Here is a 142,457-nt window from a genome sequence, read left to right on the forward strand (position 1 = left end):
TCACTGCAAACTCCGCCTCCCGGGTTCAAGTTATTCTCCTGCCGCAGCCTCCCAAGTAGCTGGGCTTATAGACATGCACCACCATGCCCAGGAAATTTTTGTATTTTTAGTAGAGATGGGGTTTCGCCACATTGGCCAGGCTGGTCTCGAACTCCTGACCTCAGGTGATCCACCCGCCTTGGCCTCCCAAAGTGCTCGGATTACAGGCATGAGCCACCGCACCTAGCCAGGTAAGTAACATCTTAAAAAGGTAATTGTGAAATATAACAGATATACAGAAGCTGTCTAAAACATGTATATGAATCTATAATATATTAATATATATCTATTACATATGTATCTGTAGCAACATTCTCTTTCTTTCCTTATAGTTTTGTTACCCACATATGCATTTCTAAATAATATAATTTAGTCTTGCCTATTTTTGAAATATAAGTGAATGGGATCATATTGTACATATTCTTTTGAGCTTTTTTTTTTTTTTTAAACTTACTTTTATCTTTGTGAAAGACTAGAAAATGCAGACCCTGACTGGACAGCCACATCCCAGCTGAATTCTAATACCATGGAAGAAGGAGAGAATGGATGTTGGTGGATAATTAGCCATTTTGCTACAATGTATTATTCACCCACCTCCCATTATTTCTGGAGTTATTTCTTTCCTGCTCACTTCGATTAATAATTTCCCCTTCTTTTCTATCTCATGGCAACCTCAATGATAAATCATGGAACCAATGAGTAGGCTTTAGTTCAAGAAGGCAATAATTTCATTCTAGGTAGTTTTGGGCAATGTGAGCAGAAATGCCCTCCCACACCATTAAATTTTTCTTTCCCTCTTTTTTTTTTTTTTGAGATGGTGTCTTACTCTGTCGCCCAGGCTGCAGTGCAGTGGCACGATGTTGGGGCACTGCAACCTCCATCTCCCGGGTTCAAGCAATTCTTCTGCCTCAGCCTCCCAAGTAGCTGGGATTACAAGCATGCGTCACTACACTGGACTAATTTTTTTTTTTTTTTTTTTTTTTAATTTTTAGTAGAGGCGTGGTTTTACCATGTTGGCCAGGCTGGCCTCAAACTCCTGAGCTCAAGTGATCCACCCACCTCGACCTCCCAAAGTGCTGGGATTACAGGCGTGAGCCACCACGCCCGGCCTCAAATTTTCTTAAATAAACATATTTTGAGGGCTTATTTACCGTAAGATACTAAGCACATGCAAAGGCATCCTGACTGCTTACCATGTATGGAAATTCCAATAAAAGGGCGTGCATAGTTAAAGGGTTAAGGGTATGTGCACCCACAGGGTAAGTCTTAGAACCAATTTATAGAGTCTTAGATGTCCAGCCATATCCTGTCCTGCAAGGACAGTCCCATGTAGTACATGCAGAGAAGGGTGGACTGGATGTGATATACATAAGGGGTTGTGGGCATAGGAGAGGCGGTGGGACAGGGTGATGATTAAGAAAGACCATAGAGTCTTACATGTCCAGCCATATCCTGTCCTGCAAGGACAGTCCCATGTAGTACATGCAGAGAAAGGTGGACTGGATGTGATATACATAGGGGGTTGCGGGCGTAGGAGAGGTGGTGGGATAGGGTAAGGATCAGAAAAACCTAGGAAGTGTTTCCTAGCTCTGCCCTAGTTGGGCGAATCTCTTAATTACTCTCAGCCTCAGTTTCCTCATCGGTAAAATGTACCTACATCTGAGAAAGAGATAGTAATTATCCTCATTTTACAGATGAGGAATCCCAGGCTCAGAGAAGTTAGCTTGCCCAAGAATTCATTAGAGAAAGCGGAGTCAGGATTCAAGCCCAGGCAGTCTGACTCCAGAGATGGAGTTCTTCATTGCTAAGAATCACTAGTGGGATGGGGATGTGCAGAATGGGTTGGGGGAGGAGGATATACTTTTAACACACTTAATGCATCCACTGTTAGATGTTTTCTGATTTCCAAGTTGTTAAAAAGAGAGTAAGTGTGTTTTAGCATGAAGGAAACACGATACTGTGGGTGGGCAGGAAGGATGAGGAACAGAGACTCAATGATCCCCGGCTCTCTCTGCTGTTTCTTTCTTGGGTTTACAGCCTTGGGCAGGCCCCAAGTAGAACAGCCACGTAAACGCATGCCTAGAGCGCTTGCCTCCAAGATGAGGGCATGAGTGCAGGATGTCACTGAATTTCCCTCCCCCGGCAACCAAGATTTTTGGGGTTGGGGGGTGGGGTGCAACGATTGCCACAGTTATTGTTCCTCCACAGCCTCGGAGCAAGATTTCCCCCCAAAGCCATCTTAAATAAATAAAAGGAAATTCAGCAGATGGGAACATGAATCAATGAAAACTCCCATATGAGTGCAAAGATTTATGTCAAAAAACAAAACATCAACATCTGGGAGCTGCCACGTCTCCTCTTGGCTGCTCGTTTGGAATGGATTCTCAGTGTCGCTTTCCGCCTCTTTCTAGCCCTGGGAGAGGACAGCAAGAAATAAAGAATGAAGCCCATTAAAAATAGTCATTTTTAATAAGAAATGAACGCTGCTTTCCCCCTCAAGGCTGGAGGGAGCGTGATGCAGGCAGTGGAGCTGCGGGCTCGGCCCCTGGATCGTGGGGAGAGAGAGCCCCCTCCCGGGCGCGGAGGGGCGCCCTCCCTCCCGGGCCCAGCGCCGCTGTCTAGGGTCGGTTCCCTCCAGATTTCACAGCCGCGGCAGCAGCAGGAGCGCGCACACGCCCGCGCCCACTGCACTGCGGCGATGCTCGGCAGCTCAGCGGCGGTGCTCCGCTGCTCAGCCGCCGGGTCTTCACGTGTGTGCGGCCCGGCCCCGGTAGATTCTGGGGCAGTCTCCGCAGGCAGTCAAACCTGCCGCCGGGGCGCTCCTCTGGCCACGGCGAACCTGCACCTGCCTTCCCCAATCCGGGGGAAGGGAGGAGGCGAAAGAGGAACCTAGGCCTTGAGAAATGTGTAGTGCGGATCCAAGTCCGCACTTAGCTCTTAAGCTGGGCCACGAGGGCCCTAAAGGGACAGGCGTTGGATTCTGATATGTGGATTCAAATCAACTCTGCCACCGTCAACTATGTGACCTTGAAGAAATTTACCTCCCTGAGCCAGCAATTTCATCATCTGTAAAATGGGAATAAAAGCACCAGTCTCCCTGGGAGGCTGTGAAAAGTAAATGGGAAACCATGTGAAATACTTAACACGGTGCACATATACATAAAATTTAATAAATGTTAGCAATTATAATCAGGGATAAAGACTCAAATTCTCATCATAGGTGACAAGGCTCTTACAACCCGTGTTGTAAGCTCTTGCAGCCTTGGAGAGGTCACTGACCTCTTCCATCACTGGGTTCCAGCCGCATTAACCTTGACTTCCACCGAGCAGCCTACTTCCTATCTGCCTCAGGACCTTTGCATCTGCTGTTCCCTCTGCCTGGATGGCTCTTTTCCACCTTCTGCTTCAACCCAGCCTGCCCTTTCTTTGGGCCTCTAGTTACTTGTCACATTGTCCAGGAAACCCTTCCTGATTTCCTGATTCATTTCTGCCCAAAATATAGTTCCTCTGCTCTATGCTCTCATAGCAGCCCAGCTTCTCCTTCCTAGCAACCTTCCTAATTGAAACGTATCATCAGTTTTGTTATGTTTCCTATCCGTCGCCTACTGGACAATTCACTCCATGAGGCCAGGAGCCCAGCCTATCTCATTCGCTGCTGTATCCTCAGTCCCCAGGACGGTGACTGGCCTAGGCTCTCCATTTGTGGTAAATGACCCAGAGTGGATGGCAGGACTCAGGCCAGAGGGAATCCTGGGTCTTCTACGTTGTTTCACCAGTTCCTTCCAACAGTAAACATTCATTTATTAAGATCTTCTATATGCTATGTCCTGTGTTGGGCACCAGAGACACAGACTCATACAATTCAATCTCTGACTTAATGGAGCTTGTAGTTCAAAGGCAGAGATGGATATGGGAACAGAGGACAGCACAGATGGGGTGAAGACAGCAATGCGGGTGGTCGTTCTTACAAGGACAGGGCCCTTGGCTCCACGTGGCATAGATGGACTAAGCTAAGTGCTTTACCTGCATTATCTAACTAAAACTCACAACTATTAGAGAGGCCTATTATCATCCCCATTATACAGATGAGACATAAAGAATTTAAACAACTTGCCTAGTGTCACAAAAAGAGTAAAAGCAGAAACGAGATTCGAACAGGCACATACACATTCTGATTCAGAGTCAGACCTCCGAACTACTTGGTCACACTGCCTCAAGAAAACAGCTGTGAGATTACCTACCTCCCACCCTCATGACTCCAGTTCTGTGCTGGGTAGAGTGCGGCCCTGCCCCTCCTGGGTTCCTGCCAATAGGACTGCCACCACCCAAGAGCAGAGAGGAGGTAGGGAAAGCAGGGCTGAGGGGCAGGGAATGCATCCACCCTGTTCCACACATGGCACTTAATGAGGAATGTTCACAAGGGTGGCAAAGGGGACCTGCAATAGCTCAACTAAAAACAGGAGCATCTCTGACTTCCGTGCTGCCAAATCCCCAGTGCTTGAGGGAGGCCCCAGCCTAAACCCAGCTCAATGCCCTGAGGGTGTTGCTCTCACCTTTCTCACCCACTTCCAAACTTCACTGATCCTGCTACACCTCCTTTCACCACCTGAGGCTTTTTTTAAAGGTTGAATTCACATCCTCCTCCATTTGCTCTCGTAATGGCAGCTCTACCTGCCCACCTAGAACCCAAGAGTCAGCCAGCACAGGGTTTGGAGGCTTCTGGGGTAGCTGTTCTTCAGGGCCGTCTCGGCTGAGGTCAGGTACAGGGTTCCTTTGAGGATTCGATAGGACAACCTGCCTTTTTCGAGTGTCCCCACCCTCCAGCTGTCAGAAAGCTGCATCTTCCACTAGCATCTGGGGAATTCTGACAGGTGGATCTGAGGTCACAGCATGACATCTAATGGATAAATCTAGCAGGTGGTGGAGGACTGAACTGGAACTCAGCAAAGAGGACAAAGGTAAGGCTAATGATAGTCACCATTTTGAGTTCTTTCTGTGTGCCAGTCACTGTGCTAACTAAGCACTTTACATATGCTCCATTTCACAGATGAGGAAGTGAAGCTCAAAAAATTCAAATAACTTCCCAAAGCTCCCACAACTGAGAAAGTGGTGGAGGATTCAAACCCTGATTATTAGGACTCCAGAACCCAAGCTCTTAACCACTGTATTTTCATTTAAGAGTCGACAGGACAGAGGGAGTTTGAGAGCAATAGGGAAAGAATGGACATCTGGACGATGCTGGTACTAGGGGTCAGAAGGAGGAAGAAGCACTGCTAGAGAGATGTAGAGACCAGGGAAGCTGAAGAGGAGACAGATTTAAGGGTCTGATCCAAAAGAAGGTGATTTTGACAGAACCCAGTGACTTGCTGGGTATGGGAGTGTCTGACACCTTTGGGGTATCTGGGCAGATCATGAGAAATCCAGAAAGAAAGCCAGAGAGAAAGGGCTCACTTTGTTGCCTCCTGAGTCCATAATTCTGGTCTTTCCTGGGTCCCAGCTGTCTCTTGCCCTTGGGGTTCATTAAATGTCCTGTTCACTCTTCCATACCCTGATAAAACTTTTTCAAAAGCTAGCTTCAGTGAGTTTCTAATACTTGCAGTAAGAGTCAAAACTGGTGTGGGGTTATGAGAGGACCTGAACCAGAGGAAAAAAAGAAAACAGAAAACTAGTATTGGGGAGGGCAGAGAAGGAAGAGTTGAGCCAACAGTGAGTTCAAGATTCCTTTCCTGGGTGGCTTGGGGAAACTACACAATAGCAGAAAAATGGAAGCAGATGATGAGGTTTTGTGTGTAAGATTTAAGGAGTGGATGGTCAACTGAGTCAAGTGCTCTGGGTCAAGATGTCTGATTGAGCAAAGGTCCACTGGTGGTTAATGAGGTGGTCTTTGATGACCCTAGTGACCCCTGTGTCAGAAGAACAGGGATGGAAGCTGGGAGACAAGGCTGAAAAGTGAAGGAGTCATGCAGAAATGGAAGGCAGCAGGTGTGTTACTTAATTAAGAAATCTGGCAGTGGCAGTGGGAGAAAGAAACAGAATAGTAGCTGAAAAGGGCAGGAGGATCAAGTAAAGGATTTTTCCCCCAAGATTGGAAAGTCCTGTGTATATTTCACAGGCAGAAAGAAAAAAGGTAGGAGAAAGATGTATGCTTTGGCATGAGGGTCAGGATAATTATAGAGACAAGGTTCTAAAAGGGACAGAAAGGGAATCGGACTGAGAACAAACAGAGTTTAGCCTTAGAACAAAGGGAAGAGACAGACCTCTCCAACTGAGACTGTGTTCTTGTCATTTCCGCCAAATCATAAACACGCCTTACATTTATTCGTTTAGTGTGCAGCTAGCATCTAGGTGTACTCACAGCTGCTCTTAAGTTAGATTCTTCTTAGTCATCATCAAATACAGCCACCATTTATAGATCATGTGCCCAGCAGTTTAACTCTGTCATCTCGTAAGAAGAGTACAATTATCATTCCCGTCATACAGATGAAGAAACTGAGGGAAAAGATATTATAATGAACTTGACCAAGATAACCCAGCTGCTAAGGGAGACAGCTGTGTTGGATGCTAGACAATTCAATTCTAGAACCCCTGCTCTCCTGTGCTGCTTTCTGACACTTCACAGAGTTGAAAATAATTGCCTCTAGAGAGTAGGATTAGAGGGTAGAGAGCGTGTGGCAGAGGTCTGCTGTCTTTTGATATAAGCCTTTAGTATTATATGACTTTTTACTAGAGTAGGAGCTTTTCAATGACTATTATTTATCTGAAGGGTCAAATCCACTGAGCTTGGCTTGCTTTATGCTCCCTGCCAGTGGGCTCTTGCTTAATATACATCACACTTAAGTATAAATTCACCCCTGGCCGGGTGTGGTGGCTCATACCTGTAATCCCAGCCCTTTGGGAGGTCAAGGTGGGCGGATCATCTAAGGTTGGGAGTTCGAGACCAGCCTGACCAACATGGTGAAACCCCATCTCTACTAAAAACACAAAAATTAGCTGGATGTGGTGGTGCATGCCTGTAATCCCAGCTACTTGGGAGGCTGAGGCAGGAGAATCGCTAGAACCCTGGAGGCAGAGGTTGCAGTGAGCCGAGATCGTGCCATTACACTCCAGCCTGGGCAACAAGAGCAAAACTCCATCTCAAAAATAAATAAATAAATAAATAAAATAAAATAAATTGACCCCTGACCAACCCCATGTCCAGATCCCTGTCAGGTAGGTTTTCTATGATATGTTCTTTAAAAAGCAATTAAAACAAAAATATTTGTATAAAGGCATTTGCACTCTTTTATAATAAAAATCCCAGCCAGGTGCGGTGGCTCACACCCATAATCTCAGCACTTTGGTCAGACCTCCTCTCCTGAGGTCAGGAGTTCGAGAACAGCCTGGCCAACATGGCAAAACTCCCTCTTTACTAAAAATACAAAAATTAGCTGGGTGTGTGATCCCAACTATTCAGGAGGCTGAGGGAGGAGAATTGCTTGAACCCAGGAAGCGGAGGCTGCTGTAAGCCGAGATTGCACCACTACACTCCAGCCTAGGCAACAGAGCAAGACTCCATCTCAAAAAATAAAAAATAAATAAAAACAAAATCCCCACTAATAAAAAGCAAAAGCAAAAAGAGCTAGTACTAGTATTAGTGCTGAGGTGATGACTCAGCTTTCTCAGTGCTGAAGGTGAGGTCACCAGCCTAGAAGGGACAGGGTGAAAATGAGGGCTTGACCCTAATACAGCAGCCAATAGCCTTCCTTGGATCCCTCTGGCCTGGTCACTCCCCTGCCAAAACCCTTCCTAGATGTCCCATGCCTTCAGGACAGAGTCCAAATGTCTTACAGGCTTACAAGGCGTTATGACCCTGCGCCATTTACCTCTCCAGACTAAAGGCGTATCACCACCCTATCGCCATGACTCCCTGCCTCCCTCCCCAGCTCCACCTACAGTGATCTTAAATTGTGCTTTCTTTGCCTCCCTGGAACTTTGTATCAGCTGTGTCCCCTGGCTGAATTGGGCTTTCTTTTCTTCTTCTTCACCTAGTTTCCAGGCCTCATCATTCAGGTTAATTTAGCATTACTGCTTCTAGGAAGTCTTCCTGACTTCCATGCCTAGGTTATGGGCCTCCCCAGGTGTTCCCATTGCACTCTGTACTTTCTTCACCGCAGCACTTGCTTCAAGTCTACTTCCCAGTATTCATGACCTTGTGTTTTCTCCTCCCACACTGATTATGGGCTGACCCTATGAGTTGCTTTAACCAACAGAGTGCAGAAGTGATGCTATGCCAGTTCCTGCCAGCTTCCACTTGTGTACTTTTGGAAGCTCTGAGCCACTGTGTAAGAAGTTCAGCGACCCAGCTGGAGAGGTTATGTGGAGCAGAGGGGACCTGAGACTACATGGAGAAAGAGGCCCAGCCTTTCCAATGCCCTACTTGAGTCTTCATATGACTGCCATCTGACTACAGCCTCATGAGAGACCCCAAGTGAGACCAGCAGAACTGCCCAGCTGAGCCCAGTCAATTTGCAGAACTGTGAGAGATAATGATTGTTTTAAGCCACTAAATTTTGGGGTGTTCGTTATGCTGCAATAATAACTAAAACACCACTCTGTATTTTAATTGCCTACTGACTTTGTTTGCACTCCTAGGCTATTTTCTGTGAGGGCAGGGACCACATCCAGTTTTTTGGGGTTTTTTTCCCTCAAGACAGAGTCTTGTTCTGTCACGCAGGCTGGAGTGCAATGGTGTGATCTTGGCTCACTGCAACCTCCGCCTCCTCGGTTCAGGTGATTCTCCTGCCTCAGCCTCCCAAGTAGCTGGGATTACAGATGTGCGCCACCACACCGGCTAATTTTTTGTACTTTTTTTAGTAGAGATGGGGTTTCACCATGTTGGCCAGGCTGGTCTTGAACTCCTGGCCTTGTGAACCACCCACCTCAGCCTCCCAAAGTGCTGGGATTACAGGTGTGAGGCACTGCGCCTGGCCCACATCCATGTTTTAAAATTGTTACTTAGCATATCCTTTAGCACTAAATAAGCTATCATATATTTGATTAATGCAAATTAAGAATGCCTACAAAAATGAAGGCAACAAGTATCTAGAATACTCACTCTAGTGAGTGTACACAAAGTACACAATGGCATGTGTAGTAATCATGAAAGGTGATTAACTGGACAGCAGGCAATAGGTTCCCAATGTCAGACAGTTTACCTTTGTGGAGGGATTGAGTCAACTTGAGGGACTGTGCAGAGGGACTGAGCCACAATCCAAAACCACAGAGTTTGGGGTCTGGCAGTTGAGGGAGCTGCCATTCAACCAACAGCACTCCCATGGGCTGTACTGAACAGGTGGTCTGCTGTGGGCTCCAGCCACCCTCGCCATCTACCCTCACTCAAGTGGTCTGCTGATGTTCCTGTTTATGGGGACAAGAGATGCCATAATGCCATTCTATACATGGGGACAGATGTCCTAGTCTCTCCTTCAAAACTTTTCTACTAGCTTCAAACAGGGAGGGCCCTCAACTAATGTTTTTATGTGCAATGAATACATTTCTACTCATATCAGTAAATCCCCTGGCAGGGGTCTGGTACCCTTGGCTGTAATAATCATTAGTACAAGGTGTTCTGTCAACAGGCATTGTTTGGACATATTCTTTGGGCTGACAATTTACGTCAAGCCCTATGTGGGACACGAAGAGGAAAATGCCATTCCTGCCCTGAAAGGAGAGAATTGGGAAGGCTAGAGTTACACAAATGAGATAAATACCAAGACAGCATATAATTATTTCTAAACTGTGTAGTAAGAAATTAAGTGCTATTTAGGAATTGGGAAAAGTAGGGAGCAGGGAGGGCTCAAACAGTTGAGGAGTCTACACTGAAGAGCTGGGATTGGGCTGAGCCTTGAGAAATGACACAAACTATGCATAATCTGAAAGGAAGGAGGGTACAAAAGACTCAGAAGGAAGAACACAGCCGAACCAGCATACTTGTTTGTTACTTTATTTTGAAGACAGTAACACAAGGAATGTGAAAGGTAGCCATTCCAAATCCCGAAGCAAGGCTATTTCTGAATAGTCGCCCAACATTCAAACTTCTGGGCCTTTATTTATTGTTTCCTCTGCTTGCAATGCCTTTCTTCCTTCTCCACCTGGCAAGCTCTTATCAATATTTAAAGGCCCCGCTCAAATGTAACTACTTTTCTGAAGCCTTCCAAGGCATCCCACAACCCACTGCTTATGCTTCTATGGGAACATAATCTATTATACTTGCCTACTTACCTCCCCTACTACTATAATTAATAGCAACTTAACACTTACTGGGCTTTTACTGTATGCTAGGAACTATGCTAATCATTTTTATTTATTTTTTATTTTTTGAAGGGTATTCCTGAAACACCAAGCTAAACATTTTTTAACGTATTATTTTATTTGTACCTCACAACAATTGCCATGAGGTATTATTTTCCCTATTTTATGGATGAAGCTCTTGAGACTTAGTGTGGTTAAGGAACATGCATAAGATAACATAGCTATGAAGTAAGCAAGTTGTGATTCCAACCTAGATTTGTGGGACTCCAAAGCCCACTACTAATCCACTGGACCGAGTTCCTGGAGGCCACAAATGCTCTTTCCTCATCTGTCTTCTCACATCCTAGGACGGGCTGATACATGGTTCAAAAGTTGTTTAACGGCCAGGCGCGGTGGCTCAAGCCTGTAATCCAAGCACTTTGGGAGGCCGAGGCGGAAGGATCACCTGAGGTCCAGGAGTTCAAAACCAGCCTGGCCAACATGGTGAAACCCTGTCTCTGTTAAAAATACAAAAACTAGCAGGATGTGGTAGCGGGCGCCTGTAATCTCAGCTACTTGGGAGGCTGAGGCAAGAGAATCGCTTGAACCTGGGAGGCGGAGGTTGCAGTGAGCCGAGATCACACTATTGCACTCCAGCCTGGGAGACAGAGAATCCGTCTCAAAAGAAAAATAAAAGTTGTTTAACAAATTAATACAACTTTCAAGCCACATGCCTGGGTCTAAAAGTAGGTGCCCCCAGTACACTTTTACTCCAGGTAGAGACTTCCACCCACCTTAAAGTCACATACCTGGAGAAAGGGGATAGGGAGGAAATCTAAACATCTTACACTTGAATGTGAGCTCCGTTATTTCACGAATTCAAGTGTGGTGAAAGGAACTATTTTTTTTTTTTCGAGATGGAGTCTCAATCTCACCCAGGCGCGATCTCAGCTCACTGCAACCTCCGCCTCCCGGGTTCAAGCAATTCTCCTGCCTCAGCCTCCGGAGCAGCTGGGATTACAGGCGTCCACCACCACGCGCAGCTAATTTTTGTATTTTTAGTAGAGACGGGGTTACACTATATTGGCCAGGCTGGTCTCGAACTCCTGACCTCAGGTGATCCGCCCGCTTCGGCCTCCCAAAGTGCTGGGATTACAGGCCTGAGCCACCGCGCCCGGCCGGAATTATTCTTTTCCACAAAAGAACAAACACATACATAACTTTTGCCACGTCTGAAGATGAGGGTTCTAATAGGATGCGGGTGGTGTGTCAGGTATTTTTAAAGGAGCTACCCAAGAATCTCCGCCTGTCAGGCCAGTCATTCCATTTGACCCTATCTGGCGCGGATTGGGGCCCGGACAAGGTAAGGGGTTGACATGAAGCTGCACAGTGAGACAAAACTGGGCCCGAGCTAGAAGCCAGAATCAAAGCCTTGCTCCGTGCGGTTTCTCGTCGCAGTCGGGCCCTGGCCTGGCATCTCCAGGCAGGTGGCCTTGGACGGAAGCTCGGCCTACTGGCTTCACTTGTGGGACCCTGGGGGTCCTCTCCTCCGCCCACGGAGCCTGGTTACTCCCACCTCTTCAAGCCTAGGGCCTGGGGAAGCCTTTCCTCGTTCGCGGCCTCACGGTCTGCAAGGTCCTCTTGCTCCCCCGAAGTCGCTCCAGCACCGCTTCTCAAGGTTCCCGCTTCCGAGCGGCTCGCTTCGCCACCTGCGGTCCCCAGCCTCTGCTTGGGAACGCCAAGGACATCCCCCGCGGAAGCCCGGGCCCACATCCCCATGCCCTTGCGGCACGTCACCTCCCCGCTGGCCCAGAATACGCCTCCGCCCTGCACTTCCTCCCTGTAGCGCCGTCTTTCCGGCTGGGCTCCCTTCTAATTGGCCGGCTCAAAGCTTCCTCGGGGACTCGGCCGCTCGGGGCACTGCAGCGGCCTCTGTAGCCGCTGTCCCGAGGTTTGGCCTCGCCCTTTCGGCTGCGAGCTCTCTATGGTGCCGGCAGCGACATGTGGCGCCTCCCGGGACTCCTGGGCCGAGGTAAGGGACGTCCCAGCAGCCAGCATCACTCTAGGCCGCAAAGACCGAACTGGAGTGGGGGCGGGCCCGAGGAAACAGCCGAAGCGATCGTGGGCGGGGTTAGAGCTAAGGAAGGTGGGGCCTGAAAGAGGGCGGGGAAGTCAGGGGTTGTTGGAATTTGAGATGTGGGTGGGCCTAGCGAGAAGATGGTGGAGTCCAAGGAGATGGTGGGACTGTTGGGAGGGGGTGGAGTCCAATGGCAGGAGATGGTGGACTGAATAAATGAAAGAAGATTAGGGGCCAATGGAGTAGGCATAGCCAGTGAAGAGAGGAGGGGTTTAGAGACAAAGAGACGCAAACATTAGTGAAAGTATGTGTATGAACGTTTGGTTATCTTAGAAAAGTGGTTGGCATCCATAGGAGAGCAGCAGAATCACATGGGTGCTTTAAAAAAATGTGGATGCTCTACCCTGAGAAATCTTAGTTTATTGGTTCTGGGGTACTACCCTAGAATCTGTAGTAGATAAAAAATTCCCATGTGTATCCATGTTTAAGAACCTCTGCTGAGGCAGATGACAGTGATTCCTGGGTTCTTGTTGAGGTGCCTGAGTTTTGATTGTTCTCTTCAGCTATTCCCCGTTCGCTGGGACCTAGCCTCTGGAGGGTGACTCCTAAGTCCACCAGCCCAGATGGGCCTCAGACTACCTCCTCCACTTTGCTGGTTCCTGTGCCTAACCTTGACAGGTAAGATACTGCCATTTTGCCACTCATTTCCTCCCCTGGTCTCCCCCTTTTTTTTTTTTTTTTTTTGAGACAGAGTCATATTCTGTCGCCAAGGCTGGAGTGCAGCGGCGCAATCTCGGCTCACTGCAATCTCCGCCTCCCGGGTTCAAGCAATTTGCTGCCTCAGCCTCCCGAGTAGCTGGGATTACAGGCACCAGTCCCCACGCCCTGCTAATTTTTATTTTATTTTATTTTACTTTTTGAGACGGAGTCTTCCTCTGTCGCCCAGGCTGGAGTGCAGTGGCGCTATCTCGGCGCGCTGCAACCTCTGCCTCCTGGGTTCAAGCGATTCTCCGAAGTAGCTGGGATTTCAGGCGTGTACCATCACGCCCAGCTAATTTTTTTTTGTATTTTTAATAGACACAGGGTTTCACCATGTTAGCCAGGATGGTCTTGATCTCCTGATCTTGTGATCCGCTTGCCTCAGCCTCTCATAGTGCTGGGATTACAGATGTGAGCCACTGCGCCCAGCCAATTTTTATATTTTTAGCAGAGATGGGGTTTCACCATCTTGACCAGGCTGGTCTTGAACTCGTGACCTCGTGATCCACCCACCTCAGCCTCCCAAAGTGCTGGGATTACAGGCGTGAGCCGCCACGCCCAGTCCCTGGTCTCCCTTTGCCCCTACTTGACAGCCTCTTATTTCATCATCTAGGTCAGGTCCACATGGCCCAGGCACGAGTGGGGGTCCAAGGTCCCATGGATGGAAGGATGCCTTCCAATGGATATCTGCCCGTGTCTCCCCGAACACCCTGTGGGATGCCATATCTTGGGTAAGGCTTCCCCAGCCTTGTCCTTGACCTTCAGTGTAGATGAGAATGATCCTGCATGGATATACAGCCTACCCTGGAAACAAGGGCTAGGGAATCACTGTGTCCATTTAACAAGCAACCCATGATATTGGAGCATATTCAAGTAGATATTGCCACTTTCCCCACCCCCGCCATGTATGTTTTCCTCATTTCATTCAGTAAACGTTTATATAACACCTTCTCTGGGCCAGGCATTTTTGCTAGGCACTACACACATAGCAGAGAACAAGATAGATATATTCTTGCCTTCATGGATTTTACAATAAATAATAGTACATTGCATCATTTTGTAAATTGTTTATTTTTTAATTAGTTTTATTTTTTTCTGAGATGGAGTCATGCTCTGTCACCCAGGCTGAAGTGCAGTGGCATGATCTTGGCTCACTGCAACCTCTGTCTCCCCGGTTCAAGCAATTCTCCTGCCTCAGCCTCCCAAGTAGCTGGGATTACAGGCACGTGCCACCACGCCTGGCTAAGTTTTGTGTTTTTAGTAGAGATGGGGTTTCGCCATTTTGGCCAGGCTAGTCTCGAATTCCTGACCTACTGATTCACCCACCCCGGCCTCCCAAAGTGCTGGGATTATAGGCGTGAGCCACTGCGCCCTCATAGCATTAGTTATTAATGTAAAGTTTTATACATGCATTATCTTGTGTAATCATTACAAAATTTTTACAAGGAAAATATCACCTTCGTTTTACAGATGAGGAATCTCAGGCTCTGCAATATTAGGTAACATGCATAGGGTCTCATACCTGTTAAGTGGAGGAGCCAGATTTAACTCTGGAGTTCATGTTCTACTGCTTGGTTGCTGCATCTAATACAGAGCCTAGCCCATAATAGTTACTCAATAGATATTTGTTGAAACCGATCTATAAGGTCAGATTCTTAGTAGTGAATACTAGGTCTCATAGGGCAGAGTCTTTGCTTTTCAGGCAACGCTCCAGGTAAAAGTTCTGCTTATGAGGTCTTCTGAATGAAGTTGACACACACATCACTCTCATGTTTGTCACAGCTCATCCCTGCTGCTTTCATGCTGTGTACTTTGGACAAATGACTTGACCTCTGTGACCCTTGGCTTTCTCAATCTGCAAATTGGTGACATCAGCAGAGCTGAGCCTGGGATGTCTCCATGACAGGGTTACCTCTCTCTCAGGAGCTGTGTACTAAGGCCATATCACACCCTGAAGAGAGGAGCATTTTCCCATGTTGCCAGAGAAGATCTGAGCCCTAGGGCTGTCCCATAGTGAGAAGTAGGAAGTGGGCCTGGATTCCAGAAGTCCCAATGCCATCCCTGTGCTCTGTCACTACTGCTCATATGAAAGGGTCTGCAAGCTGTCCTCAGTACCATAGATACTTGTCTCTGTTCTTCACAATGCTGGTGCCTTTTCTTCTAGCCTTATCTCACATGTCACCCCCACAGAGAAGCTTTCCCTGACTCCTTGTCTTGTCAGGACCCCTCTTATGCTCTGTGTAGCTCCCTGATTGGTTTCCTTCTTGGCATTTAGCATCATTAGTAGTTATTGTATTCATTTCTCTCTGTACTTGTGTGTTGTCTTTTTAAACACAAGGTATAAACTTCATGAGGGCAGAAACCATGTCTGTCTTACTTGCTATTGTATGCAGTGCCTGTAGCAACAAGTAAGTATCTGGATCAACCTCAGTGTTTTTTTAGCCTGGACTGCAGTGGTGCAATCCTGGCTTACTGCAACCTCTGCTTCCCAGGTTCAAGCAATTTTCATGCCTCAGCCTCCTGAGTGGCTGGGATTACAGGTGTGCGCCACCACACCCAGCCAATTCTTGTGTTTTTTAGTAGAATGGAGTTTCTCCATGTTGGCCAGTCTTGAATTCCTGGCCTTAAGTGATTCGCCTGCATCAGCTTCCCAAGTGCTGGGATTACAGGCATGAGCCACTGCACCCGACCCTGAGGCAACCTTCTTAAGCATAACACAAGGAGACAGGAGACAGGGAAAACCAAGCAGTCTCTGGGATAAGAGCTAGCTCAGGTCTTCTGCAGACCTGTCAGAGAAGAAACACCTTTACAAAGCTTACACCTGGAGATGTGTGTGTGCTGGGATGACTTGATTAGGGGAATGGGAGTTGGTGGAGGGAGGGGTTGTGCAAGACTGGAAAGAGAACCTAATGAGGAACTCTGACCTGTTGCTATATTTGCAACTAGGTGCCAACCTACCCCATTATCTTTTTGCCTGCCTAGTCTTTGCTTATTTAGTCACTTGATCAAGCGTTTATTCAGTTTGTACTTATTAGGTCCCTACTATATTTTAGCACTGTGCTATACTTTTGCACCAGAGATACATTGGTGAGTGAAACATACATGGCCCCTGCCCATGTTGTGCTTATAGACTAACAGGAGAGACAGATCTTAGATAAATAACTGTGGAGATGATTGTTTAAATGCCGGTGTGGTCAGGGCTCCAGAGAAGTTAGGGTGTTGGGAAAGTTTGTAGTCGGGGAGCTGCGCCACCTGGATTTCCTGAGGAAGTGATGTTTGTGTGTAAGGCCGGGTTTGATGGAGTTGACTGGTGAAGGACCGTGTCCTTAATGTGCTGTCTTTCCCAGGGCACTTTGGCCGTGCTGGCCCTGCAGCTGGCAAGGCAGATCCACTTCCGGGCATCCCTGCCAGCAGGACCTCCGCGGGTAGAACACTGCTCCTGGCACAGTCCCCTGGACCGTTTCCTCTCATCTCCCTTGTGGCACCCCTGCTCCTGTGAGTTCTCAGTCCTGGGGACAGGAGGGCTGGGCTGGGAGTTTCTCTGGGCCAGGAAGCGTCTCTGGACACACCTCAGGAAAAGAGCCATCAGCAGCTCCTTGCCTTTCCTATCTGAAGTCAGAGGAAGAGGAATGTGGGGAAGTTCTATCCACCCAGGGTGTGGGCCACACCTACCCCTCAGTATCTTTCCATTTCCTCCCATCACCTCCAACCAAGGGAGCCCCGCAGGGTCCAGACTACTTTAGATTCTGGGTGTGGCTTCCTGGCCCACATTCAACCAGTTAAATTATTCTCTGGTCAGTCACTCAGTCATTCATCAATAAATGAATCTTCATTGAGCACCTATTATGTGCCATGGTGCAGAGGCAACATAGCCTAGTGTCTGAACACTGAACATAGCCTAGAATCTGAACCTCTAGAGTCAGATTCTAGAGGTTCAAATCCCAAAACTGCTGCATACTAGTCTTATGTCCCTAAACAAGTCACTTTTAACTTCCTTCTGCCTCAGTTTCTTCATCTATAAATTGGGGTAATAATAAAACCCACCCCATAGGTTTCTTGGGAGGACTAAATGAGTTAGTACATGTCAAGGACTTAGGGCAGTGCCTGGCACATAGTAAGTGTGTAGTAATTATTAGTTTAAGCATTAGTTCTTATCCTTATTATGATGATAATCATTGGCAATATTGATATCAAAGAAAGTGCTAGGTACTGGGGCTACCACAGTGAGTAAGGTAGGTGCCTCCCTGCCACTGAAGAATTTAGGCAGAGGATTGATTGATGCTTAGGGTGGGAGATCAGCAGAAATACAGGCCCCTCTAGACTCCTCCGGAGGGAAGCCAAGGAAACAGAGGAGGAGGAATGTGAAGGAAGTATCACAGGAGTTTCAAAATTCTTCCTATGGCCTCTAAAACCTCAGGGAGGACTCAGTCAAGCCCGAGCAGCCTGCACTGATCCTCTTCTGACCTGATCACTCTTTTTTTTTTCTTTTGAGACAGAGTTTTGCTCTCACTCAGGCTGGAGTAGTGGCGTGATCTTGGCTCACTGCACCCTCCGCCTCCTGAGTTCAAGCAATTTTCCTGCCTCAGCCTCCTGAGTAGCTGGGATTACAGGTGTGTGCTACTGCAACCCGCTAATTTTTGTATGTTTAGTACAAATGGGGTTTCACCATGTTGGCTAGGCTGGTCTTGAGCTGCTGACCTCAGGTGATCCACCCGCCTAGGCCTCCCAAGGTGCTGGGATTATAGGTGTGAGCCACTGTGCCTGGCCCAGACCTGACTACTCTTGCTGTCTCTTTCCAGCACTGCGACAACACGTCCTCCCCAGCCCTGATTGCCCAGCTCCCAGGCACACTGGCCTCAGGGAGCCCAGGCTTGGCCAGGAAGAAGCCTCAGCTCAGCCCCAGAACTTCTCACACAACTCCTTGAGAGCAGCTCGTCCTCAGGACCCCTCTGAGGAAGGTATGTCCCTGCCTTATGGAATCAGCAGAAGGCAGGGGGTGGTGGTGGCAAACTGGGCAGAGGGATGTTGGTTGCTGTGAAGGGAATTGGCATTCCTGTGAGGTCCCATGCCTTGTGAGGTGATTCAGGGTTATTTCAGTTCCTGGTGAGGGTGCTGGATGGAAAGCCTGGGTAGATTGGAAGAGTCGGAGAAAAGAAGTACAACTTTCTCCTTTGCCCTGGCCAGTTGTCGGCCTTTCCCTTGCAGGTCCCAGTGATTTTGGCTTCCTGCATGCCAGTGGCAGCATCGAGTCCAAGGCAAAACCAGCCCAGCCTCAGCCCACTGGTGAAAAGGTATTATCCAGATTTGGCCACCTGGCTCTTCATAACATTCTCTTGGGCAGGTGGCAATCCCAGTAAACCATCCCTTGGTAAGTCTTTATATTTCTTTTCCAGGAACAAGATAAATCAAAAACTCTTTCCCTTGAGGAGGCTGTGACTTCCTTTCAGCAGATCTTCCAGCTCAGTGTTTCCATCGCTTTCAACTTCCTGGGTAACCAAATGGACCCTGCCTCAAGGCAGGAGGGTGGGAAAATGGAAAGGGTATGGGGTAGGTCAGATATAGTCAGGATAGGGAGTGGCTTAAACGAGAGATTTTATTTTCTCCCAGGTAGGGAGATTTTATTTGGTCCCAGGTAGGTAGACTAAATCTGGTGTGGCAGGGACCCATTCTTACGCAAATGTGTCCTGCCATTTTAAAACTGGCTCCCAACTTGAGGCGCAGTTTGGCAGTTCCAGCTCCTGTCCTCCTGTCCATATTCTAGCCAGCTGGAAGGGGCAAGGTAGGGACGCTAAAGGATCACTCCTTCCCTTTAATCTAGACGTTGCACAAATCCTTATCCAGAATGTAGGCACGTGGCCACACCTCGCCACCAAGGAGACTAGTTACTGTGTATGAAGGAGAAAATACATCTTGGAGGGCACACAGCATTCTCTGCCACACTTAGGAAAGAACAGGCTCCTGGGGTTTGGAGCAGACCCTCAATATGTGAACAGGAACCTCTTACCCTCATGTGGGGATTCCAAACACCCTTCCACCGTTTGTCCTGGTCTCTGCAATAGCTAGGCTCCTTTTAGGCCTTCTAATGTGGAGACTCAGACTCCCCACAGCATCTGCTGGGGTCTAGTGGGCAGATAGGCAAGAGGCTGCGATTCACTCACAACAAATTTATTGAGCATTTACCCTTTGCCAGTTCCTATTTTAGGTAGTGGGGATACAGTGATTTACAAGACAAAGTCCTTATTCTCAGGGAGCAGAAAAACAATAATTGAAAAACAAATAAAAAGAGAATTTCAGATATTGATAGATGTTATGAAGAAAATAAAACAAAGGAATGTGTTGGTGACTTGAACAAGGAGCAGTTTTGATTTAGAAGTCCTCACTGAGCAGAAGACCTTTGATCTAAGACCTGTCACAAGAACAGCCACTTTTGTTTCAATCTGGAGAAAGCTTTCCAAGTGGTGGGAAAAGTAAGCGCAAAAATCCTGAGGCAGGATTGGATTTTGATTGCTAAGGGAACAAAAGAAAGGTGAGTGTGGCTGGAGCTTAGAGATCGTGAGAAGGGCCGAAGGAGATAAAGCCAGAAAAGCAGGCAGGGGTCAGATCAGGTGAGGTCTTCTGAGCTACAGCAAAGAGTGTGGATTTTCTAAGTGAGACAGGAAGTCTTTGGATGGTTTTAAGCCGGAGCTGGAAAGGGGGCAGTCACATGATCTGATGTACTTTTCCAAAGATCTCTCTGGCTGCCATGTAGACAGACATGGATTGTAGGATTGCCAGAGGGGAAAAAGGAGACCAGGTAGGCGCTGTTGGTGACAGCTAAAGAAAACGTGTTGGTGGCATGGTCTAGAAGAGAGAAAGGAGAGAGCAAGAAGAGTAGATGGATCTGGGTATATTAGTGAGCCAGGTGGGAAACAGGAGGATGGTGGGATCCTTTGCGCTCTTGAGTCTTTTCCCCAATGGCAGAGGGCTCTGTGAACCCTGGACAGTGAGTTTGCAGGCAGCAGGGAGGCAACTTTGTTTAATTCACTGCTGGCTGAATGGAACCTGGTTTCTCCCTCATTAGCTTTATGTGATTTTGATGGGCAAAGAGTCTCTTCTCAGAATTTTCTTGCCCATCCCTTCATTCATATATTCATGTATTCAGCAAGCACTTGGAACGGTGGCAGAACACAAAAGGAGCATAAGCCATAATCATGTTTTGCATTTGTATGGTGCCTTCACTCTCGGCGAAGTTATTTCTTCTACATTCTTTTTCTGCTTCTGCCTCCAGGATTTTACAGTCTAATTGAGGAGACAGGACTTGTTCTTTTGAAACAGTTTAGTTTGTAGAAAAGGCTTGGTATATTAAGTAAGTGCCAAAAAAGTGTTTAAAGCCTGAGTGTGGTCTGAAGGTTCTAGAGCAGACACAGGATGGGAGCTTTGATGGTGGAGGTGGAAAGAGAGATCCCAGGCAGGAGAGACAGTTGGAGCCAAGGCTTTGAATTGAGAATTGGCCGTGCCCTGATCCTTTCCTGTTTCCTCTTTGTTTGGGCAATGAAAAGAGCATGGGCTTTGGAGTTGGACGTGCCTGCATTCAGGTCTTGACACTGCTGTATTACTGCTCCCAATTTCTTCATAAAACAAGATTAACGGTATCACTTGTATCAGTTAGGGTTTGTTGGTTATGAGCAGCCTAAACCCATGCTGGCTAACTTAAGCACAAAAGGAATCTATTGGGATCTATTGACCTGCCAAGCCTCAGAAAGGACAGGAATCAGGGAAGCTCCAGAGACCCAAGAGGCAGCAGCTGATAGACAGTATCTTCAGAGTGCTGCTGTCAGAATAAACCTACAAGGGCTGTTTTCTCTCCTTGTCCCAACCAGATCAAGGTTCAGATTCCTGAGAAGGAACCTCCGTGGTTAGGAAGAACACAAGCACATTGATTGACAGCACTAGGGGACAGGTTGTTCCCAATGGGAAATCTAGATGCTATTACCAAGAGAAGGAGGAGTGGTTTATAGCAGGGCAGAACCCACTGCTGTCTATGGCAAACCAGTGAAATATTCAGAGGATAGAAATATATGCAAAGAGCTGGACACAGTGGCTCACGCCTGTAATCCCAACGCTTTGGGAGGCCAAGGCAGGTGGATCGCCTGAGGTCAAGAGTTTGAGATGAGCCTTGCCAACATGGTGAAATCCAATCTCTACTAGAAATACAAAAGTTAGCCAGGCATGGGGGCAGGCATCTGTAATTCCAGCTACTTGGGAGGCTGAGGCAGGAGAATTGTTTGAACCTAGAAGGTGGAGGTTGTAGTGAGTCGAGATTGTGTCACTGCATTCCAGCCTGGGCAACAGAGCAAGACTCCATCTCAAAAAAAAAAAAAAATACATATATATATGTAAAGTGTCTGGCACAAAAAAAGAAAGGGAGGAGAATCAGATGTGGAGTCTGTAGGTACCTGGCTGAGGGTGTGGGGAAGTTCACTGAGGAAGCTGTGAGTGTTTGTGCCCTGTGCCTTCTTACAGGGACGGAGAACATGAAGAGTGGCGACTACACGGCAGCCTTTTCTTACTTCCAGAAAGCTGCAGCGCACGGCTACAGCAAAGCGCAGTACAATGCGGGCTTGTGTCATGAGCACGGCAGAGGCACCCCCAGAGACATTAGCAAGGTATTCCCCTTCCCCCAAGCCCGCCCGCTGTGCTGGGCTGCTGAGATTGATGTCTAGAAATGAGCAGTGGGCAGGGATGCAGGAAAGTTTGGCTTCTTTTTTCCACTTGGTTCTAGCCAAGCTGCGAAGGAAAAATAAGAAAGAAGCTCCTAACTTCCAGGAATTTAGACTCAAAATTCAGGGAGGGCAGGGATTTTGCCTTTCTTCTTTGCAACTATATCCTCAGCCTAGAATAGCATCTTGATGATTGGATGAATGAATTTTTAAAAAGTGGGATAAGAACACAAAGAGGCCGGGCGCGGTGGCTCAAGCCTGTAATCCCAGCACTTTGGGAGGCCGAGACGGGCGGATCACGAGGTCAGGAGATCGAGACCATCCTGACTAACACGGTGAAACTCCATCTCTACTAAAAAAATACAAAAAAACTAGCCGGGCGAGGTGGCGGGCGCCTGTAGTCCCAGCTACTCGGGAGGCTGAGGTGGGAGAATGGCGGGAACCCAGGAGGCGGAGCTTGCAGTGAGCTGAGATCTGGCCACTGCACTCCAGCCTGGGCGACAGAGCGAGACTCCGTCTCAAAAAAAAAAAAAAAACAGAACACAAAGAGGTTATATATAAGAATGTATTTCTTAGAGTTGTATGTGAAGGCAGAGAAACCCAAAAAACCCTGAAAGTTTCTTCAATAGAAAACTGGTTAATTACATCTATTTGGGCCTTAAAATGATGTGCTGGATATGTATGTCAGGGAAAGACATTCATGGTGTACCATTAAAGTTAAAAAAAATAGGTTATAAAGTAGTATAGTATGTATAGTATGATCTAAGTCTCTCTCTCTTTGCCCCCCCGCACACACACATATGTGCGTGCAAATGCATAGATGTCTAAAATGTATGTGTGTATGTCTAACACATACATGTGAGAAGATATTTACAAGGCTGTACACTAAAATGTTAAGCAAGAATGATCTTTAGGAGGCTGAATTTCTTGGGATTTTATGTTTCTATTTTTGGTTTATATTTTAAGATTTTGGCTTATCTGAATTTTCTGACTAGTCTATAATTATTATGTATTATTTAATTAAAATAATTTTTTAAAATTTCACTGAAAGCAAAAGATGTACAGAGTTACCAGCTGACTGGGTGTTTCTCCCTTTGCCCCAGGCAGTCCTTTATTATCAATTGGCTGCCAGCCAGGGCCACAGCCTGGCTCAGTACCGCTATGCCAGGTGCCTACTACGAGACCCAGCCTCTTCGTGGAACCCTGAGCAGCAGAGGGCAGTGTCCATGGTGAAGCAGGCTGCAGACTCAGGCTTGAGAGAGGTGAGTGCCATTGGCAGGGTCTGTCCAAGGTCTCTGGGGCTTGTGGAGCCCGAAAGTGACCAAGGTGCCTTTTTTTCCTTCCTCCTTGACCACAGGCCCAAGCTTTCCTCGGGGTGCTTTTCACCAAGGAGCCCTACCTGGATGAGAAAAGAGCTGTGAAATATCTTTGGCTTGCAGCCAACAATGGGGTATGAGCTCTCTAGTGGGCAAGCATGTTGGGGATGAAGCCTGATAAGAGAAGGGATTTTGGAACTGGTACTGAGTTCTTCTGTGCTGAGGAGATTGTTTGATAGGAGCCTTGGCCTGGCTTCAAGCCTTAGCTGTCACTGACTTACTGTGTGACCCTTGGGCAGTTGCAGTAGAACGCCGGAGCTGGCTCTGGCTTGCACCAGGCTGTGAGAGCTGTTGGCAGCTTAAAATCTGCTATGGTGGGAATATTTTCATCACAGGAATTGCTAAACGCCACAAAGCAGAGTTTTTTCCCTCCCCGAGAGCCAGTTGTTCAACATTTACCAGCACACTACTGGGCCTGCTCACTTCTTGATTCAAACCTGTTTCCTCCTCTGTAAAATCAGCATAATAATGCTTGCCTTACGTGTCCACTACTTCACAGGGTGGTTGTGAGGATCAAAATCTAACCGAGATAACTAACAGGTGTGACAGTGCTGTGTGACCTGTACACATGAAAAACGCATCATTACAAGTGATGGTAACCCAGGGAAATCAGAAGACGCATCAGGTGGAGACAGTAAACAGGGAACACTGCTCAGTTTGGGGTGGGTGGGGATGTCTGGTTGTTTGTGAACTGGGGTCACTGGCATTCAGACAGTTCAGATGTGTTCCATGAAGCATTAGTTCTCTGGGATGTTTATAAGTCGTAAGAGGAAAAAAATGGTTAGATGGGTTTGGGAAGTACTGAGTTAAACAGTTCATGCAGGAAGTCTCAAAGCTTTATGTCACTGTAGATCACTGAAAAGGCCATCTGTAGTTCGCTGTATTCCTCAAGTGTATTTGACCAGTGTATCTTTTGAGTTGCATCTTGAAGGACCAGGAGTCTTAGATTAAATCAAGCAATATATGCGTGAACTGTAATCTCCCTACATAGGGGACTGCTGCTTCCTTTGTTTTCTGGCCAACACACTGATAGCTTCATTGAACTCCTGGGCATCAGAATGCTTTTCCTTGTCTACTCTGTGTTGCCCAAAGTATCTGTAGTAGCCGTCCAAAGGGGACCAATGCCACCAAGTATCCACCAGATAATCAGACCAGCATGCTAGCAGGAGAAATGCACAAAAGGATATCTGTCACCTGCTATGTGACACTGTATTGGGACTCAGACCTGACACTCTTCCACCCCACAGGGAATTGTGTCTTTCTGGGTTGGTACTGAGCAGCGATGCAGGGGTGGTGTTTTGGCCTCACGTGTGTCCACTGCTATGTTGTAACCTGGTCTGTAGGCATGAGTCTGCCGTGTGTTATAGAAGTAGGCGGAGAATGTGTAGACAACTCTTCCCAGAAATTTGACTGCGGAGGGTAGAAGAGAAATGGGACCATGGTTGGGAGTCAATAATGTTTTGTTTTGTTTCGGTTTTTTTTCTTTTTTCTTTTTTTTTGAGACAGAGTCTCACTCTGTTGCCCAGGCTGGAGTGTAGTGGTGCGGGCTCGGCTCACTGCAAGCTCCGCCTCCTGGGTTCAGGCCATTCTCCTGTCTCAGCCTCCCAAGTAGCTGGGACTACAGGTGCCTGCCACCATGCCTGGCTAATTTTTTTGTATTTTTAGTAGAGACAAGGTTTCACCGTGTTAGCCAGGATGTTCTCGATCTCCTGACCTCGTGATCCGCCCTCCTTGGCCTCCCAAAGTGCTGGGATTACAGGCGTGAGCCACCACACCTGGCCTGTTTTGTTTTTTTAATTGGGAGAGTGAATATGATTCGTATAGTGAATGTAAGCACTTTTCATATAGTGTATTTAATCCTTGCAACAACCTAATAAAGTAGGTGCTACTAGTATCCCACTTTATAGGTGAGGAAACTGAGGCACCATGAGTTAGAGTCACATGCCTGAGTTAACACAGCTGGTAAATGGTAGAGCTGTGATGGGAGCACAGACAGTCTGGCTGTGCAGCTGGACACCCAGCCTCTACCTCTACCTACCTGAGCCTATTCCTACCAGGAGCATAGTTCTCAGTGAGAGGAGAGAGAATCGAGGATCCAGAGCTGGGGCAAAGAGCATAGCTTTATTTTATTTTATTTTATTTTTTGACATGGAGTCTTGCACTGTTGCCCTGGCTGGAGTGCAGTGGCGTGATCTTGGCGCACTGCAACCACCGCCTCCTGGGTTCACACGATTCTCCTGCCTCAGCCTCCTGAGTAGTTAGGATTACAGGTGCATACCACCACACCTGCCTAATTTTTTTTGTATTTTTAATAGAGACGGGGTTTCACTATGTTGGGCAGCCTGGTCTCCAACTCCTGACCTCGTGATCTGACCACCTTGGCCTCCCAAAGTGCTGGGATTACAGGTGTGAGCCACTGCGCCCAGGCCGAGCATAGATTTTTAGAGAAGAATTGCTTTTTCTGTCAGCCCTCCCAGGCAGAGATTCAGGAAGGCACAGGGCCTTTGGGAAGACAACCCTCCACCCTCGCCTCCTTGCTGTTTCAGGGCAACGTAGGAGCCCGACTCCCAGGTTTCCTGTAACTGGGCTGTTTCCTATAGTCTTCCTTGTGCATGCTTTCAGCCACCCTGTGCAAGAGAAGCCTCCACACTGCCCTGGCTGGAATCTCCCTGGGTGGAGGGATCCCCCTCTCCTTTGTGTTGGGTGAGCTCTGAGCCTCTGGCGTTTCATAGTTGAGATCCCTTGTTATGGGACGGGCCAAGGCTGGGTCTTGTTCCTGCATGGATGAAGTCCCAGCATGCCTGACTTCACTTTCCTCCTGCCTTAGCGTTTCAGTTCCTCATTCTTGCATGTGTGTATCTGTTTGTCCATTTTCTCCTTAGGACTCACAGAGCAGGTACCACCTTGGAATTTGCTATGAGAAAGGCCTTGGTGTGCAGAGGAATCTACGAGAGGCCTTGAGATGTTACCGGCAGTCAGCAGCTCTGGGAAATGAGGCCGCCCAGGAGAGGCTGCAAGCCCTCTTTTCCATGGAGGCTGCAGGTACAGACCCAAGTCCAAGCCAACAGGTTCATTCCCTGAGCTCAGTACTCTGTGACAGAGTAGTAGGTAGCAGTAGTCTCTGGTCTCCTAATCATTTCCAACCCCAGTGGTGGCTAAGAACGCAGCTTTTGGGGACGGGCACGGTGGCTCACGCCTGTAATCCCAGCACTTTGCGAGGCCAAGACTGGCGGATCACGAGGTCAGGAGATCGAGACCCTCCTGGCTAACACAGTGAAACCCCGTCTCTATTAAAAATACAAAAAAAAATTAGTCGGGCGTGGTTAGCGGTGCCTGTGGTCCCAGCTACTCAGGAGGCTGAGGCAGGAGAATGGCGTGAACCCGGGAGGCGGACCTTGCAGTGAGCCGAGGTCGTGCCACTGCACTCCGGCCTGGGCAACAGAGCGAGACCCCGTCTCAAAAAAAAACAAACCAGGCCAGGCGCGGTGGCTCAAGCCTGTAATCCCAGCACTCTGGGAGGCCGAGACGGGAGGATCACGAGGTCAAGAGATCAAGACTATCCTGGCTAACACGGTGAAACCCCGTCTCTACTAAAAAAATACAAAAAACTAGCCGGGCGAGGTGGCGGGCGCCTGTAGTCCTAGCTACTTAGGAGGCTGAGGCAGGAGAATGGCGTAAACCCGGGAGGCGGAACTTGCAGTGAGCCGAGGTCGCGCCACTGCACTCCAGCCTGGGCGACACAGTGAGACTCCATCTCAAAAAAAAAAAAAAAAAAAGAATGCGGCGTTTAGAGTCAGACAAACCTGAGTTTTGTTTTTTTTTTTTTTTTTAATTTTTATTCGAGATGGTGTTTCACTCTTGTTGCCCAGGCTGGAGTGCAATGGCACGATCTCAGCTCACTGCAACCTCTGCCTCCCAGGTTCAAGCTATTCTCCTGCCTCAGTATCCCGAGTAGCTGGGATTACAGGCACCCACCACAATACCCGGCTAATTTTTTGTATTTTTAGTAGAGATGGGATTTCACCATGTTGGCCAGGCTGGTTTCAAACTCCTGACCTCAGGCGATCCACTCGTCTCGGCCTCCCAAAGTGCTGGGATTACAGGTGTGAGCCACTGCGCCCAGTCAAACCTGAGTTTTAACCCCCACTGTCACTGAACTTGGACTCCATGGCTTTGTGCCTCAGTTTCTTCACCTCTAAAAATGAAGGTAATGGTAGCACCTAACTCATTAGATTGTCATAGGGTTAAATGAGATGACTCTAAGGGACTTAGCACAGCCTGACAGCACAGTACCACTTATTGAACAAGTGGTAGCTGCTCTGATGATTTTGTGGGAGAGACAATATCCCAAGATTGCCTGAATTACCCTTCTAGGGCTCTGAGAGCCCTGCTCACTCATGAGTCACTGGGGTTGGGAGTTAACAATGCCTGGGGAACCAAGTCCTTGAAGAAGTGCTGGCTCCAAAGTCGGAGTCCAAGAATGTACAGCATGAGTAAGAGTTGCTCTCACCTCTTCTTGTAGCCCCAGGGCCCAGCGACCTGACAGTTACAGGACTGAAGTCTTTCTCCAGCCCCTCCCTCTGCAGCTTGAACACCCTGCTAGCAGGAACCTCACGCCTACCACATGCCTCGAGCACAGGGAACCTTGGCCTCCTCTGCAGAAGTGGGCATCTCGGAGCCAGCCTGGAATCCTCCAGCAGGGCTATCCTCCCACCCCCCTACCCACTGGAAGGGAGTGTTGTAAGACTAGGTTTTGGCTAAGGTGAGATAAAACATAGTCCGTGGTGCCTCTTAGGGGCCAGAGGGAGCAGGAGGTTGGATAACAAAAATAAAGCATCAGTAACCCTTTCCAGGTAGAAATTACAGCAGGAGTTTAGGTTCCCAAGCAATTTCACGTACATGGCTAGTAAGTGACTGATCTTCCCCCGCACTTGGTAGCCTCACAGATGAGCCTTGGATGCATCCACAGTCATTTCTGGTCTGTGCACCAAAGGATGCATTCAGTGACCTATGAAAAGCCCTACTGAAGGGTCCAGAGACCCTTGTGCTCACCTTAGCCTTTGTCTTTGAGCAAATAACTTACCTTCTCCCTTCCTATGCCTTGGTTTTCTCACACTTAATCCTGTACTGCTGTTTGCCAATGTCTGATGTGTGTATCCTTGGTTCACAAGAAGATTTTAGGTGGTATTCAAATTAATATTTTCTATTTCAGTAGTTACATATTTAATGTATAATATAAAAATATGACTAGCATATTGAGCTGTAGTTTGGCAGATGTTCTGTCTAGGATAAAGCTAACTGTAAAAAAAAAAAGTGAATCAGTTTAAAGAAAAACAACGTAAAAGGGGGCACAGGTCCAGAGAGGGAGCAAAAATCATAGGGGCGGTTCTGTGAATGGCTGGCACTTAAAAATACTGAATTAGGCCATCCTCAAGACTAGCTCCACCATTCACCTCTATTCATCCCCCATGGGCTCATAATCATTTTCATTTCACCTTTGATTTGGAAGGAAGACGTTTCTTGCCCAAATGCCTGGATGTGTCTGCTTGACTTTCAGAACTTCTCACCTCAGCCCTAAAGATGGAGCCTGTGGGTTCTCAGAGAGATATCACAACTTGAGTCCCGAAGAAGAGGCCGGTTCCCCACCCACCTTCCCCCAAACCCTAAGCACCTGCGCCAGTACAATCAAGAAGAGGAAAGTATGTGAAGACCCAGGTCTGGCTCTGCCACTTGTCTGGCCATATCACCTTGAAGCAGTGACCTGACTCTATATTGCTTCCTCAGTTGTATACCAAAGGCAATGGTGTCTGCCTTCCTACCTTACAAGACAAATGCAAGGGCATTTTACCACAGAGAGGACCTTTGTGCTCACTTTGGCCCGGGAGGCAGTGATGCTTATGGTTGCATGACTGTATGAGTCTCTGGGCCAGGATGAGGGCCTGGGCCTCCTGACTCCTGTCCCAGGGTTCTTGTCCATCAGTTCAGACTGCAATTTTATGTGAAAGCATTATGACTGTCCTAGTCATGGGAGAGTAAATGTAGATTGAATGCTAGGAGTCCTAGAGCTGGAGAGTGTGATTTTGAGGTCCCCGTTTGGGAAACGTGTGCCAGAAATGTCTAGGTGTTTAATAAAACAGATATTGGATTATATCATCACTCTTGCCCTTGAGTATGTTGGGAAGAGCCAGGTAGACGGGCAGGGGGAGCTGAAAGCCGAGGCTCCGTCCTCATCTCTAAACTCTCCATTAACCAATTTAAAGGATCTTAAAAGCTTCTCTAAGAGAGAGACTTAGGGAAAAAAAAGATTTCTGAGTCAATGCTAATGAGTCCAATTACTGAGTTTGTGAATAGCTATTCCCTGGCTTCTGGATGTTCGCCCAAGTTGAATAGCATAGATGTGGTTGAGGGTGGGGGCTGGGAGGGATAGAGGGCCCACTCCTCACAATCCCGTGACTGTTTGAGTGGAGACCAACCAGCTTGGCCAATTCAAAGGCAAGAAGATTTGAGGGGGGAAAGTTGTCCACATTTCCCTCTCTGCTTCCCACCCCACCTCTCCCAACTTCTAAGTGGTCCTGCCACACTTTCCTAGCACCTCCCTTTCACCTGGGGAGCCCAAGTGTCCTCTAGCTCCAGCTCCTCACCTGCTCCCTGCCTCCTTTTCAGGGCTTCCCTGCACACTGGCTCACCGCTATTGGACCCTGCACAAGGCCACCTTCCACAGATGGCACTCCTTGGGAGCAGGGATCTTATCTTTGTGTTCCAGTGTCCCCAGCACTGAGCGCAAGGCCCCCCGTGCAGGGTAGGAAACCTGAGGTTTCAAACTCAGGGTTTTAAGCTGTGCGTGCACTAAGCTCTCTGCCAAAAAACAAACAAAAAAAGGTTTCTGTGGTTAAATAAGTTTGGGAAACGCTGTACCAGACGTCCCCTTTTTATAGATTCACAATATACATCAGCATATTTGAGGTTCCAAGAAGTCCTCCAGTAAAGAACTCGGTTAACCCAATGTTTTCCCTCACTGAGTTGAGCCCAGAGCCTGTTTCCCTACAGATTGCTTTTGAGCCTTCCTGGGGCACCCTCTGCATGAAGTGTCACTGTGTGCCCTCCCTGTGGAGCCACTCCCCAGCCTCCTCCCCTCTGTGGTCATTTTGGATTTTCTGACTACTGCCTTGTAGCCATAGCCGGGGCCAAGGGCTGGTTCACAGTCTGGACACTCGGGGTCCTGTGGTGAAGGCCACATGCAGCCCTCCCTGAATGACTTTCCCTCCCATTCAGTCACTACTGAGCTAAATACTGATTCAATTTGGGGTACCAAAGGTTAGGGGTAGGATATTTTTAAGCTCTCCAATTTAAAAAGGAAGGGCCTCTCCTGTGGAAAGAGAAGGATGGCAGAGTTGTGAGAAAGGTATTGTCAAGGGACCAAAAATCCTTGGCTGTTAGTCACTGCGGTCTTGATCCAGCACCAGGGGGATGGGCTTCATTGGCAGAGCTGAGGACTGCTGTGCTTTTGCCATTAAAATTCTGTTATTAATGACTCATCATCAGTGCCCCAGAGGAAGTGTGAGAGGACGAGAGGGAGGTGGCTCCCATCAGCAGGGCCAGCCTGGGTCAGGATGCTGGGTTAAAGCCTGGTGTCCTCACCAATGAGACCTCTGTGGGAAGCTCTACTGCCTCAGTTTCCCTATCCGGAGATGCTGTTTTCAGGGAGTCCTGACACTACGATGAGAACAAGGCTATTTGGTTCACTATATCTTTAGTGCTAATATAGTGTGGGACACTCAGATGTTCAGTAAATATACATTCAACAACTCCCCGCCCCACCCAGTGCCCAGCACCAAGCCTACCCAGCACATAGTAGGCACTGTAAGTAATTTGAATGAATAATTTTAAATAACTTGAATGAATAATTCTGTATTGCCACCTACACACACACACACACACACACACACACACACACACGGTTCCCTGTGCTACTTCTGGCACTCAGTAATTGTTCAATAAATACAAAATGTTTGTTGCATGAGTGTTTCCGATCATGTCCTACTACTTCTCCGCCATCGTACCCAAAATTTAGTAGGAGCTAGAAAATGCTTATCTATTCTCTAGGTACACACTATGTACCAGGCCAGGCTTCTCCTTCTCCCTCCTCCTGTCCTCTCTTTTGCGGGATTTGGTTCTCTCCAGAGTTTCAAGGGTAGTGGTTGCCACATCACTCTTAGTTCAGCCAGAGAAGAGGCAGGGTCAGTGAGCTGCCAAACTGAAGTTGGGTGACAGACAAGGCAGCTGCCTGTCAATCTCTGAGCTGCCCCCAGGCTCTGAGTGAGTACTGCATTGCACTCCTGGTGCTAGAGAACGGCTGACTATTGATTTAAAAAAAAAAAAAAAAAAGTCCCTCTATGCCTCTATGCTTTCCAAATTAAGACAACATTTAACTGAGTGCTTGTTGGCTCGCCTGCTCCCTCAGTCTCCCAGGGGACAGAGCCCATCTTGGTGGAAACTGTTTTGAGCATGTCCAAAGTCTCAGCTTTGACATCTTGGCTGATGTCAAGAAGTTTCTATAACCTTCCTGTTCAGCACACCCGGTTCTGTCACCATAGACATGGTCTCACTCTAAGCCTGTTATCAGGCAAAGTGCCGGTATCAGCTCATCAGGAGGGGATACATGGTGCAGGAGAGAACACTGTCCCTCACGTACGTACACCCCCATTCTGATCAAAGTTCAGAACAGGAGCAGCTCTACCCATGAGTTCTCCAGGTTCTGCAGGGAAGGCAGGGCTGAGGGCTGACCTAGAGGATTGTAGTGCTTCCTAATCTTAATTGGACCCTAAATCTCTTTGAGAAACTGATCTAAGCACCTACTTCTTTCCATAGAAAAAATGCATATCCTTCCAATTTTGCATGCAGTTCAGCAGGTTCATAGATCCTGAAGTCCAACCAAGGACGTCAGATTAAGAATCTTTGACGTATTAAAAAGACCACCATACTAAATCCCAGATCCAAATCCTGATTTGAGCAACCACTCAGTTACATGTCATCTTAATTTGGAAAGCTCTCCCCCACAAACCTGCCAGGTGGCCTTAGGCAAGTCATCTGCTGTTTCTTTCTGTATTCTTGGCTATAAAATGAAGAGTTGAAATAGATAAAGTTCAGACTCCTTATGACAATTGCCCATGTCTGTGGATGTTTAGATAGTATCTTAAAGCAATGCTGCGTAACCTTTTAAAGGTCAAAGTTTCCTTTAGAGAATCTGATGAGAATTTTGTACCTTCTGCCTAAAAAAAAATGCCTAGACACAAAGTTTTACCTAGTATTCAGGGAGCCCAAGGAGTACAGATTTATAGCTTTTGAACTAGAATGATGCAATGGTCCCGTGTGTCTAGTGATCCAGTTGCCACCTATAATTCCAGCTTCCTCAGGTCATCTCCCCATGCCCACTGTCTTCTCTCTACCCTCCCAACATCTGCTCAGCACTGAAAATCTGCTGGTAACTGGGAGGTCACCATGGTCTACTCTAGTACTGTGGTTCTCAGACTTTGCTTTTGCATAACAATCATTTTTTCTAATGAAGTCCTACCTGGAGCTCCAATATGGATAAAAGGGGCCTCTGAAGCATTTACTGACACATTTATTCATTCATACATCCATTCAACAGGTATTTATCAAGCGTTGCTTTGTGGCAGGCACCTGGCCGGTCAGGCTGGAGACCCTGCCTGCCTGCTTGGTTTCCCCCAGCTTCTCTCACTGGCCCACAGAACCCAACAGTTCTGGGATCCAGCCTGAAAATCACAGATTCTGTAAGGAGATCGCTCTGGCCTAGAGTGAGGTGAGGAGAAACCCAGAGACTCTGCCCCGGAAACTCATAACTTTGGGGAGCCTCATTTTCTTCATCTGTAAAATGGAATAATGGAATAATGACACCACACTGTATTCCAAGTATGTATGAGGCCTATTATCCCTAGTTGGGAGTATAATTGGCCCATTTCTGTGAACAGTGAACATGAGCACTGGGCTCCAAGAAAGGACAAAAAGAGGAGCAGATAGAGGAACTTTTGCCTGCAGTGTCCAGGAGAGACCCACGCTATTTAGAAGCTAGCTGATTGGCTGCTCGGAAATTTCCAAGAAAATTATAAAGCTGAACCTTGGGAAAATATCTGCTATTTCTTCCCTCCTCCATCCCCTGGAAGGCTGGCTGCTGTCAGTGCGGATTTCATACACCCAGTTCACACAGTGTCCTCTGGGATTCACAAGCCTAAACCTGCAATAACAGAGGAAGGTTTACCGGCAAATGGGGTCCAGAAAGATGACATCTGCACTTGAAGAGCTACTTGCTCAGAAAGAACAGGGGCCTGCATCAGTTCAGATCCAAGTTCCTTTTGCCTTGTGCTTGGAAATGTAGAGAGGTGCGGGCCTGCGTGACTTTGGAAATGTTCCTTTCAACAGTGTTTCCCGAGGGAGCTCTGTCGGGCAAGTTCACTGCTGCCAACAGCTCACCTCCAGGGCCTTTCCTTCTCCTCTCCTTGGTTGGCAGGCTGGTGTCAAGGTTGAAGGCCTGGGTTTTGGTGTTGGGCCAGCCCAGGTCCAAATCCTGGCTCTGGCTGTACTCCCTGCTTGATCTTGGGAAAGCCATTTGACCTCTCCAAGCCCCATATCAATGTCTGTGAAATGGGGTTAATCATACCTCCCTCCCAGGACTGTTGGAAAATCAAATTAAATCCTATTGTAAAGCCTGGTGCCTGGCTCATGGAAATGCTTTAGAAATAGTTGTGCTTTCTTAGCTCTAATTTCGCAGCTGAGAAGCAGATTAGTTGGTAACATAGTGGTAGGGGAACGGGGTTAAGAGCACACATGTCTGCTATTTGTGTACCTGTCACTGTGTACCAAGGTGCCCCAAGCCTGTCCAGGCCCGGTGTGACACTCTTGCCAGGGATTGGATGACAAAGAACCCTCACTCTATTACTCTTCCCTTCTCCCTCTTGACAGGTGCAAACAGGAGAATGAATCACTGCTTTTCCTTTATTGGTAGGTCAGAGAGCATTTCCTGGCACCCCCAGGGTACAGCCCCCTGACTCCTGCTACCCAAGAAGGCCATCCTTTCCTGCTTGTGGTACTCCGTGGCATCTGTTCTGCCAGAGGACTGACCCTTTGTGCTCTACATATGTTTTGCCAGCAAACACTTACCTCAGCCACAAACTGTCCCTGTCCTCCAAAAGACTCAGAGCCGCTTACAAGGGGCTGCTTTGGTCAGTCAGGTGTTAGTCCTGGGGCTCCTGCCTCCTCTGTGGGGGTAGCATCAGTCACCCTAAAGTTCTCAGGCCACCACTAGCTAGTGAGTTATAAGATTTTAGAAACCAGCTCATGTCCCCAGATCCTCAGGCCCCTGATTCTTGGATCCAGAGGTGTCCGAGGTATGTTCACAGGCAACTGCCGCTGCTGCTGCTGCCTCTGCTCCTGCCCTCAGTCCCCGTCTTTCCACCTGGGTCCCCCTGCACTTTCATGCCTGAGGCCGCACTGGTGGCCAAGTCTAGACTGAGGGTCCTCCCGCAGACCGAGAGCCGCCGCAGTGCCTCAGAGGCGGCCTCCACAGGCATGCCGGAGCGCTGTTCCAGCAGCATCTCCAACAGTGAGCTCATCTCCGAGACAAAGGTGCTGGCCAGCCTCGTGCCTGTTGGGCTCAGCTCTGGTGCCTCTGCCTTGCCGAACGTCTGGAAGGTCCTCGGCTCCTCCGTGGCTGCAGCATCCGGGGAGATCACATTGTCACGGTAGTTGGTGGTGAGGGGCAAAGAGAGTCTCGCCATCCAGGCCGGGTCAGGGGCGCTCAGCCGGTCCAGGGCCAGACCTGTGTGGGGAGGAGGGGACACAGTGAGGGCCAGGCTCCGGGAAGGACCAGGCGGGTGAGGGTGGGGCAATGGGCAGGGCAAGGGCAGTGGACAAAGGAGGGAAGGGAAATGGCAGGGGACAGACAGAGTGGCCAGACGGGGACAGGAAGGAAGAGGCCCTGACAGGGAAGCTCCCTGGGTAGGAAGGCAGTCGACTGACACACCCGGGCGAACCGAGTGGGGAAGCAGCAGGAGGAGGAGAAGGCCTAGAAGCAGGAATTAGCCTTTTTCTAAAGAATTTCCCAATCTGGGCTGTGGTGTGTTTCCAGTCTCAGTGACTTCTATATTTCATCCAGGATTTTTACCCCTCAGGGCGCCTTCTCCCCTCAGGGCTCCACTAGCTGAGGATGGAGGGAAAAATCCCTTTTCTTAGCCGAGGCTGGAGTTCCTGACTGGGCGCTGCCTTTTGTTCCTATCCATAATAATAGGGACCACATACTAGGTACTTATGTGATGAACAATTTACATAATTATTTAACTTCCACACAAACCTTTGAGGTCAAGAGTATTATTCCCATTTGGTGGATGAGGAAACCGAAGCTGAAAGAAGTTAAGTCACACATCTGCTAGGCAACAAACCTCAATTTGATGCCAGGTCTGATGACTTTGAAGCCTCCCTATGATGGCACCACCTTACCCTCTCTCTGAAGAGCTGGCCCTTCGTCCCTCTGGATATTCCAGGTGCCCAGCTGGGGCCTCTGGAATTCCCAGGCTACCTAAGGTCTGCACTGTTATCACCTGGCCCCCGATCCTCAAATCCTCCTCAACATCATCTCTCAAGCTGCCGGAAACCCTGGCCTAGAGTCAGGCTGGGGAGGGGCTGCCTGTCCAAGGGCTGTTCCAGGAGAGGGACTGGGGTAGTGGTGGTGGCAAGTCAGCCTGGTGGCTGGGAATTTAAAAAACTGGCCCCTACATTTGCAATGCCACAGTCACACTTCTTTTCCCATCCCTTCAACAGAAAATCCTGTTTCAAGAAACCAGTCCCAGGCCTGGTGGTAGAGACCAAGCCAGAGGAAAGAAACTGTAAGTCTTATAGTTAAGAAACAGTGTCTTAAAAAAAATTAAAAAAAAAAAAAGCACAACATCTACTTAACATTTATCTAATGTTTGCCTAAAGTGAGTTACTTTAAAATCTGTGCACAGAATAAAAGACTGGAAGGAGATATGTCAAAATGTTAACTGAAATTACCTCTGGGCAAAAGCAATCCATTCTCATTTTGTTTATCTATGTTTTTCTGTATTAACCAAATACTACTTATGTAATTTGAAAAAGTTATTCTGAGGTACGGGTAGTCATTTTTTGTACTGATAAATGAATCTCTGTCTTGCATTCTGGACTGTGCAGGTTGTGAGACAGTGTTGGGCTCCTGCCCTACAGGATCCTTGGGTTTAGCCCCATGCCTGGGACTTAGTGAATGTTTGTTGAATGATTGAATGAACATAAATATTCACCTTCAACATCTGGGAAATGCAAACCTTAGTTTCTTGAGACTCCGAGGCCATAAGGTTGGATGGAACTCTTGGTGTTGTAGAATCAGGCCTTTCCTTGTACACGGATCAGAGAGCTTCAGAAGGAGTGAAGCTTGGAATGAGAAAATCGCTGGGGCGTATGAGAACAGCTGAAAAGTGATGCTGAATTCACCCAGCATTACCCACCAGTTCTAGCTGCAGGTGGGTGCTGGGCCAACCCGGGTTTGATTTCCCAGCTTTGCCGCTTAGGGGCAGTGTGTGTGACCTTGGGAAGATGGCTTAACCTCTCTAAGCTCCCGTTTCCTCTTAGGAAGTGGTGAGACAGTAGTACTTATCTTGTGGAGTTGTTGTGAGGTTTAATGAGTTCATGCAAGCAGTAAAACATTATTATGGTCACATTCTCAAGTGGGGCAATCTGAATCTGAAGCAGCAAATCTGAAGCAATCTGAAGCAGCAAGATCCCAGTCTCCCCATGGCAGTCCAGCCTGTGAGCGGCAAAGGCTTTTCTGCCCCTCCTCTTTCCTTACCCCCTACTCCTTACAGTGCTCCTGTGTTCAGTACCCTTTGTGCTATGGGCAAGCAGGACCGTGTGGGAACTGACCCCACAGGTTCCAGCCAGAGCTGATGAATAGAGATAGAATCCAAAGCTATATCCCCCAGCCATACATAGCTATTGAGCACTTGAAATGTGGCCGATATGGTAGAAGAACTGAATATTTCATTTTATTTAATTTTAATTCATTTAAAGTTAAATAGCCACATGTGGCTAGTGACTACCGCATTGAACAACACAGCTCTAAAATTTAGAGCCACACTGCCTGTGTTAATAACTATCCATGAGCTGCACAACCTTGGGCAAATTATTAAACACCCCTGACCCTCACATTTTTCCTTTATGAAGTGGGGATAATGAATAGTCCCTATCTCATAAGATTTTCTCATGAGGTACTTAGAACAGGGCCTAGCACATAGAAAGTGCCCAATAACTATTAGCAATATTTTTTTAACCAGGGAGAGAAGTCCCTGCCGTGCCTTCAGTGTGTCTGCAGCCAGATGGAGCACATGAGAAACAGTGTTAACTACATAGATAGAAAACCACAGCACAGGGACGGTCCGCTGTGGGGTGTGTTACCAAAGAAGGCTGACCAATGTCCGTAGCAGGGGCAGGGGGCGCTAGCAGATTCTTGAATTCAAATTCACATTATGTATTTATTGTCAAAGCTAATTGTTTGTCTGCAAAATTCTTTTTGTTTTAATTGCAATTGTTAGCATGTTAAAGAGTTGACCTGGTTCACAGGGCGAAAGGGTATTAAAACACACCAGACGCAAATGAGTGGTAAGAAGTCCATAGAGGACAGGCTGGCTCAGGGTTTGGCTCCCCTTCGATCACTGGTGAGCTGGGTGACTCTGGGATGGCTACTCGATTTTTTTGAGCCTCGGTTTTCTCATCTGTAAATTCAAGGTAATAATTATCTACTTGAGGAGATTGGCTGGAGGCTTAAATGAGATCATGTACATAAGATGCTTCCACTGTGCCTGGCATGTTTACTATTCTTACAGTGATTTTTAAAATGAATAATCAAAGTAGGCCGGGTGCCTACTTTGGCTTTGATTACAGGTGGCTCATGCCTCTAACGCCAGCACTTTGGGAGGCTGAGGTGGGCGGATTGCTTGAGCCCAGGAGTTGGAGACCAGCCTGGGCAACATGTGAATCCCTGTCCCTACCAAAAAAAAAAAAAAATCAAAACTTAGCGAGATGTGGTGGTGCTCACCTGTAGTCCCAGCTACTTGGGAGGCCAAGGTGGGAGGATCACCTGAGCCCAGGAGGTCAATGCTGCAGTGAGCTGTGATCACCCTGTGATCACGCCACTCTACTCCAGCCTGGGTGACAAAGCAAGACCCTGTCTAAAAAAGAAATCAAAGTAGAACCCAGTCTTTAAAATACTTTCTGAGGCTGCACGGGTGAAAGGGAAGTTAAATGTTGCTGATGTTCCTCCACAGAAACAGAATGGCTTTTCCCTGCAGTGGATTGGAGTACAACTCTGAAGCCTGGACACCATGGGGCAAGGTGACTCTAGGGGGTCCCTACCTGTGCAGGGGTCCAGCAGACTTGACAGCTCTTCTTCTAGCAATTGCTTCACAGAGAGGTCCTCTTCAGGATCCAAAGGCCCTTCCTCCTGTTCTGGGTCTGTCTGGCCTCCAGCCCTTGCACTCGGGCCATCTGTGTCTGTGATTGCACTCCTACAAAAGAAACCAGCCAGTCCACGGGTAAGGACATTCCTATATAGATCCATTCATTCATGCCCATTTATGTTTGCATTCATTTACCCGTATAGGGAACTGGATTCACAGCCTGGCCTCTGCAGTCAGACCAACCTGGATCATGTGATTCCAGCCCTCCTCTTACTCTGTTTCCTCATCTGTAAAATGGGAGTAATAAATAACACCCACCTCACAGGGTATTGTGAGGGTAAAATGAGACGCTGTAGGTAAAGGGGCCTACCACAGAGCCTGGCACAGTGTAAGCACTCAGCAGACAGAAGTGAAGATGAGTTCATTGATATCATTCTTGTTGCTCCTCCCATGCCTAGGTATTTCCTGGCACACAGGAGGAGTTCAGTAAACCTCAGTGGAGCCAGTGCAGCCGTCCATCCATCCATAGAAGAAGAGCTCCAGCAAGGCTGGGATTTTTGCCTGTCTCATTCCCTGCTCCCTCACTGATGCTCAGAACAGGGCGTGGCACACAGTGGGTGCTGAATCAACACTTAATGAATGACTGAACATTCCTTCCTTCCTACTTTAGGCCAAAACCTAGGCCAGAAGAACAGACCTATGGAGGGTGCAGCTGGAGTGAGGCAGCCTAAAGCTGCTCAGAATCTGCTACCTGCATCCCAGTCTCCTGCTGTCTCCATCCTGGCCCCTCTCTCCCATGGACACTTGGGGACAGGCCTGGACCCTCATCCCAGCAGGTGGAAAGGCTTCTGAGGGGTTTTAAGGCGTAGGAGTCCTTTCTGTTTGTTTGGGATTTTTTCCCCCTGTAGCCATTTCTGCTGCTGTGAAGAAATGAGCAGGGAGGTGGCAAGTGTGTGGGTGATAATGACAACTAATGTTTATTAAGCAGTGAGTCTGAGTCAGGCCTCATGTGATGCAAGGTCCATGCACCGTCTCATTCAAACCTTCCACACCTGTAAAGGGTTCTCTTCAATCACCCCATTGTACAAATGAGAAAACCAAGACTTGTGAAGATTTTGCAGGTTCCCAAGGTCCCCGTAGATTAAGAGATAAAGCAAGAATTCAAATCCAGGCCAGTGTGACTCTGGAGTGTGTGGACTCACCCCTGCCGTACACTACCTCTTGCCATCCTTGTAAAAAGAAGCTATAAGTTGTCAGGGCAAGAGCACTGATGCAGGAGTCAGGAACTCTGAGAGCTGGTCCCAGCTTTGCCACTCACTTGTTACATGACCTTTAGCAAAATTGCTTCAAGGGGAAAGGAGTTAGCGTTGTGTGTGCACCTACTATGCGTCAGTCCTGGGCTATGGGCTTAGAATACAATTGATCATGAAATTCTCACCCCATTACTACAAGGGAAATGGGATGGCTTCTATTTTACAGATGGGGAAACCAAGGTCCTGAGAGATTATCTCACTTGCTCAAGTTTACATAGCTGGTTTGAATCAAACTATTCAGAGCCTCAGTTTATCCATCCATAACAAGAAGTTGGATTTAATGTTCTCTTAAGGGCTCTTCAATTCTAGGATTGCCCAAAGGGACACGCCCACATATCCATGTCTTTAGTGGGGAGCCTTCATATTACGTTTATGGGCCAAGAGAAAGAGAGGTGACAGTTACAGATATAAAGGCAATTTACAGCACCTCTGTAATCAGGGGACGAATCGAGCCTCAGGGATGAAGTCATTTCCTTGGTGACTACTGTATTGATAGTATTTATTAATACAGCTTGATAGTCCTATAGGACTTCTAGGTCGTGTAAATACTATCAATACAGTCACCCCATGACCAAGCCTCCCAGGGTGGGAGGATGGATGCTGTCTGCTGCACCCTCCCAGGGGACCGGTGTCTGGGATGGGCTCACCCTTCCTCACTCACAGAGGCTGCAGAGATGAGGGGCAGCCAGTAGGGGCCATGAGATGCCTGTGGGGGCTACGTGCTGCTTACCTGCTGCCTCCTGGCTTGGCCAAGTACTTATTTCCTCGGTGGTTTGGTTTCGGCTGGAATTGGCCCTGATGCAGCAAGGACAGCAGCTGGGAGATTTGCTACAAGACAGGAAAAATCTGTTGACTCCACACAATTCCGACTCAGCACACTTCCTCGCCGGATGTTTCCCTCAATGCCGGTGCTTTCTTTTTATAGTCTTTCCTCTGGCTTCAGATGTTTGTGTGATCAGATGGGGGATGGTGCCCAGTGGCAGAGACAGGGACCTGGGCAGGCAGGTCCCCTGCTCTGTCATGTCACCCCAGGACCTGAGTGTCTGAAGGAGAGCAAGAGGACCCTCTGGGCCCATCCCCTCACACTCATTCCTCTGAGTGTCCTGCACCTGGTGGACTCTGAGAGATAGGGGTGAAAAAGGCATTTCCTGACCATCAATTTGTTGTTACTTTGATAAAGATTATCTTAAAGAGTTATGTTCCCCTTTAGCAGTATTTGGACATTTGGTTGATTTTTGTGGACCAGATGTAAGACTATGTTGTAGAGAAGGCAAAATGGTGTCATTAAATTATTCATTTATTCATCTTTTCATTCATTCATTCAACAAGTACTTAATAAGTGCCAGGCAGGATGGTTGCAATGGGAGTAAGAAGGAGAAGGAGACCCAGCTGCTGCCCTCAGCATGGTCATATCTGTCAGGAGGTGAAGGTTGCAGGCAGCCCCACAGGGAGTGGGGGAGCAGCGAAGAGTGGTTACCACAGGGGTTGCCTCTGGGCGTAGGGAAAGAGTGGGGGCTCTGTGGGAGTGGAGGAAGGCCCCTAACCCAACTTGGAGCAGGGAGGAAGCAGGGGGGTGGTACTGGATTAAGTTCATTCATTCATTTCAACAGATGTTACTGAGTTCATACTACATGCCAGGCACCTCTGCTGAGACCCAAAGGCTCCATAGGAGTTTGGCAAGTGGAAAGAGAATGAGGGTCTGGGCAAGGGGTGATGGTGACAGGGGGGTGGTTTCAGGCAGTAGCACTGCACACTGAAAGGCTGGAAGAGAAGGCAAGTTTCAGAAAGATTGGAGAATGGAGTAGGGGATGGGTGAGCTATCAGGGCCAGACCCTATAGGCCATTGGGAGGGAAAGGCAACAGATCAAGTCCTGGGAGGCGGAGTTCTAGTTCAAGGCCATTTGTAGCTTATTGTATAGTGTTAGACAGGCTTTTAGACCTCCTCAGACCTCAGTTTCCTCATCTCTAATGGGGGGCTAGAAATACCCATACAGCCTTCTTCTCAGTGTTGTCAAGATTAAATGGTTTGAAAAAGTTAAAAATCCTCTGCAAAAGCAAGGAGTTTGGACTGTTATTCCTAGAAACACTGCTTCAACCTCCTGGGTCCACCCCCATTCCTCCCTTAGGAAGTCTACCGTGCCCCTCGGTGCAGCTTGAGGTAGGAAGTGTCAACCTCAGAGGAGAGTTGGAAGAGGAGATGGCCAGGACTGGGGTTTCACTGTGACTTGGGAGACTCAGGGTCTCATTGCCTGCCTCAGGGAAGATCCCACCTCCCAGCCCAGGCCCAGAAGCCCTCCTAAGATACCTGCCACCCTTTGCTCAAGTGACAGCTGGCATTTCATGACATGACTCCCTACATGCCAATCCCTATGCTGAGCACTGTCATTCAGGGTCACTTCACAGTTACAGCCCAGATTCAAATCAGTCAGACTCAGGTTCAAATCCTAAATATGCCCCTGCCCCAGTTCCCATCAATGTGGCCTTGAGGAATTACTTAAGCATTCTGAGCCTCAGTTTCCTCAACAGTAAAAAAAGTGAATATTAATGAGACCCAGATCATATGGTGGGTTATGAGGTTTAAATGAGCTTATTAATAGATCCCATGATAAACAATGATTGTCCGGTGTCATATAATCTCCCTTAATTCTTTTTTTTTTTTTTTTGAGACGGAGTCTCGCTCTGTCGCCCAGGCTGGAGTGCAGTGGCCGAATCTCAGCTCACTGCAAGCTCCACCTCCCAGGTTTACGCCATTCTCCTGCCTCAGCCTCCTGAGTAGCTGGGACTATAGGTGCCTGCCACCTCGCCCGGCTATTTTTTTGTATTTTTTAGTAGAGATGGGGTTTCATCATGTTAGCCAGGATGGTCTCGATCTCCTGACCTCGTGATCCTCCCGTCTCGGCCTCCCAAAGTGCTGGGATTACAGGCTTGAGCCACCGCGCCCGGCCAATCTCCCTTAATTCTTACAACAGCCTAAGGGAAGAGATACCATTATGGCCATTTTGCAGAGGTGGAATTGGAGGCTTACAGGGGCTACATAGAAGTTAGTGGGAGGGCTGGAATTTAAACTCGGATCTGACTCTATGTGCTGCTGGAAAGATATGAGCATTTGACAAGCAGCCTCAAGTTGATCCCAAATGGGCACCTTTCTTTCTGTCCCCTCAGTGGGGCCACCCACGGTGCCTATTCTCTGTTGTCCTGTCTAGCAGCAGCCAGCACAGTGCTCAGCACAGAGTTTATCCAAAAAGCACCTGATCAATGGATGGATGAATGGAAAGATAAATTAGTGGTTGGCTCTGGCAACCTCTGGGTCTGCACCGATTCCAGGGCAAGATTCCTAAGAGAACAGCTGGGCCATCTCCAGGTGGCTTCCTGAGGAGGGAGTAAGGGAAGGAAACTGTGTTTTGCTTCACAGGAAACATGAATTGATGGCCTGGCCAAACAGAGGTGTGCCTTGGGCAGGCAGCCTGGCACAGTGAAAATATCTGAGGTTCACAGAAGCAGATATGGGTGTGAGATCAGGCATCATCCCTGAAAAGGTTTCCACACTTGTGTCTAGAAAATCCCAGGCCCTTAGACATTTTGTCACTCATCATCCCATTTAGACCTCACACTCTAAGGAGGCAGACACAGGGTAAGTTTGGTCTCATAGTCCCCATTTTATAGATGAGGAAAATGAGGCTCAGATGTTGAAGGATGTGTACAAGGTTGCCCAGCTCCTAAGTGACTGTTGAAATTTGAACCCCAATCTGCCTAACTGCAAAGTTCTAAGGTTATTTCCTCTGCCGCATCCTGCAGGCCCAGCCAGAAAGCTCTGGGGTCTCAGACAAATTATTTGCTACACCTGGGTTTGGGTGCAATGATGCCTATGCTGGCCTTCTTCATAGGAGGTTGCCCAGATGAGATGAGGGCAGGCAGAGAGTGGAGATGGAGAAGTGCTTTGAGGAAGGAATAGCAATAATTTGCTGAGTACTGACTACATGTCAGATGGACGCTGTTCTACAGGCATTAAGAGCATTCACTCATTTTATCTTCAAGCAAACTTAGAAGATGGGTGCTGTTAACACAGACATCTTTCAACAGAGAAGTTAACTGCCCCTGTGGTTCAGAGCTAGGAAGAAGTGGAGCTAGGATTTGAACTCAGGCAACCTTGCCCAAAGCTTATACTCTTAGTCACTACCTTTGCTGTGTGTCTACTTGTGAGGCACCATAAATGCCTTGTAGGAACTAATTGATCAAATCCTCTGGACAACTCTACGAGGTAGATACTTTTACTATCATTTCTAATTTACAGATAAGACAACTAAGGCCCAGAGACAGTAAGGAATTTGCCTAGGATCACACAGCTAAGTTCAGCCAGTCACAAAGCTGTGCCCTGAACCACTGCTATCCAAAGCATCAAAAAGTACCAGGTGAGCCTAAGGAAGAAACATGAGGACTGTGCAGGTTATGGGGGTGTCTGATGCTGTTTCTGGTGGTCAGGAGTGACCAGAGAAAGAGTTGCCTATGCCCCAGGTACCTGAACAGGAGGAGAATCCACAGTGAGCTCCTCCACGGGGTTCCGCTCGGCGAAGGCAGCCACAGACAGCCGGACCAGACTCCGCAGGATCTGACGGGGCCCTAATTCTTTCTCAGGGGACACTTTGCCATTGAGATGTCGCTGCCGTCTCAGGGTTGCAGTGGAGGCTGGTGGGCTCTGTGGAGCCTCCTCACTGCCCTGGTCTCCAGCCAGCCTCCCTGTGGGGCTGCCTGCAACTTTCAGAGGCCTGGAACGTGGCTGGCCTGTGGCAGGCTGGGGCTCAGGAAGGTTCAGGTTCTCCCGGGAGGCGTTCCTCTGCCTGGGATGGTTGAAAAGCAGATTGACGGTGTCTTGCAGCACCTCTCGGCTCTCCGCTGGTGCTCCCTGGTTGCCTTGATTACGTAGCGTCCTGTACAGGGTCGGGGTGAGGTGGAAGGGGGCCTGAAGGCAGGGGTCCCAGCCTGCTTCCATCATCGCCTCCTTGTCCACGTCTTTGTGGGACTGCCCGACTTCACAAGGCTCACCTGCCTGACCCCTGAGCATAGGCACGAGGTGGATGTCCGCCTTCTGAATGTGTTTCTGGGGCCTCTTGGGCTGCTGGCGGTAGGTGGACTCGGCCTCCCGACAGTTGTAGGCCCTGTTGTCCTTCTTCTCTGTCCGGCAGATGGACATGAACAAAGCCAGGATCAACCCGAAGATGCCCAGCAGTACAGTCAGGCAGATCACTGTCAGCATCGACATGCTCAAGGCCCCAGGCTTGCGGGCTGAGTCCCTCAGGTGGTCAGCACTGGTGACAAACATGATCCTCAACAGGGCTCGGGTCTGTAAAGGGGGGCTTCCCTGGTCCTCTACCACTATCTCCAGCTCCCACTCACTCCCAATGAGGCTGCTGGCATTGGTAACGTTGACGAACAGCTGCCCTGCATGGGGGCTGAGGATGAAGAGGTGGGCTTCATTTCCACTGCGGATGCTGTAGAGGGGCTCTCCATTTGCCCCTGAGTCTGCATCTCTTGCCACAATGGTTGTCAAAAGGAATGGCCGGGAGCTGTGAGTGGCCAGTGGAGGTGTGTCAGTGCCTGCTGGACCCAAGCCATTGGGAGTCTCGATGGGCACTAGCAGGTGGCCTGTGGAGGCGTTCACAAGCACGGAGAGGCTGGCTTTTCCATCGCTGAGCACAGGCTGGACCACCTCTGGGGCATTATCATTGGCATCCAAGAGGCTGACCCTCACAGAGACACTGGATGCAAGCATGGGTTGCCCGCTGTCCTCTGCGATCACCTGGAACTCAAAGCCGGCCATCTCTTCATAGTTCAGTGACCTCTGAGCAGTGACCTCTCCTGTGTTGGAGTCAATAGCTACTAAGTGAGCAACTGGGGAATCATGGATGCGGTATGAGACTTTTCCATTAATACCCAAGTCTGCATCATGAGCCTTGATGGTAATGAGGTGAAGAGAGGGTACGTTGTTTTCCCGTGTGGAGACTTCGTACCTGCTTTTCTCAAACACAGGTGCGTTGTCGTTGATGTCACTGATTTGAATGCTGAGCTGTTTCTTGGCTGATAAGGGCTGCAGTCCTTGGTCTTGGGCTAACAGAGTGAGTGTATATTTGGGCCACTGCTCTCTGTCCAGTGTGGCATTGGTTAGCAACATGTATGTGTTGCCATTAGTTCTTTTCAGCCTGAAGTGGCCCAGCTCTTGGCTCAGCCAACAGTGGACCAAACCATTGTTTCCTGAATCCAAGTCATCTGCCATGACAAGAGCAATAAAACTGTCCTTGGGAAGAGCTTCTGACACCAGTGATGGCTGGGAGGCCCATGTGACATGGATGCTTGGGATGTTGTCATTGACGTCCAGAACCTTGATGAGAACTTTGCAATGGGCTGGGATGGGATTGGGACCCAGGTCCCTTGCCTGGACATCCACCTCGTAGGCAGGGTTCTTTTCATAGTCTAGAGGTCGACGCAGAATGACCTGGCCTGTCTTGGCATCAATACTGAAGGTGTCCAGCACCTCTGGAGGCATGTGCTTACTGAGGAAGAACTCCACCTCCCCATTGGGGCCTTGGTCAGGGTCCGTGGCAGTCAGTTTTATGAGAAGAGTACCAGGGGCAGCATCTTCTTGGATTTCTAGTGCCAGTGAACTCTCAGCAAATACAGGGCTATTATCATTGGAGTCCAAGACGTTGACCTTGACCAAGCTGGTGCCTGACTTGGGGGGGTTCCCATTGTCATAGGCAGTTAACACCAGATCAAAAAATGAATGGATTTCCCTGTCCAGCTCCTTCACCACTACGAGTTCTGCGTGTTTGGTCTCATCAGGGCCCACAATGACATCCAAGGCAAAGTGCTCACTGGGAGACAGAGTGTAGGTGTGCAGGGTGTTAGGGCCTGTGTCTGGGTCAAGAGCTCTGTCCAGGGGGATCCGGGTGCGCAGAGAGGCGCTCTCAGAGATTTCCAGCTCCTGCTCGCCTTTGGGAAACCGTGGCTGGTGGTCATTGATGTCCAGCACTTGGATCTCCACGTGGATCAGAGCCAAATCCCCTGTGGCAAGCACATCAAAGGAAACCAGGCAGGGATCCCACTGTCGGCATAGCTGCTCTCGATCCAGCCGCCTACCTGTGCTGAGCAAGCCTTCCTCAGAGTCCACCTGAATGGGGAGCGCCTGAGGCAGCTGCAACACCTGGAAGGCAGCCCCAGCTTGCCTCTGCCTCTCCTCCCGGCCCAGCTCCTGGGACAGCTTCCCGATCACTGTGCCAGATGGCACTTCCTCTGACACTTGGTATTTCACCGTGAGAGTGGTTACCTCCTGACCATCCCCTAAAAGAAATAAGTAGCCACCTGGCCCCAAAAGCCCCAGCAGAAGTTGCAGAAGTTGCATCATGCTTACCACCAAGTGGGCCACATTCAGAAACTGTTAGAGTTCTTTCAAGGCTGGACAAGTCCTCCAGTGTTTCCTGGATGGCTTGATCAGCCCCGTGCTCCTTCCCCCGGACCTGCTGGCACAACCTTGTCCCATAGTTAGATGATGATGGAACAAGCAGGACCCCCAGGCAAGGCCATCTTCATCGGAATCGATCTGAGATATCCAAACGCCGATCAAGAATTGCCAGGATAGACCCCTACAGGGGAACTAGCTGGTCCACTTCAGCAAATGATGGACAAGAGCTGGTCTAAGAGGGACCTGACCCAGTTGAGCAGGATGTGGGACTCTGACTTCCAAACAGTTGCTAGGCTGGGGAAACAGAGAAGCAGCTTTTTCCTATGGAAACCCCACCTACAGGAAAAGGGAGGGCTGTGAGTTTTCAATGCCAATTAGAGAAAGAGCATTTCCTGTGAAGCTAAGTGGCCTGCCACTGAGGAGGATGAGGCTGGGGCTCCGGGGACAGGCCAGATGGGAAGCTGCTGTCCATGCAGCAAGGCTGCTGCTGAGGGAAAGGGAGCCTCTGCATCACCAAGTGAGCAGAAAACTTGAGCCTCCACCTGCTTGCAAGCGGACTGATGCCCCTCCCGGGCAAGTCATGTTTCCTGTTTCTCTCCCCTTCCCCAACTCTCTTTGTTCCTATCTTTTCCCCCATTGTTCCCCTCTCACGCCTGTCTTTTTCCCACTCTTGTTTACTTCTCTGTCTTGACTCTGCCCTGATCACCTGTTTTTGTCTCACTGCAGCTGTGATTAACAGAGCAGCCATCAGAGCTAAACTGCCTGAGTTCAAATTCTGATTTTGCAACTTACCAGCTGTGTCATCTGGGACAAGTCACTTAACCTCTCTGGGCCTCCATTACCTCATCTGTAGAGTGGGGATGGGAGTAAGAATAGTAGCCCTTTCAGCGGGAAACTGTGAGGATTAAATGAAATGATGCATGAAGGGCTTTGGCCTGGGCCTGGCCCCGTGTCACAGGCAGTGACGTTATTGCAAGGGGTGAGTGTTGTAATCTGCACAACTTGTCACACCCTATGGCTACCTCTGGATCTTGTATTGGCCCTGGGGCAGTCCCTGCCCACACTGATCTATGAGGGTGCCCATGGTCTTGATTCCAAAAGCTGCAAGAACCCGTGTGACTTGACTGTGTGGCTCTCCTCCTGCTTCCCTTCAGCCCCCGCCCCCCCTCCAGCCTTGAAGTCCATTGTTCTCTGCATCTGGTCCAGCCTGAGTCTCTGTCTGGGGAACCCCCAGCCTCCCACTCCTCTTGGAAGCTTTTATACATTTCCCTCTCCCACACCTTCCCCTCCCTTTCATCTATGTCTTTCCCCCTTCCTCCAATTCTTCTCTCCCCAGTTCTGTTTATAAGAGTCCCGTGAAGCACAACTCCTTTGCTGAACCCAACTCTCCTTTTAGATGTTTTAAGGGATGCCCTCCCTCCCACTCACCTCCTCATAAGGTAAAATTCAGTAAGGAAGGAGGTGAATGTGCAGTTTGCTTGGGTAAGCTTTGAGGTGGCCTTACTGCTTCTCATTATGCCCTTCAATTTGCTGCCCCCAACATTCTCCCAGCCTTATACCCACTTCACGGTTGATCCCTGAGGCTTGTGAAGCATTTGAGGTGATGAGAATGAAGACCAACTTCCCTAGATGGGTGTTTGCTACTAAGCCCTTGGGGCCAGAGGTGCCATATTTGGACCCAAGTGGCACTAGTCAGGGCTTATTGGCATGGAAGCCTGTGGCCATCAGGACTGAGGTGGCTAAGGGACAGTCACCTGCACTCCTTCTCTTTCTCTCTGGCTTTTCTTTCCTTTAACTCCATATCCCACTCCTGAGGTTTCCCAACTATTTCACTGAAACCCATTAAACCATAGCAAGTGGCCTGAATCCAGGGCCACCTCCTATATCATGGTCCTGGAGACAGACAGGCCACTCACAAGCTCTGAGACACTGCACAAGGGCCTTAACCTCTCCCAGCCTCTGTTTCCTTCTCTGAGGGCTGTCATCCATCTCACAAGGTGGGGTAAGGACTCAGCGCAGGGCCTGGCTCAGAGAAAGCACTCAGCACATCGGGACTATGATTTTGCCTTTTGTTATCTTCCAGGTTTTATGCCTCATATGCAAATGGCAAAGATGGCCTTGCATTTGTCCCTTCACTTTTTTTTTTGCCTCTTTGGCAGGAATCCCATTTCTCAGGTCTCCCTCAGCTTGGTGTGAGCAAGGTGCTGCCGAAGCTACTAGGAGCCCCTGGGAGCTCAGGGACACAAGGGTGCCCATTGCCCCCTGCTGGCAGTTAGCCCATGTGACAGCCTCACTGTTCGCCCCACATTCGTCCCCCTGTGTGCCTGACAGTGAACAAGGCAGGGGGCTGACAGTCGCAGGTGGGGGCAGGGAAAATGAAAGGCGAGAGGCCAGTGGAGTGGCTCTGGAATCAGGCCTGGGGGTCTGGGAAGTTCCTCATGGAGGGCACATGCTGAATCCTGACGGACCTGGAGGAGTGAGCCCGAGGAAGTTGAATGGGCAGGGGAGAGGCAAAGCTGGTGGTGGCAGCAAAATGGGCAAAGGCCCCGAGGTGGGTAGGCTGGCTCCCGGCTGTGCTGCAAGAGGGTTGGTGCAGTAGCGTAGGGAGGAAGGTAGGGCGGGGGACATAAGCAGGGGTCCTCAAATGATGCAGTGGCCTGGGTTCCCATGGCTAAGAATTTAGACCTTGTCCTGAAGGTCGTGGGGCGCTTTTGAAAAGCTCAACACAGGATAATGAGAACAGCGACCACATGCCAGGCTTTGTCCTGAGTGCTTTGCTTACATCCTCTCATGACACACAGCCATGCCATCACATTGAAGATGCTGAGCACAGAGCGTTAGGTAACTTGCCCAAGATCACACAGATGTACCCTCCAGAAAGGCCTTTTGGCTGCACCCTGGAAAATGACTTGGAAGGGAACAGAGAAGAGGGAGGGAGCCTAGTTGAGAGTAATGCAGGGGAGCTTTGATGCAGAAAACTCGTTTCCAGAGCGCCATCTGGTGGCCAAAGGTAGAGAAAACCGCACAGAGGCAGGGACCAGGGACAGCCACGGGGACAGCCACGAAGACAGGAAGTGGGTGCCTGGGGTTCATGATTCCTGGGGTTCATGAATATCCACAGCTCCAGCCCCGTGCTGCACAGAAGAACACAACAGGAGAAGCTACTCACGGGTGACAATAGTGTCTCTTAATGGAAAACCTAACGCGGACCAAGGCCACAGAAGGAGTTATGGAATTCATGATAATTTTACTTGTGTTAACATTTATATTCTTCGGAGGACGTTGTTTTATGTATATATATCTTACATGCAGTTATATATCTGGTGTGTGTGTGTGTGTGTGTGTGTGTGTGTTTTGACTGGGAATGTGAATGCCAAAAAATGATGCATAGGTCACAAGAAAGTTTGAATGTAGATTTCATAGGTAACCACCTATGAAGATAACCACCAGGAAGATCTTATTGAAGTTTGTTTGTTTTTTTCACACTGGAGGCATGAAGCTAAGATAACCCTTTGAAATTTCAAAGCTGGCAAACAAGGCCCCAGACTTTTTTAAGGTGATCACCTCTGGGAACGAGATCCCTGTTTAGTAAGTTTCTCTCCTCCTTCTGGCTACAGGGGTCAGCTGATCTTTAGCAGTCAAATGCCAAGGGGTGAATGGAGCTGTCACTAGAGTTCGTCTGGAAAGGCGACGTTTTCCTGAGTTTTGAAAATAGGTTTGAAGGAGTGGAGGTACTCTGAAATAGGTTTGAAACAATTGAGGACAGCCTCTCTCAAGTCCAAAATATTTTTTTAAAAAGGGCAGGATTAGAGTTTGTGCTTGAATGCCTCACTAACCACCAACTTTGGGGTTGTTCACACTTGAGTTCTTAACCACAGGGAGGGCTGAGGGGTGAAGTGGGAAGGGTGGGGAGTCAGAGAATTTTCTTAAAACACCCGGAGTCCTAAGGAACCTTGAGGGGTCAGACGAGTTGGGACTCTGGCCCTTGGAGGACTCCCAGGTCAGCTGAATGAAGGCTGAGATCACACTTCGCCCCAACGAATGTCCTGCTGGGCTGGCTGCCCACTTCCAGGGCTCAGGTCTTCCAGGCTGGCTCCTCCTGAATCTCCCTGTGGCTGCCACAGCATCACCACCAAGGCAGCTTTGGGGAAGCCAAGAAGTATCCTCCAGCTCATCCCAGATAGAAAGGTGGTTGGACCATCCAAGCTCAGCATCTTTTTTCAGGAAGATCTTATTGAAGTTAGATTCCTAGTCAGACCAGGAATCTTGACTGGGAGACTCAGGTAGATGTTTTGGGTTATCTGCTCCTAGCAGGGCAATTTGTGGACTTTGTTGAGACAGATGACAGTATTTTCTCCCACACAATGGCACCTCTTTCTGGGGTCAGTGCAGAAAAAAGAATGCACTTTGCAGGGAGAAATTTGTCAAGAAATAGGACCTTTCAAGAAATGAAAAAGATTTATGTCTTGGTTAAGAGCAGCAGTTCTCAAAGGGGTCCAGATATCAAAGTCACTTGGAAAGCTTTACAAAATACCAGGGACAGGGCAAGAAAATTCGTACTTTTCCCTTTCCCAGAATACTGCCAAAGAATAGTCTGTAATTGCCAGCTCAGTTCCGCACCCTTCATTTGGGACAGGGTTGGGGAAGTTGATTGGACCTTTTTGCTGGAAAGAGAGGCTAAGTTGATTTATGTGATAAAAATAAATAGACGGGAGGAGGGGGATTTCTGCAATCTGAGAAAATTATGGAGAGCAGTACAGCAGACAACAGCAGAGGCTGTGAAGGAGGTAAAATGAAGATGAGAAGGACTTTTGAATTCATTATTGCAAATTATAGACCTCCTTCGTGATTTTCAACAAAAATACAAGAGAAGATTTATATGCTCTTTTCCAAATTTATTTTTTGTGTTAGTAACCATAACATGGACCCAAAACTTGACCACTTGAGTTCTGGGTTGATAAAAGTTACACACACATGTCTTTCTCCCCACCCCTCGAGAGGAAGGGCACTACTTCTGGTACATAGATTTCAATTTTGATATATTCCGACTGATTCCAACATGCATCCTTATCTCCACCCCAACTTCATCAAGAACCACTCATTAGAACTTCTCAAAAGCACCATCCCCCCTTGCAAAGGCCAAACTCTATAGCGATCAGGCCTTTCTTAACCCAGCATCCTCATGGTCCCCACCTCTCCCCGACATGTGTGTCACTATTCAGTAGAGCTCCATGCTCACCTGGTTCTCTCTCCATAGTTCTGCAGACTCCTCTATCTGCCTCTCTGGCTCCTTCTTTTGTTTTCCTTCCTTCTAACTCCCAGATGCAGGCATGTCCCCTAGAAGCTATCATCTGTTCTCTTCTCTGCATAGGGTTATTGGTCCAGAAAGGGGTTGCCAGATTTAGTAAATAAAAATACAGAGTGCCCGCTTAAATTAGAATTTCAGATAAACAATGAATAATTTTTAGTATAAAGATTTTAATCTGACAACTCTGCCCAGAAATAATGTATGCTTTCAACACAAGTTCTTTTTTTTTTTTTTAAGAATTTTGGTTTGCACAGTGAATTTGAAAATCTATTAGTAAACAGAAAAAAATCAAACATATTGACTGGGAGCATCATCTGAGCATGAATATTCAGAAGCAAACTCTGTTGATTGGCCTTGTTATGTATTCAGCATTTCTGGGTGACTCCAAGATCGAACTGTTTTACACAGAAAGAACCACCCTGGAGGAAGCCTAGATTACAATCATTTATTAAATCATTTGGTCATCCAGTCACTCATTTATTTGGAGGAATTCAGCATTTTCCTCTCTATTTACAAGGTCTGATCTGGTATCGTTTGGTCTGGTTTGGTCTGGTCTGGTCTGGTTTGGTCTAGTCTGATCTGGTCTCGTTTTGTCTGGTTTGGTCTGGTCTGATCTGGTCTCGTCTGGTCTGGTTTTGTCTGGTCTGGTCTCGTCTGGTCTAGTCTGATCTGGTCTCGTCTGGTCTCGTTTGGTCCAGTCTGATCTGGTCTCGTTTGGTCTCATTTGGTCCGGTCTGATCTGGTCTCGTTTGGTCTGGTTTGGTCTAGTCTGATCTGGTCTCGACCAGACCGGACCAAACCGGATGAAACCAGACCAAACCAGATCAGACCAGACCAAACCGGACCAAACCGGACCAGACCAGACGAGACCAGATCAGACCAAACCGGACCAGACCAGACCAGACTAAACCGGACCAGACCAGACCAGACCAAACCAGACCAGAGTAGACCAAACCAGATCAGACTAGACTAGACCATATCAGACTAGACTGGACCAGACCAGACGAGACCAGATCAGACTAGATCAGACTAGACCAAACTGGACCAGACCAGACCAGACCAAACCGGACCAGACCAGACCAAACCAGACCAGACCAGACCAAACCAGATCAGACTAGACCGGACCAGACCAGACGAGACCAGATCAGACTAGATCAGACCAGACCAGACCAGACCGGACCAGACCAGACCAAACCAGACCAGACCTGACCAAACCAGATCAGAATAGACCGGACCAGACCAGACGAGACCAGATCAGACTAGATCAGACTAGACCAAACCGGACCAGACCAGACCAAACCAGATCAGACTAGAGTAGACCATATCACACTAGACCGGAGACCAGATCAGACTAGACCAAACCGGACCAGACCAGCCGAAACCGGACCAGACTGGACCACACCAGATCAAACCGGATCAAACCGGACCAGACTGGACCAGACCGGATCAAACCGCACCAGACCAGACCAGACCGGATCACACAAACTGAACCGGATCAAATCGGATGGAACCGGATGGAACCAGATGAAACCGGATGAGACCGGATCAAACCGGATGAAACCGGATCAAACCGGATGGAACCGGATCAAACCAGCTCAAACCGGATCAAACCAGCTCAAACCGGTTCGAACCGGCTCAAACCGGCTCAAACCGGTTCACACTGGATCAAACCGGATGAAACCGGTTCAGACCAGATCAAACCGGATGGAACCGGATCAAACCAGCTGAAACTGCTTCAAACTGGATCAAACCGGCTAAAACCGGCTCAAACCGGATCAGACCGGATGAAACCGGTTCAGACCGGACCAAACCAGATGGACCCGGATCAAACCGGCTCAAACTGGTTCTAACCGGCTCAAACTGGCTAAAACCGGCACCAACCGGTTCAAACCCGATCAGACCGGATGAAACCGGTTCAGACCGGATCAAACCGGATGGAACCGGATCAAACCAGCTCAAACTGGTTCAAACCGGATCGAACCGGCTCAAACCGATTCAAACCGGATCAAACCGGATGCAACCGGATCAAACCAGCTCAAACTGGTTCAAACCGGATCGAACCGGCTCAAACCGATTCAAACCGGCTCAAACGGGTTCAAACCGGATCAGACCAGATGAAACCGGTTCAAACCGGATCAAACTGGTTCAGACCGGATCAAACCGATTCAGACCGGATCAAACTGGCTCAAACTGGTTCAAACCGGATCAGACCAGATGAAACTGGTTCAAACCGAATCAAACCGGCTCCAACTGGTTCAAGCCGGATCAGACCGGATGAAACTGGTTCAGACCGGATCAAACCGGATGGAACCGGATCAAACCGGCTCAAACTGGTTCAAACCGGCTCAAACTGGATCAAACCGGATGGGACCGGATCAGATCGGATGAAACCGGATCAAAGCGGCTCAAACCGGTTCAAACCAGACCAAACTGGTTCAAACCGGATGAAACCGGATCAAACCAGCTCAAAGTGGTTCAAACCAGATCAAACCGGCTCAAACTGGTTCAAACCGGATCAAACCGGCTCAAACGGGTTCAAACCGGATCAAACCGGCTCAAACTGACCAAACCAGCTCAAAGTGGTTCAAACCAGATCAAACCGGCTCAAACTGACCAAACCAGCTCAAAGTGGTTCAAACCAGATCAAACCGGCTCAAACTGGTTCAAACCAGATCAAACCGGCTCAAACTGGTTCAAACCAGATCAAACCGGCTCAAACCGATTCAAACCGGATCAGACCGGATGAAACCGGTTCAGACCGGATCAAACCAGATTGAACCGTATCAAACAGGTTCAGACCGAATCAAACCAGCTGGGACCAGAACAAACCGGTTCAAACCGGATCAAACCGGATCAAACCGGATGAAACTGGTTCAAACAGGTTCAAACCGGCTCAAACTGGTTCAAACCGGATCAAACCGGATGAGACCGGATGAGACCGGTTCAGACTGGATCAAACCGGATGGGACCGGATCAAACCGCCTAAAACCGGTTCAAACCGGATGAGACCGGATGAAACCGGTTCAGACCGGATCAAACTGGATGTAACCGGTTAAGACCGGATCAAACCGGATGGAACCGGATCAAACCAGCTCCAACTGGTTCCAACCGGATCAAACCGCCTAAAACCGGTTCAAACCGGATGAGACCGGATGAAACCGGTTCAGACCGGATCAAACTGGATGAAACCAGTTAAGACCGGATCAAACCGGATGGAACCGGATCAAACCAGCTCAAACTGGTTCCAACCGGATCAAACCGGCTAAAACCGGATCAAACCGGATGGAACCAGATCAAACCGGTTCCAACCGGATCAAACCGGCTAAAACCGAACCAGATCAAACCGGTTCCAACCGGATCAAACCGGCTAAAACCGGATCAAACCGGATGGAACCAGATCAAACCGGATCAAACTGGTCCAAACCGGATCAAACCGGCTCAAATCGGATCAAACCGGATGAAACCGGTTCAAACCGGATCAGACCAGATGAAACCGGTTCACCCGGATCAAACCGGATGGAACCGGATCAAACCGGCTCAAACCGATTCAAACCGGATGAAACCGATTCAAACCAGATTGAACCAGATCAAACCGGTTCAGACCGAATCAAACGGGCTGGGACCGGAACAAACCGGTTCAAACCGGATCAAACCGGCTCAAACCAGATGAAACTGGTTCAAACCAGATCAAACCGGCTCAAACCGGTTCAAACCGGTTCAAACCGGATCAAACCGGATGAGGCCGGATGAAACAGGTTCAGACCGGATGAAACGGGATCAAACCGGTTCAAACCGGATGGAACCGGATCAAACCGGCTCAAACTGGTTCTAACCGGATCAAACCGACTCAAACTGGTCCAACCCATTCAAACCGGATCAGACCGGATGAAACCGGTTCAGACCGGATCAAACCGGATGGAACCGGATCAAACCAACTCAAACTGGTTCAAGCCAGATCAAACCGGCTCAAACCGGCTCAGACCGGATCAAACCGGCTCCAACAGGTTCAAACCGGATCAGACCGGATGAAACTGGTTCAGACTGGATCAAACCGGATGGAACAGTATCAAACCGGCTCAAACTGGTTCAAACCGGATGAACCGGATCAAACCGGATGAAACCAGCTCAAACCGGTTGAAACCGGATCAGACCGGATGAAACCGGTACACACCGGATCAAACCGGATGGAACCGGATCAAACCAGCTCAAAGTAGTTCAAACCAGATCAAACCGGCTCAAACTGGTTCAAACCGGATCAAAGCGGCTCAAACCGGTTCAAACCAGATCAAACTGGTTCACAGCAGATCAAACCGGATGGAACCAGATCAAACCAGCTCAAAGTGGTTCAAACCAGATCAAACCGGCTCAAACCGGATCAAACCGGATCAAACCGGCTCAAACCGGTTCAGACCGGATCAAACCGGCTCCAACAGGTTCAAACCGGATCAGACCGGATGAAACCGGTTCACACCGGATCAAACCAGATGGGCCCGGATCAAACCGGCTCAAACCGGTTGAAACCGGATCAGACCGGATGAAACCGGTTCAGACCAGATCAAACCGCATGGAACCGGATCAAACCAACTCAAACTGGTTCAAACCGGATCAAACCGACTCAAACTGGTTTAGACCGCATGAAACCAGCTCCAACAGGTTCAAACCGGATCAGACCGGATGAAACCGGTTCAGACTGGATCAAACCGGATGGAACCGGATCAAACCGGCTGAAAGTGGTTCAAACCGGATCGAACCGGCTCAAACCGATTCAAACCGGATCAAACCGGTTCAGACCAGATCAAGCCGGATGGGACCGGAGCAAACCGGATCAAGCCGGTTCCAACCGGATCAAACAGGCTCCAACCGGATCAAACCAGATCACACCGGATGAAACCAGTTCAGACCGGATCAAACCGGATCAAACCAGCTCAAACTGGTCCAAACCGGATCAAACCGGCTCAAACGGGTTCAGACCGGATCAAACCGGTTCAGACCAGATCAAACTGGATGGAACCGGATCAAACCAGCTCAAACTGGTTGAACCGGATCGAACCGGCTCAAACTGGTTCCAACTGGATCAAACCGGCTCAAATGGGTTCAAACCGGATCAGACCGGATGAAACCGGTTCAGACCGGTCAAACCGGTTCAAACCGGATCAAACCGATTCAGACCGGATCAAACCGGCTGGGACCGGATCAAACCGGCTGAAACCGGTTCAAACCGGATCAGACCACATGAAACTGGTTCAAACCGAATCAAACCGGCTTCAACCGGATCAAACCGGTTCAAGCCTGATCACACCGGTCAAACTGGTTCAGACGGGATCAAACCGGATGGAACCGGATCAAACCGGCTCAAACCGGTTCAGACCGGCTCAAACCGGATCAAACCGGATGGGACCGGATCAGACCGGATGAAACCGGATCAAAGCGGCTCAAACCGGTTCAAACCAGATCAAACTGGTTCACACCGGATCAAACCGGATGGAACCGGAACAAAGCAGCTCAAAGTGGTTCAAACCAGATCAAACCGGCTCAAACTGGTTCAAACCGGATCAAAGCGGCTCAAACCGGTTCAAACCAGATCAAACTGGTTCACACTGGATCAAACCGGATGGAACCGGATCAAACCAGCTCAAAGTGGTTCAAACCAGATCAAACCGGCTCAAACGGGCTCAAACGGGTTCAATCCGGATTAAACCGGCTCAATTAAACCGGCTCAAACGGGTTCAAACCGGATCAAACCGGCTCAAATGGGTTCAAACCGGATCAAACCGATTCAAACCGGATCAGACCGGATGAAACCGGTTCAGACCGGATCAAACCAGATCGAACCGGATCAAACCGGTTCAGACCGAATCAAACCGGCTGGGACCGGAACAAACCGGTTCAAACCGGATCAAACCGGATGAAACCNTCAAACCGGCTGGGACCGGAACAAACCGGTTCAAACCGGATCAAACCGGATGAAACCGGTTCAAACCGGATCGAACCGGCTCAAACCGGTTCAAACTGGATCAAACCGGATGAGACCGGATGAGACCGGTTCAGACCGGATCAAACCGGATGATACCGGATCAAACCGGATCAAACCGGTTCAGACCGGATCAAAGCGGATGGAACCGGATCAAACCAGCTCAAACTGGCTCTAACCGGATCAACCAGTTCAAACTGGTTCCAACCGGATCAAACCGCCTAAAACCGGTTCAAACCGGATGAGACCGGATGAAACCGGTTCAGACCGGATCAAACTGGATGAAACCGGTTCAGACCGTATCAAACCGGATGGAACCGGATCAAACTGGTCCAAACCGGATCAAACCGGCTCAAATCGGATCAAACCAGATGAAATCGGTTCAAACCGGATGGAACCGGATCAAACTGGTCCAAACCGGATCAAACCGGCTCAAATCGGATCAAACCAGATGAAATCGGTTCAAACCGGATCAGACCGGATGAAACCAGTTCAGACCGGATCAAACCGGATGGAACCAGATCAAACCGGCTCAAACTGTTTCAAACCAGATCAAACCGGCTCAAACCGGTTCAAACCGGATCAGACCGGATGAAACAGGTTCAGATCAAACCAGGTCCAACCGGATCAAACCGGTTCAAACCGGATCAGACCGGATCAAACCGGATCTAACTGGTTCCAGCCGGATCAAACCGGCTCAAACTGGATCAAACCGGCACAAACCGGTTCAAACCGGATCAGACTGGATGAAACTGATTCAGACTGGATCAAACCGGATGGAACCGGATCAAACCGGCTGAAAGTGGTTCAAACCAGATCAAACCGGCTCAAACCGATTCAAACCAGATCAAACTGGATGGGACTGGACCAAACCGGATCAAACCGGTTCAAACCGGATCAGACCAGATGAAACTGATTCAAACCGAATCAAACCGGCTCCAACCAGATCAAACCGGTTCAAGCCGGGTCAGACCGGATGAAACTGGTTCAGACCGGATCAAACCGGATGGAACCGGCTCAAACTGGTTCAAACCGGCTCAAACCGGATGGGACCGGATCAGACCGGATGAAACCGGATCAAAGCGGCTCAAACCGGTTCAAACCAGATCAAACTGGTTCACACCGGATCAAACCAGATGGAACCGGATCAAACCGGCTGAAAGTGGTTCAAGCCAGCTCAAACGGGTTCAAACCGGATCAAACCGGCTCAAACCGATTCAAACCGGATCAGACCGGATGAAACCGATTCAAACCAGATTGAACCGGATCAGACCGGTTCAGACCGGATCAAACCAGATTTAACCGGATCAAACCGGTTCAGCCCGAATCAAACCGGCTGGTACCGGAACAAACCGGTTCAAACCGGATCAAACCAGCTCAAACCGGATGAAACTGTTTCAAACCGGTTCAAACCGGATCAAACCAGCTCAAACCGGATGAAACCGGCTCAAACCGGTTCAAACCGGATGAGACCGGATGAAACCGGTTCAGACTGGATGGAACCGGATCAAACCGGCTCAAACTGGTCCAACCGGTTCAAACCGGATCAGACTGGATGAAACCGGTTCAGACCGGATCAAACCGGATAAGAGCGGATGAAACCAGATGGAACCGTATTAAACCGGATCAAACCGGATGGAACCGGATGGAACCTGATCACACTGGATCAAACCGGATCCGATCGGATGAAACCAGATCGAACCGTTTCAGACCGGATGAAACCGGATGGAACCGGATGGAACCGGATCAAACCGGATTGAACCGGATCAGACCAGATCAGACCGGATCAGACTGGATGAAACCGGATCAGACCGGATCAGACCGGATCAGACCGTGTAAAACCGGATTAGACCGGATGAAACCGGATCAGACCGGATCAGACCGGATGAAACCAGATCAGACTGGATCAGACCGGATGAAACCGGATCAGACCAGATGAAACCGGATCAAACTGGATGGAACCGGATGAAACCAGATCAAACCGGATGAAACCGGATCAGACCGGATGAAACCGGATGGAACCGGATGGAACCTGATCCCACTGGATAAAACCGGATCAGACCGGATCAGACCGGATAATACCGTATGAAACCAGATGGAACCATATTAAACCGGATCAAACCGGATGGAACCGGATGGAACCTGATCACACCGGATCAAACCGGATCAGACCGGATCAGACCGGATGAAACCGGATGGAAGCTGATCAGACCGGATCAAGCCGGATCAGACCGGATCAAACTGGATGGAACCGGATCAAACTGGATGGAACCGGATGAAACCGGATGGAACCGGATCAGACCGGATGAAACCAGATGGAACCGGATGAAACCGGATGAAACCGGATCAGACCGGATGAAACCGGATTAGACCGGGTCAAACCGGACCAGACCGGATCAGACCGGATCAAACCAGATCAGACCAGACCAAACTGGACCAGACCAGACCAGACTGGACCAGACCGGACCAGACCAAAACCGGACCAGACCGGACCAGACCAAAACCAGACCAGACCAAACCAGACCAGACCAGACCAGACTAGACCAGACCAGACCAGAGCAAAACAGACCAGATTAGATCAGAACAGACTGGACTAAACCAGATCAGACCAGAGCAGACTAGACCAGACCAGATCATGCCAGACTAGACTAGACCAGACCAGATCAGGCTAGATCAGACCAGACCATACTAAATCATATTAGACCAGACTAGAGTCCCTTCTACTTAGCTCTTAGGGCCTGTGATAAGGTGCAGGACCCAGGGCAAAATCAGACCCTAAAAACAGCCTACTCAAGAGGTCAGTTCTCCATAACATGATTGTTACACATTGCATGCCTGTATCAAAACATCTCAGGTACTCCATAAATACGTACACCTACATTGTACCCACAAACGTGAAAACTAAAAAATTCTTTTAAAAATTAAAATAAATTAAATAAAACAAGAGATTGGTAGAACACCAACAAATAAGAGGTCAGAACCCCTAGTCCAAAGCCACAAATGGATTCCTCCCATAATGTGTTTCATTTGGCCCACATAATGTTGTCATCATCATCATCATCATCATTATTGAACTATTGCTAATATTTACAAATTAGATTTTACCCCCAAATCTAATTTTCTAACTTCTCTAGAAACAGGAAGCCCTGGAAAAACTGAGCCCACATTTCCCCATGACAAGCATCGGCCTCAGCTGGGCAGCTGCTGCCCCTCGGCAGGCCACACTCTCCATTTCAGCCTAGCCCCCGCTGTTCCCTGCTGTCTGGAACCAGCTTGCTTCACTGGTCCCCACCAGCCCCTGTGGGCATGTGACGTGGGGCTTCCTGCTGAAGTCAAAAGATGGATGAGAGACCCAGTAGTTCTGCAACTTCCCACTCATCATTTCAACTGCCTCTGGAAACACTCACATGTGGACCAATCCAGGTGGAACATGAGGCACCTGTGAAAATGCGAGTTGCAGGAGAAGGTGTGAACCCAGAATCCAGCCTCAAAGGCATCGGGAAAAAGCCCAGGAGCCAGGGATGGCCCAGCACTCCACTTGCCTCTGCTTGGGCGCACCTCTTGTGGACACATTCACCTGCCTCAAAGGCACAAAGCCAGGTCATCTCCCTGCAGGGAACCCTTTCCTCTCCTGTCACTGTCCAGAGTCATCCTTTCTCCACCTCTGGCTGAGCAGGCCTGGGAGGTAGGAGTGCATGGGGTGACATGGGGCTTTCTCCACCCAGTGCACTCTGTGCAGAAGGCCCAGAGACAACTGTCACTTCATCAAAAGCCTCACACCTCTCCTTCCATGGACCCAGCCCCATTTTCTCCCACAAACAGCCTTTGCTAACCTGAGACCCTAGGCAGGCAGTGGCACAGGACCCTCCCCTCCTGGAAGGTGGAGGCTGCTGTTATTAGTGTGCCAGGGACTCTTCTGCTGGAAAGGGTGCCAGATCCTGTTGGCTCGAGCCCAAGCCTCCTGACCCCAGACCCCTCCCAAATGAAGTCCCCTCACCCACCAGCTGACAGCCTGTGGGTCAACAGAAGGTTTGAGAATTATCCCCTGACAGCACTTCAGCTTCATAGCCACCATTACAGAGCAATGGGGAGAGCCTCCCTGTGCACGGATTTCATAACCAGTCATTGGGTTAGAGCAAATCAGTGGTTTAAACATTTGGCCCTGCTGGCACTGGGAAGTGTGCGTGTCCATGGAAAGCTCCATGGTAAACCCACAAAGGCTGTGGAGACCACGCAGAGAATGCTTTGCCGCTGAGGGCTGCTAACTGGGGAGCGGAAAAGCCTGACCTGCCTGAGGAGGGCCCTAGCATTTTCTGACCTGCACCTGAACCCACAAATGACCACCCAGCATGGGTGAGAGGCCACCTGGCACAGTACCCTCACGTGTGGCCAGTGTCTGAGGGTTCAGGGCAAAGCGGGCACAGGACTGTGGGTGGGATGGCTGGGCAGCAGCCACCTACATAAGAAAAAAAGCGAAAGAAAATTCATCATTTCCATCAGGCAGTGGTCAGGCCAGTTGAGTTTAGTGAATAAAAGAAGATTTTTACCTTAAGCATCAATGTTTGTGTTTCTTTCAACACTCTCCTATATTGTGGTTTAAATTACATTGCTTTTTCAAAAGCTGTAATGATTGAATTAGTCAGTGTCATTTTGTTTGCATGTGACAGAATTCCCACTTGAACTTGCTCAGGAAAGAGGATGGCTGTTAGACTGAGGACATTATGCTGAGTGCAATGAGGCAGCCTCCAAAGGACAAACAATGCCCAGCTCCACCGTACGAAGCACTAGTGTAGCCAAACTCACAGGGACACACAGTGGAAGAGTGGGTGCCAGGGGCTGGGAAGAGGGCATGGGGAGTTTAATGGGGACAGAATTTCAGGTCTGCAAGATGAAAAGAGTTATGGAGCTAAACGGTGGTGATGTTTGCACAACAGCGTGAGTGCACTGAGTGCCACTGAACTGCGCACTTAAAAATTAAGATGGTGAATTTTATGTTATATGTATTTTGTGATACATTTTTTTTTGAGACGAAGTCTTGCTCTATTTGAAAAATTGTCTTTTTGTTATTGAGTTGCAGGAGTTATTTATATATTTTGGATAAGTAGACCTTTGTCAGATATATACGATTTGCAAATATTTTATTCTATTATGTGGGTTGTCTTTTCATTTTCTTGATAGTGTCCTTTTGTTACAGGAAAGAGGTCCCAATCCAGACCCCAAGAGAGGGTTCTTGGATCTCACACAAGAAAGAATTCAGGGCGAGTCCGTAAAGTGAAAGCAAGTTTATGAAGAAAGTAAAGGAATGAAAGAATGGCTACCCCATAGACAGAGCAGTGCCAAGGGCTGCTGGTTGCCCATTTTTTATGGTTATTTCTTCATGATATGCTAAACAAGTGGTGGATTATTCATGCCTCCCCTTTTTAGACGATATAGGGTAACTTACTGACGTTGCCATGGCATTCGTAAACTGTCATGGCACTGGTGGGAGTGTAGCAGTGAGGACAACCAGAGTTCACTCTCGTGGCCAGCTTGGTTTTGGTGGGTTTTAGCCCACGTCTTTACGTCAAGCTGTTTTATCAGTAAGATCTTTATAACCTGTATCTTGTGCTAATCTCCTATCTCATCCTGTGACTTGGAATGCCTAACTGTCTAAGAATGTAGCCCAGTAGGTTGCTCAGCCTTATTTTACCCAGCCCCTACTCCAGATGAAGTTGCTCTGGTTCGAATGCCTCTGACATTTTGAAGTACAAAAGTTTTTAGCTTTGGTGAATGCAATTTATGTGTTTTTTTCCTTTGTTGCTTGTGCCTTTAGTTTCATGTCTAAGAAACTATTACCTAATTCAAGTTCACAAAGATTTACTCCTACATTTTCTTCTAAGGGTTTTTTGGTTTTTTTTGTTTTTTTTTTTGAGAGGGAGTCTCGCTCTGTCGCCCAGGCTGGAGTGCAGTGGCGCAATCTCGGTTCACTGCAAGCTCCGCCTCCCAGGTTCATGCCGTTCTCCTGCCTCAGCCTCCCGAGTAGCTGGGACTACAGGCACCCACCACCACGACCTGCTAATCTTTTGTATTTTTGGTAGAGACGGGGCTTCACCATGTTGGTCAGGCTGGTCTCTATCACCTGACCTCATGATCCGCCCTCCTTGGCCTCCCAAAGTGCTGAGATTACAGGCGTGAGCCACTGTGCCTGGCCTTCTAAAGATTTTATAGTTTTAGTTCTTACATTTAGGTCGTTGATCCATATTTAGTTAATTTTTGCATATGGTGTGAGGTAGGAAGCATATAATTTTAATTTCTGCTTAGCCTGACGATAATCATGTGACCCTTTGTAAGTTTTTGCACCTAAGTCTCAATTTCCTTATTTGTAAAGTGAGAATAACAAATGGTAGCTAAATCATAAGGTTACAGTGAAGATAGAAAATTTACGTAGAGCATTTATCACAGTGCTTGAAGCATCCTAACTGCTCAATAAATGCGGTCGGTGTTGCAGTTACAACATGAGCGATGAATGCGTGCTTCTGCAGTGGAGCTCCAGAAAGACGGGCAGCATTTCTGAGAAGGTAAACGGGAGGAAGCAGGCTAGCTTAGTCCACTTAGAGAAGCAGGTCTGGGATTGTTGTGAGAGTCTCTGCCCTAGGTAGACCACTGCCTCGTGATCACCTCTAGGGATTGGTAAAAATTGGAAATCTCGGGCCCCATCAGAACTACTGAAAACAGCGTCCTGTGAGCACTGGGCTCGCAGTGGTTGGAGTGACGGCTGTCGCGCCGGCAGCGCCGCCTTGGGCCTGCGGGAGGCGCCCGAGAGACAGGGGCGACCACGGCGGCTGCGCAGAGTCCTCTCTAGGCCGACTGCCCCACCAGCGGGATCCGCTTGGCTCAGCTGACAGCTCCCGAGAACGGAAGAGGCGGTGCGCCGGTTGAGCAGGGAATTGCTAGGCCTGGTCGGCTGGCGGCGGTGAGTGGGCCCCGGGCAAGGGCGGAGGGCGGAACTTTGGAGCTTGACACTGCCGGGTGGCCGGAAGGTACGGTGGGGACAGCTCTCTGGGCGCGCGAGGCAGAAAAGGGGACCGGGCCAGGACTGTACAGTGGACCTCAGTCGCTCAAACCCGGGACCGGGCGTCCGCAGCCCAGCTGGCCGGGACTCCCTTCCGGACGCTCCTGAGGAGGAAGAGAAAGGTGTGGGCCCTGCTTCTTTGGGAGGCCCCAGGCTGGCCAGCAGCTCACACGCCCGGATAGCGCCCTCTGATCCCAGCGCTGGAGCGGATAGCTAGCCTTGGACTTGCCCCTGTTTTGGGGTAGTCGCCCAAACGACTCCGCACGCCGGGTGGCGAGCTGAACCCAGACCAGGACACCCGAAGACCAAATGGATAGAATGAGAAGGAAATGGGGGTAGCAACCAGAATTGAGGTACTGGATTCCAAGTGACAGCTTCACAAGCTGAAATCTAGTAGGGTAGGTCATGAGGAACTGTTGAAACACTGCTTGGAGTAGAAGTTGCTAGCCCTGACTGCATATTGGAATCACCTGGAGGACTTGGACAACTACTGAGGCCTGAATTAATTGTTCTGGGTGTGGCCTGGGTATTGAGATTTTAAAAAACAGCTCCTTAGAAGATTCTAATGTGCAGTCAGATGGAGAACACTAACCTAAAACCATAAACTGCATAAATGAATCTCTCATCCCATTTGCAAATGTTTTAACAGGAAGAAACAAAAAGCTTAATTAGCACCATATATTCCCACCTAGTAAAATTGTTTAAGATTAAATAAGACAATGTGAAAGGACCTAATACTGTACGTAGTAGGTGCTCAATAAATGTAAATTGATTCTGAATCTCATTCTTATTGGGGAGTTACACATCCGAGAATCTGTAACTTTTTAATTATGGTTTTGTATATGGTATTTTTGCATATAATTTTAGGGTGTTGATAGGATTCTCCATAACCCATCTGAGACCATACTCCCTTTTCCCCTCACCCCAGTGAAGAAGCCTAGCTCTAAAGCGTTTAGAATAAAATTTAAAAGTTTCTGTTTGTGTATTCTTGTTTTGTTTAAGTATTTTTCTGTTATCAAAATTAACCATGAGTGCCACTGGTGGTATTAATTCATGAACAAGAGAGGAAAAACTGGAGGGGGATGGCAAATGAAGGAATACAAAAAGCAGAAGAGGAAAGGAGAAAAAACAAAACAAGAAACTGAAGAGGCTGTTTGTTATGGGGCATGGTGTCCTGTCCTCTCATATGACCTTGGTGTTCCTCCTTACCTCCTCCCATGGCTGAGGGCAGACAGATAAAAAGTCCTCAGTCATTGCTGGGCACATGCAAATACTCCTTTAACCACATGGCTCAGTCAGTCTGCCCTAGGAGAGTAACATGCACCTGTAGATTAGGATTGGCTGTATGTTAGGATATGTTTGACTTAAGTGGTGATCATGGAAATTCAGAATTTTAATTTGGAGAGGGTCCTAACACCATCTTTTGTATTTCTTTTCTGCAGATGGCAGGATTTTCATAGTATATGTAGTATGAGTTCCACATCTTGGCCTCTTATCCAGCTTCAGCAGTCTCAGCTCCACCAGTTAGAGAATAAATGGGATTTGCACGAACTCCACTCTGAGCTGAAATACAGACTGTGGTGTTAATATCCTTTTCTTCTGGTTGTTATTAACAGGTACTAACTGACCTCAAGTAGAACATGTAATTGTGTCTTTTAGGGAGGCAACTTAAGCAGAGCCATGAACTAACGTCTCCTAGAAAAAGTGTTTTTTGAAATGAAATCATTTTAAATTTCACAGTATGACCTTTTAGAATGTAAAAAAATCCTAACTTTTAAATTATGTACATTTTAATTAAAAATATTTTAGTTGTGAGGGAGGATATTTGCAAATGCAATTGTTGTTCAGTATTTTAATTGACAGAATGGTAGTTTTGTTTTATTAAAATGATTTTTGTAAATTCTCATTGCTTATTTTTTCCACATTTAAATTATCTGAAATTGCTGTACCTTTCAGTTGACGCTATTTTAAAAAACATTGATTCATACTTTATTTATTTTTATTTATTTATTTATTTTTTTGAGACGGAGTCTCACTCTGTAGCCCAGGCTGGAGTGCAGTGGCCGGATCTCAGCTCACTACAAGCTCCGCCTCCCAGGTTCACGCCGTTCTCCTGCCTCAGCCTCCCGAGTAGCTGGGACTACAGGCGCCCGCCACCTCGCCTGGCTAGTTTTTTTTGTATTTTTTAGTAGAAACGGGGTTTCACCGTGTTAGCCAGGATGGTCTCGATCTCCTGACCTCGTGATCCACCCGTCTTGGCCTCCCAAAGTGCTGAGATTACAGGCTTGAGCCACCGCGCCCGGCCCCCATACTTTATTTTTTGAGACAAGGTCTTGCTCTGTCACCCAGGCTGGAGTGCAGTGTTGCAGACATGGCTCACTGCAGCCTCAGCATCCAAGGCTCAAGCGATCCTCCTACCACAGTCTCCTAAGTAGCTGGGACTACAAGCACACACCACCATACCTGGCTAATTTTTTATAGAGACAGGATCTTGTATGTTGCCATGGCTGATCTCAAACTGCTGGCCTCAAGCGATCCTCCTGCCTTGGCCTCTCAAAGTGCTGGGATTACAGGCATGAACCTCCACACCCAGCCAGTTCATACTTCAATAGTAGCTAATTTCTTTCTTTCTTTCTCTTTCTTTTTCTTTCTTCCCTCCCTCCCTCCATCCCTTCCTTCCTTCCTTCCTGTCTCTGTCACCCAGGCTGGAATGCAGTGGCGCAGTCTCAGCTCACTGCAGCCTCCGCCTGCTGAGTTCTAGTGATTCTCAGTTCTCGTGCCTCAGCTACCAAGTGGTTGGGAATGCGTGCACCACCACGCCCAGCTAATTTTTGTATTTTTAGTAGAGATGGAGTTTTGCTGTGTTGGCCAGGCTAGTCTTGAACTCCTGGCCTCAAGTGATCTGCCTGCCTTGCTCTCCCAAAGTGCTGGGATTAAACGCTTGAGCCACTGTGCCTGGGCCTTGCAGCTAAATTCTTAGTATTACCTAAAATAATGGTAAATCTTTCTTAAAATTATTATCTTTTAAATATTCTTAAGTCATAATGGTAAATCTTAAAATTGATGACTGCTTGGATTTGACAAAATCTATTATTTCAAAAATTTAATATTGTTTTGCTGCTTGCTCAGTTATCTAATTTTCTTGTATAGTATCTATGCCTGTAACATCCTCAAGCACAGTTTTCTCAACTGGAAGCAATTTTGCCTCCAACCCCCATCCTGTCCCAGGACTTTCGGTGCTACTTGGAGATTTTTTTTTTTTTTTTTTTTTTGAGACAGGGTCTCACTTTGTCACCCAGGCTGGAGTACAGTGGTGCTATCATGGCTCACTGCAGCCTTGACCTCCCAGGGGTGATTTGCCTGCCTCGGCCTACCAAAGTGTTGGGATTACAGGCGTGAGCCACTGCACCTGGCAAATTAACTTATTTTAAGAAAGCAGTGTAATACACTTTGACTACTTTTGCGAGCCAGGCACTTTGCTAGGTTCAGTGGACAAGTCAAAGTAAACTTGTGATTTGTCCTTTTCAAAGAAAATTTTCAAATTGTGCTTTCTTCTCTCTAATTCAATCATAAAATATCTAACTGATAAGGTCAGAAATTAGAAGTACCACAACCATCCTTTTTGAAAAAGACTGTTAATATTACAAAACGAATGGAATGCCAGATATGGCTGTCATTTTTGGTTTGGGAGAAAAGTGAGAATATCGAGTAATTCTTTGCAGTTATTGGTGAGGAACTTTTTTTAAAGTGCCATTAAACTTTTCCCACCTCTGTGCATTTTCTTTTCTTTTTTTTTTTTTTTTTTTTGAGATGGAGTTTCATTCTTGTCACCCAGGCTGGAGTACAGTGGTACTATGTTGGCTCACTGCAGTCTCCACCTCCCGGTTCAAGCCATTCTCCTGCCTCAGCCTCCCAAGCAGCTGGGATTACAGGCACCTGCCACCATGCCCGGCTAAGTTTTGTATTTTTAGTAGAGATGGGGGGTCGCCACGTTGGCCAGGCTAGTCTCGAACTCCTGACCTCAGGTGATCTGCCCGCCTTGGCCTCCCAAAGTGTTGGGATTACAGGCGTGAGCCACTGTACCTGGCCACCCTCTGTGCATTTTCTGTTCTTAACTGATTTTAATGTTTTCAGGTCCTCAGAAAATTAAATGTCGTCAGAAGACCGAGAAGCTCAGGAGGATGAATTGCTGGCCCTGGCAAGTATTTACGATGGAGATGAATTTAGAAAAGCAGAGTCTGTCCAAGGTGGAGAAACCAGGATCTATTTGGATTTGCCACAGAATTTCAAGATATTTGTGAGCGGTTAGTTAATAATATTTTCTTAAACAGATTTTTCTAAATATTATTCTTTATTTCTTAGTGTACCTTAAACTATTTGTCATTTCGTGTTTATAGGCATTAGTGATAGGTGGTAGTATTACAGATTTAATGCATATTTCTGTTTTAAATGAAAATTGCAATGAGGGGCAAACAGTTTTCAATTTGATTCTACCTTTTTGATCACTGAAGAGGTATATTATCCTGCGTATTTCATATATCCTAGTCTGCTGACTAGCAGTTTATCAGCCATGAGTCATTGGCTATTACATAGTGATAATCAAAGAGAAAATTAATGTATGTGAAAACACTTAGAAATTTTCAAGTACAGTGGTGGTTGCTAATACTATTTGGTTTCCAGAATCATTTCAACTGCTATAAACATATGACACATGCTGTTACTCTGTGACCTTTTGCTTCAGAAAAAACAATACTGCTGGTTTTGATACAGACATTTACAGAAGACCTTGATGCACACTTTCTCAAAATGTTTCTACTATAAAGGGATTGAGTAAGGAACGTAAGTGTGGTAATTTAAATGCAGCTTTGGTTGTGAGAGTGTTGTATGCTATATCATATCCTCAAACCTGAGATCATTGTGTTGGCACAAATTTTCCCAACTGATTCATGGATAGTTGGGACATCCTGGTCTAAGTAGGTCATGTTGTTTAATGGAAATGAACATCCTTTCTCTAGATCATGTCTTTAATCATCTACTATAAACCAAACCACAACAAATCAAACATTGTGTGTTCCTTGGTCATTAGTGTTAGGAATTGTACCCAGAATTGTATACAAGAATAAGTTGTAGTATTTTCATTATACATTTCATGGTGCTGAGTAGATTTTTCAAGGGCTTACAAGATTTTTTTTAAGGTGGTGGCTACCAAGTTAAAATTAGGAAATAGAAAGTGCTTTGGGGGAGGGTTTTTCCCCCAACTAAAGCATTAAGTCTTTCTTGAGCGCTGCTCAACAGTAATGGACACTCAAGTGTTGACCAACTGATCCTTTCTAATCTTTGTTTTTGGTTCAGGCAATTCAAATGAGTGTCTCCAGAATAGTGGCTTTGAATACACCATTTGCTTTCTGCCTCCACTTGTGCTGAACTTTGAACTGCCACCAGATTATCCATCCTCTTCCCCACCTTCATTCACACTTAGTGGCAAATGGCTGTCACCAACTCAGGTTAGACTTGAAACTTAATTTTTCCTATCCATTTTTAGAAACTTAAAAATCATCTTTAATTGAAGACTATCTTAATGATCTTGAATTCAGTGCATGAAAAACAAATGGCTTTGGTTTTGTAATTTTTTTCCCTTGCCTTGGTGAATCCTGATGTTAAGAAATTGAAAATGTTTGGTGTTTTAAAAAGGAACAGCAGTAATTGAAACAATCATGAATTGTAGTAGGAGTAATTTTTAAGCAAGTATATTATTTCTTTTCTTGTTTTGCTATTTTCCCGTTTGATCTGTATTATAATGGAGACTATGAGGTTTTCCTCATTTTCCTTAGATATTGATACTACTTTTTTTCTCAGTTTCTTATCCATTCCTTAAATGAAAGATTCCATTGTAATTAGGACTAAAAATTGAGCTAATGTAGTTATAATAAGCAAATTTTCTGAGTAAATACAATAACTGATTTTCTTTGTAAAATCTGTATTAATAACAAATAACAGTCAACTGGTATCACATAGACATAAATGCATACAAGTAGAAATGTGTATAGTTCCTGTAGATACCTCAGTAAAGCTTGAGGCCTTATGTTAAGAGCCTCATTTCCTCTGGGTTATATATACTTTTTTAGTAACAACCTGAACTCTTGATTGAGAAATAAATATGACTTGAAGCTAAATATAAATAATAGAAAGCATTATAGGATAGATAATGAATCAGTAGCAGCTGCTTTTCTAGAAGTCATAATGAAGATTGATAGACTGATGCGTATTAAGACAAAAGCTCAGCCTGTGCAACACGGCGAAACCCAATTTCTACAAAAAATACAAAAATTAGCCAAGTGTGGTGGTGCATCCCTGTAGTCCCAGCTACTTGGGAGGCTGAGGTGGGAGGATCACTTGAGCCTGGGTGGCAAAGATTGCAGTGAGCTGAGATTGACCCACTGCACTCCAGCCTGGGTGACAGAGAGAGACCCTGTCTCAGAAAAGAAAAAAGACAAAAGCTGTCAGAATTGCTGACCTCAAGCAATAGCTCATTAGTTTTTATCTTTGGATCATACAGTTTTCATTCCCCCATCCACCAATCTAATCTTTTAATTGAGAGTACTTTTGCAAACTTGAGCTTGTGGCTTAAAAGCAAAATTAAACCTTAAAAAGGATAATATAGGTAGAATAAAAAGGCGTATTACTTTACATTCTAATATCTGTGCCAGAGGCAACAGTTGCAAGACAGTTGATTTGTTCAGGAATATCAAGACTGTTTGGCATTTAGGCCACTGATAGTTGGCTGAATTATTTAGATCTTCATAGTCCTATTTCAGCAGAGAGCTTTTCATACTTTACATCCATGCATGTGCGTGCATGCACACACATACACGCACACACGCACAAAACAGGGACAGATTAACTGGATGTGTGGTTGCGGTTTCAGATTCCAGCTAACCAGCATCTACTTTATGCTGGATTTGGGGGTGGGGGTGTGTGCTGGGGAAGAGAGTTGTTCTGTGTGTTGCAGCTAAAATTACAGAATTCTTTATCAAATAAATGTTTATGCATATAATTAACATTTTAATTAGTCTCTTATATTCCTTCTTGGTTCAGTTCTTGTTTGTTGCTGTACCCTGATTCCTTGGCATTATGACTCTCACCTGTTAATAGTGAATTTGACACATAGAGCTGTCATTCCCTGAATTGGGGTGGATAGACAGAAGTGGTTTTAGTTTTCTAAAACCTTGTTCCTTATTCCTCCCCAAATATACTTACACAGTCTCTTGCTCTTTCCCCCTTCCATTTACATGCATTCCAGCTGCCTTTCTCTCTCTCTCTGTCTCTCTCTCTCTTTTTTTTTGTTTTTTTTTCCTGAGATGGAGTCTTGCTCTGTCGCCCAGGCTGGAACACAGGGGCGCAATCTCAGCTCATTGCAACCTCTGCCTAGTGGGTTCAAGTGGTTGTCCTGCCTCAGCCTCCCAAATAGCTGGGAATACAGGCGCCCACCACCACACCCTGCTAATTTTTTGTATTTTTTAGTAGAGACAGAGTTTCACCACGTTGGCTAAGCTGGTTATGAACCCCTGACCTCAGGTGATCCACCCGCCTCGGCATCCCAGAGTTCTGGGATTACAGGCATGAGCCACCACGCCCGGCCCCAGCTGCCTCTCTTGAGAAGGGACTGGAGAAGAAAAGAGGTTGGAGAATGGCTTCTTCATAGGACTTGGTAGTTCACACAGCACTCAGAGCTTCCCTTTTAGTATTTATCACATTTTACGGATTTTAGCAGATTTCTCAAAAGCATGGTTGATTTATAAGGATATTTATGTAAATGTGAAAAATTATTAGTTGTTCAATCTTAACTCATCAATAAGTATTTAAGGTAGTACCTGTGCAGGGTTTAGTCAGTGGCACTACACAGAGCATAAGAAACAGAAAATCTGGTCCCTTTTCATTTGTCATTTAAATTTACAAAATTTGTTTGCCATCTGGAAGGCCTATTTTTGGATGTTTACCTAAAAAAGAAAAGCTGCTTATAATTCCTGTGCTCTAGTTACAAATATTTTATATTTCTAATGGAAAATCCTCTTATATTTGCCTTTCAAATTGAACAGACCATTTTTAAAGAGGAAAATTCCAAATAATTTAACTTTGGTTGCTTAGCTTAGGAAGTGTAAGCTTTCTGTATGGCTGCCAAACCTTGCTGAAGGCTTGTGATTAGGACTAGGGTCAATGTCAGTCAACTTCCCTCCATTAACCAGGATCTGATATAAGCCCAGATTGCTTAGTTTAAAGCAGCTTGTAAATCTGAACAAGGACTCTGAGGTTGAATTCTGTGAGTGATTGTTTCAGATGAGTTGACATTTTGATAAAACTGAAAGAATTAATTTTAAAACTTGAGTAGTATTTTTAAACAATTCTTTTTCCAACCATTATTCTAGGATACCAGCAGGGCTAGGACTCCTAAAGGAAGAAAAATATTTTAGTTTTAGAACTAGATCTCTTTCTCCTACATGAGATATATGGCAGTACTAAAAGATTAAAGAACAGAAAAAAGTCTTCCATTTCAGTGGCTAAAATGTACAGCTATTTCTCTACCTTGTGGAGTCTTGCTATTTCTCTTGTTCTCATGGTACTTCTTGCTTCTGACTTTGTGTTCTACTTTGGCTCATGTTGCTGAATAGTTTAAGAAGTGCTCCAGTAAGAATGTTTATACTGTTTTGTAGCACAGTGTATCACAGCAGTAAAAAATAGTGTTAGAATAAGGCCCTAACTTGCAAGTGGAAAAGATTTCTCGGGAAACCAGGAGTTGGCTGCAGCATCATTTTTCCGAACTCACCAACATCTTCATGTGTTTTCTCCTAGCTATCTGCTCTATGCAAGCACTTAGACAACCTATGGGAAGAACACCGTGGCAGTGTGGTCCTGTTTGCCTGGATGCAATTTCTTAAGGAAGAGACCCTAGCATACTTGAATATTGTCTCTCCTTTTGAGCTCAAGATTGGTTCTCAGAAAAAAGTGCAGAGAAGGACAGCTCAAGCCTCTCCCAACACAGAGCTAGATTTTGGAGGAGCTGCTGGATCTGATGTAGACCAAGAGGAAATTGTGGATGAGAGAGCTGTGCAGGATGTGGAATCATTGTCAAATCTGATCCAGGAAATCTTGGACTTTGATCAAGCTCAGCAGATAAAATGCTTTAATAGTAAATTGTTCCTGTGCAATATCTGTTTCTGTGAGAAGCTGGGTAGTGAATGCATGTACTTCTTGGAGTGCAGGCATGTGTACTGCAAAGCCTGTCTGAAGGACTACTTTGAAATCCAGATCAGAGATGGCCAGGTTCAATGCCTCAACTGTCCAGAACCAAAGTGCCCTTCGGTGGCCACTCCTGGTCAGGTAACTGTTTACCCTGCTGATGGTTGCCTCCTAATTCTCTTCCATAAATGGAGATATCATCTCAAGAACTTCCTTGATAGGGCTCATGGGGCAGTCTGAGGCCTTGGAGCCAGCCCACAAGTTGTTTTGCTGTATCCATTAAGAATGCTATGGTCTTAGTCTACTGCTTAAGCAAATGGAATGCTTCCTTTGGCCTTGCAATGAGCAAGGATGAGTGTTAGTTATTAAGTAATTGTGATAATTTACTTTGTATATCTGCTAGGATCCCATAAACCTTGGGGAATCACTAGCTTATCCTTGTGTGAGGTTGGGATCTGAAGGGGATATCTCTTGGAATGATTAACCAACTTTTATAGACTTCAGCATAAGTACAGCCTACTTAGGTTTTGTTGTTGTTGTTGTTGTTGTTTTGTTTGAGACGGAGTCTTGCTGTGTCACCCAGGCTGGAGTGCAGGGGCACGATCTCAGCTCACGGCAGCCTCTGCCTCCCGGGTTCAAGTGATTTCCTGCCTCCGCCTCCCAAGTAGCTGGAATGGTTAATTTTTTTGGTATTTTTAGTAGAGACAGGGTTTCACCATGTTGGGCAGGCTGGTCTTGAACTCCTGACCTCAAGTGATCCTCCCACTTCGGTCTCCCAAGGTGTTGGGATTACAGGTGTGAGCCACTGCGCCCAGCCAGTTTTTTGTTTTCTTATTAAAGCATAATTTTACTTAAAATAAACTACACATTTAAAGCATACAAGGCTAGCATGGTAGCTTATACCTATAATCCCAGCACTTTGGGAGGCCAAGATAGGAGGATCACTTGAGGCTAGGGGTTTAAAACCAGCCTGTGCAAAATAGCATGACTCCATGTCTGAAAAAAAAAAAAATCAGTCAGGCATGATAGCAAGTGCCTGTTGTCCTAGCTACTAGGGAAGCTGAGGCGGAGAATCACTTGAGCCCAGGAGTTCAAGGCTGCAGTGAGCTGTGATTGCACCACTGCACTCCAGTCTGGACGACAGAGTAAGACCCTATCTCTAAAGAAATAAAACTAAAATATAAAATGAATTGTACACTTTGCTTAGTTTTAACAAATATGTAGACCCCTATAATTGCCATCTGAGTCAAAATATACTTGGTTTGATTTTAAAGTGAAAGAGAGATTTTAATTTATGTGCCCATCTGGTTTACACTAGCATCCTAAGAATCTCCTCAGGTTCAGAACTGGTTGTGGAATCATCAAACCTATGGTGTTTTGTATTTCCCTCCAGGTCAAAGAGCTAGTGGAAGCAGAGTTATTTGCCCGTTATGACCGCCTTCTCCTCCAGTCCACCTTGGACCTGATGGCAGATGTAGTGTACTGCCCCCGGCCATGCTGCCAGCTGCCTGTGATGCAGGAGCCTGGCTGCACCATGGGTATCTGCTCCAGCTGCAATTTTGCCTTCTGTACTTTGTGCAGGTTGACCTACCATGGGGTCTCTCCATGTAAGGTGACTGCAGGTATGTTTTAACTGTGAACCCAAATCCTCTATCCCCAATCTCTCCCTCACATTTCACTTTCCTACCAGTGCCTTATGACTTCATTCTTCAATTTAGAAGTATTCCTTTAGACGATATTTCTGTGTCAGTGACTATCCCAGGCCCTGGGGCTGTAGTAGTGACCAGAAGAGACAAAATCTCTGCCCTCATGGAACTTACATTCTACTATGGGAGACAGGAAAACAAAATAAGGATATTAGGTGATGGTAAGTGCTGAAGAGGCAGAAGAAATAAAGCAAGGACAGGCTATGAAATGTTCTGAAGGGGAGGGGACTTGGGATTTTAGTTAGGGAAACCAGGGGAGGCCTCACTGGCAAAATGGTTTAAGTAAAGACTTGAAGGAGGTAGGAAAAACCATGCAGATACCAGGGAGGAACATTCCAGGAGAAGAAATGGCATGGCAAATTCTATCTACGAACATGGAATAATGTAGATCCTGGATGGCAAATGCAGGGCATCTAAGCTGCCATTCTTGTCTCCATGGCACATGTGTTTGACCATTTATCAAATGCTTTCTCCTTGAGCCCAGAGAGGCCTCAGAAACTTCCTCAACATGGCACTTCGGACAGCTACCCTCTGATAAAGTAGACACAGGAGTGAAATATGTTTGCCATTTCCAGTCTAGATAAGGAATCATAAATCAGGCCCTTAATGTCGATTTAACTGGACTTTGGTGGCTTAGTCTTTCTCAGACTAACAGTGATAATGATAACAGCTACTTCACAAAATTGCAGCTCGAGCAGACAACAATAATTTCACCGGGTTATTCTAAGGATGAAGGGAACTAATATTGTGCTATTCAAAATTGTTATATTTGTTACAGTGGTCTATAATGAGATATAGAAGTTGAGAGGGTTAGAAACTTTTATAGTGATTTCACATAATTTTATGTCAGTCAAACCTAATAAAAATTTAGACTTTTTTTCATTTTTCTAATAAATTGTTAGCTGACTGGTGGTGCACACTTGTAGTTGTAGCTATTCAGAAGGCTACAGCAGGAGAATCTTTTGAGCCTCGGTTAAGACTAGTTTGGGCAACATAGTGAGACTCTGCCTTTAAAAAAATTAAATCAAGCAAACCTGATTATATCTTATAAAAGTGTTGATCCTTGACATATTAGAGAAAAAAACTAGGCCTTTACCATAAATAGTTTGAGAAACAGTGAGCTAATCCATGTAAAATGCAGAATGGGGTTGGGCATAGTAGCTCACCTCTGTAATCTTAGCACTTTGGGAGGCCAAGGTAGGTGGATTGCTTGAGTCCAGGAGTTTGACACCATGGCAAAACCCTGTGTCTACAAAAAAATACAAAAACTAACGGGATGTGGTGGTGCACACCTGTAGTCTCAGCCACTCAGGTTGCTCAGGCTGGAGGATCGCTTGACCCCGGGAGGTAGAGGCTGCAGTGAGCCAGATTGCACCACTGCACTCCAGCCTGGGGGACAGAATGGGACCCTATCTCAAAAAAAAAAAAAAAAGGAAAAAGAAAAATGGTAATTATTAATGCTATTATTATTGTAGTTATTGCTTGCTAATGTTAGCAGACTGTCATTATTTCCAAGAAAGTATCCTGAGAGGAAAGAGTGAGTAGATAATTTCAGTTGCCTCAGGCAGCATCTTGTAGAAGGTAAGGCCAAATGGGATGGAGAAGTTAGCAAAGTATAATATTAGCCTTTACTTTTCATTAAAAGTCGACAGTACATTTCAGGTGTTTCACAGCATTCAGGGATTTAGTAAAATTAGGAATCTCTCCCTCTCTTTGTATGTATATATTATATAAAATATGAAATACCAACAATTTTATTATTTTGAGAAGACTAAAGCAGTATAACCTTTGTCCTTAAGATGCCTAGGAACACAAAAATGCATTGAATGATTAGAGGGATGAGATTTATATTACTGCACTGCTACATTGAAGTAGAGGTGATAGAGCCGTGGGAATGCACTACACAGGAAGAATTCACAGGTGAAAGCAAAGAGTGGAGATAGGATATAGGATTCGGTATCAGAAGATGTCTTTTGCTTTAAAAGGGAGATAGACTTCCAAATAATGTGAGGAAAGTAAACTGATAAACAGAACATTGTTGGGAAAACTCTTTAATTGTGTTGAAAAATTAAGTAATAGAATTGTGAACAAAAGCCTCTTGTCTGCAAGTAAAGCCTTTGGGATTAGTTACCTGTTCCATTTCAGTTAAATGATAGAGCAGTAGAAGCCAAACTGAAGAGTATCAAGGGAAAACTTTTCAGCACCTATAGCAAAGCATAGTACAGGGTGAGACTTGAGTGGTAAGTTTTATTCACTGATTTTTTTTTTTTTTAACACAGAATTGAAGAGGTAGTCTTTGCTCTTAAGCCAAAGGTGCCTTTGTATTTGGTAGGCCTCTTCATTATCAAACAGTGAATGGTGCCAACTTAGTGGAAAAATCAATGTCTGTTTCAACCTTTGTATCTTCTAGATAAGTCAGTCTTTAACTGCATACTTCTAGTTGCATAAACATACCAACATTAAGAAATCAAAACAAAGGAAAAAAATAACCTATCTTATTCTACCACTTTTAGCAGATACATCTTTTCTAGTTGGGGGATTCCTTTCCATTCATTATCATCTGTGCATGTATAATTTTTACTGGGTTGTAACATAAATATACTTTTTTTCTGGATTCTGTGATGAGTATTTTAATTGGGTTGTAGCAAACGTAATTATGTTTTTAATAATTGAATATTGCGACATTAAATGGTTCTTTCAAACATAATTATTTCCTTAGAAATTTAATTTTTTTGCCACTGTTGTATGCATCTCCATGCATATGACTTTGGATTACTTCCTTATGATAAAGTTCTAGGAATAACATTATTGAATAGTCAAAGATTATAGCCATTTTTAATGATTTTTAGTTAGCATTACAAAGTTATATAAAGGTTAATTTTCCATTTCACTTTCTAGAGAAATTAATGGACTTACGAAATGAATACCTGCAAGCAGATGAGGCTAATAAAAGACTTTTGGATCAAAGGTATGGTAAGAGAGTGATTCAGAAGGCACTGGAAGAGATGGAAAGTAAGGAGTGGCTAGAGAAGAACTCAAAGAGCTGCCCATGTTGTGGAACTCCCATAGAGGTAAATGATTTGGGACAGACTTGGAGGCCATCAGACTTGCAAGCATGCTATGATTACCTTAAGAAGCCTTATTAGTCAATTTTATGACTTACAAAACACATGCTGGTATTATTACACCTTCCTTACTTGGAAGGTGGAAATTTCACTACTAAATCTTGTTATCGACCTTAAATGTTTGTAGACTTCCCTTTTCAAAGTCTTTTCTTTGTGTCTTTCTTACAGTGACCATTGTTCTTACATTGTATCCATCTCAAAATTGAGTGGGTTGTAAGGAGGGCATACTAGAGCTATGGTCACTTCTTACCTCATCTATGTGATTAAAAAAAATCAAATCTGACCTCTCAGAACTATTTATCCTGGAATGCTGCACACCTGTTTAAGATACACTCAGGAATTAATCTGAGTCAAAATAATTACACAACTCTATTGCTTCTTGACAAAAATCTTAATATGTTTTAAAATCAAAATACATCTTTGCATTTGATTCTATTGTTCTAATCTATTATGTCTGAACTGAACATAGTAGTGATACTCCAGTTAAGGAAACTGGCACTATATATAATCACTTTTTTGTTTTTTTGATACTGAGTCTCTCTCTGTTGCCCAGGCTGGAGTGTGGTAGTGCAATATAGGCTAACTACAATCTCCACCTCCCAGGTTCAAGGAATTTTCATGCCTCAGCCTCCCGAGTAGCTGGGATTACAGGTGCCAGCCACCACACCTGGCTAATGTTTGTATTTTTAGTAGAGATGGGGTTTTACCATGTTGGCCAGGCTGGTCTCCAACTCCTGACCTCAAAAGACCCACCCACCTTGGCCTCCCAAAGTGCTGGGATTACAGGCATGAGCCACCACACCTGGCCATATAATCACTTTTGACATACCCTAGCCCTATGACAGAGTGGAGGACTTGGTACCAAATCTTTACTTGGATTTATGTAAAAATTAAAAACCCACACGTTACATCCAAGCATTTTAATATTAATCTACATGTTCCAGTTATATGTGTGTGATTTTTATCTACTGCTTATCAGAAGAGATTGTGCCAAGTAACTAGTTGTAGTAACACTAGCTATTTTCTGTATTTTAGTTAGAGTGCAAAATAGAATTACATAGTCATCAGTGTGTTACATTGATATCTCAACCCTGCATAAGAAAAAGGAGAAGACCAGGACAATGTTGTACTGAATCACTTTGGCATGTGCATGTCTCTTCTGCTCTTACAGCCTTGATATTTTTCTCTTTCTATCCTTCCCACCAGAAATTAGATGGATGTAACAAGATGACATGTACTGGCTGTAAGCAATATTTCTGTTGGATTTGCATGGGTTCTCTCTCTAGAGCAAACCCTTACAAACATTTCAATGACCCTGCTTCACCATGTTTTAACCGGTATGTATACACAGAATTCCTTAAGCTCTCCAGCAATTTTTGGTACTTGATTTGCAGACCACACATCCAGTGTTTTATTTAAGTACTTGGACTTATTTAGAGAATTCTCTTACATGTTTTCCCCCATGAAGGAATTTTTATATTATTTTCTCAAAAATGAGCTTTATAATGAGAATATACACTATCTGGAAGTTTTTATAGTGAAAGTTTTCAAACATACAGAAAATTTGAAAGGATAGGACTATGAATAGTAGAATACCTTCCACCCAAATTAACAATTGATAATACTTTGCCATATTTGTTCCCTTAATATTTTTGCTGAACTACATGAAGTTGGAGTTATGATAATGCTTCAACTAAATATTTCCATGTTTCTCCTAAGATAAGGAAATGCTTCTACATCATGACAGTACTTTTAAAAAATTTAATGATAGTGGCATACTGTTATCTAGTAAACAAACATTTGAAACTTCCTAATTATTTCTGAAAATATATTTTAAAGCTATTTGATTGAACCAGAATCTAAACAAGTTCAGTCACTGTATTTGGTTCTATCTCTTTAGTTTCTTAATGCAGAAAAGCTTTGGCCCACCTTTTTTGTGTGTGTGTTTTGTGAACATTCACTTTTTTTTTTTTTTTTTTTTGAGACGGAGTCTCACTCTGTCGCCCAGGCTGGAGTGCAGTGGTGCAATCTCGGCTCACTGCAAGCTCCGCCACCCAGGTTCATGCCATTCTCCTGCCTTAGCCTCCCGAGTAGCTGGGACTACAGGCACCCGCTACCACGCCTGGCTAAGTTTTTTGTATTTTTAGTAGAGATGGGGTTTCACCGTGTTAGGATGATCTCGATCTCCTGACCTTGTGATCTGCCCGTCTCGGCCTCCCAAAGTGCTGGGATTATAAGCGTGAGCCACCGCACCCTGCTGAACATTCACTTTTTGAAGAGTCCAGGCCAGTTGTCTTATATAACGTCTTACATTCCAGAGTTTTGTTTGTCCATGGTGTCCTTTAGCTAGTTTCTCTATCTTATTTGCTATAAACTGGAAGTTAGGTCTAGACTAAAGTTTGATTAGATTTAGAATAATATTTTTTATGCTGATACTTCATGAGGAGTGATGTGTATTCCGTATTGGATCACTTCAAGAGGTCCATGATGTCCCTCATTAGTGTGGTGCTCAGTTCTACAGTTTGCTTTATTGTAAAGGCAAGTTTTCCATTTTGTTATTAGGAAGTAATCTGTGGGGTGATTCCTTGGCACAATGTGAATATCTTGTTCTCCAAGAGCTCTCCACTTTCAGCATCAGTTGATGATCTTTGTTAAGAGGTGTCTGTTAAGTAAACACATTGGTATTGTGAAACTATACGAGAAATTGAAGAAACAAGCCCTGCCATGAACTGTTGGAAATCTAGTGTTGGAAATTGCATAAATTGTACATAACATAAGGAAAGGAAGACAAATTGACAGCTACAAAACATTCTATAAATGGAGGGTGCAAGGACTGTGAAGATAGAATGGAGTGATGAGCATGTAATAGGAATAATAGTGTCTTGAAAGAGTTCAGTTTAAATTGCCTGACTTCCCCAGTCTTAGCTTATTCCATGTATTGTATACGCTGGTGTCTTGAAAGAGTTCAGTTTAAATTGCCTGACTTCCCCAGTCTTAGCTTATTCCATCTATTATATACGCTGAGTATCAGTTTTGTGATACCCATCCTCCCTTATTGTTTATCCTTGGTCCTGGAGAGTTTGTCTGGATTCTAACAGGACTGTTTTGTTTGCTTGTTTTGATTTGGAAAGGAGAGCTTTATTTCTCATAAAGAGTTGAAGCCAGCAAGGTGGCCGTTCTGACAGGTTGGGAAGCATAGCCTTCAGCCGGAAGCTGAAAACAGACACTTTAAGGGTGGGAAGAGGAAGACAGGGATTTATGCTCTACAAGATAGCCAGATACACATATTCAGTAAGCTATAGGAGGAGTCATGAATATTTATGAAAGGAGAAATATGCTGCATGTGCAGTTGAGCTTCATTACCCTTCAGGGGACCCATGTTCAAAAAATGGCACGATCTCTGGGGGAGGTCTCTGATATCAAAAGGTGAAGCAGAGAATACGAAAACCTCAGTACACATCCTCCATAGACTGGCTAGAACCACTCCATAGTCAGTGGTCCATTGACAGGAAGAAATGCTGGTCGGTTTTTGTGCCAAAACTGCAGAAGGGAGGGGCAGCGTTAGGCGGTTGGTTGATATCAGCAGTGGAGCAAGTCTTCCCAGAGGGTTGGTTTGAACCCTTAGGGAAAGAAAGCCTAATGGTGGTCAATGAGGGAGGAGGGTATGACCAGGTGTGTCTGGCCTCCCATCCCGTCATGGCCGGGAACTGTTTTCAAGGTTTCTTTGGGGTTCCCTTGGCCAGGAGAGGGTCTGTTCAGTTGGTTGTGGGCTTAGGGTATCATTTTTATTTCTCATTTTCCCCCTTTTGACTGAGATTTGCCAGAGGCACCATTGATGGTCAAACTTATTTTGTCCCATATCATTGCTGGAGTGTTGTGGCTAACCTGCCTCGCCTCCATCTAGGCCCTCAGTGGGACCCCTATGGCCAAGGGACTTAAGGCTATAAGACAGCCAATTAAATCTTCTAGGCCAGATGGGAATGGAGCTGGACAGGCACTCATCCACCTTAAACGGGCCGTTCTTTTATTTTTTATTTTTTTGAGATGGAGTCTCGCTCTGTTGCCCAGGCTGGAGTGCAGTGGCGCAATCTCGGCTCACTGCAAGCTCCGCCTCCCGGGTTCACGCCATTCTCCTGCCTCAGCCTCCCATGTAGCTGGGACTACAGGCACCCGCCACCGCACCCAGCTAATTTTTTGTATTTTTAGTAGAGTCGGGGTTTCACCGTGTTAGCCAGGATGGTCTCAATCTCCTCACCTCGTGATCCGCCCGTCTCGGCCTCCCAAAGTGCTGGGATTACAGGCGTGAGCCACCGTGCCCAGCCCAAATGGGCCGTTCTTCACCAACTTTAGGGTAGATTGTTCAAAGGGACCCATATTTCAGCCCTCCTCAGTGGAATGATTAAAGGAGAAGAAAAGATATACAAAAATGTTATCATAAGAGTACAGAAAATATTTTTCAGTGAAGGAGAGGCAATTTACATTGTTTCATTCAAGTGTATAGAAATGTACCTTTTTTAATGCTTCCAGGCTGTTTTATGCTGTGGATGTTGACGACGATATTTGGGAAGATGAGGTTGAAGACTAATTAACTACTGCTCAAGATATGGAAGTGGATTGTTTTTCCCTAATCTTTCGTCAAGTACACAAAGTAACTTTGCGGGATATTTAGGGTACTACTCATTCACTCTTCCTGTGTAGAAGATATGGAAGAACAAAGTTTATATTTTCATGTGGTACTACTGAAGAAGGTGCATTCATACATTTTAAAATGTAAGTTGAGAAAAATAAGCCAAAGGTTCAGAAAATGAAACTACAGAATATTAAATATTATAATGTGATAATGTGCCCAAAGCTCTGAATAGTAAAAAATTAAATATTTATTTTCTTCCCCAAGCTTTAGGTAAGGAGAAGAGGGGTCAAGAGTTAAACTTAGAGACCCTTTGTCTCTGAGAAGCATCCCTCTAAGACATTCTGTTGGAGCTCCCTCAGTACTACTATTCCTTACAACTGGAGTGGGTAGAAGCCTTTTGAAAATTATACTGAGAACCTGATCTCATTTACTCCATGTTAATCACATTCCTACCAACCTAAATTTCTGCCAACTCAGTTCTCTTTGGAGGAAGCCCTTTACTCTGTAACTGACTGGATGGTCCAGTGTCATTTTGATCTGCTTTTCAGAATGGAAATTTATAATAATTTAAATATATGTTTTAATACCACAAACACTGTGGGGCACTTGATATTTATTAGTGGTGTATATAATCCACTGGTTGCAGGCCAAATCTAGAATTTAGTGATACTGGCTCAGAAGAATTTAAGTTCTATTCAACTTTCCTAGGAGTTAGAACCTAGATTCAAAATGACTTGTCTTTGCTACTTTTGTTCCACATTCTCTCTCTTTACCTTTGCCCTACCTTCTGTTTGTAAGGACGATTTTAGTATTAATTCCAGGAACACATGTTTTTATTTCCTCTGCTGGAATAGGAGAAAGCTTAATATATTCCCAAGCTGAATGTTCTTGAATTATCTGCATTTACCACTGTATATGCATATAGTGACAGTATAACCTGTCTATACCACGGTAGTTCCAGTCCTAACTTTCTGAATTATTTTTAAAGATCTTCTCTAACAAGCTATGGGAATTTGGCTTCATACTCTTTTTTTTGCAACAGCATTGTTCTGGGTGATAATTTTGAATTGATACCTGTTCTTTTTTTCGGGTTTTGTTGGCTTTTTGAAAAATTGTCTTTTCTTATCATTGGTGGGTGGCTTGGTAGCAAAATAACATTTTTTTGGAAAAGAGGACAGAAAAATTGAACTGCAGCTTGAGAACATATTCTTTTTTTCCTACTTCATCATTGAAAATTGAGGAATCACTTTTAACTGTTTTAGGTGTGTGTGTCCAGAGTGAGCAAGGACTATGTTTTTGGATTGTCAAAGAGGATGCTTAATCTTAAAATAAAAATAAATTTAAAAATCATCTTATAATTAGAACAGAGTTGCTGCTATTTGTTCTGTCACCAAGGCAACTAATCACATTTTAAAACTGTTCGGCATATAACATATTCTTAAAGTAAGAAGAAAAAGGTCACAGAATAGCATCTCTTTTACCTGGGCTTATGACTGAGCTTAGGTTTTAGGGCCCATATTTTGTTTAAACCAGATAGTTTCATGGTCTTCGATTCAGGACATTTTGTGTAAAAATTGAGGTTAATTTAAAGAATAAATTAAAGATAAGAAATGGAAATTAAAATGATTTGTTCTATAATATATACCTGAGAAGAGTGATTTCTGTGATCAAAAGGAGTTCAATTCAGATTTATTTAGAAAGAACTACTCAGAAGCTCTGTAGTTCATGAGCTACTTGATATTTTCTAGAGATCATTTTATGTTAAGCTGTTGTACATTGTTGATGATGTCATGGAAGTAGGAAAGAAGCCTTTATAATAGAGTTTTATGAAAGAAATGGGAGCCTTTTTTTCCCATTTATGATATTAAAAACAACACAGGTATTTGGTGTTTAGTCTTAAAAATTTGTTTGGTCACCTTAGTGATTCTTACGTGCAAAGTCTTCATCACTCAATTTTAACAAAGAAAATAGGGCTTATAAAGTTATACTTTTGAAGCATGAGTTATGAGCTAATTTTAAGATGGTATAGTTTTGGTAGAGTACTTTTGTCTCAGTAAAATGAAAGATTTGGGTAACTCCCCAAATGCCCTGTAAAACAAATAGGTTTATGGAAGGTTGCAGTGTCAGCAAAATATATGACAAAATAAAGAGTTTTGTACCTGCGTTAATTTCATGAAAGCCTTTTTTACAAGTGGGTTGAGATTTGCCATAAAATAGTATGTAGCTCATGGGTCTTTTTTCTTTTTGAGACAAGGTCTCACTCTGTCACCCAGGCTGGAGTGCAGTGGTGCGATCATAGCTCACTGCAGCCTTGATCTCCTGGTCTCAAGCAATCCTCCCACCTCAGCCTCCTGAGTAGCTGGGACTACAGGCACATACTACCATAGGCAGCTTTTTTTTTTTTTTTTGTAGTAGAAATGAGGTCTTGCTATATAGCCCAGGCTGTGAACTCCTGAGCTCAAGTGATCCTCCTGCCTCAGCCTTCCAAAGTGTTGGGATTACAGGCATGAGCCACAGTGCCTGGCCTCCTGGGTGTTTTTTGGGGAGTTTGAATAGTCAGTGTCTCTTCATTTTTATATAAAAGGTTTGGGTCTAGAGCTGATAAATGAAAATAAGCTATCAAATAACTTATTTATTTATTTATTTATTTGAGATGGAGTCTCATTCTGTTGCCCAGGCTGGAGTGCAGTGTCACGATCTCAGCTCACCTCTATCTCCACCTCCCAGGTTCAAGTGATTCTCCTGCCTCAGCCTCCCAAGTAGCTGGGACTACAGGCGTGCGCCACCATGCCCCGCTATTTTTTTTGTATTTTTAGTAGAGACGGGGTTTCACCATGTTGGCCAGGCTGGTCTTCAACTCCTGACCTAATGATCCACCCACCTCGGCCTCCCAAAGTGCTGGGGTTACAGGCGTGAACCACCGTGCCTGGCCATAACTTTTTTTTTTTAAATCACAATAGAAGCTCTGTGACATTTTAAGCTTGTGATCAAACTAACTTAAGGGCCTGCCTTTGTCAATTGAGATGCATCTTGTTTCATCCATTTTTCTTTTAAATTTTTATTATAATTTTTATTTTTTTAGCCACCCTATTAACAGACCATCCATTTTTTAAAAAGAAACTTTTTATTTTAGAATATAGATTGACAGAAAAAATTGCCAAGATTGTACAGTGTTCCTATGTACCTCTCACTCTGTTTTCCTTATTAATGTATTAGTGTAGCACACATTTATCATATTAATGAAGCAATAATTGATATTGATATTAATATCAATAATGAAGTATTGATATTATTAAGTAGAGTTCATACTTTATTCAGATTTTCTTAGTTTTATCTGATGTCCTTTTTCTGTTCCAGGATCCCTTCTAGGACACCACGTTATTACATTTAGTAGTCATGTCTCCTTAGACCCCTCTCAGCTGTCACTGTTGTCTCATCTGTTTTTATTGTTATATAAACATTAATTATACCTTGGTACATCTGGACTGGGCAGGAGCCAAAAAACTTTTTGAAGACACATTACCTAATCCTAGCAGGCTCAGCAAATCAGTGATTTCTTTTTGACTGAGGTCTTTTGTAGCTTTAAATCAGTTACTTCTCAGGATGCTTCAGTGCTGTGTATGCAGTTTTAGGCTGTTCCCCTATTCTGGTAATTTTCCTGCTCAGCTTCTTGAAAAACATCATTAAACACTGGGCAAGTTGATCAAGTCAGGAAGTCAGCTGGACCCATTAGACTGTGCACTGGTGTGAGAATTAGCCTGCCATTTTGGCTGCATCCCAAAGTTTGTTGAGTAGATGCATCCCTTCCTGTTGACTTGTGGAGGAGCTGGTGAAGGTAAGAAAGGCTCAGAATCAGAAGCCATATTCCCAGACAGATTTGTGGTGTCAGCAGTCTATTTTTTTTTTATTTTTTATTTTTGAGACGGAGTCTTGCTGTCACCAGGCTGGAGTGCAGTGGCGCAATCTCGGCTCACTGCAACCTCCGCCTCCTGGGTTCAAGTGATTCTCCTGCCTCAGCCTCTCAAGCAGCTGGGATTACAGGTGCCCACGACCAAACCCGGCTAATTTTTTTTTTTTTTTTTGAGACGGAGTCTTGCTCTGTGGCCCAGGCTGGAGTGCAGTGGCCAGGTCTCAGCTCACTGCAAGCTCCGCCTCCCGGGTTTACGCCATTCTCCTGCCTCAGCCTCCCGAGTAGCTGGGACTACAGGCGCCCGCCACCTCGCCCGGCTAGTTTTTTGTATTTTTTAGTAGAGATGGGGTTTCACCATGTTAGCCAGGATGGTCTCGATCTCCTGACCTCGTGATCCGCCCGTCTCGGCCTCCCAAAGTGCTGGGATTACAGGCGTGAGCCACCGCGCCCGGCAACCCGGCTAATTTTTTAAAATTTTTTTATATTTTTATTTTTAGTAGAGATGGGGTTTCACCATGTTGGCCAGGCTGGTTTTGAACTCCTGACTTCAAGTGATCCACCCACTTCAGCCTCCCAAAGTGCTAGGATTACAGGTGTGAGCCACCGTGCCCAGCCCAAAGTCATTTGCCCAGTCATATTTTTAGTAGTAGACACTTCTAATTTACATTAGTAATCTCTTAATATACTTAGTATTTTTTTTTCTGTCAAGAGTAATGAGAGTTAATTAGAGGAGATAATAATAAAGTTGTTCACGTGGCTGTCTGCTTTGAAAGGGAATTTCAGAATTTTGACTGGAGTTTGGATCTCCCACCTAGTATTAACTTTGCCATAAGCATCACCAGCAGGTGGCAGCAGTTCCCATGTTATAAAAATATAGTCACTAGTTAAGACAGGTATAGAGTATGTTGTTTTGTTACAGAAGTAGATTTAATTTCTGGTATTTAAATTTTCCTCATTATATTTAATTATAGTCTGTTTTATACTTTAGTAGACAGAATGGTATTTAACAATACTATCAAGGCAGGAACAGCAGTATTACCAGAAATTTTTAAATACTCAAAAGTGTACATGAACCACAGTTGACATCTTATGCAATTGTTACATAGCAGAGTGTCACTCCTGATAGTGGCACTTAACCTTCAGCCACCAAAGTAGGGAAATTAAGTTGTATATGAAGCTCCTAAGTAGGACCAAGGAATTGTAACACCATGGTGCCCTCTGATGCTGGTAAGAGTAGTCAGCCTGCTCCCCAAACCTTAGCTTAACTAAAAAAAATTAGGCCAGACTGAGTGTGGTCAGAAATCTGGCTATGGGAGCTTTAGGGGTATTCTTAACAAATGCTTATGGTAATAATCAACTTTCACCACTCATCGTTTAGACCGTACAGTTTCTCAGGTTGTCTGAAGATTTACCACTCCAAGGACTCCCACGTTTCTCTGAGCCAGTGGATGCTTTGGAGAAGATTGTGTACATTGGAAACTTAGGGAGATTTGATGCTGAAGTCGCTAAGTACAAAGTCAACACAGTCACTTGAGACGGAGTCTCGCTCTGTCGCCCAGGCTGGAGTGCGGTGGTGCGATCTCCACTCACTGCAAGCTCCGCCTCCCAGGTTCACGCCATTCTCCTGCCTCAGCCTCCCGTGTAGCTGGGACTACAGGTGCCCGCCACCTCGCCCGGCTAGTTTTTTTGTATTTTTTAGTAGAGACGGGGTTTCACCGTGTTAGTCAGGATGGTCTCGATCTCCTGACCTCGTGATCCGCCCGTCTTGGCCTCCCAAAGTGCTGGGATAGTCACTTTTTTTCCTTGCTTGACTCTCTTTTTTTCCCTTCATTATAAAAACAAATCAAAAAAGGAAGAACAACTAAACTCACACGAATACAACATAAATACATGAAAATTTTAAAAGCGATTGTGTGTCTTACCCTCAGTACCGTTCTACTTTGTGCAACCTCTAGTATTTCCTAGAATAACTCACTTATTTAACAAATACTGATGGAATACCCTGCAATGGGCCTTACTCTTTTTCAAAGTGGTGAGAATGTAGCAGTAAATAAAACAGACATAATCTCCCTGCCCATGTGGAACTTAGATTCTAGTGGAAGGAAAGAGACACTAAACAAAGTATCTGGTTCATCAGAAGATAAGTAGCATGGGGCTGTGTGCAGTGGCTCCCACCTGTAATCCCAGTGCTTTGAGGCTGAGGTGAGAGGATCACTTGAAGCCAGGAGTTTGAGACCAGTCTGGGCAACACAGAAAAACCCCGTCTCTCTTAAAAATAAAAAAACAAACAAACCTAAAAATTAGCTGGGTGCAGTGGTATGTACCTGTAGTCCCAGCTGACATTCAGGAGGCTGAGGCAGGAGGATTTCTTGAGCTGAGGTCAAGGCTGCAGTGAGCCTTCATCACACCACTGCATTCCAGCCTAAATGACAAAGCAAGATATTTGTCTAAAAGAAGAAAAAAACCATAGAAGCTGGGGAGAAGAAATAGGGAATTAGGGGAGGCAGGGCAATGTTGTAATCTTAAAGAGTAGAGAAGACTCCATCAAGATAACATTTGAACAAAGTCTCGGCAGTGTGGGATTGAACCTTCTGGACACCTGGGAGAAGAGAATTCCAGGCAGAGACAGCAAGGGCAAAGCCCTTGGGCTATGAGCATGTAAGAGGGCTCCAGGAACTGTGTGGTAGCCAGTGAGGGCTGAGGCAGACCCAGCAAGAGTGAGGGATGGGATGTGAATAGGTGGTCCTGTAGACTATATGAGCCTTGTGTGAACTTTGGCTGCCACTCTGAGTGGGGGCCATTGAGCAGAGGAGTGATAGGGTCTGGCATGTGTTTTAGGGGAATGGTGAGCAAAGGTGGAAAAAGACCAGTTGGGAGGCCATTTGCAGTAGCTCAGGTGAGAAGTGCAGGTGGCTTGTACCAGTGTGCCAGAAGTTAGAATCTTGAGAACTGGTTAGATTCTGTACTTGCCTGAAGGTAAAATTAATAGGATTTGTTGACAGACTGGCTATATAATGTGAGAAAGTAAGGCATCGGGGTTCATTTCTAGGTATTTTTGTCTGAGCAGTTGAGATGAGAAATCTGTAGGTAGCACAGGTCTGTGACTGAAGGTCAGGAATTTGGTTGTGGACAGGTAAGTTTGAGATGCCTGGTAGTCATCCCAGGGGAAATGATAAACAGGCAGTTGGATATTCTAGTCTGGAGTTCAAGGGAGCAACTCAGGGTGGAGATAGAATTATGGGAGTCAACATGTAAATGGCATTTAAAGCCACGAGACTAGATGAGATTACCAAGGGAGGGAGTTATATGTAGGGAAAGGTTCAAGGACTGAGTCTTGGGTCACTCCAGATGCTAAGAAGTCAGGGAGATGAGGAAGGACCAGCAAAGACAGACAGTGGCCACTAAGGTAAGAAAACCAGCTGTGTGTGGTGTCTTGGAAGCCAAGTCAAGTTTGAGGGAAGGAGTAATCAACTGTGTCATATGCGGCAAAAACGTCAAGTACTGTGAGCTGTAACAATTGAAGCAGTCAGTGTTGAGGTCCTTGGGGACTCTGACAAATGCTATTTCAGTGGAGGGCAGTTGCAAATCTAGAGTGTGTTTGAGAAAGAATGGGGTGTCCTCATAATAAGAAAAAGGCTGAGCAAACTGATAATCAACAGCTTTTCTTATATCTGCCAGAGAATTGAGGTCACAGGGCAAACCTTCACGGCAAAAACAGGCAGGAAAATAGAGATCGGCTCACCTAAGGCAGAAGCTGTTGGAGCCAGTAATTGAGATTTAAACAAATTGCTGTGGGCTAAGTGTGGGCTAGTTTGAGAGTTCAAAACCAGGAGCTTGTCTAAGGAGACCCCACACTTTGGTGGGTTTTACCTCAAGGAGACCCACTAGGTTCTCCTGTAAAGATGGCAGGAAAATTCCCTTGTGCTTTGGACATGGGAAGGGAGAAAGTAATCCTTTCGAAATATATCCAGGAAGAAAGCAGACCCAGATCTGTTCTCCATGGCAGAGAAGAGTTTTCTCAGGGAAAACTACTTGCAGGAGCCTTCTCTAGCTTAGGAGAAGGGCAATTGGATGGCTCAACCCTCCTCTAGCCTTCCTGCCTCACATAAGAGGAGGAAAAAACAAGGCTCCACTAAAAAAAAAAAAAAAAAGATTTTATCATAAGAATATGCAGTGCATCTCCTCACCAATACGATACCATCAGTAGGGCTCCAGGATAACGGTGGATTACAACTGAGAGAGCTGCAAGACACAGACTCTATTTTAAGAAGGAATTTCTAGGGAAACCCAAAGACAACAGGGGAGACAAACAAGGATATTGAGGAAAATTGGAGCCTCTAGCACCTACGGTGAACATCAGACGCAGCCTGTTAGCCAGATAAACATACAACTCACTTTACCTAAGTTCTTGTTACCTAATACAGCATGTCTGGCTTCAGTAAAAAAGTACAAAGTATGCTAAAAGGGAAAAAAGAGACAAAGCAAGCATTGAGCCAGACTCAGATACGTCAGAGATTTGGGAGTTATCAGACAGGTAATTTAAAATAACTGATTAATGTGCCAGATTTCTAATAGACTAAGTGAACAACATGCAAGAATAGTCAGGTAGTATAAGCAAGAGATGGAAACTTAGAATCAAAAAGAAATGCTAAAAAAAAAAAGGCCAGGCGCGGTGGCTCACGCCCATCATCCCAACACTTTAGGAGGCTGAAGCGGGAGGATCACCTGAGGTCGGGGGTTCAAGACCAGCCTGACCAACATGGAGAGACCCTGTCTTTACTAAAAATACAAAATTAGCCTGGCGTGATGGTGTGTGCCTGTAATCCCTGCTACTCGAGAGGCTGAGGCAGGAGAATAGCTTGAACCCGGGAGGCGCAGGTTGCTGTGAGCCAAGATCCTGCCATTGCACTCCAGCCTTGGCAACAAGAGCAAAACTCTGTCTCAAAAAAAGAAAAAAAACACACAAATGCTAGAAATAAAACATTGAAGCAGAGATGAATGCCTTTGATGGGCTCATAAGACTGAACACAGCCAGAAAGAATCAGTGAGCTTGAAGATATATCAATAGTAACTTCCCAAATTGAAATGGAAAGATTCCAAAAAGGCATGGAAAAATTTTTAAAATAGCAGAATATCCAAGAACTGTGGGATAATTTTTAAAAGTGTAGGTTGGATGCAGTGACTTACACTTGTAATCCCAGCACTTTGGGAGGCTGAGGCAGGCGATTGCTTGAGGCCAGGAGTTTGAGACCAGCCTGGGCAACATGGCAAAACCCAGTCTCTTAAAAAAAAAAAATACAAAAATTAGCCAAGCATGGTGGTGCACACCTGTAATCCCAGCTACTCAGGAGGTTGAGGTGGGAGGATCGCTTGAGCCTGGGAGGTGGAGATTGCAGTGAGCTGAGATCATGCCACTGCACTCCAGCCTGGGCAACAGAGTGAGAACTTGTCTCAAAAAAAAAAAAGTAAAGTGTAGCTATGCATAATGGGAATACGGTAGTTCTCCCATATCCACAGTTTCACTTTCTATGGTCAACTGTAGTCCAAAAATAGGTAAGTGCAGTACAATAAGATTTTGAGACAGAGGGAGAGAGACAATGCTCACATAACTTATTACAGTGTATTATTATAATTCTATTTTTATAAATCTCTTACTGTGCCTAGTTTATAGATTAAGCTTTATCATAGGTATTTGTGTATCAAAAAAAACCCAAAAAAACTATACATCAGGTTCAGTACTATCCACGGTTTCAGGCATTCACTGGGAGTCTTGGAACATATGCCCTGTGGATGAAGGGGCGACTACCATACCAGAAGGAGAAGAGAGAATAGAAGAGAGAGAGATTAAAGTCAGAGTATGAGTAACTCTAGAAACTTTGCTCTAAACAAGATCAGAGAAATGATGTATCTGACGGGGCAAATGAGGTAGAGTTTTGTTTTTTTTTTTTTTTTTTTTTTTGAGACTGAGTCTGGCTCTGTCGCCCAGGCTGGAGTGCGGTGGCCGGATCTCAGCTCACTGCAAGCTCCGCCTCCCGGGTTCACGCCATTCTCCTGCCTCAGCCTCCCGAGTAGCCGGGACCACAGGCGCCCGCCACTTCGCCCGGCTAGTTTTTTGTATTTTTTAGTAGAGACGGGGTTTCACCGTGTTAGCCAGGATGGTCTCGATCTCCTGACCTCGTGATCCGCCCGTCTCGGCCTCCCAAAGTGCTGGGATTACAGGCTTGAGCCACCGCGCCCGGCCACGAGTTTTGTTTTTAAGTCTTGTTTTGAATGCCATAGGAGTGGTCTAGGAGAGGATAATTTGATGCTGTAGGTGAGAGATGGGAGTGTTGCCAGAGCAATGTCCTCAAGGAGGCAAGAGAGGATGGGATCTGGTGTGCAAGCAGAGAGCTCAGCCAAGGAGCAGGTAACAGGAAGACAGCAGAGTGTGAGAGCAGGGCTGACGTGTGGGTGCGTGATGGTGGGAACTCGTGGACATTCTTTTCTGATTGCTTCTGTTTTCAAGGTCATCAGCTGAGAGGAAAGCTGGGGTAGAGGGGTTAGACGTTTGGGATCTTATGATTTAGTCTTTGAGGATACTAAATGGACTAGTGTGATTATTAATATAGTATGACTGCCAGCTGGTGGTAATGGCTCCCCTGAGGTCCAAAGTACTATATTCTGTTTTACCTGCCCATTATTGCATAACTCAAAATCCTGTTACACTGTGTCTTACTGGAAGTGGATGTGTTTCACTAGCATCTCATCACAGTAACGATTTTGGTTCCCAGGAAAGAATCATCAAATTTGCCAAGTTAGATCTCCTCAGTAGGCTAGTTGGCTAATCCATTATATAATAGGCCATGATTTCCCCTGGTTGTTATGTACGATCACTACTCTTGGGGACAACTATCAGGCTTATGGTTCAACAAGTACCAGTGCCTTCTAGATATCAAGGCACTGCTATAGGGGCAGAATAAAGCAGTATTTAACATCTGCCTTCATGGAGTTTACATTTAGTGGGAAACAAAATACATGTCCAGTGTAAAGGGTTCTGAGAACATAGCGCACAGCAAGGATAGGAACTTGGGGATTGCAGCTTTATATTGGAGGGTCAGGGAAGAGTTATCTGATAAATGACATTCGAGGTGAGGCCTGAAGGACAGAAAGGCTAGAAGAGTAGGCCATAGGGGCAATAGTGAGCCAGGCTTTTGTGTTCACCTCTACTTTATAAACAGACTAATAGAAGGCAGGCAGCAACCATTGATGTCAACACTGCCACTTTTTACTAAATGTAATAAAACTTTAAATACATTCTGTCTACTCTTCCTGAAATACAACTCTGTGTGCACTTAATATTACATTTTCCCTTTCTTTTTTTTTTTTTTTTTTTTTTTTTTTTTTTGAGACGGAGTCTCGCTCTGCCGCCCAGGCTGGAGTGCAGTGGCCGGATCTCAGCTCACTGCAAGCTCCGCCTCCCGGGTTCACGCCATTCTCCTGCCTCAGCCTCCCGAGTAGCTGGGACTACAGGCGCCTGCCACCTCGCCCGGCTAGTTTTTTGTATTTTTTAGTAGAGACGGGGTTTCACCGTATTAGCCAGGATGGTCTCGATCTCCTGACCTTGTGATCCGCCCGTCTCGGCCTCCCAAAGTGCTGGGATTATAGGCTTGAGCCACCGCGCCCGGCCTACATTTTCCCTTTCTTATCAAACTTGCTGTTTTACAAATTCAGCGTGTTCCAGTCAGCTGTATTTAGTATTTCCTTTTTGATCAAATTGTGAAAACCTGCTCAGTGGGACCCATTAACTGGCTGTTTTGTCCTCTCAGAACTGCCTCAGACATTTTTGTTTTGTTTTATTTCATCCCCAGACTTTTTTTTGGTTTTTGTTTTTGGAGACGAAGTCTTGCTCTGTAGCCCAGGCTGGAGTGTAGTGGCATGATCTTGGCTCACCACAACCCCCGCCTCCTGGGTTCAAGCAATTCTCCTGCCTCAGCCTCCCCAGTAGCTGCGATTACAGGTGCACGCCACTGCACCCGGCTAATGTTTTATATTTTTAGTAGGGATGGGGTTTCACCATGTTGGCTAGGCTGGTCTTGAACTCCTGACCTCAGGTGATCCACCCACCTCAGCCTCCCAAAGTGCTAGGATTACAGGCGTGAGCCACTGCGCTGGGCCAGCCACAGACATTTTTGAAAGCACCCTTATTTCCAGTAACAAGATATTCCAGGCCCACTCTGATCCCTACCCCCAAACATAATTAGCTCCTGCACAAGGAGCCTGATATTAGAGGCCCAAGATGACCCAGGGGTGTACATCCCACTTGATCGCATAAGCGCTGGTTGTAGCAGGACACTGCTGTTGAGCCACCAGGAAAACACAGACTTGGGAAAGACATCAGATCTTTCTAAGGTCCCAGGTTCGTACAGCTATCTCCAGTTTAGCTGTCATCACCTAGTCCTTTTTTTGTCTCATTTTAATGTAATTTAGTTAATGTAGTTAATTTACTGTAGTTAATAACATACTTAAAATTTAAACCCTTCTTGACTGGATAAACAAAATGTATGTCCACAAAACGGAATACTATACAGCAATAAAAAGGAATGGACTACTGCTGTGTGTTATATGAACCTGAAAAATGTTATACTTAGTGAAAAAAGCCAGACACAAAAGATGTCATGTCACATGATTCCATTTATATTAAATGACCAGAAAAGGTCAATCTATAGACACAAAGCAGACCAGTAGTTGCCTGGGGCTGGGGTTAGGAGTAGGGAGCTTTTGGGAATGATAGAAATGGATTGTGGTGCTGGGCGCGGCGGCTCACGCCTGTAAACCCAGCACTTTAGGAGGCTGAGGCAGGCAGATCACTTAAGGCCATGAATTCAAGACCAGCCTTGCCAACATGGCGAAACCCCATCTCTACTAAAAATACAAAAATTAGGTGGGGTGGGTGTGGTGGTACATGCCTGTAATCCCAGCTACTGGAGAATTTGAGGCAGGAGAATCACTTGAACCCAGGAAGCAGAGGCTGCAGTGAGCTGAGATCGCACCACTGCACTCCAGCCTGGGGGACAGGGTGAGACTTTGTCTCTTAAAAAAAAAAAAAAAAAAAAAACAAAAAAACACTTGTGGTAAGGAAGTACACAATTCCATAATCATAGAAATCATTGGATTTATATCTCAAGAAATTGTTTTTGAGATGGGGTCTTGTTCTGTTGTCCAGAGTTGGGGTACAGTGATGCGATTATAGTTCACAGCAGTCTTGAACTCCTGGGCTCAACCAACCCTCTCGTGTCAGCCTCCTGAGTGGCTGGGACTACAGGCATGCACCACCATGCTTGGCTAATTTTTAAAAATTTCGTAGAGACAGGGTCTTGTTATGTTGCCCAGGCTAGTTTTGAACTCCTGATCTCAGGTGATCCTCCTGCTTTGGCCTCCCAAAGCACTGGGATTACAGGCATGAGCCACTGTACCCAGCCTCAAAATTTTGTTAAAAAAAATTAAACCCTTCTTTTAACTTCTACATCTACCTCCTTAATTGGCTATATTAACCTAATAAGCTATTCCATTATATTAACTTAAAATATATATATATATATATATATTTTTCCATACCTTGCAATAATATCCCTCATCACAAATCTGCCTTAATCTTTATAACAGCTGTATCCTCATTTGGATCTCAGGTACAGCCAGAACATGACAATTTATTGCTCATCTGTTCATTCCTACCCTTTTTCCTATAGGTGTTCCATTTTCATAAAATCTCTTATTTTTCACTCTGATGATTGAAGAAGAGATCAATAGATGGTTGCTTTGCTTGTGACCTTCCTGCAAGTTCTTGGGAGGACTGAGTGTGATGCTTTGCTTACCAGCTCTTTCTAAAATATATAAATAGCCCAGTCTTCTAAAATTGGGGGCTCAAATCCACAAATGACATGTTATTTGAAAATACTGGATTTAATAGAAAATATCACATTGTAAACAAATCCATTGATCCATGAGCTTAAAACAGAATGACAGCACAATCACATAGAAAAGCTAAAGACAAAATACTGGTACCAAACATAGCCCTTAGGCCTGAGCCAGACTCTTAAAGGTCTTTCCCAGAAATAGAGACAGCAGTAGCTTCAAACAGGCACAAAAATAGCCAGGAGGAGGCAGCATCCACTCCATGAAGGCCTAAGACAATGAAAGGAAGCCAGAGCAACAGACCACCTTGGGATCCGGGGAGAAGGATAAATGGGCAAAAGGGTTGTATTTCCTGATGTTCTCAGAACATCAGACCACACCATATGAATCTAAGCGGGACTATTTTAAGTGGGGAAACAATACTAGAAACATTTGGTGTGTTTTCCTGGCACTCACCTCCTAGGGAAGCAGGAGAGTGGGACACTCAGGAGTTGTGACTAAACTCACACTTAAGCTGCCTGCCCAGACCGTCCTCTTGGCTGAACACAACACTGAAATTGTGGCAGTGTCTGTTGCCCCAGTGGACCTCCTACTTACTAATGAGTATGTAAAACAGAGGAGCCACAGTGAGGCCTTTCACAAAAACACAGGGCTCTGGGGGGAAAACGGCTTCCACCTTCCTCCTTTTGATGCTGCAGAGTCCCTGAGGGAGAGAAGTTTGACATGGCTGGGCCCCTTGAGGCTCTGGGTTTATCAGTAGAAGCCAACTCTTTGACCCCACCCACCCAAATCCACCCCCGGGTTCTCCCAGTTCAGAGAAAAGCTGTGAAACTGGAAAACAACGGGAAGAAGGAAGGAAGGGATCGTTTTCTTTCCACTGCACTTGTTACTGACCAAAGAGCCTGCTTCCTTGCACTTATTTTAGATATTGAGAGTTTGTGCCTTAACCTGGAACAATGGTTCTCAACCAAGGGGCAGGCCTGTGCAAGAAAGACTCTCAAGACTCTTCAAAGAGGTGGCATCCAATATACACAAGCCCCTAATTCCCTCCCACTTGAAAATCAGTGCATGTAAGGAGAGAAATTCCTGATGGGTGTGTGTTGTACATGTGAACCGTGGCTGAAGCAGAACAAAAAGTTTAAAACTCCCAACCTGGGTTTGGCAGACATCAAAATGATGGAGTACATTTTGCAGAGATTTTTTTTCTGATTAAGTTACAAACAAATCATTCTCCCTACAGCTAAACTCCATGACTAGGCTCCCAGCCTCATGGCCAAGAACAATAAGTTTACCCACTTATCTGGAGTACCCATACTAGATTAAAGAAATACAATTCTTCTAAAGACAATTTCCAGAAAGACCTGCCTTTCCCTATGGGTACTTGACACTAGGTCCCAGCACAGGCTAATCGCTGTATGGTTTCTTAGAAGATTGGCTTTTCTCAGTTTCTTTCTCTTTGATACTGTACAAGGGGTCCACCAACTTGTTATGAACAAGCATTAAACCTACAAAAAATTAAAAAGAAAAAGTAATTAATTCAGGCAGTGGCAAGAGTTCCTTGATTATCAATCATAACATCCAGGAGCTCTCAAATTTTGTCTTAAAGCTGACTCTTCTCTCTTTTCTCTATGATCCCCAAATGATAAAAACCCTAAGTACAAGAAGAGTTATTCACAGTGAGTACTATATTCATGGAACTTTTATAAATTCAATCACTATGGGAGTTGGCTATTTAAAGGTTAGTCTTTTCAGCAAAGAACAAATTCCTAATTGACCTGCTTGAGTAAAGGAGGATTTTCACGTTTGCCTAAAGCAGTGTGCATCCTTTTAAAGTAAAAGAAGAGCCGGGCATGGCGGCTCTCATGCCTGTAATCCTCGCGCTCTGGGAGGCCGAGATGGGTGGATCTCCTGAGGTCAGGAGTTAAGACAAGCCTGGGCAACATGGCGAAACCCCGTCTCTACTAAAAATACAAAAATTAGCCGGGTATAGTGGCGGGCACCTGTAATTCAAGCTACTTGGGAGATTGAGTCAAGCAGAATCACTTAAGCCCGGGAGGTGGAGGTTGCAGTGAGCCGAGATCATACCACTGCACTCCAGCCTGAGTGACAGAGTGAGACACTGTCTCAAAAAAGAAAAAAAAAAAAAAAGTAAAAGAAAGAAAGATCCTCCTGATAATTCAGTGTCTCACCTAGAGGGGAATGGCTGTTTAAGATTTGAAAAGAGAAAACCTGAGGCTCAATGGCACTATGAGGTCACCACATAGTCCTTGGACCATACTCGGCATTTTCTTTCCTCCTTCTCAGAGCAAACATATCTCCAGAAATGGATCTTTGCAGTCACAGGTGGAAAATAAATGACAGTGTAGTCTGATGCAGTTGGGTTTGATATTTCTTAAGATTACAGTTGTCAAGTAAAACGACTAGAGGATGAAAGCTGGATCTACTACTAACTCCTGGTACACCCTGAGCTTGACCACCTCTTCCTGGACCCACACCTCCCTCACCTTTGAAATACTTGACAGTCTTCACTTTCAGCTCCAAGGTGGCATCCTCATCACACACAAACACGGTGCGGGGATGCTGCTGGAAGGCAGACACGGTCCACATGTGGTTCACTCCCTCCTCGATGGCCTTGTACAGAGCGAATGCCTTGTGAGCACCTGTGATGAGGATCATCACCTGGGGATCAGAAAACAAGTCCGTGATAGAGGGGAGCATTCCAGACACCCTAAACAGTTGTAAGGATGATTGTTTTTCATATCACATTGTAACTGGTTACCATGCAACATACTTTTGCTCAGTGCTCCTTGTGCTTTATCACACAAATAACCCAAGGCAGGCGGCATCCTTATCCCCATGTTATATGATAAGAAAACAGAGCCTGGGGGGTTAAGTAGCTTGCCCAGGGTCATTTATGACCCTAAAGTTCATGTTCTTGACCACCACGTGACAGTGCCTCCAGGTATCTTTGATGATGCCTATGAAAGTGCCCTGTAAACAGACATGCCATGCCCAGGCCCGCTATCCCGTCAGCTTGGTGACTCTCCACAAGCACAGTTTGTGAAAGAGGGCTCCTAACCTGTACCACCAGCAAGGATGCTTTGCAGGCAATGGTAGGAGTTATCTGTGGGGCCTCTAAGGCTGAATCCCAGGAAGGCTGCTCCATTATCTGGTCACTTTCAGTTCATAGCATTAAACCTATGAACTAATGTGACCTGGGGTGATGGTTTTTGTTAATATATAATAAAACAAAGGCACAGTCTCCACTTAACAGTTAAGATATCAAGAATGTAAGTGATCTTAAAGAACTCAGCTCTATGCAAGGGCAGGAAAAGAGAAAAAAAATAACTCAGTTCTATAGATTTCCTTTCATTTTAATTCACATGTGCCACAGAGTTGTGAACAAGATGTACTGTTCCTTTCTTAAAAGATTAGAACACAGAAGCAGAGAGGGAATGTGACTATTTATTCCGGACCCCTCAGCAACCCAGAACTCTTTTTAGAAAAGATAATCTCCTGATTTCCAGTCCCAGGTCCTTTCCCAGATCAAGATGCCCTTATGATAAAAACAGGTTTAAGCTGCAAGGCTAAAAACAGCGAGTAAACACCCCCACCCCACATACTGATTGAAGATTACCCAACAGAAATCTGGGTGCTGTCACTCATATCACAAAAGTTCACTTTAAACAGGGAATTTTTCACTGATTTAGATGCTTGTTTATTGGCTTGGGCAAAGAAATGTAAATCTAACATGTCTGTAGCTGCTTCCCACTGAATGCACATCAGAAAGGAAGAGAAAACGCTTCTAAAGTTCTAATGAAAATAAGGAAATTGGAACCACAAAAAATTCAAATTCAAATGATAGTCAATTTTTTAGGGGAAAAGCTCAATTCAGTTTAAAACACTTATATTTTAATCACACTTCACCACATTTATTAATCTCTGAGCACAGGGCTAGAAGCACAAGCATCCTTGGTGTCCAAACAGTGAACCTCTGCCAACTACAAGGAACAAGGGAGCCCCTCTCTCCATACCTGGTCAGGTACAAAATTCATATTCCAACATTAGTGATGCTGGCCTCCTCTCTGCCTGTGAAAAGCATGAAAGGGGCCCGAGGCCAGAGAGCCTGCTGTCCTAGGCAGTCAGCCAAAGGCACCAAAAACATGCTCAAGGGATTCACCTCACACTGGGAATAATGATGTCTTCCAAAGAGGCAAGAGGAACAGTGAGTAACAGGGTCAGCAGGGATTTTAGCTTTATTTATCATGTCTTCATCTTTAATAAGAATGTAGGTGGTACAAGTATAGTTAAGATTAATAAGAGAAAGACAAGTCCACCCAGTGCAAAGCTGGTGGGGCCCTTGCATCCTCACCTCTCTAGCATCCATGACAGTGCCCACCCCCACCGTCAAGGCCATGGTGGGCACCTTGGTGAGTTCTCCATCGAAGAACCTAGCATTGGCCAGGATGGTGTCCATGGCCAGTGTCTTCACACGGGTCCTGGACACCAGACTGGAGCCTGGCTCGTTGAAGGCAATGTGTCCATCAGGGCCGATGCCTACAGGGAGAGAGCCCACGCAGCTTTGTGAGTCCCAGGGATCCAAGATTTCAAGAATGGACAATTTCTCCTTCCCTAACTAGGGTCTGAAAAAAAATCATTGAAAGCTGTGTCACCTTTCTCATTTGCAGCCCTGAGCAGGTACTCTGTCCCCCTCCCTACCATTTATTTCTCTTTGACATACTGTCTCAGAGAAGACCCTCCCCACCATTTCTGTCTGAGGCACACACATTGTTAACTTGCTATCACCCCCAAAAAACTGAGGAAGAAGCACTCCAAACAGCTTCTGCCTCCCCAGATTGTCAGGAAAGTGGACCTTCTCTGTCTCTTCCGCCTGTAGTTAGAGGGTCCTGCTGCTGGGATAGAGGTGCAGTGAACAAAACACCCAGAGAACCTGGACAGGGGCTGCCAAGGTTCTAAAATCTCAGAGGATGAGAGCTTCCTACCTCCTCCCCACCTTTAAGTACAGAACAGTGATCTCTAGAGTAATAAAAGGCAATTCAATGTTACCCCTCATGGGTAACTCCAGAGGTGGCGACAGATGGACACACAAAAGGGCAGCCCAGAGGACCCGAGCACAAATCCAAGAAGCAGACACCTGCTCCCACCTGCGGACCTTCAGTGAGTCACCTAACTTCTCTGGGGTTCAACTGGCTATCTATAGGGGCTGTGTGGAGACTTTTGGAACTACAGGAGTCCATGATGTTAAATGTTTAGATAAGTTCCAGGACTGATCCATAAAACCTTAAGACTGGGGAGTAGACAGAATCTCAGAGTCCAAACCCAAACCTCTCAGTTTATAGACAAGGCATCAAACTGCAGAAAGAGATCCCCAAGATAACACAGTTCCTGAGTAACAGAGCCAGGCAGAGCCCATTTCGCCTGCCTGTCTCTGCGGTCACTAGCACACCCAGAGGAAGCTGTCTGGAGATAGGCGTGGTGTCTTGTCCTCCTTCCCACGGGTCTGGCCCTGGATTGTGTGCTGCAGAGTGTCAAGCTTACCTCCAACAAATAGCTCGATCCCACCTGCAGCTTTGATCTTCTCTTCAAAGGCATCACATTCTGCCTGTAGGTCGACTGCATTCCCATCCAGAATGTAAGTGTTTTCTGGGTGGATGTCAATGTGCTTGAAGAAGTTGTTCCACATGAAGGAGTGGTAACTCTCTGGGTGGTCTCGAGGAAGGCCTGTGGGGCCATGGGGCACTCAGTCATGCCTAGGCCAAGCCAAAGCCCCCCTCCTAAGAAGGATGCCAGGACACCAAGCTGACCTACAGAGACACTCCCAGGGGTCTGCCCATCTGGGAGCCTTAGGCACCAGCCCTCTGACCCCTAGCCACTCGGGACAGACTGAGCCAGTATCCGTAAGTGTCCACCCACCAGCACCACCATCTGTGGCCACAGAGCTGGGCCAGAGTAACTACACACCAAGGGCCTGGGAAATCCCCACATTCTAATCTGCTTTTCATAAGGCAATGACCATAAGTTAGAGGCTGGGGACACTCTGGCCCCCTGGGGTAGGGCTGCACTCATCTTAGAAAGCAAGCAAGCACACCCCTCACCCTGTGCCTCTCACCCCACCATCCACTCCCAGTTCTACCCCACTCAGCCTGAATACATTCCAGCTTGAACACCAGGTGGTTAGAGGGAACTATCTCAAGGCTTCCCCAAATCAACTTTTTTTTTTTAGCCAGGAAAAAAAAAAATGATAATGTTTAATGTTAAGCATTAAGAGTATGTAAAATCAGCCTTAAAAAGGAAGGAAATTTTGACACACACTACAACAATGGATGAACCTTGTGGACTTTATGCTAGGTGAAAGAAGCCAGTCAAAAAGACAAATACTTTATGATTCCAGTTATATACTCTAGTTTGATTCTAGAGTAATCAAATTCATAGAAACAGACAGTAAAATGGTGGTTTCCGCGGCTGGTGAAGGGGGAAACGAGAAGTTACTGTTTCACGGGTATAGAGCCTGGGTCTTACAAGATGAAAAGAGTTCTAGAAATTGGTTGCACAACAATGTGAATGCACTTAACACTACTGAACTATACATAGAAAGGTGGTTAAGATGGTAAATGTCATGTTACATGTATTTTACCACAATTTTTTTCTTTTAAAAAGGATGTTTAAAATGAAGCTATTACAAAAGGACTGGGTGAAGGGGAGGTGATAGAAGACTAAGGTATAGCCTTTCAGCAGCAGGAAGGACACCAATCTCGGGTCCCCTCCAAGTGTACCTGGCAAAAAGGGGAGCTGGAGGCCACACACAGGAGAGAAAGCACAGATCCAGATCCTAGGGGAAACACCCCAGCCAGGATCCCACTTGTAATCATTTGTTCCAGAAAGAAATGGCATGGAGTTGGGGAGCAGGCAGGAGAAGGAGATACTCTCATATGTATTAAGTATTTGTTATGTGTAAGAAACTTCCACATCTTTTATGATATCATTTAATGCTTACAACCTGTGAGGTCAGCTTTACCAGCCCCATTTTAGAGCTGAGTAAACCAAGAGGTAAATATTGATAATTGAGCCTATCATCAAATGTCACTGGCTCCCTGATTCCTCTCCAGGGCTGGGCCAATGAGAGGAGGAGCATCAGTCTCCTAGAATCAGGAAAGAACCTTGAAAGAGAGACTCACCCACGTACTCATCCATGTTGAAGGTCTTCACATATTTAAAGGACAGGTCCCCATTCTTATAGTATTCAATCAGCTTCTTGTAGCAGCCAAGTGGGGTACTCCCTGAAAGAGTGGCCACAGCCATGAACACCCCTTGCACCCCAAGTCTGGAAGCCCAGAGGGTATACAGGAATGAGTCTGGGCTGCTCACAGGGAGAACCTGTCAGATCTGAAGTCCTAGCCAGTACTCCAATCCTAACTGCCATCCATCCATTAATTGTTTAATGCCTATTTTGCCACTAGACTTTAAGCTCCAGGAGGGCAGGACTGTGTCTGCCTTGATCACTGCTGAATCCCCAGTATCCAGCACACTGATGACTGAAATCACTTTGATTAGTACCTGAGTGAACATCAGACTTAATTATTGACATGATACTCCCTGAACAAGTACTATGTGCAAGGCACAGGGCCATGTGATAAAGACACAGGGGAGCAAGGGACAGTAGCTACTCTAAAATAACTCAACTGTTTAGGAGCAGAACACAAAGCAGGAACATCCGTTGTGATGGGGTAAAGTACAAGCTCACCTAGTGCTTCAGGGTTCAAGGAAGACTTCCCTGAGGAGCAGCGAAGCCCTAGTTGAGTCTCATTAAAAAGTCAATGTCATGGCCGGGCGTGGTGGCTCACGCTTGTAACCCCAACACTTCAGGAGGCCAAGGCAGGTGGATCACTTGAGGTCAGGAGTTCAAGACCAGTCTGGACAACATGGTGAAACCCCGTCTCTACTAAAAATACAAAAATTAGCTGGGCACGGTGGCATGTGCCTGTAAGCTCAGGAGGTTGAGGCACAAGAATCACTTGAACTTGGGAGGCAGAGGTTGCAGTGGGCCGAGATCGCACCACTGCACTCCAGCCTGGCCAACAGAGCCAGACTCCATCTTGAAAAAAAACAAAAAAGTCAATGTCATAAAAACACACACATAATAAAAGGTAGGAGGACACTGTATATTAAAAGACTAAAGATGCATGAACCCTGACTGAACACTGGATTTTTAAAAAACCAACCTATAAAAGATAAATGTGGACAACTGAGAAAAAATTGTGAACATAGTTTGCATACGAGATGATGGCGTGATTTTTCATTTTCTTAGGTATGATGGTATCGTAGTTGTGTAGGAGAATGTCCTTATTCTCAGGAGATATGTGCTGAAGGATTTAGAGAGAAGTGTCAGGATGTCTGGAACTTACTTTCACATGGTTCAGAAAAAAAACTTGTGTGTGTGTAGATACAGAACAAGAGCCAGAGAAAGGTTAAAGCAAATGTGGCAAAATGGTAACAATTGGTGAATTTAGGTGAATGGTATTGACCTGTTTTTTTTCTTCAACTTTTCTGAATATTTCAAATTTTGCAAACTAAAAAAATGAAAGGAAAAAAAAAAAAAAAAACTACCGAGATTACATCATGTCACCATTCTTTTCAAAACCCACCATTAGCTTCTCATTTCACCCTCAGCAACACCAGTCCTTCTAAGGCTCCACAGAACCTGGCCCCCGGCTATGAGACCCTCCCTGCCACCATATCCAACACTGCACAGCCCCACCCCTGCCAACACACTCCCTATCCTTTCCTGCTTCATGTTTCTCCTTTCCTCTTATCACCATCTAACATACTCTATATTTTGCTAATTGTTTATTATCTGTCTCTCCCATTATAATTTAAGCCTCAGAAGGCAGAAGTTTATATCCTTTTTGTTCACTGCTGTATCCTTAGAGGCTAGAACAGCTTTGCACACAGAGGGCACTCAATAAATACCTGCTGGGTGAATGGCAGCTCCCCACAACTCACACAAAATAATCAGCTGGTCCGTGTGACAAGGCCTTAGCTATGCCTGAGCCACATAGCTTCCTCTCTCCTGCCATTTTCCAAACTTCTAGCCTTCCCATGAATTCTCTGAACTTCCCAGTATCTAGCCAATAAACTCCTTTTCTGCTTAATTTAGCTGGAGTTGGTTTCTGCGGTTTCCACTCAGAACCCTGACAGGTGCTATATCTAACAGAAGGAATGTTCCAAGGACCCCCGTGTGGAAATGCTGTCCTGTTGGTTCAAGCAGGACAGGCAGGGAGAGGCTAGGTTTTGGAGGGCCTTAATGCCACTGAAGAGCTTGGATCTGACTCTGCAATGAGGGGAATGAGGGAATGGTTTCAGAAGACCAGACTCTGACCCATAGAGAGGTTGGGTCTCTCCACAGTTAGGAGACAGGATGTTAGCACAGCCTCCAGAGGGCCTGAGACATTGGTGGTTTCACAGGCACAGGTGGATACTACTCCCACAAACCTCTACTGCAGAGCTCAGCAAACTTTGGTCCACAGGCCAAATCTGGCCTGTGCAGTGGCACGATCTCAGCTCACTGTAACCTCTGTCTCCTGGGTTTAACTGATTCTCCTGCCTCAGCCTCCTGAGTAGCTGGGATTATAGGTGCCTGCCACCATGCCCAGCTAATTTTTGTATTTTTAGTAGAGGTGGGGTTTCACCATGTTGGCCAGGCTCGTCTCGAATGCCTGACTTCAAATGATCCACCCACCTCAGCCTCCCAAAGTGCTGGGATTACAGGCATGAGCCACCACGCCCAGCACTGCAGCCTGTTTTTATACAGCTCATGAGTTAAGAATGGTTTTCTTTTCTTTTCTGAGACAGAATCTTGCTGTCGCCCAGGCTGGAGTGCAACTGCACAATCATGGTTCACTGCAGCCTCGACCAGGCCCAAGCAATCCTCACACCTCACACCGCAGCCTCAGCTGGGACTATAGGCATGTGCCACCATGCCTAGCTAATTTTTGTATTTTTTTGTAGAGATGGGGTTTTGCCATGTTCCCCAGGCGAATCTCAAACTCCTGGGCTCCAGCAATCTGCCCACCTCAGCCTCCCAAAGTGCTGAAATTACAAATGTGAGCCACTGTGCCTGGACTGGTTTTTACATTTTTAAATAGTTTTTTTAAATTAAAGAATAACAACATTTTGTGACATGTGAAAATTATATAAGTTCAAACTTCAGTGTCCATAAAGTTTTATTGGCCTACAACCATACTCATTCACTTATATATTGTCTTCTCTTTTTTTGAGACAGGGTCTCTCTCTGTCACCCAGGCTGGAGTACAGTGACACAATCTTGGCTCACTGCAGCCTCAATCTACCGGCTTAAGCGATCCACCTACCTCAGCCTCCCAAGTAGCTGGGACTACAGGTGAGCGCCACTGTGCCAGGCTAATAATAGCTGCTTTCAAACAACAGAAGGGTGAGGTTGTTGCAACAGAGACTATATGGCTAGTGAAGTCTAAAATATTTACTACTGGCCTTTTACAGAAAAAGTTTGAACTGCAAGGAAGACAAAAAAGAAAAAGAAAAAGCTTGAAGAACCCCCCCGACACACACCACACACACATACACACTCTAATGGATGGGTCAGGAACGGCCACTAGGGCAAACCCACCCATCTCTGAAAAAAATAATCAGGACATTTGTCTTGAGGAGCTGGGGTCAAAATATCTTTCTGAAAAAGCAACATTTTGATTTTTCCCAAAAGAAATTAGGACTGTTTTTACTTAGGTCCTGTGTTTAATTAAGCCTTACAGAAAATTACCTAAGTAACTATCTTCTCAATTCTCCCAAGGATGGTACTTAGCTAGTACCCCTCTAGATATAGAGAAGAGAAATTAATTCATTACATAAAATGAATGCCTTAGGGTATCAGGACTTAATTCTGTTAAGAAACCCTGGTGGACAAGGCTGACTTAGGATGTAGCCTAAAAATCAAGTTCTTCCTGCCTAACCAATATCCCTTCTGCTCCAGGATTCTGCAGGAACAGGCAGCACTAAACCAACCCATAAGGGAAGCTGGGTCCTTTGTATGTGGAAGGGGCAGGAAGGTGCTCTCTCAGCACCAGTACCCCAGAGCCCCCGTGAAGTCCCTTGGCTGAGTGAGCCCGTGTACCTGGCCCCTGTTGCCTACTCTCTCCACTCCTATCCACGGCACCCTCTCCATCCAAGAACGCACCAGTGGGGAGCCCCAGGGTGAAGTACTTCTCTGGCCCTGGGTTAAACTGGATGATGCGGTTCCTGATGTATTTAGCCGCCCACTCGCTGGCCTGAGAATAGTGGTCCAGGATGATGAGTTTCATCTTGTCCTGCAGTGGGGGAGAGGGGATGACAGAAAGGAATCAATGGTAAGGGGCAGAGAAAGAGATGGAGGAGGTGGGAGAAGCTCTCTTACCCAGCAACAATCCCCCCTTCCCAAGCTGTCTGAGCCAGGAAAAAGGCCTTTCTATTCACAGAGGAGCTAAGAGGTTGGGCCAGTCGCCTCCACCACCCACAGTCCACTAGGAGGCGCTACTGGGGGTAGATCTGGGTTCTAATCTCAGCTCCTTCACTTACCAACTAAAGGACCTCGGTCAAAGGACCTAAGTTCTCTCTGAGCCGTTTCCTCCTTTATAAAAATTGGGACAATAGTACCTACTTCACAGACTTCACGACGGGTAATACGAAATAAGAGAATGCGTGTAAACCACTTAGTATTTACTATGTTGGCTGTTACCATCCGGATAGATGCTCTGCTCAGCCCCGCCTCCCTCATCCCTGCCCCCACGGGAGCGGGATACTCTCCACACTCCCCGCCCTCTACCCCAAGACTCTTCCTCAAGAAGTAGAGAGGTCATAGGATCATGCTGGGCCACTAGAGCAGGTGGGGCAATGAGCTCGGCCTGGGGAGCTGTGTGCTGAGGGACTAGCGGAGAGGTGTTCCTACTGGCCCGCCTTGCTTTGCGAACCCCTCTGGGTCCTCAGTTTCCCCCAAAGCACAAAAGGTAAAAGGTAATCGCTCCAGAAGGAGGACGTTTTGCTCCCCCAGCACTGCGGTTAGTGGGAGTGGGAAAGCAAGAGGCGAAGGTGGCCCGCGCGGTCGTCGGTGGGGTACAGCGTGTCCCCCACCTCGATTACCACCCCATCGACCCTCCGATCCCGGCTGGAAAATGTGTGAGAGCGGCTCCCCGGGGTCCCGACCCCGGGTGCCGTAGGGCTGGGGCAGCGCTCCGCGCTCCGGCCCGCGAGGAAGGTGCCCGCCAGCCCTTCTCCCCACTTACGCGGACGCCTCCCGCGGCGGCTGCAGCTACTGCGCCGGCGGCCCGGCCCGGCGCGGGTCACGTGGCTGCGGGTCACGCGGCGCAGCGTGCACCGCCCGCTGGGCTGACTCAGCGGGGCCGCAGCTACTGGGACTGACTCTCCCGGCGGAGGGATTCCGGCCACTCACAGTCCCACCTCGGCCGGTGGCTCCGGCAGGCCCTGGAACAGACCGTAAAAAACACACTTTCCCTTGAGAGGCGGGGATTCGAGCCTGGTGTTTTTTTTTGGTGTTTTTTTTTTTGTGCAAGAGGAGGGAGACTTGAGGCGTGCCGGGTCGCCCCCAGGAATACAGCCCTCTGGAACTTGGGGCTGGGGCCGGGGTTTTTAGTGCAGGGGTTGAGCTGGGGGCAGGCAAAGCAGAATCGCTTCCTCAGTCTCCTAGGGTTGGGCCTGGCTCTGTCTTCAGTTTCTTTATTTGTTTAGATGGCATTTATTTACCCAGGTATTAAAACTTTTGTTGTTTCAAATACAATTGGACTTTTTAAAGTCCTTTTTTAGAGATCAAACTTTGCAGCATTATATAATAGAGAAAAAGGCAGGCCCTTGGTTTCCCCAACTCCCCACACCAAGATAACCATTGCTTAGAGTACATTCTGAATTGCTTTCTATGAATATGCTTACACTGTTATTTTACATAAATGGGAACACATACACATGAGGCTTATATATTTCAAGGGTCAGATATTTGACCTGCATTATTTCACTTAATCCTTATTAAGCTCCAGTAGTAGGTTTGCCATTACTTTTTAACAAGTGGAGAAACTGACGCTTGGAGAGAAAAGTTAACTTGGCCAGAGGCACCAGTGGTTTGCCTAAGACTTCAATTCAGGGGAATCTGTCCAAATCCCAAATCCATGCTTTTTACCGCCAGCGGGCACTGCCTCCCAGCTGGTATGACTGAATTTGGGACGCTTCTATATCAGAACAAGAGATCCATCGTATTCTTTCCAGTCAACATTAGAGTGTTCGAGACTTCTAGGGACACTTGGGAGCTTTCCATGCAGAGGCTGGAGGAAGGACTTGAGTGCTGGTCATCAGTAACATCTTCCATTACATAGGGTTTTGCAAGAGCTTTGTGCCCATTATTTCATAGAATCCTGCCCAATCGTCAGATATGATTACCGCCATTTTATTGATATGGAAACTGGGGCTCAAAGGAGTACAGAGACTTGTGATACATGACCTCACAGTCCGACATCCCGGACTTTGGTCAGTGCTAGGGAGCAGTGGCGAGATCTCCTGAATCAACCTAGTTTTCCTCCCGCAGCAAAAGGCCAAAGGAATTCTGGCTTCATGCCAGGTGACAGGGCCTTCCTCAGTCAGCCGGGTGGCCAAGTTCTGCAATTCTGCTGAATCTGCTCACTGTGGACAGCCCCAGGCGCTCACCCAGCCCTTGGGCCCAGCTGCAGCTCCAGACCAGGTTGCTAGGAGTAGGCTTCATCTGGTGAGGCCCTGATGAGACCAGAGATGTTGGAGCTGATACCTTTACACTATGGGGGACTTGCTTTTTGCCTCAGTGTTATTTTTGTTTGTTTGTTTTTTATTTTCCAAATCCTGAGAGCCTGTGAATGGCTTGGTGTTTGTGTAGTTTTTGTTTATTTTTAAATTCAGTCAGAAATCTTTTTTTTTTTTTGAGATGGAGTCTCGCTCTGTTGCCCAGGCTAGAGTAGAATGGTGTGATCTCGGCTCACTGCAACCTCCACCTCACGGGTTCAAGCAAGTCTCCTGCCTCAGCCTCCTGGGTAGCTGGGATTACAGGTGCCCACCACCATGCCTAGCTAATTTTTGTATTTTTAATAGAGACAGGGTTTCACCATGTTGGCCAGGCTAGTCGCGAACTCCTGACCTCAGGTGATCTGCCCGCCTTGGCCTCCCAAAGTGCTGGGCATGAGCCCACCACGCCCAGCCAGAAATGTCTCAACATTAGGACTGCAGATGTTTCACAGTGAAGCTCCAACTCCAATCTCCAAACACGTCTGATAACGTGGGCCAGGTGTGCAGCATCTGCATCCAGACCTTTCCAGGAAGACGGTGACTTCTGGTGACTGAGCCCATTTCCCCTGAGTTACCCCTTCTGCAGGGAACCAGTACAGGGTCTCTGTGAAGCCTGGAGGCTCTTGGGTCAGCTTGGGGACTAATCGGAAAGACCTGCCTTTCAATTCTGGTCTGGCTAATTTCTGGTTCTTGAGTGAGTAATTCAAGCAAATGACTCAACTTCCCCAGGTCTCAGTTTTCTTACCTGAAACATGAGAATTGAGTGGAAATTAAGTAATGCTGCCCTCCTGTGGCTGTTGTGACTATTAAATGAAATATTAGCATAGCTTGGCATTCACAGCCAGCTGTAATTACTTACCCCTTATTTCCTCCTAACCCTCCTTGCAGCCCACTCTCTAACCATACTGAAATGCTCTCTAGCCCTAACCTCCTGTCTCCCTGTACTCCTCCTACTCCACACCTGTGTTTAAACTGCACTTATCCTCCCATCCTCTTGTCTTGGAACTAAAGTTGGCAAATTAGAAGAATTGTGAGTTCATCCACACAATGGAACACTCTGCAACTTTTGTATGGTCAGATATTTTTATACCTTCTAATGCACCCTTGCTTTGGGCAAACAACCTGCCCAGCTGTTACCCCCCAAATTCTGCTCAATTCATAGTTTGCATGGTGCTGGCCCTACCCTTTGACCTAGGATTGAACCAGTTAGAGACTCCATGGCTCTGGCCATGATTAGTTCAAGGCCAGGCAGGCATGGAAGACACTAACCCAGCAGCCATTCACAGCCTCCTTCTCCCTAGCTGCTTCCCACTGGAGAAACTGGAAAGTCAACGACCTCACAGCTTCTCCCACAGCTACGGCGTGGCCAAGTAACTTCGTTCTGCCCAACGAGGGAGGAGGATGGCTTCTGGTTAGATATTTTACTTCCTGAGAAAAGTGCTGTGCTTGAGAAACAAACTGGCGGTTTCTGGTTCCTTCGCTTTCCTTCCTGCCTTGAAGGCAGTCGTGATAACTGAAGCTGGGGAGGCCACATTATAATTGTGAGGCACCAAGCATAAGGATAGAGTGGAGGAGAGAAAACACTTATGTCCTTGCTATCTGACTAGTGCTGGGACCTCCTACTCTGGGCTTCTTGTAAGTAAATGGTAAATGTCCTTTTGGCTTAATCTTTCAATCATTTTTAGGAGAATTGCCTGTGACTTGAAATTGAAAACATGACTCACTGTTACAGCAGGTGATTCAGGTCTTCCTGGGGGTTTATGCTGCTACGGGGGGGAAATACTCTTCTCCTGAAATCTTGAGCTGTAAAATGGAGCAAAGCTTAGAGCTACAGAAAGGTACAACAAATAGAAGAAAGACACAGAACTCTGATGACATCATTTGAGCCCCCTAGAATAGCATGTCTGAAGCCAAATTATACCCTTTTGGGTTTCGTGGTTGAGTGAGTAAATGAGTGAATACATAATTAAATATCATTTTCCCCTGAAGCTAGTTAGAGGAAATTCTGGAAGGATATTTTATTAGTTATGTATTGCTGCATAACAGATTACCCCAAAACTTAGTGACTTAAAACAACAATAATGACTATTTCTCACAGTTTCTGTGGGCTGGAAATTCAGACAGGATACAGTGGCGATGATATCTTGCCCGTCAACTGAAAGACTCAGAGTCTGGGGCTGGAATCATATGAAAGCTCATTGACTCACATGTCTGGCAACGGGTGCTCACTGTCAATAGAATACTCACACATGGCTCTCCTTGTCGCCGTGGCTTCCTCACAACATAGTGGTGGGTTCCAACGGCAAGTGTATCGAGACAAAGGTGGGCTAAGCCTGTATCCTTCTTCTGACCTAGTCTCAGAAGTCATATAGCATCACTTCTGCTGAGCTCTGTGGGTTGGAGAAATCACAAGCCCCTACCCAGATTTAAAAAGAGAAAACATAGACCCCCATCTTTCTGTGTAAGAAGTTCAGTAATATTATAAGAAAAGCATGTTGGATGGGATACATGTATGAGTATGGCCACGTTTAAAAAATACAATCTGCCATAGACACACACTAACTTGTTATTAAGATTTGATCTGGCCAGGAGTGGTGGGTCACACCTGTAATCCCAACACTTTGGGAGGCAGAGGCGGGCAGATCACTTGAACCCAGGAGTTTGAGACCAGCCTGGCCAACATAGTAAAACCCTGTCTCCACTAAAAATACAAAAGTTACCCGGTCATGGTGGCACGTGCCTGTAATCCTAGCTATTCAGGAGGCTGATGCATGAGAATCGCTTGAACTCGGGAGGTGAAGGTTGCAGTAAGCCGAGATTGCACCACTGCGTTGCAGCCTGGGCGACAGAGCAAGACACTGTCTCAAACAAACAAACAAACTGCGCCCCCTATTTGGCAAAAAAAAGAAAAAAAATTTTAATAAAAAGTTTTGATCAAAATAATTGACCATCTACTCTGTCCTAGGCACTGTGCTAGAAGTTTTTAAAGCATCGTCTCATTGACTCATATTTTTGTAAAGTGGGTGCTGTGGGGTAGGATACATTCTGCTTAATATTTGTATGAAATGAATGATTTTGTCTTGAAGGAAAAACAACAAAAAATCCTTGAAAACTTAACAAATCTTATGCTTCCATCCAAGCCAAGTAAAGTGCCACCTGCCCTACGGTCTTCTTTGTCATTCATTTATAAAATATTTATTGAGCCTTTACTATGTGCCCAGCACTATTTTAGGTTTTGGGGACACAACAATGAACAAAGCCAAGTCCACACCCTTGTGGACCTCCAGGCTGTAGGAATTACATTTTTATGAATTTTAGTAACTTGGTGTGATAGCCAGCCTCCAAGATGGCTCCTAGTGATTCACACTCTTATGTAGTCTCATTCCACAGTAGATGGGGTGACCTGTGTAACCAACAGGATAGTGCAGAAATGATGGGTGTGTCTTCCAGGGTTAGGTCATAGCATCCATTGCAGCTTCTTCTTTGTTTTCTCTCTGGGATCACTTTCTCAGTGAGGTCAGCTGCTATTTGGAGGACACACTGGAGCAGCCTTATGGAAAAGCCCAGGTGGCGAGGAAACAGGTTTTCTCCCAAAAGCCATGGAAGCCATCTTGGAAGCAGATCCTCCAGCCCCAGTCAAGACTGCAAATGACTGCAACCCTGGCCAGTAGCTTCACTGAAATCTCATGAGAGACCCTTAACCACAACCACTCAACTAAGTCATTCTTGAATTCTTGACTCACAGAAGCTGTGAGATAATAAACACTTGTGGTTTTAAGCTGCTAAATCGAGTGATTTGTTATGCAGCAATGTATCTAATACGCTCAGAAAAAAAAATCCACAAATGGGGAGGGTGGCAAACAAGAGATTTAACCTTTGTACCCACTCCCTTGTGTCTGAAGGTACAATGTCAGACCCGTCAGAGACTCCCCACTTCCCACCCCTATACTCCAACATCATGCCCCCTTCCACATGCTTGTGGAATCCCCTGCCAAGGCTTTCGCTGAGCCTTTCTTTCTGCTACTTGCTGTTTTCCACCTTTTCATTTTCAGAGGCCCTGTCTTACTTCCTATAATGATAGCCATATGTCACTACTCCCTGCATTTCCCATACTCCCTGTAGCTCAGTGGTACCTTGCACATAAAAGCCAAAGCCCCAACGGCCGGGCGCGGTGGCTCAAGCCTGTAATCCCAGCACTTTGGGAGGCCGAGACGGGCGGATCACGAGGTCAGGAGATCGAGACCATCCTGGCTAACACGGTGAAACCCCGTCTCTACTAAAAATACAAAAAACTAGCCGGGCGAGGTGACGGGCGCCTGTAGTCCCAGCTACTCGGGAGGCTGAGGCAGGAGAATGGCGGGAACCCGGGAGGCGGAGCTTGCAGTGAGCTGAGATGCGGCCACTGCACTCCAGCCTGGGTGACAGAGCCAGACTCCGTCTCAAAAAAAAAAAAAAAAAAAAAAAGCCAAAGCCCCAAGTGGCTCAGAACACTGGCTCCAAAGCCCATTGGATTCAGATTCTGGATCAATCACTAATTAGCTGGGATACTTTTCTTAACCTTTCTGTAGTTCAGCTCCCTCAATTGTAAAATGGGGATAATCATAGTGGCCACTCATAGGCTAGCTGTGAGGATGAAATCAATTGACACATGTAGAGCATTTGGAACCGCACCTGACACATGGCGGGTGGTCAATAAATACCAGTTATTAAACCATATGAAATTGTGAATACCAGCAATTTCATACTGTTGAACCTAATATTATTATTATTCTCTCATCAGAGATATTCAGAGAAACAATCCAGCAACTGAAAATTAACATTTTTATTAGTGTCTCTAGAAGAAAATCAAAGATGATCCAAATCAGAACTCAGAGCACCTCTTAAAATTCTCCTTCATTAATTTATTTTACTGCTAACCAGGAAAACTTTCTCCACAACTCTTTTTTTTTTTTTTTTTTTTTTTGAGACAAGAGTCTCGCTTTGTCGCCCAGGCTGGAGTGCAGTGGCACTATCTCAGCTCACTGCAACCTCCACCTCCCAGGTTCAAGCGATTCTCCTGCCTCAGCCTCTCAAATAGCTGGGACTACAGGCACATGCCTCCACACCCAGCTAATTTTTGTATTTTTAGTAGAGACGGGGTTTTGCCATGTTGACCAGGCTGGTCTCAAACTCCTGGCCTCAAATGATCTGCCTGCCTCAGCCTCCCAAAGTGCTGGGATTACAGGCATGAGCCATTGTGCCCAGCCAACCACTCATTCTTAATTCTAACTAAAAAATCTCTCTGTTCCAACAGCACACCCACATGACCAACCAAAGTGGGTTTCTACTTTGCTTTCCTTTCAATTTAGCTCTGTTCTCCTCTTCCTTGTAGTAAATTTCTCTCAGTCCTTTTGGCTTCTCAGTTGTTTCTCCCTTCTCTCTCATCGCAAAAACCCAGATTTGAAACCACCAAAAACTGGCTTCTTAGAGGGCAGAAGAGAGGGGAGAAGCCTAGAAGGCAAAGGAAGAATTTCTTTTTTCTTTTTCTTTCTTTCTTTCTTTTTTTTTTTTTTCCGAGACAGTCTTGCTCTGTCACCAGGCTGGAGTGCAGTGGCACAATCTCGGCTCACTGCAAGCTCCGCCTTCCAGGTTCAAGCAATTCTCCTGCCTCAACCTCCCAAGTAGCTAGGACTACAGGTGTGCACCACCATGCCCAGCTGATTTTTGTATTTTTAGTAGAGATGGGTTTCACCGTGTTAGCCAAGATGGTCTCAATCTCTTGACTGCATGATCTGCCCGTCTTGGCCTCCCAAAGTGCTAGGATTACAGGTGTGAGCCACCACACCTGGCCTTTCTTTTTCTTTTTAATTTGGTAAACACACACACACACACACACACCCCCCCATGAAGTTTACCATCTTAACCATTTCTAAGTCTATAGTTTGATAGTATTAAATATATTCACATTGTTGTGTGACCAATCTCCAGAACTTTTTCATCTTGAAAAACTGAAACTTTATAGCCATTAAACAATTTTTTGACTTAACATAATGTCCTCAAGCTTCATCCATGTTGTAGCATGTGAAAGATTTCCTTCTTTTCCAAGGCTGAATGATATTCCATTGTATGTATATACCACATTTTCCCCTACTATCTGCCATCCATTTACTTAATTATTTGATTTCAGTACGCATGTATAGCAGTACCAGGATTGTAACCCTCAGTCCCATGTGAAACAACTTTATCAAGTAGAGCACAGGGCTTATGTACAGTTTCTTTTGCCTTTCATCTGACAGGCTCCACTAATTTTCAAAGTTACTTGTCAGCATCTTTCCCCCTCTATAACTTTCAGTGAGGTTGTTTAATACATTTCAATGCAGTTATATTGTTTTGCCACATTCTATATTCTGTCCTGGGATCCTTCTCCTAAATGATGTTTTAAAAATTTGTATGCTCTGTGCTGTAAAACTATATGGGTTTTGACACATGCATAGTGTCAAAAATCCTCCCAAAAATAGGGGATTTTTTTAGGACAGTGAAACTATTCTATATGACACTATAATTTAGGACCTATTCGACTCTCTGAACCCCTTGGCAATCATTAAACTTTTTATTTATTTATTTATTTAATTATTTTTGAGACAGGGTCTTGCTTTCTTGCCCAGGCTGGACTGCAGTGGTGTGATCACCGCTCACTGCAGCCTCCACCGCCCAGGCTTAAGCAATCCTCCCACCTCAGCCTCCTGAGTAACTGGGACTACAGGCATGGGCCAACATGCCAGGTGAATTTTAAAATTTTTTTTGTAGAGATGGGGTCTCACTATGTTGCTCAGGTTAGTCTCAAACTCCTGGGCTCAAGCAATCCTGCTGCCCTGGGCTCTCAAAATGCTGGGATTACAGTCACATGCCACCATGCCCAGCTTTTTTTTTTTTTTCTGTAGAGATGGAGTTTTGCCATGTTGCCCAGGCTGGTCTTGAACTCCTGAGTTCAAGTGATCCACCCACCTCAGTCTCCCAAAGTGCTGAGATTACAGGCATGAGCCACCGCATCTGGCCTCACTGAGCTTTTTATCATCACTGTAGTTATGCCTCTTCCTACCACATTTTGATTTTCCATTCATCTGTTGATGGATGCTTGAGTTGATTCCACCTCTTGTCTATGGCAGAATTCCTTTTAAAGGGGGAAATGAGAACAAATTTAGTAATTTTAGGCTCCGTCACAAGGAAAAAACAATATAATAAATTGTGTGGTTCCAACATTAAATGGGAAAGCGGGTCATATCTTGAAGAGTCTCACAGGGCAGAGCAGGGTACATGCAGGTCTGGGGTTCAGAAATGGACTCCACGGCCACAGTATCTGGCTTCGAATCCCAGCTCTACCACTTTTGGGCTGTGTAATTTCTGTGTAAGTTATGACATGTCTTTGTTCCCTAATGGCTTCACCCATAAAACAGGAAAAATAATATCTATCTTACAGTACATACTATTATTATCAAGAGCAGTGGCCTCACAAAGGGTAAATGATGTAATGCATCTAAGGCAAATAATACCTGCCACATAGTTTGTACTATTATTCTCAAGAATAATAATCTCAGGGAGGAGCAAATGATTTAACATATATAAAGCACTTCGAACAGTGCCCGGCACAGAGTTAGCCCTCACTAAGGGACGATTACCATTATTACTAGGGTTTTGAGATGGGCTCAAAAGAGTCAGGATTTGATTATTTAAGAGGAGGAGGAAGGCATTACAGACAGCACAAGCAAAGGCCCAACAGCACAGAGGCTGAGGGAGTAGATTTAACAAATAAAAGTACAGGACATCAGTGAAATCTGAATTATTTATAATTGCCTGTGCATATGTACATTGAGATAGAAAAATATTGCATGCACTGACTTATACTTTTAGTAAGTTACTTTTAGTAACATATTCATTGCTTATCTGAAATAAATTGTAAATATCTAAATTACATACCTTTTTATTATATTTCCCTGGAGATTTGGCACCCCCTAATAGTTCTTCATTTTGCAGAATTTGTTTATAAAATTCCTTGCATTAGTCTGTGTTCCATTTACATTTTATCATGACTTCTGCAGTGGTTGCATCCAATTTATTTTGCTCTTTTGGCCACTGAATATTCATTAATGAGAAATCATGCTTGACATTAGCTTTACAAGCCAGTGTATTGAACATACACAGGCATAAAGTTATCAACTCTGATAATTACTCTTCAAATTTGATTGGCTGAAGCACATGTGTCATCTTTCATGCATAACTTCCTTTTCCATTCTTCAGGATCACATTGCCTCTTTTGGTCAATGACTCTTTAAAATGTTGTCCACTGACAAAAAGGAGCATTGTCATCAGTTTTTATTCCTTCTTTTCACTACACTACATGTAGATTACAAATAGAACTTTTGATGGATGTATGCAAACAGGTACAATGTTTATCCAAAGTTGAAGCAAAGCCTGAATGATCCCATGAAAGATACTGGCTGTCCTGCCCACGTTCTCATAATACTTCTTAAATAGCATTGATGTTTTCTATTGAGACTGAAGTAATTATCATGAAATTTTTCATGTAATGTAATCATTTAGGTTTTGCTTCAACTTTGAATAAACATTGTACCTGTATGCATAACACATAATGTAGTGTAGTGAAAAGAAGGAAAACCCATGTAATAAATTTAAAAATACAACGTATTAAAAAAATACAGTGTAATATAGTGTAGTGTAGATTTTTATTCTTTCTTTTTCATCACACACATGGTGATTCCACTTGTACCCACACTGGAAGAGTATTTAGTAACATCCATGTGAAAAAAATGAATTTTTCAAGGGATGAAATCCATCTTGAAAGATGGTCATAACAAGTGTTGTGATAATTGTCCACTTTGAGCTAAAATTTGTTTTCCTGTTCATATGTAATGTCCCTTTTAAGAATAGTTTTGATAATTCAAGGGATGCGTTTTTCATCAATTCTGCTTCAACACATTCAACAAATACGTTTAGTAATGGAGTAGTACTTCCATAACACTATTTGCTCTTTCAATTTGCAGAATCCTATTGCAGAATTGACATTGAAAACTATGAATGAGAAATAACTAGGCATCATTCAATGGATTATTTTAAAAGTCAAGAACTTGGGGGGCCTTTTCTTCATAATTAAAGTATAATTTCAGTGCTTGAAATAAATGGAAGATTCTCTCAACTATATTTGTTAAAGAGAGCCAATGGATTTTTGAATGCAAGAGAAATGAAGAATTCTGAATACCAAAATCATAAAAATCCTTAAAATGTTCAGTTAGAACGCTATAAATACTAAAATAGGAGAACAATTTCATGATAATTACTTCAGTTTCAATAGAAGACATCCATCCAATGCTATTTACGCAGCATTATGAGAACATGGGCAGGACTACTGATACCTTCCATAGAATCATTGAGGCTTTGCTCCAACATCAAATAAACAGTGTACTTGTATGCATACATCCACCAAAAGTTCTATTTGTATTATCTCCAACAAAAGCAGTAAAAATGTTCTCATTAACTGCTAACTCAAGAGGCTCTGCAAATATTTGCTATTGTTTCTGAAGTCTCACCTGGAAGGGATTCTACCTGTAATTGTCTTATTGCAAGTGTTTTTCATGAGAAAACTAGTGCGCACAGGAAAAGTTGAACCTGTATTGTGATACTTGTAGCTATGCCATAAAAAGATGAGGCATTTAGATATTTGATAATCTCTGTAATAATAAATGAAGCTTTTTTTAAATTAGGGCAGTCGATTTTATCCTAGCATTTAAAATTTTGCTTGCAATTTTGGAACCAGAAAATACTTTGTTAGTAGTATGTTGAAATAGTTATTTGAGCAGAAAGACTGATAATGATATAGTGTGAAAGGCCATTACAACTTCTATTACAACTATTTTTGTCTTAATCTGTTTCTCTTAATCAAAAAAATTTGTTAGTGTATCACTTTTCTTAGTATTAGTTGAGAAAATCTTACATCTCTTTTATGTTTAGCCATTAGTATATGCTAGTTTCCCCCTAACTTTCTATCATTTTTTATACTAAATGAACAATTACTGCACAGAGAGCTTCAAAAGGACTTTTTCCTTGTTTAATAAATGTCCATTGGTCAGAAATTTCATGACAGAATTTACACTTGCTTTTTGACAATCAGGGGTTCAAATATACGCAAATAAAAAACATCATATAAACTACTGCAAAAATGGAAGAGATTGACTTTGCTAAACTCACAGCCGCTTTAGTACATCTGTCACTCATAAGTCCAAACTCATAACAAACTATAAACAAGGTCCAACTGTTAAAAGAGTTGCGTTACATTGAACCTGACATCTGATGCCAAAAAAAAAAAAAAAAAGGAAGCTTCCGGTTTGCTTGCAAGAGAGAACAGTACTTGGACGGGAAAGTCTCCCAACACCCAGGGCTGATTTAGTGTTAGGTTTAGGGAGGCAGGTCACGCAGGGTTGGTGGCGCTGCTGAAGCGTAAGTATTTAGGAATCTAAGGCCTTTCAGCTGTGTTAGCAAATCACAGGCGAAGGCTGCCTTTCGCCCCCGACTTCCGAGAGCGCCGGCGCGGGAGCGAGGCACTTGCTCATTGGCTGCTGTCGACCAGCGGAGGGGACCGAGGGGCCGGCCCTGATGCGCTGCCTTTCGGGCTGTTGTGGATCCGCTTACCTTTAGGAGTGGGTTTACTGCAGCGATGCTGTCGTCGACTGGCCGATTTTCAGAACGTGTGTATGATTGGAAGTTATCTCTAATTAACGGTGTCTCCTGTTCATGACTTTGGACTTCTGCCAAAGAACAGTGTTTTCCTTTCCCGAATAATAAGTACCCTTAATTCTCAGTTTTCCCTTCTGTTCTTCCCTCAGCCGAACCTGCATGAAACCAGAAGGTATTGCCCAAATCTTTATGGAGATACGCTTTTCAGCTAGTGTTGCCATTTAGGTGGTTTAATTTAGGTGCCAGTTACTGTCGAGGAAAAGTAGCTCTGATGAATTTTTTAAATGTATTGAAAAAAGCTGAACATAGGACACTGAAGGAGTCTTGACAAAGTCAAGTAGGACAAAATACAGGATGTGCCCTACATACACAGCCAACTCCATGAGGAAAATGAGAGGGGAAGGGAGGGAAAGCCCCATACCCAACAGAAAGAAATCTAAGTCCTTTGTCTTTCTGGAAGGGCATCCATGGCATCCCAGCTTGTTAAAGAAAAATATTGGAACAACCTAAATATCCGTCAATCAGGGACTGATTGACTAGTTTTGCATACTTGTAAAATGGAGTACAATACAGCTACTAAAAAGCCAGTTCCATGAACTGATAGGAAGACCACCACAATAGTTAAATAAATTTTTTAAAGCAAGATACAGAACTCTGTGTATAACATGTGTGCTAAAACATGCATGAGGGTCAGGAGGTAAGAATAAATATATGTTTCTGTGTGCACAGACAATTTCTAGAAGGATGTTAAACAGGTCGCAGTGATCTCCTTGGGGGAAGGGAACTAAAAGGCAGCAAGTGGAGGGAGTCTTCCTTTTTATGGCATATCCTTTTGATACTGTTTTCATTTCTTTATTCTCTGTGATGCATTATGTATATTAAACAATTTTAATTTTAATTTTTTATATATATATATAGAGAGAGACATTTATTGCAAGGAATTGGCTGATACTAATGTGGGAGTTGGCGAGGGAGTTCTGAAATACATAGGTCAAGCTGTGAGGAAGGTGTGCGGGAACTCTTGGACACAAACTGAAGCTGCTGTCCACAGGAAGAATTTCTTCTGGAAACCCTCAGCTCTTCTCTTCTAAGGCCTTTCAACTGATTGAATCAGGCCCACCCAGATTATTTTGGACAATCTCTTCTTCCTTCCTTCCTTCCTTCCTCCTTCCTTCCTTCCTCCCTCCCTCCCTCCCTCCTTCCTTCCTTCCTTCCTTCCTTCCTTCCTTCCTTCCTTCCTTATTCCTTTTCTTCCTTTTCTTCTTTCTTCACTTATTTTGATACAGAGTCTCACTCTGTTGCCCAGGCTGGAGTGCAGTGTTGTGATCTCGGCTTGCTGCAACCTCCGCCTCCTGGGTTCAAGCAGTCCTCCCACCTCAGCCTCCCAAGTAGCTGGGACCACAGGCATGTGCTACCATGCCCGGCTAATTTTTTGTATTTTTTCTAGACACAGGGTTTCACCACGTTACCCAGGCTGGTGTCGAACTCCTGGACTCCAGCGATTCACCTGCCTTGGCCTCCCAAAGTGCTGGGATTACAGGTGTGAGCCACCACGCTTGGCCTCTATTTCCTAAAGTTAACTGACTATGGACTCTAATCATGTCTACAAAATTGCCTTCACAGCAACAACTAAATTACTGTTTGATTGACTGAGGACTGTATCCTAGACAAGTTAACATATAAAACTGACCCTCAACTATATTAGTCATTCTTCACTGAATGACGGATTACTCTAAAATGTAGTGCCTAAAACAAAAACATTATCTTAAAGTTGCTGGAGGTCAGGAATAGGTGCAGCTTAGCTGGGTCTTTTTTTTTTTTTTTTTTTTTTGGTGGAGACAGGATCTCACTTTGTTGCTCAGGCTGGTCTCCTGGTTTCAAGCAATCCTCCTGCCTCAGTCTCTCAGTCTTCCTGCCTCACCCTCCCAAGTACTGGGATTACAGGATTGAGCTGCCACACCTGGCCCCTATCTAGGTCTTTTTTTTTTTTTTTTTTTTTTTTTGGAGACGGAGTTTTGCCCTCGTTGCCCAGGCTGGAGTGCAGTGACATGATCTCGGCTCACTGCAACCTCCACCTCCTGTATTCAAGCTATTCTCCTGCCTCAGCCTCCCAAGTAGCTGGGATTACAGGCACGCACCACCACACCCGGCTAATTTTGTCTCCTGGTTTCCCTTTTATTTGTTATTTCCACTTTTATTTGTTATGTGTAAGAAAAAAGCAACTTTGATGTTATTGCACACATTATTGGCTAGGACACACACAGCATTCTTGACTGTTCTGGAGGGCTGCTTTTAACTGTCTTGCCAGAGGGTATGTACTATTTCCCCATAGTGTATAATCCTTGGGTTTGGGGAGTAACACATCTACCTGTCTTGTGGCCATCCAAGACCACGCTTCTGTCTGAGTTACCTCAACAAATCATCCTTTACCAACAAGCTGGATTTGTCAACCTCCTTTCGTTTCTTGGCTCTGGCATTTGGGGGTCACTCTGCGTATCCAGCCCCTTTGTGGAACACTGGCTCACTCACATGCTTATTGGTAGGATTCAGTTGCTTATGAGCTGTTAGCTGGAGGCTTCCCTTGGTCCTTGCCACATAGGCCTCGCCACAGAACATCTCACAACATGGCGGCTTATTTTGTCAGAGTGAGCAAGAGACTTTTAATTATTTTGAAAACAATGAATTTAAAAACTTGAGTGTGTGGGCTGGGCATGAACAGGAGGCACGGATAGATTTGCAGGTGTGGACAGCATGTTTCTGAGCCTGGTGACCCTTCTGCAGGCGGGTGGACCTCTGTGCCTGGCTGATCAGCTGTGTGGGACGCTTCCCACATCTCCAAGTCTCTTCCACATCACGGAGCACAAGAAACAGCCTGGGTGGAAATGGGGGAAGTCCTAATCCCAGAGGGGAACAGCTTCATCCCACATAGCGAATGACTGAGAAGAAGAGCTCATGATAAATGTGCTTAACTGCACAAGCAGCCAAAGGGCACAGGAACCACTCTGATTACTAGGTATAGAATTCATTTCCTAGACCGGGTGCTGTGGCTCATGCCTGTAATCCCAGCACTTTGGGATGCTGAGGTGGGAGGACCATGAGGTCAGGCGATCGAGACCATCCTGGCCAACATGGTGAAACCTCGTTTCAACTGAAAATACAAAAATTAGCTGGGCATGGTGGTGGGCACCTGTAGTCCCAGCTACTCGGGAGGCTGAGGCAGGAGAATCGCTTGAACCCTGAAGGCAGAGGTTGCGGTGAGCCGAGATCGCACCACTGCACTCCAGCCTGGGTGACAGTGGAAGACTCCATCTCAATTAAAAAAAAAGGAAAAAAAAAAAGGATTTATTTCCTGGGAGCTCCCTACTGCTAATGGACAGAAACACCAAGGAGGGGGTCTCTGGAGCTTCCTTGGGATTTCATCACAAAAAGTCTCTCTTTGGGGAGTCAGCTTGCTTTGAAGATAATAACTCCTTTCTTGCCAAAACTGGTTATTTGCAGCACAAAATGTATTACAGAGAGGTAGTATGGTAAACATTGGTGAAAATGGAGGGGTTGGGAGCAGCAGAACCCACTGTAGTGTATAATCACCCTCATGCTAGCAGCTGATACTTACTGAACACTTACTGTGTTGTTAGGGATGGTTCCAAGTGCTTTTCACACATTATCATTTCACTTAGTCCTTAGAACAACCCTCTGAGGTAGGCACTGTTTTTCCAATTTTATTGATGACAAAACTTGCATAGACAGGTTTATAAATCACCCAGAGTCACCAAGCTGATAAGTGGCTGACCTGAGGTTTGAACTCCTGTGTCTGTACTCCTAGCCATTCGACCGTACTGCCTCCAGGAGAAGGCTTCTCTCCAGCACAGCCTAAAAACGAGTTAAAAACATCAGCATTCATTGAGTGCTTATTGTACTCCTCGGGGCTAGGAGAGATGCCATGGGCAACATTTGGTGTTCCTGAGTGCCAGGGTGGCTCCTGGAGTGTGAATTTTGTGTGTGTGTAAAATATATATAACATAAAATGTACCATTTAATTCATTTTAAATGTACAGTTCAGTGGCTTTAAGATTTATTATTATTATTATTTTTGATACAGAGTTTTGTTCTTGTTGCCCAGGCTGGAGTGCAATGATGTGATCTTGGCTCACCAACCGCAACCTCCGCCTCCTGGGTTCAAGTGATTCTCCTGCCTCAGCCTCCCGAGTAGCTGGGATTGCAGGCATGCGCCACCATGCCCAGCTAGTTTTGTATTTTTAGTAGAGATGGGATTTCTCCATGTTGGTCAGGCTGGTCTCGAACTTCTGACCTCAGGTGATCCGCCTGACTGGGCCTCCCAAAGTGCTGGGATTACAGGCATAAGCCACTGTGCCTGGCCAAGATATTTGTATTATTGAGGTGAAATTTACATAAAATAGAAATATTAAAATTTAAAATTTTTAAATTAAACCATTTAAAAATTTGTATTTATATATATTTAAATTTATATAAATTTATATTAAATAATTCTTTTTTTTTTTTTTTGTCAATACAGGGTCTCCCTGTGTTGCCCAGGCTGGTCTCGAACTCCTGGGCTCAAGCAGTCCACCTGTCTTGGCGTCCCAAAGTGCTGGGATTATAGGTGTGAGCCACAGCACCTGACCAAAAAATTAGCCATTTTAATGTGAACTAGTTGGAGGCATTTAGGACTTTCACAATATTGCACAACCACCACTTTGTAACGTTCATACACTTTCATTACCCCAAAAGGAAACTCTGTCCCTGATAAGCAGTTTCTCCCCATTCCCTCTCCCTCCTGTCCTGGTAACCACTAATCTGTGTTCTGTCTCTATGGATCTACCTATTCTGGATATTTTATATAACTTGAATTATAAAATATGTGACCTTTTGTGTCTAACTTCTTTTACTTAGAGTGTGTTTGAGGTTCACATCATAACATGTATCAATACTTTACTCCTTTTTTGTGACTACATAATATTTTATTGTGTGTATATGTACAATTTATCCATTCCATTGATGGAGATTTGGGCTGTTTCTACCTTTTGAATATTGCAAATAGTGCTGCTGTGAATATGTGTGTACATGTACTTATCTGAGTACCTGCTTTAAACTCTTTTGGGGTTACTTAGGAGTGGAATTGCTGGGTTATGTGGTAATTCTACATTTAACTTTTTGAGGAACCACCAAATTGGAAGTTGACATTTTGACATTAAAACCTTTCATTGGGACCTTGGTTTTCTCCTATGCAAGAAAAGGAGAGTTTCTTTCTAGGGTGAATAAGGGAAGTATGTGTGGTGTAGTGAAGATGCAGACTCGCCTGGTTTTGAATTTCAACTCTACCACTTACCAGGTTTTTTGTTTGTTTGTTTGTTTGTTTGTTTTTGAGATGGAGTTTTGCTCTTGTTGCCTAGCCTGGAGTGCAATGGCGTGATCTCGGCTCACCACAACCTCTGCCTCCTGGGTTCAAGCGATTCTCCTGCCTCAGCCTTCCTAGTAGCTGGGATTACAGGCATGCACCACCACACCTGGCTAATTTTGTATTTTTAGTAGAGACGGGGTTTCTCCATGTTGACCAGGCTGGTCTCGAACTCCTGACCTCAGGAGATCCGTCTGCCTCAGCCTCCCAAAGTGCTGGGATTACAGGAATGAGCCACCGTGCCTGGCCTTCTACCACTTGTTAATAGCGTGTGCATAAGCTTAATTATAAGTCTCTTTGAGGCTCAGTTTTCCTATCTGTAGAAATGGAGCTGTTGGTAACTTCCATTCATTTATTCATTAATTCATTCAGTGAATCTGTTGAGGGCTTACTGTGGGCCAGGCACTGGGGATATAGTGAGAATTCACAGAGTTTACAGAATGAGGGGTTAGGAGAGAAAGGGAAGGACCCGGGGTGAATTACTTTGCAAAGGGAAGAATCATTTTGTCATGGGACTAATCACTCCCTTACATCATAGGTACACAGTGAGTATACCACTGTGAGCCTGCACTTTATTCCTCTCTATCCCACCATCCAATAGAAGACCTGCAAAAACAGATATGTTATTTAGGGTTCTGGGGTTGTAAGCAACAGAAACTGACTAGCTCAGTTTAACAAGGATTATTGGGAAATGATTGGGATTGCTCCAGAATCAAAAGAAGAGATAAACGATCAGTCCTTAGGGAGGCCCCGAAGAGCCCAGGCAGTGCCAGGAATCTCAGCGACAACTGTTTGTGGCCCAGCCTCCCTTGGCACTCTTCCTTAGATGGCCTCCTCCAACCTTTGCTTCCCATCTAAGAGTCTCCTGCCGCAGCTCCCAGTGCCTGATTGCCCCAGCTCAGGGCACGTGGGGCAGGGCTGCTGCTTACAATTACAATTAGGCTTTGTAAACTTCAGGGGTTACCCATCATAGTCATCAGAGGTTTGAATACTTATTATGACAACTGTCTAGCAAATAGCAGTAAAGTGTCATGAGGAAGGGTGTCTTTGTTCAAAGTCACCACTGGGGCAAAAAGAGTAAAACTGTATCTAGGACTGAAAGTGAAAATCAACTTGTCCTGGAAAAGAAAACAGCAGGTTAAGAGGACAGAAAAGTTAGAGCCAGCTACAAAGCCGGCAAGAAACATTGTTCCTCCCAAAGTCATGTAGTGGCTGTGAAATGCTGTAAGGACCCTCTGCAAGTGGCCACTGCTCTCTTACCTATGACCAAAGACAATGGCAGAGGCATGCTTTGCTTTTCTGACCTAATACTGGGGATAACCAACAGCTCAGCTGCCCTGGCCTCATGACAATACTCAATCCGTAGTTAATCCTTGCTCTTCTTAATCCCTCATCCAAAACAGCATCCAACCCAGAACTGATGCGTGCTTCCCTTCAACCCTCCTTAGAATCCTTGAGCAGAAACCCAAATCTTGCAAGACAGCTGCCCTCCTTCCGGAGATCCTCTGGAGTGCCCCACCTTACTGCTTGGAGGCAAGAAATCTGATTTCCTCAGACTATAGGCTCATTCCTGGTGGTCTCAGGCTGATCAGGTTTTAAAGAAACTGTCAGGGACTGGAATAGAGGACTGTGATTGGCCATCCCACCAGAACCATGGGAGGGGTGTAGGCAGTTCCCCAAAGGAAAATGGAGTGCTGTCATCAGAAAAAGGTGAAAGTATTGAGCATCCAGACCCAACGGATGGCTCTTGGAGTAGGTGCTCAATTAATCCTAATTGTTATTCATAAGGTTGTATTTTAGAGACACTACAGCAAATTATATAAAGTTATAGATTCTAATAATGCATAATAATGATTATTTGCTCTGTGCCAGGCACAATATGTCTACTACCTCATTTGATTCTTAAAGCAAACTCACCCTTACTTTATAGGTCTCCACAGTTTCTAGGACGTGCTTTCTGTATAGGGAGCATCATCCAGTGTGAGTGCTGGTGATGTCCCACTCGTCAGAGGGACACAAGGAAAAGATGGCGGGTTGCTGTCGTCTCAGGATACCATCTCAGTATCTAGGCCAGCCTGACAGCGCTCCTTGGATCTCTGTGGATTGCCATGGGGCTGTGTGTGAAGTCCAAAGTGGCTTCAGACCCAACTCACTCTGCTGCAGGGCAGGGGGCTCACGCTGTGCTCTGGCAGCACTAAGACAATAACAATAACTAAAAACACTTAGAGGTTGTTTTACTACATGCCAAGGACTGTGCTAAGAGCTTTACATGTGTCATCTTATTTAACAGATGAGGAAACCGAGGCCTGAAGATGTTCCTTATGAAGGTCACATGGTTGATAAATGACAGAGCCAGGACTTGAACCAGGAGCTGTCTAGAGCTCATGGGCTAAACCACAGACTGTATTGCTCGGCTGTTCTGCGACCATCTGTAAATGCAGCCTCTTTATAGTTTTTACTTGTTAATTTATGTGCACATTTCATATGTGAATATATTTTTAAGTGAATTAATGTATAAAGCATAATTAACACAAGGACTTGCCCATGAGACTGTCATTATTATTATGATTATTTTGAGATGGGGTCTCACTCTGTAACCCAGGCTGGAGTGCAGTGGCACAATCACGGCTCACTGCAGCCTTGACCTCCTGGGCTCAAGTGATCCTCCTACCATAGCCTCCCAAGTAGCTAAGCCCACAGGCATGCACCACCACACCTGGCTAATTTTTTTTTCTTTTTTTACTTTTGTAGAGACAGAAGTCTCACTATGTTACCTATGCTGGTCTTGAACTCCTGGGCTCAAGCAATCCTCCCACCTTGTTTCCCAAAGTGCCGGGATTATAGGCCTGAGCCACCGCACCTAGGTGAGACTGTCATTATTATTTCAATTGCAAATGGATGTGTTCTTGACAAATACGTGAGCCAAATGCTATTCTGTTTGTGACTTTAGTTTATGATTCCCATTTTGTCTTCATTGCTCAGTAATGCATAGTTCACCACAGCTCTTAAATGCTCTCTGTCTCTTCCCTGAACATCTGCCAAACTGCTCCCTCACGCTCTTAATGTGGCAAACGCTTACAGGCAAGTTCCTGAAAAATAAGAACACTTCTTAGCAATTCTTTTGGGAAGGGAAGAATCCTGTTGTCATGGGATAGATGTCCTCATCCTCCAATTTTTCTGTTCATAATCTCAGGAATCCTCTTCAGGATTTGAGGAGGAAAAGGTGGAACAGAGTCTATGACCACTGTTCCATAGACTGGGGAAAGCCCAGGGGAGCCTTTGTCACCGACAGTAGCCAACATGGCTCAGATTGTGGGCTCTGGCCACCAGCAACACTTTCCTTGTGGGCATCTGGGTAATGATGCGGGTTCCTGGGCCCACCTTGACTTACTGGAGCCATATCTTAAGGATGGTGCCCATGACTTCCTAAGCTATAGTCTTATTTTGACATTAAGGGGGAGGAGCCTGGGGCAGGACTGCAATCACTGTTAGAGAAGTGAGTATGTTTACAAAACGCCTCATAGATGACTGCCTTTTTGTAACTGGACCCAGGTTTGTCTGCTCTGCTCTGCCATTCAAAAGCCAAACATAAGAGGTGAGGTTTGGTGGGAGGAAAAACAGGTTTTAATCAGAGAGCCAGCAAACCAAGAAGATGGTGAGCTAGCATTCTAAAATACCATCTTAAATTTTAACATTTACCCTAGGGTTCTTAAAGGGAAACTTGGTATGGGAGGCATGAGGGAGAGGTGCAGGGTACAGCATCTGTGTGTCTTGTTCTGATGGCTATCTTGGGTAATTGCCTGTTTGGAGGTCTGGCTGGCATTATCTTGATTTTGGTCTGATGGTGGTGGACTAATTGTTCATGACTCCTCCTAAACAGGAGGATTCCAAAAAGAAAACTCCATGCCTGGTTTCAAGATTAGACTTTGGGATTTCTTAAGCAACAGCATAATTAGATAAGCACCTATAACCAGAAGGGGAAGAAAGGAAGAGGTGAGAGGGGAAGGAAGGAAAAGAAAGTGGATGTTTCAATAGCAAAGACATGGAATCAACCCAAATGCCCATCAACGATAGACAGGATAAGGAAAATGTACATATAGACCACGGAACACTATGCAGTCATAAGAAGGAATGAGATCATGTCCTTTGCAGGGACATGGATGAATCTGGAAGCCATTATCTTCAGCAAACTAACACAGGAACAGAAAACCAAACACTGCATGTTCTCACTTGTAAGTGGGAGTTGAACAATGAGAACACACGGAGACAGGGAGGGGAACAACACACACCAGGCCTGTTGGGGGAGTGCAGTGGCAGGGAGAGTATTAGGAAAAACAGCTAATGCATGTAGGGCTTAATACCTAGGTGACGGGTTGATAGGTGCAGCAAACCAGAATGGCACACATTTACCTAGGTAACAAACCTGTACATCCTGCACATGTACCCCAGAACTAAAAAATGAAAATTAAAAAAGTAAAGAAAGTGGGTGTTTCATTTTTTGTTTTTTTCTGTTTGTTTGTTTGTTTGTTTTGTTGAGACAGGGTCTCCCTCTGTCACCCAGGTTGGAATGCAGTGGTGCAATCTCAGCTCAATGCAACCTTGACTTCCCAGGTCCTCCCATCTCAGCCTCCCAAGTAGCTGGGACTACAGGTGCACCCCACCACATCTGGCTGATTTTTGTATTTTTTTGTAGAGACAGGGTTTCATCACATTGCCCAGGCTGGGAAAGTGGGTGATTTTTAAAACTGAGGTCTCTGGTTACATTTTCTAGGGGTCTGTGATTTCACTCTCACATGTCTTCCCCACACAACTTTTTGTCATGGCCTCGTTTCTTTTGTTACCATCAGCTTCCTTATTACACTGTGGTTCTAAGACTCCACCTCTGAAGAATATGGTGTGGGAGCAAGCACTCTCTCTGTTTCTCCTGCCAGAAGGCTGTTTGCACATTATCTAACATCTTCCCAGGCCTCTCGGCCTTTTTCTTCCTTCTGGTCTTTGCTGCAGGTGTTCAATTATTGGGCAGGTTGGGAGGGTGCCTCTAGAATGTGCAAAAGACCCATACCCCTTGTGAAGCTCAAAGATGAAATTTATATGAAATCAGTCTGTCTTTGGATTTGAGGCACTGATAATTTGTAGCTAATTTAGTATGAACTGGACTGAGAGAACTAGAGCCTGTTTGTTTTATCTCCCTGGCTGGCCTTCCCCTCCCTCCTTTCTGTTTGTGTACTTCTTGGCTCTAGCTACTATTGCAGACTTCGTTTATCATCTGAGGGCGCCTGAGGTGCCCTGGAGGATGTCACTCCTTCTAGGTGGAGGAGTGAACGCCGAGGGGATCTATATCTGTGCCTGGCTGTGGGTGGGGGATTAATAAGAGATGCCACATGCATGTGGGAAGAAAGAAAGAAATGCATGTAAAACACCTTGCTACAACTCAACAACAATAACAAAAAACAACCAATTAAAAAATGGGCAAAGTACTTGAGTTGAAGTACTTTGACAAACAAATGGCTAGCTAATAAGCACATGAAAAGATGCCCAGCATCACTAATCTTTTTTATTTATTTTTTATTTTTTTATTTTTTGAGATGGAATTTCACTTTTGTTGCCCAGGCTGGAGTGCAATAGCGCAATCTCAGTTCACCACAACCTCCGCCTCCCAGGTTCAAGCAATTCTCCTGCCTCAGCCTCCCGAGTAGCGGGGATTACAGGCATGCACCACCACACCTGGCTAATTTTGTATTTTTTAGTAGAGACAGGATTTCTCCATGTTGGTCAAGCTGATCTCGAACTGATCCGCCTGCGTCGGCCTCCCAAAAAGTGCTGGGATTACAGGCATGAGCCACCGTACCCGGCCCTACTAATCTTTATGTAAAGGCAAATCCAAATTGCAATGAGATACAAGTCACACCCATTAGGATCGCTACTATCAAAACAACAGCACAGAACAAGTATTGGCGAGGATGTGGTGAAATTGGAACCCTTGTGCACTGTTGGTAAGAGTGTAAAACGGTGCAGCCATTATGGAAAACAGTATAGCGGTTTGTCAAAAATCGAACAGATAGCTGGATGTGGTGGCTCATGCTTGTAATTCTAGCACTTTGGGAGGCTTAGGTGGGTGGATCACTGGAGCTCGGGAGTTTGAGACCAGCCTCAGCAACATAGTGAGGCCTTGTCTCTTTTTATTTTATTTTTTATTTTTGAGATGGAGTTTCGCTCTTGTCACCCAGGCTGGAGTACAATAGTGCGATCTCGGCTCACTGCAACCCCCGCCTCCCGGGTTCAAGCGATTCTCCTGCCTCAGCCTCCCAAGTAGCTGGGATTACAGGCGTTAGCCACAACGCCTGGCTAATTTTTGTGTTTTTAGTAGAGACGGGGTTTCACCATGTTGGTGCGGCTGGTCTCGAACTCCTGACCTCAGGTGATCCACCTGCCTCAGCCTCCCAAAGTGCTGGGATTACAGGCATGAGCCACCGTGCCCAGCCTCTTTTTATTTTTTTTAAATTAAAAAAAAAAATCGGCCGGGCGCGGTGGCTCAAGCCTGTAATCCCAGCACTTTGGGAGGCCGAGACGGGCGGATCACGAGGTCAGGAGATCGAGACCATCCTGGCTAACACAGTGAAACCCCGTCTCTACTAAAAAATACAAAAAAAAAAACTTAGCTGGGCGAGGTGGCAGGCGCCTGTAGTCCCAGCTACTCGGGAGGCTGAGGCAGGAGAATGGCGTGAACCCGGGAGGTGGAGCTTGCAGTGAGCTGAGATCCAGCCACTGCACTCCAGCCTGGGTAACAGAGTGAGACTCCGTCTCAAAAAAAAAAAAAAAAAAAAAAAAAGGCCGGGCGCGGTGGCTCACGCCTGTAATCCCAGCACTTTGGGAGGCCGAGGCGGGCGGATCACAAGGTCAGGAGATCGAGACCACAGTGAAACCCCGTCTGTACTAAAAATACAAAAAATTAGCCGGGCGCGGTTGTGGGCGCCTGTAGTCCCAGCTAAAAAAAAAAAAAAAATCAAACAGACTTGCCATATGATCTATCAATATAACTTCTGGGTGCATGTACAGAAGAATTGAAAGCAGAATCTTGAAGAGGTATTTGTACACTGTTAAAAGAAAAACTTCAGCCGAATTAGATTTAATGGAGTTTAATTGAGCAATGAAGGATTCATGAATTGGGCAGCCCCCAGAATCACAGCCGATTCTGAGAGACTCCAGCACAGCCACGTGGCAGAAGATTTATAGACAAAAAAAAGGGAAATGACGTAGATAAATTGGAAGTGAGGTGTAAAAACAGCTGGGTTGGTTACAGGTTGGCGTTTGCCTTATTTGAACACAATTTGAACACTTAGCAGTCAAAGAGTGGTTGAAGTTTGGCCGCTGGGACTGGCCAAGACTTAGCTGTTGTTACAGGTGCACACTCCTAAGTCAGGTTTTCAATCTTGTCTGCCTATTAAGCTAGGTTACAGTTCCTCCACAAGGACTCAAATATAGAAGTAGGGAGTCCTTCTCAGGCCATATTTAGTTTGCTTTAACAACAACAGTTTCACTCTTGTTGCCCAGGCTGGAGTGCAATGACGTGATCTCAGCTCACCACAAACCTCCATTGTTTGCTTTAACAACAGCTATATTCCTGGCAGCATTATTCACAATACAGGTAGTTAAAACATGGAACTAAAGTGTCCATCAACAGATGAATGGATAAGCAAAATGTGGTACATATATACAATGGAATATCATTCAGCCTTAAAAAGGAAGAAAATTCTGACACACACTATAACATGGATGAACCTTGAACAGACTGTGCTAAGTCAAATAAGCCAGTTACAAAAGGACAAATACTGTTTGATTCATATAGCTATAGGTATATGAGGTACCTAGAGTAGTCGAATTCATAGAGACAGAAAGTAGAAGGGTTGCTGCTGGGGGCTGATGGAGAAGAACAGGAGTTATTGTTTAATGATACAGAGTTTTAGTTTGGGAAGATGAAAAAAATTCTAGAGATGGATGGTGGTGGTGATGGTTGCACATCAGTGTGAATGTATTTTACCAACTGTGCACTTAAAAATGGTTAAAATGGCCGGGCGCGATGGCTCACACCTGTAATCCCAGCACTTTGAGAGGCCAAGGCGGGAGGATCACGAGGTCAGATCAAGACCATCCTGGCCAACATGGTGAAACCCCATCTCTACTAAAAATACAAAAATTAACTGGGCGTGGTGGCGTGTGCCTGTAATCCCAGCTACTCCAGAGGCTGAGGCAGGAGAATTGCTTGAACCAGGGAGTCGGAGATTGCAGTGAGCTGAGTTCGCGCCCCTGCACTCCAGCCTGGCAAACGAGTGAGGCTCCATCTCAAAAAAAAAAAAAAAAAAAAAAAAGGTTAAAATTTTATGTTATGTATATTTTACCACAATTTTAAAAAGTGGAGGCAGGAAGAGTACCTTCCTCAAGCATTGTAAGTAGTTGCCAGTATTTATTAAGCATTTACTGTGTTGGGAGCACTGCTCCAAGAACTTTAGGTACATATTTATTTCACTTAATCCTTGCACAAACCTTTAAGGTGAATTTATATAGATATGATATACATCTTATATATGATATATAGATATGCTATATCTATATCTCTCTCACGTATATATATTTTGCTGTTTCACAGATGGAGAGACTGAAGTCTAGAGGCACTAATTGTCACTCATCTAGTAAAAGGCGGAGTCAGATGTGATACCCAGACCTGGTCTCTGGTGTAGTTTCTTTCTTTTTTTTTTTTTTTAACAGCAATAACTTAAGCATCTGTTGCCGTTTCTTTCTTTCCTTCCTTCCTTCCTTCCTTCCTTCCTTCCTTCCTTCCTTCCTTTCTCTTTCTCTTTCTCTTTCTTTCTCCTTCCTTCTCTTTCTCTCTTTCTCTTTCTTTCTTTCTTTTCTTTCTTTTTTCTTTCTTTGTCTCTCTCTCTCTTTCTTTTTCCCTCCCTCCCTCCCTTCCTTCCTTCCTTCCCTCCCCCCTCCCCTCCTTTCCCCTCCCCTCCCTTTCCTTTCGCCTCCCAGGTTCAAGTGATTCTCCTGCCTCTGGCTCCCAAGTAGCTGGGATTACAGGCACACGCCACCACGCCCAGATAATTTTTGTATTTTAGTAGAAATGGAGTTTCGCCATCTTGGCCAGGCTAGCCTTGAACTTCTGACCTCAGGTGATCCACCCATCTTGGCCTCCCAAAGTGCTGGGATTACAGACATGAACCACCATGCCTAGCCAGGTGCAATTTCTTAGACTAGGGACTTGGCCTTGGCATTGCTCTTTCCCCAGTACCTAAAACTGTGCCTGACACACAGTAGGCTCTTAAAACAATTTGCTGACTGAAAAAGAAACTCCAGAGTGTATTACTTTCTCTCTGCCAAATGGGATAATGCATGGAAAGCACTCTGAGTGGTGCCTGGCATGCGGTGAACGGTCAGTACATGGAAGTAATGGTCACTGCTGTGATGGGCCCATCTGTATAGCAGGGAGCTCTGAGAAGGGATGTAAAATTCACCCTCCCCCAGCCCTGTCCTATGAGCCAGGGTGTGGCCCTGGGGGTGACTCGTCCCATACTCAGGTGACTCGTCCCATCCTTAGCCTGACTCTACGTGTTCCTCCTTCTCAGCCTCCTTCTGCCTTTGCATTGTTTGTGTGCCTTTCTGCTCCCAGTTGCACTGAGCTCCACTAAGAACAAGGTGGTGGCATCTTTGGGTCCTCCTCTACAGCACCCTGTGTACAGGGCTGGGGGACAGGGCTTCTCTTCCCAGTGAGTTCTGAGAGTGCCCAGAGGAACTAAAGTGTGGGGCAACGCCCTTACTTGCTGCATTTCTTGCATGACCTTGACCTTGACAGCTAGCCTTGGTATTTGAGGGTAGCTTTATCCAAGTTAGGAAGCATTTCACTCAGAAACAGGAAGAGAAAGAAAAGAAAAAAGAAAAAATTTCAGAATATTGAAAGGCAATCTACATTCTTGTTTTTGTTTTGTTTTGTTTTTTGATACTGAGTTTCGCTCTTGTTGCCCAGGCTGGAATGCAATGGCGCGACCTCGGCTCACTGCAACTTCCGCCTCCTGGGTTCAAGTGATTCTCCTGCTTCAGCCTCCCAAGTAGCTGGAATTAGAGGCATGCGCCACCATGCCTGGCTAATTTTTTGTATTTTTAGAAGAGATGGGGTTTCATCATGTTGGCCAGGCTGGTCTCGAACTCCTGATGTCAGGTGATCCACACACCTCGGCCTCCCAAAGTGTTGGGATTACAGGCGTAAGCCATTGTGCCCAGCCTGGCAACCTAAATTCTTAAAATGGATTTATGATAGGAATTAAGAAAGAGACTGTCCATTCAAAGTTAGGGTACTATTCCATGTCTTTTTTTGTTTAACGGTTTAATATATGTACTTCCCATGGCTGACGGTCAGTCCTACGGGCAGTCATTTTGTCTGTGGTCTCAACAAACAGGAAGTTCCCATGTAGGGAGATGGCTGAACTGGAAGAGCATGGCTCTGGGGATATCACCTGGGTGAGGAGTGGGAGCCTTTGCCCTTTGCCCTAGGAAAACAAAAAGGAAATCTCTATTGTGACTACAATATAAGCTCTTCTAGTGAAATCTGCACCATTTGCTGTCGTTAAGGTGTTGGGTCTCAGAAAATAATACCCCAAAATGAAGGAACAACATCAGGAGCAAAAGTTTTTCTCTGACCTTCTCCTGCCCTCCCGTCTCCCAGGCCCATTCTCCCCTGAGACTAGCCATAGAAACTAGGACCCCTCTTCCCTAAGGTGATTCACAGCAACCAGAGCCCCTTTTCCCTAAATCCAGCCATAAAACTTGAAAATACTATTTTTTTCCCCACTTCTCTGTGTAAAAGAACTGGCCGTAAAGAAATGGTCTGACCTACCTTGTTTGATTGCAGGTCATAAGACCCACATTCTAGAGAGGGTCTTGCCTCACACCAGAAGGACAGAATGCTGCTCAGAGAGGCCAAGAAGAATCTAGACAGACAAGCCTGGCTGGGTTATACCATTCAGTCTAGAGTGTATCTTTTTTTTTTTTGAGACAGAGTCTCACTCTGTCACCCAGGCTGGAATGCAGAGGCACGATCTCTGCTCTCTGCAAACTATGCCTCCCGGGTTCAAGCGATTTTCATGACTCAGCCTCCCAAGTAGCTGGGACTACAGGCACACGCCACCATGCCTGGCTTATTTTTGTATTTTTAGTAGAGACAAGGTTTCACTATGTTGGTCAGGCTGGTCTCAAACTCCTGACTTCAAGTGATCATCCCTCCTGGATCTCCTAAAGTGCTGGGATTACAGCACGAGCCACCGTGCCCAGCCAGAGCATATATTTTTGGTCCAATCATATTTCAACACAACTGTCCATAATTTGTTGAGGCTAAGCATAAAAATGTACAATTTCCTTTGTGTCTTTCGGTCTTCTTAATGAAAGCTCCTGTGTATACATGTTAAATAAAGTTGTACACCTTTTCTCCAATTAATCTGCCTCTTGTGAGTTGATTTTTCAGTGAATCTTCAGAGTCAAAGGTCCTCCTGGTCCCTACGAAGGTCTTCGTTTTTCCAGCAAGTAGCCTATTAACTTTCAACTTCCTACGGGCAGTTTCAGATAGCTGTTAGATTCTGAACAAATTGCTGATTTAATTTTGCTCCTGATTCACCCACATGGAGAAGCCCCTTATGTACTTCCCCTTTCCCCACCCCCAAAACCCTGGGTCTCCAGGATCAGTTCACAGAGGGGGAGTGGCATAAACCACTTGTTTTGAAACCTCAAAGATCTGCATACTTCATGATATTTTTTCTCTATTTATGTACCATTTGTGTCATTATTTACTAAGTATTTTTCTTTACGGGTTTTTTGTTTGTTTGTTTGTTTTTAGACAAGGTCTCTCTGTGTTGCCTAGGCTGAAGTGTACTGGCACAATTATAGCTCACTGTAGTCTCATCTTCCTGGGCCAAGGGATCCTCCCATCTCAGCCTCCCAAGTAGCTGGGACTACTGGCACGTGTTACCAGACCCAAATAATTTTTTAAAGATTTCTTTGTAGAAATGGGGTATCACTATGTTGCCCAGGCTGGTCTCGAACCCCTGAGTTCAAGTGATCCTTCTGCCTTGGCTTCTCAAAGTGCTGGCACTATAGGTGTGAGCCATTGAACCCAGCCTTGTGATCATCTTTTAAACTTTAACATTACCCTAATCAATTGCTGCCTATACAGTCATGGATTTTATGTTCCATTATATATACACACAGACTTATGTATGTATAATTTTTTTTTTTTTTATTGAGACGGAGTCTCACTCTGTTCCCTAGGCTGGAGTGCAGTGGCACGATCTCAGCTCACGGCAACCTCTGCCTCCCAGGTTCAAGCGATTCTCCTGCCTCAGCCTCCCCAGTAGCTGGGATTACAGGTGTGCACCACCACACCCAGCTTATTTTTGTATTTTTAGTAGATGGGGTTTCACCATGTTAGCCAGGCTGATCTCGAACTCCTAACCTCAGGTGATTCGCCCGCCTCAGCCCTTGAAAGCACTAGGATTATAGGCAAGAGCCACTGCACTTGGCCTTATAATTTTAAATAAATACATAACTAAAAAAAAAAAAAAAAGTACTGTTATACCACTAAAATAATCTGATGTGTATACCCCATCTCAGGAACACTGGCCTAAATTGTGGGGCTCAGAGTAGATCTATGGAGGTGGAATTTCTCAGGCGTGAGTGGAACAAGGACCAGCTGTTACCATGAGGACCTTCTCGGGATCTCCCCTGCCTTTCTTCTGCATGAGTCTCCGATCATTGTCTTCAACTGTGGGGCAAACTGTAATAAAGTGCTGAGTGCAGACCTTTAGAATCTCTCCACAGCTCTATTAGCAGTAGGCCATTCTCCCCAAGTTTCTGTTCTTCCTTCTTTTAGTGGAACTGGTTTCTGCTCGACCACACCCTGGGTCGAGTCTCTGTCATCTGAGCAAGTCAGCTGACCTGAGGGGTTGCCCTTGGAATGCTGGTGCATGTTGGGCCTGGAGCAGCTGCTCTTCTTTGCTTGATATAACTCTTTTTTTTTTTTTTTTTTTGAGACAGAGTCTCCCTCTGTTGCCCAGGCTGGGGTGCAGTGGTGCGATCTCGGCTCACTGCAACCTCCACCTCCAGTGTTCAAGAGATTTTCCTGCCTCAGCCTCCCGAGTAGCTCCTGCCACTATGCCTGGCTAATTTTTGTATTTTTAGGAGAGACGGGGTTTCACCATGTTGTCCAGGCTGCTCTCAAACTGACCTCGGGTGATCCGCTGCCTCTCAAACCTCTTTTTAAAAAGGATTTTAAGGCCCGGCGAGGTGGCTCATGCCTGTAATCCCAGCACTTTGGGAGGCCGAGGTGGGAGGATCACCTGAGGTTGGGAGTTTGAGACCAGCCTGACCAACATGAAGAAACTCTGTCTCTACTAAAAACACAAAATTAGCTGGGCGTGGTGGCGCATGCCTGTAGTCCCACCTGCTCGGGAGGCTGAGGCAGGAGAATCGCTTGAACCTGGGAGGCAGAGGTTGCAGCGAGCCAAGATCATGCCATTGTACTCCAGCCTGGGCAACAACAGCAAAATGCTGTCTCAAAAAAAAAGGGGGGTTAAAAATTTTTTAAAATTATTTTATAGAGATATAACTTTTATATCTTAAGTGTACAGCTTGATGAATTTTTATTTAAGTATATACCATTAAAGCCACTCAAGATATAGTCCTGTGCTATTCGATACAGAAGCCATCGGTCGGGTGCAGTGGCTCACACCTGTAATCCCAGCACTTTGGGAGGCTGAGGTGGGCGGATCACCTGAGGTCAGGAGTTGGAGACCAGCCTGGCCAACATTTCAAAACCCCATCTGTAAACCCAGGTACTCGGGAGGCTGAGGCAGGAGACTCACTTGAACCCAGAGGCGGAGGCTTCCAAAGTGGTCGTTAGAATTTACATTCCCATCAGCCATGGATGAGAGTCTTGGCTGCTCCACATCCTCACCAACAGCTAGTATTGTCAGTCGTTTTGATTTTATCTAGTCTGATTGGGAGGCAGTGTAGTTTTTTCGTTTTTGTTTTTTGGGTTTTTGGTTTTTGTTTGTTTGTTTGTTTTGAGACAGTCTTACTCCATTGCCCAGGCTGGGGTGCAGTGGCACGATATTGGCTATCCACAACTTTCGCCTACTGCGTTCA

The 142,457-nt window shown here is 45.7% G+C and overlaps 4 protein-coding genes across 15 annotated transcripts; 2 read left to right on the plus strand and 2 right to left on the minus strand.

Moving 5' to 3' along the window:
* The first annotated feature begins 12,148 nt into the window (after positions 1–12,148).
* On the plus strand, positions 12,149–31,236 carry DELE1 (DAP3 binding cell death enhancer 1). 3 transcript variants are annotated; one of them, XM_025387983.1, is made up of 13 exons: positions 12,149–12,340; positions 12,949–13,063; positions 13,758–13,875; positions 16,492–16,639; positions 17,944–18,102; positions 18,350–18,435; positions 18,538–18,634; positions 21,647–21,789; positions 22,947–23,105; positions 23,201–23,293; positions 26,102–26,261; positions 27,742–27,981; positions 28,777–31,236. In XM_025387983.1, the coding sequence occupies exons 1-12, from the start codon at positions 12,310–12,312 to the stop codon at positions 27,978–27,980; spliced, it is 1,548 nt and encodes a 515-aa protein (XP_025243768.1). In that variant the 5' UTR covers positions 12,149–12,309; the 3' UTR covers position 27,981; positions 28,777–31,236. The 3 variants fall into 3 exon arrangements, with proteins under 3 accessions (XP_025243768.1, XP_025243766.1, XP_025243767.1); XM_025387981.1 differs by having other exon boundaries at positions 18,329–18,435; positions 28,777–31,234; XM_025387982.1 differs by having other exon boundaries at positions 27,742–31,234.
* A 2,974-nt stretch (positions 31,237–34,210) lies between these two features.
* PCDH12 (protocadherin 12) lies at positions 34,211–66,267 on the minus strand. Its single transcript, XM_025387521.1, has 6 exons — positions 66,135–66,267; positions 52,701–52,824; positions 44,525–47,797; positions 40,739–40,836; positions 38,652–38,803; positions 34,211–35,052 (listed from the first exon to the last, which is right to left on the minus strand). Exons 3-6 carry the CDS (start codon positions 47,402–47,404, stop codon positions 34,628–34,630), a joined length of 3,555 nt encoding a protein of 1,184 aa, XP_025243306.1. The 5' UTR covers positions 47,405–47,797; positions 52,701–52,824; positions 66,135–66,267; the 3' UTR covers positions 34,211–34,627.
* On the plus strand, positions 65,087–85,850 carry RNF14 (ring finger protein 14). 6 transcript variants are annotated; one of them, XM_025387522.1, is made up of 9 exons: positions 65,271–65,692; positions 67,234–67,407; positions 69,926–70,095; positions 71,144–71,295; positions 74,639–75,166; positions 76,419–76,647; positions 79,630–79,802; positions 81,063–81,193; positions 84,384–85,850. In XM_025387522.1, exons 3-9 carry the CDS (start codon positions 69,942–69,944, stop codon positions 84,439–84,441), a joined length of 1,425 nt encoding a protein of 474 aa, XP_025243307.1. In that variant the 5' UTR covers positions 65,271–65,692; positions 67,234–67,407; positions 69,926–69,941; the 3' UTR covers positions 84,442–85,850. The 6 variants fall into 6 exon arrangements, with proteins under 6 accessions (XP_025243313.1, XP_025243307.1, XP_025243312.1 ...); XM_025387523.1 differs by having other exon boundaries at positions 65,667–65,759; positions 84,384–85,847; XM_025387524.1 differs by lacking the exon at positions 65,271–65,692 and adding an exon at positions 65,703–66,189.
* A 12,464-nt stretch (positions 85,851–98,314) lies between these two features.
* Positions 98,315–110,664, minus strand: GNPDA1 (glucosamine-6-phosphate deaminase 1). Of its 5 annotated transcripts, XM_025387486.1 has the most exons (8): positions 110,270–110,604; positions 109,892–109,981; positions 109,515–109,644; positions 105,484–105,585; positions 103,847–104,029; positions 102,660–102,844; positions 100,792–100,966; positions 98,315–99,792 (listed from the first exon to the last, which is right to left on the minus strand). In XM_025387486.1, the coding sequence occupies exons 3-8, from the start codon at positions 109,636–109,638 to the stop codon at positions 99,692–99,694; spliced, it is 870 nt and encodes a 289-aa protein (XP_025243271.1). In that variant the 5' UTR covers positions 109,639–109,644; positions 109,892–109,981; positions 110,270–110,604; the 3' UTR covers positions 98,315–99,691. The 5 variants fall into 5 exon arrangements, with proteins under 5 accessions (XP_025243271.1, XP_025243273.1, XP_025243270.1 ...); XM_025387488.1 differs by lacking the exon at positions 109,892–109,981 and having other exon boundaries at positions 100,792–100,918; positions 102,714–102,844; positions 110,596–110,664; XM_025387485.1 differs by lacking the exon at positions 109,892–109,981 and having other exon boundaries at positions 110,596–110,664.
* Positions 110,665–142,457: the final 31,793 nt, after the last annotated feature.

This window comes from Theropithecus gelada, chromosome 6 (genome assembly GCF_003255815.1).
Source record: "Theropithecus gelada isolate Dixy chromosome 6, Tgel_1.0, whole genome shotgun sequence".
Classification (NCBI taxonomy): Eukaryota; Metazoa; Chordata; class Mammalia; order Primates; family Cercopithecidae; genus Theropithecus; species Theropithecus gelada.

Bases quoted from the DNA above. Each gene is read 5' to 3' on its own strand.
- DELE1 (XM_025387981.1), top strand. From the start codon at position 12,310: ATGTGGCGCCTCCCGGGACTCCTGGGCCGAG. The intron at 13,876-16,491 runs GTAAGGCTTCCC...TGTCTTTCCCAG, and splicing joins TGTGGGATGCCATATCTTGG to GGCACTTTGGCCGTGCTGGC. The intron at 18,635-21,646 runs GTAACCAAATGG...GCCTTCTTACAG, and splicing joins CATCGCTTTCAACTTCCTGG to GGACGGAGAACATGAAGAGT.
- PCDH12 (XM_025387521.1), bottom strand. From the start codon at position 47,404: ATGATGCAACTTCTGCAACTTCTGCTGGGGCTTTTGGGGCCAGGTGGC. The intron at 40,837-44,524 runs GTACCTGGGGCA...CCTGTCTTGTAG, and splicing joins TGGATTCTCCTCCTGTTCAG to CAAATCTCCCAGCTGCTGTC. The intron at 35,053-38,651 runs GTAGGGACCCCC...CTCCCCACACAG, and splicing joins TCTGCTGGACCCCTGCACAG to GTCTGGCCCTGGACCGGCTG.
- RNF14 (XM_025387522.1), top strand. From the start codon at position 69,942: ATGTCGTCAGAAGACCGAGAAGCTCAGGAGGATGAATTGCTGGCCCTG. The intron at 75,167-76,418 runs GTAACTGTTTAC...ATTTCCCTCCAG, and splicing joins CGGTGGCCACTCCTGGTCAG to GTCAAAGAGCTAGTGGAAGC. The intron at 76,648-79,629 runs GTATGTTTTAAC...TTCACTTTCTAG, and splicing joins TCCATGTAAGGTGACTGCAG to AGAAATTAATGGACTTACGA.
- GNPDA1 (XM_025387485.1), bottom strand. From the start codon at position 109,638: ATGAAACTCATCATCCTGGACCACTATTCTCAGGCCAGCGAGTGGGCG. The intron at 105,586-109,514 runs GTGCGTTCTTGG...CCACTCTTTCAG, and splicing joins CACCCTGGGGCTCCCCACTG to GGAGTACCCCACTTGGCTGC. The intron at 104,030-105,483 runs GTGAGTCTCTCT...ATGGCCCCACAG, and splicing joins CAACATGGATGAGTACGTGG to GCCTTCCTCGAGACCACCCA.